Below are 144179 nucleotides of genomic sequence, written 5' to 3'. Positions count from 1 at the left end.
CTCTGGGTCTTTCTTGCTTTCTCCTCTCTCTCTCTCTCTCTGGGGCTGCTCTGCTCCTCTTCCTGACTCTGACAGACTGACTGCTCTGCAAAGACTGACTGACCCTGTTCTTTGATGGTGCCCACCTTATATACACCCTCTATGTGTGAGCTCAGGCGACCAGCACCCAATGAGCTCCTATCTTTACCCAGGCTGCTCCCCCTATCTGCCCCTACACTACTTGGGATGTACCACCCCCCTCCCACTCCAGCCAGGAACAGACTCGGTCGTACCTGCACATTTCTAAGTGGGAGTACCGTCGGTCTGCTCCTCGGAAATGGGATGTGTGTAGTGCATGCAGCCTACCGAGCTCAGGTCCACACTCCATCCTTACCCGGGAGTGGAATATCACACCTCTGGGTTGAGGTGCAATACCCCTGTAGCAGCCGAATCCTCAGGGTGCTACAAATGAAGCACATGATTGACCGCACTCCATTCATTCCCTATTGGACTCTGACGATTGTTAGGAACCCAGTGATTAGTTCTGTGTATCGGGGATAATATTTCCCTCTTTAAACAGGTACAAAAAGTTTTTAGCATTTGCAAATTTGTCCAATATGTGTTGTAGTAGAATTTTCAGTGTTATTTCTAGAACTTGGTTTATTCGATGTGGCAAAAAAAGTTGTTTGGCCCCATTGCTTTGCATACGCATACAATATTTATCTGCAGATCATTGGCAGATCTAGCTCACTTTAGTAAAATCTGCTGTTTATTTGGTCGTCCATAGAGTAGAGTGAATTTCTAAGAATTAGTTTTGGGCAAATTCACTCAAAACATCTGAGAAGATTCAATTCTGTCTGAATCAGAAGTACCTCCAGATCCAGACAAAAGTCATGACGTGTTACACCCAACCTGACCACTGGGTGCAACATGAGGTTCCATATCTGCTGGAAGACTGAAGTCCAGTCCAAAAGTAGTGGACGACAGAGAATGGGCGGGTCCAGGTTATGTTAGGTGCATATAATAATTTATTATTTTTTTCAAGAACCTTTCTGAAAGAATCCAGCTAAATGGTTACTGGTTGGCAAATCCAAATTTTGGAGGGAAAATTCGTAATGAATTCTTTAGTTGCCCATTACTTTAATACATGTTCTATTTGGGTCTAGGATGGTGGTAAGATAAAATATTGCCACTCATTAACCATATCTGTGTTACTCCTCCGTACTCTGCACTGTGTCCCCCGCCGGACTCCTGTCTTTTTCTCCTGGCAAGGGGATAAAGATGTCACATGACCACTGCAGCCAATTAGCTGCTACGGTCCATCCAAACTAGAAAAGTCTTTTTTTTTTCTTCCAGCAAGGATGTGAAGGCTGCAGCGCTTAATGGCTGCAGTGGTCATATGACCCACCGCCACCACCCACCGGTCACGAGAAGTAGAAGCCCGGAGACCATCAGGGGAAGGCAGCAACAGAATGGAGGAACTGCATCTGTCCAGTAGGTGAGCATAAATTTCTTTTTATTTTTCCACCACCCTTTACCCATTTAGAATGTGTTTTAAAGTAATGGATGACCCCTTTAATTTTATGTGTATATCACAGACAGCAGATTCTCAGCAGATCTCACCAAATGTACCTGGATCTCTCAATGGTCTGCAGATAAACATTATGGTCATTATGGTCACCAGGGACCTTGAGAGACCTTCAGGAACAAGGACATTATGTATATTTGCACCATCTACATCTATGGCAGCCTATGTGGCAGTTCTTTCTGTATATATAAAAGTAACACTCCTCCACATACTAATTTTGCAGCACTTATAAATACTTGTAAAAAACTTTATGCATTTGAAACAGCTTTCAAGAAAACTTAGGTGACATTTTTTACATTTGCAACATTGTTTTCATTTTTTTAAAAAATTACAAGATTTTTCTTTTCAATTTTTAGATTTGCAAAATTGTTTTATTTTTATTTTTTTTCTTATTTGCAACACTGTTTTGATTTTTCATCTGGCCGCGGCATTTTTTTGAAAAGAAAGAGTGATGAATGCAGTGAAAAATGCTGCAGAACATCGGAGAATGAGTTTTCAGTCTCAAAGAAAAAGCACGAAGGTTTGATTCGCTGAGAACAAGCTCAGATCTTAAACATGGCGATGACTTGTCAGAGACTTGCAGTTAGGAATGGAATGCGGAATGTTCCATTGTTCTTTGTGATGACGTCATCGTCAGGAGAATCATGAGCTCACTGTCACATTACATTCTAGGAAGATACAAAGTAATCACAGGCGGAAATATCTTCTGTAAGACAAGAAAAAAAAATAAAAGATACCAATTGGTGAACTAAATACTTCTCACAAAAGAGAAAGAACCAAGAGTCAACGAGAGAAGGAAAGCTGAGATCACTATTCTTATGGATATGAAGGTCCTGCTGCTCATCCTCATCTTCATTCAGGCTTTCCTCATCACACAGTCCCCCTCAGCAAGAAAGCAAAAGCGGCAGGAGGTGGAAATCACCGAGAAGGAAGGTAATCAGATCTATAGTGTAGTCATTGTGCATGGAAATACCCCACCATTAGATGTCAGGAGAGGTGCCCCCTGGTGGACAGGTCAGGTACGACCCTTCTAGTAGCAGCCACTGATTGAAAAGATTATATTAAATAAGGATCCGGCTTAAGAAAAGCAAAGCATTGGTGCTGATCTCCTTATAACAGCATATTAGAAAGTAACCATTGTGAAACTTATCTTAAAGTAGACAACCCCTTTAGATACTAACTCTTGATTCCATATACAATGTACTTTACAAAATAAGAGGAAATGCCTCTAAAAGTGATTGTTAGTGATGGGCGAGCACTAAAATGCACGGGTCGAGCACATTGGAATACTCACGTGCTCGACCCGAGCGACGAGCCCAATGTAAGTCTATGGGAAACTCGAGCATTTTTCCGGCGGCCCCCCCCCGGCGCTCTGCAGAGGGCCTAAAAATTGCCCAAATCGATGGGAATAGCGCTCAAATGACATGGGGACAGCATGGGGAAGATCGCTGGAAGCATTTCTGACCCCCAGGTCACTGCTGTCAACAACGTTGTCAGAGGTATTACCCCACTTTTACGGACTCACAATAAAACATACCAAAATAAAGCCAAAATGGATTTTCCTGGGAAATATGTTAAGGAACATCCTTTCCAGGGTAATGACTTGTATATAAGACAAAATAAATAACCAAAACCAAAAATACTTCTCCACACCTTGGGCTATGTTCACACATAGCGTTTTTGATGCGTTTTTGCACTTTTGCATTGCTTTCAACCGTGACAAATGCATTCACCGGGAAATGTCATTTTAACATTTTACAACCTTATCTGGCCATGTGGTGTGTGACACATCATTAGACACATCCTGCTTCATTTATGAAGGAGGGACTCTGAAAGTCACAAGGCCTATTTTTTTATAGGGCCATCAGGCCTGCAGTCGGCCCTCACTATTCTTACAGAGCCATCAGCCGGCTATGCTTTGTTGTTCCCATTACTAAAGAGTGGGTCTCCTATACTGTTATTGCGTATGCAGTGACTGCAAAGGCTGCCCAAAATTTGGACGTTTCTTTGTAGCGCTTGATGGTTTTTGCAACTGCACTTGGGGACACTTTCAAAGTTTGCCCAATTTTTCGGACTGACTGGCCTTCATTTCTTAAAGTAATGATGGCCACTCGTTTTTCTTCACTTAGCTGCTTTTTTCTTGCCATAATACAAATTTTAACAGTCTATTCAGTAGGACTATCAGCTGTGTATCCACCAGACTTCTGCACAACACAACTGATGGTCCCAACCCCATTTATAAGGCAAGAAATCCCACTTATTAAACCTGACAGGGCACACCTGTGAAGTGAAAACCATTTCCGGTGACTACCTCTTGAAGCTCATCAAGAGAATGCCAAGAGCGTGCAAAGCAGTCATCAAAGCAAAAGGTGGCTACTTTGAAGAACCTAGAATATAAGACATATTTTCAGTTGTTTCACACTTTTTTGTTAAGTATATAATTCCACATGTGTTAATTCATAGTTTTGATGCCTTCAGTGTGAATGTACAATTTTCATAGTCATGAAAATACATAAAAAAATTTAAATGAGAAGGTGTGTCCAAACATTTGGTCTGTACTGTATATTAAGAATATGTAATCAGCTCTCAATTTTGGTCCTTGTACAAATTCTACTTTTATTTTTCCAATATTGACTGTTCCTCAGATTCTGTGTGAGGAAAATGGCATAATGATAATGGTTCTTAATGATGAATTTCCAGTGTAAAAAAAAAGATTTTTCATTATAGGAAGGTTTTGGGGTCCCATAATGTCTCACCAATTTTTTCTGTAGATGAGTCTTGTAGAAGCCAATTTGCTTGACTTTTTGCTTCTAGGATCTTGTCAATCTCTATTCTGTCTCCTTGCAGGCTTGGTGCGGATGATAGAAACGTTCTACGCAGGTTCTCCACGGGAGGACACTGAGCAGGTGGATATGATCATTACACCAGATGATGCAGGATATAAGATTTACAGCATAATGCCCTTCCTCACCTTCTATCTCACCTGGATGTCAATTTTTTTATGAGGGATTTCACCATGGATCTGATCGATCTTTTGATGGAGATGAACATAGATCCATGGCTTCTTTTTTTGATGTCATAATTAAATTGGATGGCTCATGTTCTGGTCTTTTCTGGACTTTCTGTTTAGATCAGGTTGTATAGTTTTTCACAGTAAAATTACAATTATATTTGGTTGTCCACCTTGGATAATTTTTGGTTTCAATAGGAAGTTTTGCCCAAAAATAATCACTAGGTGTGAGCCTGTAGTTGGGGACTTGGCATAGGTACAATTCTCCTGCGGCACCTACATAACATTACACAGCTCTTGTTGAAATTAATGGGCTGACAATCTAATGTATGATTATGTTGGGTCTTCCCGATCAAGATAAATCCTTCATAGCCACTCTCTGCCCTGTCTAACTGATGAAGGTCCCCTTATATTTACCAAGCATTGCTAAATAGGATATAGTTAGTTCAAATGGAAACCTGATGGAATAGAAGGTTGTACTTCTTATTATGCTTCTAACTACGTAGTTTAAAGACGACCAGTCACTTATTTTCAGACAATTGGGCATGGCATTCATGGTGACACCCACCATAAAGTAAAATTGAGGACCACATCCACTTGGCTAACAAGAATAGATTTACATGCAGGTAAGAGGACCATATCTCATGAATGGACAGCCACAGGATCAAAATAAAAAACAACACCAGATTCAAGAGAACAGCGAAGTTTATAAAATTAGTCACACAATTATGGCAAGTGAGAGCTCCTCGATAACCATTGCAGGAGAGCGGTTTGTAGTCACTTGGCCACCCAGAGCCAAAGAAATAATCATAAACACATTGGTGTTTTTACACTACTCATTTTTTCTCCTCTGCCAAATATTTCTTTCTTTCTTATATATATTTTTTTGTGAGAGGGACATCTAGGTAAAAACAGAAATGATTCAGAACAACAGTTTTATTGATGTGAAGTATCAAGGGCAAGGCTCAACAACAGAATAGTGCTTACCATGCTTGGAGATCTCGGTTATTCAGAATTTCTCCTAGGTTGGGTTACACCAAAATAATTGCCCAAGAATTCCACTGGTGGTCTCTGAAAAATCACAACCATGCCATATATATATATATATATATATATATATATATATATATATATATATATACACTGTGTTCCAAATTATTATGCAAATAATATTTTCTCAGATTTTCCCAAATTACCTATATGAATTGCAATCATTGTAATTCTCCAGTCAAATAACTATTAGAGTACAATTGAAAGGTTTTTGTACAAACTGCCTATGATAACAGTATATTTTTAAAAAAATAAAAAACTCAAACTGCACTCAAAATGCATGTTCCAAATTATTATGCACAGCAGAGTTTTCAACCTTTTCATTTTAATAAAGAACAAATAAATGGTCATTTTTGAAATTATAAGCATTAGCAGGTTATTACAAACTGAAATCAAACAGTTTTCAACTCAAAACTTTATTCTAGGCGATGTTACATTTGCACATAGGACCCCTTGTTCGAAAGGAGCTTCTGAACTCTCTCGTCCATTGAATTTGTCAGGTTTTGGATGGTTTCTGCTTTAATTGTTTTGCATGAGGACAGAATACCCTCCCAGAGCTGTTGCTTAGATGTGAACTGCCTCCCGCCATCATAGACACTCCTTTTGATGATGCTCCAGAGGTCCTCAATGGGGTTGAGGTCAGGGGAGCATGGGGGCCACACCATAAGTTTGTCCGCTTTTATGCCCATAGCAGCCAGAGATGCAGATGTGTTATGTGCAGCATGAGACGGGGCATTATCATGCATGAAATGATCTCGATGGTCCAGATGGATGGAGTGGAGGATGGCTGGTTGATGGACACCCCATGCAAACACGGCTAAGGCGCTAACAAGGAGGAGGTGGAGTAATGTTTTGGGCTGGAATCATGGGGAGAGAGATTGTCGGCCCTTTTAGGATCCCTGAAGGGGTAAAGATGAACTCCATAATGTATGTTGAGTTTCTCAAACAGCACTTCCTTCCATGGTTCAAGAAGAACTGTGTATTCCGCAGCAAGATCATTTTCATGCATGATAATGCCCCGTCTCATGCTGCACATAACACATCTGCATCTCTGGCTGCTATGGGCATCAAAGGGGACAAACTTATGGTGTGGCCCCCATGCTCCCCTGACCTCAACCCTATTGAGAACCTCTGGAGCATCATCAAAAGGAGTGTCTATGATGGCTGGAGGCAGTTCACATCTAAGCAACAGCTCTGGGAGGGTATTCTGTCCTCATGCAAAACAATTGAAGCAGAAACCATCCAAAACCTGACAAATTCAATGGACGAGAGAGTTCAGAAGCTCCTTTCGAACAAGCAGTCCTATGTGCAAATGTAACATCACCTAGAATAAAGTTTTGAGTTGAAAACTGTTTGATTTCAGTTTGTAATAACCTGCTAATGCTTATAATTTCAAAAATGACCATTTTTTTGTTCTTTATTAAAATGAAAAGGTTGAAAACTCTGCTCTGCATAATAATTTGGAACATGCATTTTGAGTGCAGTTTGAGTTTTTTATTTTTTTAAAAATATACTGTTATCATAGGCAGTTTGTACAAAAACCTTTCAATTGTACTCTAATAGTTATTTGACTGGAAAATTACAATGACTGCAATTCATATAGGTAATTTGGGAAAATCTGAGAAAATATTATTTGCATAATAATTTGGAACACAGTGTATATATATATATATATATATATATATATATATATATATATATATATGCCACACATATTGGAAAACTTATTTGCTCTTCCTTAAGACTGAACACCTGTCCCTATGAGATAGTAGAAGATATGATGGGCAGCTGTGAAAGCCAACTTTGGTGCCCAGTGGTAGAGTAGTGCACACACGTCTGTTCTCCTGCCTCTGCCGTGAACAAGGTCTCAGGACCAAAACATTGGCCTGATTCATACTCATACTTTTTTTGGAGTGCTAATAAAATACGTTATCACTTGTAATACATGTGTGCCATGGTATTCCATACTATACAATGTCCCTTTTTGATGTTGCTTGGGAAGACCATCGGGCCACCAAGACTGGTTAGAAGATGGTATTGTTCTTTATTACCCTGCTTGTGTCTCATCTATAACTGCTTTCAGTAAATGCTCGGTGACATTGGCTCAGGTCATCGTCTTCTTCCTGCCAGAACATTCTGCCCGATGATTATACTTTCTTACGACAGTCCTAAGTCCCTCCGCTTAATATTAGAGTCTCAGTGTAAATATCACTGATCTGGAAATACATCAAGTTTCCATGTGTTCATGGCTAAGAAGGAAATCTTAATTTAGAATTAATGATTAAAGATGTTATGTAACAAGTTGTCCGGGATTCATGTCCAATAAAGGGTATTTTATAAAGGTCAATATACTTATTTTTATTCAGTGGTATCATGAATGATCTTTGACCCAACCCCCATGATGTATTTTCTTTTCTTGCCTCATCACGTATATCAATCCATCTTGTTTGTTACGTTAATATGGCCTGAAGAAGGCACTGGTGCCGAAACGCGTAGCCTGTTTTATCCTGAATAAACTTGATATAACTATTCTGCCTGTCTTTTTAGAGAGGATCTGTCACCAGATCTAAAGTGGGCAATTTTTGCTTTGATTTTGTTCCTGCAGCTCCAGTTTTTGTTTAGTTTAAATCCATCGTACGGTTCCGGAGATACAGGCTTTTTTATTGAGTGCTATTTTTTATGGTGTCCACAAAGGGAGCATGGCTCAAAGGATGATCTGGGGGCATGTCTTTAGGCTGCTTTTCATAATTAACTGGTGACCCACGCCAATTTGATAAAGACCTCCAAAATTAATGCTAAATAAAGAGCCCCATATCTATGGAACCATATGGTGGATTTAAAAAAAACAAAAAAAAAACAGAATAATCAGGGGAGTAACGGGAATAAAATAAGATCAAAAACAGAATAGGTGATCGGTCCTCTTTAAGTCATAAGCACCATTCCTTCCCCTTTTTTTGTTTTTACATTTTTGTAACTCTATAACAAGTAGATCACACGAACAAGGTCAGTGTTAGGATCACCTGACACCTGATGAGATGGATTGACAATGCTGCAGGTCAGGATAGACACATGGACCCAGGACACTCTAGCTGGAGGGCACGTGGAACCGTGAGAACATGGACGCACTGGGCAGGGCTGGACACAGACAGGAGAGGCAGCTGTGCAATAACAGTACATAGGCCATTTACTACCCAATAGCGCCTTATAATGGGCAATTTCACCTGCTTTTGGAGGTAGTAATGGGCCCCCTTACCTATTGAGCACCTGTACGGCTGCACAGACTGCACCAATGATATGTCCACCCCTGTCACTTATGAGCCTTATATTCAATCCAACAATTAGGCAGTGCTTATAAAAAATGATTAAATTTGCTGATGACACAAAGCTAGGAGGGATAGCTAATACTAGAGAAGAGAGAGAGAGAGTATTCAAAAAGACCTAAATAAATTGGAGCAGTGGGCTGTAACCAACAGAATGGTTTTTAACAGGAAAAATGCAAAGTACTACATCTGGGCAATAAAAATGAAAAAAGCATATACAGAATGGGAGGAATAGAGCTAAGCAACAGTACATGTGAAAAAGGCTTAGGTATACTAATAGATCATAGACTGAACATGAGTCAACAGTGTGATGCAGCAGCAAAAAAGGCAAATACAATTCTGGGATGTATTAACAGAAGCATACAGTCTAGATCACGTGAAGTCATTATCGGTCTTTACTCCTCTTTGGTCAGACCTCATCTGGAATACTGTGTACAGTTTTGGGCACCACATTTTAAAAAAGACATAGACAAACTGGAGCAAGTTTAGAGAAGAGCGACCAGAATGGTGACTGGTCTGCAAACCATGTCCTATGAGGAACGGTTGCAGGATTTGGGAATGTTTAGCTTGCAAAAAAGAAGACTGAGAGGAGACTTAATAGCTGTCTACAAATATGTCAAGGGCTGTCACATTGTAGAAGGATCATCTTTATTCTCATTTGCACAAGGAAAGACTAGAAGCAATGGGATGAAACTAAATGGGAGGAGACACAGATTAGATATTAGAAAAAACTTTTTGACAGTTAGGGTGATTAATGAGTGGAACAGACTGCCACGAGAGGTGGTGAGTTCCCCTTCAATGGACGTCTTCAAACAGAGGCTGGACAGACATCTGTCTGAGATGATCTAGTGAATCCTGCTTTGAGCAGGGGGTTGGACCAGATGACCCAGGAGGTCCCTTCCAACTCTACCATTCTATGATTCTATGAAAAATATACAAAAGCTGTTATAAAGGGGACAAGACAATACAGTATATACAATCACATAATGTTACTCTCACGCCCAGACTGTTTGGCGTGAGCGTGGTTAGTGGTCCCACTGGTCCACGAACTGAGGAGTGCCTGGAGGGGCATGACTAGGGGCCTCACCAGATCCCACCACGGACGCACGGCGCCTTAATCGACTCTGTGGTCCGAGGAGGGACGAGGGAGGTGGCACAGGTGCTACTCCAGGTTAGACCCTGGTCATACAGCTGTTGACCCACTCTGGAGAATGCAGGAATGGGCAGGTTTGGCTGGTATGCAGACTGGCGGGTACTGGCAGGCACGGCTGGTATACAGACAGGCGGAGCAGAGCCGCAGGTGCAAATGGGAAGCGGAGCGGGGCAGTGCAGAGCCGCGCCACAGGTACGGATGGGAAGCAGAGCAGGGCAGAGCAGAGCCGCAGGTGCAGACGGGAAGTGGAGTGGGGCAGAGCAGAGCCGCAGGTGAGGACGGGAAGCGGAGCGGGGAAGAGCAGAGCCACAGGCGCGGATGGGAAGTGGAGCAGGGCAGAGCAGAGTCGCAGGTGCGGATGTGAAGCGGAGCGGAGCACAGCAGAGCCACAGGTGCGGACGGTAAGCGGAATTGGGCAGAGCAGAGCCACAGGTGCGGACGGGAGGCGGAGCAGGGCAGAGCAGAGCCGCAGGTGCAGACGGGAAGCGGACCAGACCAGAGCAGAGCCACAGGTGCGGACGGGAAGCAGACCAGGGCAGAGCAGAGCCACAGGTGCGGACGGGAAGTGGACCAGGGCAGAGCAGAGCCACACGTGCGGACGGGAAGTGGAGCAGAGCCGCAGGTGCATACGGGAAGCGGAGCAGGGCAGAGCAGAGCCGCAGGTGCAGACAGGAAGCGGAGCAGGGCAGATCAGAGCAGAGCCGCAGGTGCGGACGGGAAGCAGAGCAGGACAGAGAAGGGAAGAGCGGAGCCGCAGGTGCGGACGGGAATCGGAGCAGAGCAGTGCCGCAGGAGCTGACAGACAGGACAGGGCTCTGTTCACATGGAACAGACAGGGACAGGAAAACACAGGAAGATAGCTAGAACACAGGAGGTAGATACAGAGGCAGGGAAACGCGACAAGCAGAACCAGATACACACAAGTACTTGCTATGAAGTAGCGAGTGGACACAGAACTCACAAACAGAAGTACAGAGACAACAAGTAGGAGTTAGGTACTGGTTCAGACACTGCAGGAAAAGGGAAGGATCGGACATAGAGACAAACAGGTAACGGGCTAGGACACAGTTCAGACAGGAACTGACACAGGAACGAGCCTGGGCATTCAACCCCCAGGGTGGCGGAAATAGACTAGAAGTCACAGATACAGGTATCGGGCCTGGGTACTCAGCCCCCAGGGTGGCAGAAACAAGGCAAGATTCAGGACAGGACAGCACACTGTAAGAAAGTGTTGCTCAGGCACCTCCCACTGGGTGAAGGAGGTTTAAGTATCCAGTGACTCACAGCAATAGGCTGGGGACGCATTAGGACTGCGCACACTGTAACTTTAAGAATCAGGACGTTCCAGCTCCGCCGCCCTAAGCCAGCAGACAAGAGACACAGCAAGTAGAGGAGCATAGTGTGCAGCCTGGACTGGTAGGTAAGTTGGCGGTCTTGCATGATGGGAGATGGTAAGCCATGCCAACATGCCGCCAGGGATGTTACAGTACCCCCCCTTCACGCCCCCTCTTCTTCAAGCCCGCAAGGATTTTCTGCAGAGAAGTTGGAGGCTGATCCTTCTCAATGGACTCACAAGACTTCTCTTCAAGAAGACTACCTCTTCTGTCCATTAGAGGGAACGAGACAGGTCTCACCATCTTGATGACTAGGATGCTTCCTTCCGTTGAGCCATCCTCAGCATCAGATGAAGTGGATGAAGTACCAGGAACAGGACTTAGGAAAGTCTCTCTCCATTTGTTATTATCGGGTAGAACCCCAGAGGATTCAAGAGACAACTGGGGGTCCTCCGCCTGGTAGGAGGGGTGCAGAGACTTGGGGGTAGCCACCGCCTTGATGGACTTATTGCCAGACTTATTAGAGATAGAAGATCCTTGCTTCGGGACCATCTTCAGTCTGGTCTCTGAGATGACAAGTCTACGAGGCGAAGCGGTACCTAAAGCCAGATCATTGGTACAATCGTCGAGACTGTGTGGGGACATCGCCTCCGCTTCCCTTCCTTCGGAGACTTCAGCGCACATTGAGTCAGCGACTAGAAGATCTGGTGAAGAAGAAGAAGAAGACATTGCTGACTGTCCTGAAGGTATGGGGACTGGACACCCCTTGTACCTCAGCAGTCCCCCAGGAAACACCATGCAGGATCTCCAGACCTGAGCAGGCAGTATAGCTCTCGGCTCTGGATGACCTGTGGGTAAACCAGACAGCACCTGAAATGTGATTTTCTTCATGTGTAATGCTCCAATCTGGAGCTTAATTTGTACAGACATATTTTGACTGTTTCTGAGTAGGGCTCATCCTACCCCAGACAATGCCCAAACCAGATTCTGGAGTTGTTGGACGGGTATCTTCCTATTAATCCGAAGCCTTCACTTGCCACGGAGACAGTCACAGTCATCTGTGGAGAGGAAACACTAACGCCAAGGGCAGCCTCTCTTACTGGCCCGAGGCTTTGAGACTCCCCAAACTTCGCAGAACAAAGACCTTTAGGGTGTTCCATACAACCGCAGCAATACCGCAATCTGATTTCATGACTGTGTTCCGGCTTCTGCTTTGCCATGAACATGGTCAACCTACATGGATTCTGCGCGGAAAGCTGCCTCTACAGGCTGGGAAACAGGGGGTCTTTGGGAGGACAGTACCTGACGTGATGGCTTTCCTCTATGTCTTGCTCGTCTGGACTACCTCTTAGAATTGGGAAGGGAAGAATTCTGCTTTGTCTGCTGAACACTGTTATCCTCCATGGATTTTGCGTGGATAGCTGCCTTTTCAGGCTGGGGAACAGGTGGGCTTACTTCACGCGTCACCCATCTAGACTGCTCCAGAATATTGGAAAAGGAAGTATTCGCAGAAGGGTCAGGGTCATCGAAGACCATAAGAAAGGCCACCAGGAAGGCCTGTAGGTCAGAGATGATAGGATCCCTTGCTTCCCATAGGGGGGTGGTCCAATTCAAGGCATCACCCGCTAGGTAGGACAACAGAAATGCTACTTTAACCCGATCGGTGGGAAAATAGGGAGCATAGAATTTGAAATGCAGCATGCATTGCTCCACAAACGCATGGCTTTGTTTTGGATCCCCATAGTACTGTGGTGGATCCGCAGGAACAAGTGCTGATAGCTCCATTTGGGCTGGTGCGTAAATCGCCTGGACTTCAGCTTGGGGAAAAAAAATTCTTGGTGTATGTATTCGCCAGACAAGGATTCAAATGTCTCGAGAGCGAAGGACCGTGGGACTCAACGGGGACCATGGCCTGAGCAAACTGTTATGCTCACGCCCGGACTGTTTGGCGTGAGCGTGGTTAGTGGTCCCACTGGTCCACGAACTGAGGAGTGCCTGGAGGGGCATGACTAGGGGCCTCACCAGATCCGACCATGGACGCACGGCGGCTTAATCGACTCCATGGTCCGAGGAGGGACGAGGGAGGTGGCACAGGTGCTACTCCAGGTCAGACCCCGGTCACACAGCTGTTGACCCACACCGGGGAATGCAGGAACGGGCAGGTTTGGCTGGTATACAGACTGGCGCGTACTGGCAGGCATGGCTGGTATACAGACAGGCGGGTACTGGCAGGCACGGCAGGTATACAGACAGGCAGGTACTGGCAGGTAGGTAAACAGGCTGGATAGGGACCAGTACAGACTGAGATACAGGAACAGAACCGCAGGTGCGGACAGGAAGCAGAGCAGGGCAGAGCCGCAGGTGTGGATGGGAAGTGGAGCAGGGCAGAGCAGAGCCGCAGGTGCGGACGGGAAGCGGAGCAGGGCAGAGCAGAGCTGCAGGTGCGGACGGGAAGTGGAGCAGGGCAGAGCTGAGCCGCAGGTGCGGACGGGAAGCAGAGCAGGGCAGAGCAGAGCCGCTGGTGTGGACGGGAAGCGGAGCAAGGTAGAGCAGAGCCGCAGGTGTGGACGGGAAGCGGAGCAGGGCAGTGCCGCAGGAGTGGACAGACAGGACAGGGCTCTGTTCACATGGAACAGACAGGGACAGGGAAAGACAAGAAGATAGCTAGAACACAGGAGGTAGATACGGAGGCAGGGAAACGGGACAAGCAGAACCAGATATACACTTGCTATGAAGTAGAGAGTTGACACAGAACTCACAAACAGAAGTACAGAGACAACAAGTAGGAGTTAGGTACTGGTTCAGACACAGCAGGAAAAGGGAAGGATTGGACATAGAGACAAACAGGTAACGGGCTAGGACACAGTTCAGACAGGAACTGACACAGGAATGAGATACAGGAACGAGCCTGGGCATTCAGCCCCCAGGGTGGCGGAAATAGACTAGAAGTCACAGATACAGGTAACAGGCCTGGGTACTCAGCCCCCAGGGTGGCAGAAACAGAGTAGAAGTCAGAAAATAAAAAGGTTAAACAAAAGAAAGTTACTAGACCTGTTTTCATAGGAATGGCGCAGATCTTAGCAGAGGGCAGCACTCTGTTTCCAAAATGGCACAGTCCTTACAGAGAGCTGTATCTCCCAGCACCGAACAATGGTTCTAGGTCAGAACCTGCTTCTACCAGGTACCAGTCATTCGCACCTACCTCACAAGTGACCTCAGATGAGGCAGTAAATGAGATGTGGGCTTGGGTACCAAAAATTATGAGATATTAAGGATATCTGCCTCCCTGGAGGTCCCAGGAGGAATATATTAGCACATTTCCTATCAAAATGTTAGATTTCTACACATAATAGACATGGCTTATATAACTTTATCCACCTGGCCTATATTAATTCTGGGCTAATATGCTTCCTGTACAGCAAGGCAAGTGAATGCATTGTGTTCGACACTGCGCCACAATGCCGAAAATATGTCTCCCATATCTATAGGAACCACACCTGTCACAAAAACACAATATTCATATCAGGTACAAGGATCTGAAAAGTCTAGGACTTTTCCCTGTGTTGCTGTTAAGTCAGGAAAGGCCTAATTACCCAAGGACAGAAAAGTATTACCACTCCAGCTTGGTGTTTCATATTCATACTGACCACTTTAAGAATTTGGCTGCGTCTCAGACCCTCTACTCAGTGGGGGTAGTTGAGCAAATGGGAGGAGGAGATTGTAAGCTCTACTTTCCCATGACCCTGATTCACAATTCATGGTATGCTCAATATGAGGGTGGTACCAAGAAATGGTCCGGAGCCAAGGCAAAAGAAAGAAAAATGGAAACAAGCACAGCACTGAAAGCACCGGCACAATGACAAAATGTACGTGGAGCAGCTGGGTTGCACCAATGGTAGGTCTGCCCTGTACATTTTCATTGTTCATCTACAACCATCTAGATGCCATTTTTTAGTTTTTCACGTGAGGGTAGTCTTTCATTTTGTTCTCGATATAATGACAATTGAGCACTATAATTTTACTTAAAGGGTTTGCCTCCTGATTGTTCTTCAGGACCGCATTGCTCCCCTGTGTGATCAGCTTCTTGCTTACAGGGGGACTGTGCAGCTGTAGACCGTGTCCCGGAATACAGCGGGCCGAGGACAAAGAACACAACCAGACAATTTGTCAAGGAACTAATTTTTACTAACAATGGAACCTGAGTTGCCACGACAACGCAAGAAAGAAAAACAGTTACATTTCATACACACCTAGCCCGGGTCGGCTAGGACCCTTGCGCTGCACAACCGATAGGCCCTGGGCGTTCTATCAGATACACTATAATTTGCCTGACCTGTGTTTCCGCCTAATGCGGTAACCGGGAGTTACCCAAGGACAAGGGTGTAATTTAGATAGGTGCAAGAGGCAGTCCCTGCAGTGGTGCAGCGCAGACATTCACAAACTTAACAATTCTCTAAGTTTACAATTCTGTTAGACTATCTGTACACAAGTTCCCCCTAATGAAGTGAGTATTTATCTTTGGTTCACACAGCCCTATTAGCAAACCATGTATCTAACTGAGAATCTATGTTTGGCACCAAACTCTCTCTAAAGTCTGCGTGCACGCTCACACCAGGATCTCTGTGGTGAGGCCTGAGCTCAGGACTTACCAAACTAAACCTGATTGTAGAAGAGGGCAGCAGATAATCCGTTTGCCCATAGCTGGAAGGCCGTGGAGTGGATCCTGGACTTGTCACCTGCAGCGTACTTTCAGCCTGATGTGGTAGAGGGGGGCCCTCCACGTCACATCAGATGCCTTGGGGGAAATCCAACTCTGCATCCAATCATAATAATCCCCACAAAGTAGTTATTCCTCTCTAACAGGAGTCATAGGAACAGGGACACTTTTCTCCAGTTTCAAGCAAACTCTGAGCTTCCTGGATGGCAGTTGATCATCCTCCTCCAGTCTGCTCTCACTTCCCTCTGAAAAACACCATGAGGTCTGTCACAGAGTCTATTCAAGAGGCAATAGTGACCTCTGGCGACAGGAGTCCGATACTGCAACAATGTCTATTTATTACCATCTCACATATTCCTGAAAATTGACAGTTTGGTCTGGTGGCATGGTCAGTCCAAGCTGTGCTCTCTGCGATGCTGTAAGCAGAGGTAGCTTTGCTTTTATGGCATCAAAGGAATGCAAGTGACGCGCCCCCTGGGCCATGGGGTAATCGGTAGCCGGGTCGGTCGGTGCTGGGGGTGTCACGGTAGCAGTGACCCAGTCCGTGGCCCAGGGCAGTCAATTAAAGGGAAATTAAAGAAGGGGAATAAAGTTTTTATATATAATGTTCGTGACGCCACCTGTGGTATGCGGCTATATGGAGCCGCCGCTGCGGTGCAGATCCTCTGGAGATGTTGGTGACGCAGCAGAGTTGGTTCAGCTCTCCAAAGGCAGAGCTAAGCTCCAGGGCAGTGTAGTGATGATTTGATGGGGTAGATGTTGCTGTGCAGTGTAGTGCAGGTGATGGCGCAGATAATGACCAGTCCACAACTTAATGGCGGTTTCCTCTTATCTTTACTTGCGGTTGTTAGGCAGACCGGGGCACGGGTACTAGCTGGTAGTGGAGGTCCGGACGGCCTGGAAGCAAGTTGGGAATCCACCTCGCCAGGTGAAGTTGTAGGCCTTCCCTCTGTGCTAATCTCTTTGGCCCTGCTGCTTGTAGCTGTGCTGTGGCCCTTGTCCCTGAGTAAAACGTTTTTGTGCTCACCCGTATGGCAGGCAGCTCGGGCCTTCCTGGAGTGTCGCTCCCACGTGGCGGTGCTGGGTCCTATGAGCTGCTGAGGGTCTGGACGTCTGATGGGACCAGGAGACCTGCAGTCTTCTGCCCTCCGGTTTCTGCTGCTGGGCCTTCAGTGCCCCACAAACTCAGACTCCGGTGTCCAGTTCTTCTGCGCTCCTCTCTGGGGTGAGCTGACTTACAGCTCCACTCCCCAGGTCCTTCCTCGTCTCTGTCCTGTCTTCAACTCCTCTCAACTCACTCTCATTAACCCCGCCTCCAGATTCCAGTTGTCAAGGGGAGGAGCTCCCTTTGCTGGTCTGGAGCCAGTAAAGTGTTGTATGCTGGTATACCTGATTAGGGGACCCCTGCTTGCTTCCAGGCATGGCATCACCCCTTGTGAGGGAGGCAATGCCACTGTGGCAACCGGACCCCTGGGGTGCAACACAAGCATACAGAATCTAGCCAGATCCAGCAATCCGGCCAGCTTCAGAACAGCGCTTACCAACTCCATAGCAAACAGCTTCTAAGTGCTACGCTCCTTGCCCTGGAGACTGTCAACCTGCAGTGTAACATGTCAATGAGTAGTAGACTATGCAATTAAAAATACCTCCATTCTTGCGAACAGAAAGGATTTTTAATAAGTGCTACCATTTAACAATTTTAAATAAAAGATTGATTTTTACAAGGGGCTATAGCGACTGAAGTCAAGTTACTTGGCGTGCATCTACGCAACTTTTCCTATCTCTTCAGTCCATGTAGTCCTATTTAAAAAACAGTTTTTAAATATATATATTTTTTATAATTCTGATGTCTTCCCACATCTATGGCACCAGAAGCGGGATGTGATTGCTACTCTAGCAAACTCCATAAGTTTATCACTTACTCCCAGCTAAGATTGAGTCACTCTCTTTATTTCGCGAACCACCTGCTATTGTGAGTAATGGGAATTATGGATATACAGTAGTCCTTTACATACAATGGACTAGTTGGTAAGGGGTTCTTTATTTACGTTTTCCAAAACCATATGCCTACCCTTACCTAAGGGTCATGCTATCTTCTTCTCCAATGGAACAAACCAGATAAACAACCCTTATGCTCTAATGTCCAGGAATCCATGTGCTTGGTGGCTGGAGCCAACGTTTCTGCTTTATGCTGTCTTTTTGAAGGCCCCCTCTTCACTCCCTGTTCCTGTTCTGCATGACATGGTGCAGTAATCCCCCTGTCCTCCTCTGGAGATGGCTCACATGGAGACAAGATGTCCTTGGGAGAATTTAGCTTTTGGCTCCGGAGTTGTTCTACTGTTGACATTTGCTTTGTCTTTGCGGCATGATACTTCTGCTATGTTCTTACACGTCACGGTTGTGCTGTTTTCATAGTTAATTTTTGGATTATTTTTACGCTTTGTCAACACTGCATAATACTGATCAGTTCAATAGCAATGGTTGTATAACGTTCAGATCATCTCAGGAAGAACAGATTAGAGGGCGCTGGAGCGATCGACTGCCTTACAATAATCATTTCTGTAAACAGCAAAGAATGATCTGTGAGGATGATGATGTCAGATGTCCTTCATTTCAGCAACGTAAGATTCCCATGGGGGTTATTATCAAGGATAGGCAAATCAGTCAGTCACTAATTTCTTTATCTACTCCTACAAAATAACCTTATAATTATTCAGTTTCAGTAACACAAAAATAACAGGCTGGAAGGTGAACCACTAGGCACCAGAGATAATACACCACCAGGCAATAGAGACACTGAATGACTAGAGATACTATACACTAGAAAATAGAGATAGTACAGTTACTAGATCACTAGGCACTAGAGATACTTTAACCATTATACACTAAAGATACTACACTACTAGGCACTAGAGATACAGTACTTTCACCACTAAGCAATAGAGACCCTAGATATACAGTACTTCACCTTTAAGCACTAAAGATACTACACTACTAGGCACTAGAGATAGTTCACCATTATAGATACTTCATTACTTTACCACCAGTGGCGTAACCAGAGTCCGATGGGCCTCAATGCAAAATTTGGACCTTCCCTGCCACATGTTGGTCAGATGTATGGGCTCTTGAAGCATTCTAAATCCTATACGGACATTCAAGTTGCCCCCCACCTCAAGGAATTATGTAGTAATGCTCCTCATCCTGGACCCCTTCCAGATATATATGTCCCCCATCTTTGTATATACTGTATGTCCCTTATCCTGGCCGCATCCTGGTATATATGTCCCCCATCCTGGTATATACAGAATGTCCAGCATCCTGGGCCCCTTCCTGGTATATATGCCCCCCATCCTGGGCCTATCCCAGTATATATATCCCCCATCCTGGGCCCCTTCCTGGTATATATGTAACCCATCCTTGGTCCTTTCCTGGTATATATGTCTCCTATCCTGGGCCCCTTCCTGGTATATATGTCTCCTATCCTGGGCCCATTGCTTTTATATATGACCCTCATCCTGAGCCCCTTCCTGGTATATATGTCCCCCCATCCTGGGCTCCTTCCTGGTATATAGGTCCCCCATCCTGGGCTCCTTCCTGGTATATATGCCCCCTATCCTGGGCCCTTTCCTGGTATATATGTCTCCTATCCTGGGCATCCTCCTCGTATATATGTCCCCTATCCTGGGCCCGTTGCTGGTATATATGTCCTTCATCCTGAGCCCCTTCCTGGTATATATGTCCCCCATCCTGGGCTCCTTCCTGGTATATACGCCCCCCATCCTGGGCCCTTTCCTGATATATATGTCTCCTATCCTGGTCCCTTTCCTGGTATATATGTCTCTTATCCTGAGCCCCTTCCTGGTATATATGTCCCTCATCCTGGGCCCCTTCCTGGTATATTTGTCCCCCATCCTGGGCTCCTTCCTGGTATATATGTCCCCCATCCTGGGCCCTTTCCTAGTATAAATGTCTCCTATCCTGGGCCCCTTCCTGGTATATATGCTCCCCATCCTGGTATATATATTCCCATACTGGTATATATGTCACCCACTTTGCTGCTGTTCTTTAACTCATCAAAAAAAAATTAAACGATTCTACTCACCTTCTGTCTGCTCTTCTGTAGCCAGCAGCTGACTTCAGCATGCAAGCGATGGGAGCGCATGATGTCACAGCTATGCGTCCCTAGTCATTGGCACGCCAACGTCAGCTGTCAGCCTTTGATTGGCCACATCCTGTTTTGTGGTGGAGGGACCTGGTGGGTCCCTGCGCAGCAGTACACTTCAGCGGAATGTGCATCCTCTGATGTACATCCAGCTTAAGTATGATCTGGCATTGGTGGGCTACCATGGGTGTGATGAGGAAGATTGGATGAACAATGTATTCGTGTCAGGGAATTTTCAAAAAATATTAAGATTTGAGAGTCCTCAGTGGTTGATACCTTTTAATGGCTAACTGAAAAGTTGGTAACAAATTGCCAACTTTCGAGACTACTCTTCATCAGGCAAGGAATAACACAAAATCTGAAGAATCACATATTTATACACAAAAGGGCACAAGAATAATGCAATAGATGAGACAAGTGACATGAAGCAGAACTATGAGTATGGGAGAGGGGAGAGTTGTGGCCGTAAATATTGGATTAGTTCATACTGCATACTGGAGATAAGGAGTGAGAAAGTTTTATTGTCCTGTGATTGAGGTCTGGTCCAGGGTTCTGATAGGGACTTTTTAAGACACTAAACCATTGCGCACAAGAGGCTGTATGGGGCAACAGGCAACCAGTCAGCACAGACTTCTTATTTGGTTCACAAAAAGTCTCAAGAAGAACCCGGCCATTAAGAAATAAGACTATCCGGTGTTCTATATGATGCGCCCCTGGGCCTGCTGTGTCGTGCGGCATCGCGCGCACGGGGGCTTACCCGGAGCCGGATCAGATGGGGGTAGTAGTCTCGTGGCGGTGACCCGGTCCGTGCCCAGGGAGTCAAACTGTGCGGTAGCGTTTTGCAGTAGATGTTAAAATGTTCGACTACGCCACCCGTTGATTGCGGCTATGAGGCCGCCGCTGCAGGGCAGACCACTGAGGCCGGTGATAGGATTGTGCAGCGTAGATGGTATAACCCCCAACGGGAGGGGTATAGCCTCAGGGCAGCAGATGTAGATGACAGTGGTGGTGATGGTGAAGCAAGGAAGCTCAGAGACGTGCGGTGTAGTTTCAAGGCTTTTACTCACAGGTGTTGCTCCGGTCACTTCGGCCAAGAGTGACCACCCAAGCCGTGCTGCGTCCACCAGGTGCGGGACTCGGCCAACTCCTGGGCAGTTCCAGAGCGTGGTCCTGAGCTCCCCTCTCTTCCTTCCTACTGGCCGTCCTCACCAGGGACCCACCTATGTCTGGCTCCCTCGGGCCTTTTGGTGGCGAAACCTGTCCTGGCTTCCCTGACCCTATTCGTGGTCTGCCTTCCTGGTGGATATGGCGAGGGGTCGCGCCAAAACTTGTCCACGACCTCCGGTTCCTGGCTAAGGATGATTAGCCTCTACCAGCTTGGGATCCGGTACCCTTTTCTGCCAACCCTTCACCCTTCTGGTTTACTTCTGGGATCTCAGGGTTCCCTCTTGTCTTGTGTCTCTGGGCCTCTCTTCCTCCTTTTCTCCACTACAGGCCTGGCCCTGGAGCTGGGCCCAGCCGGAGCCACAGCTCCCTGTCAGCCCTCCTGGCTGAACTCTCTCTCAGAACTCACCCTGTCTCTAGATGGTGCCCACCATATATACTCCCTCTATGTGTGAGCCCAGGTGACTAGCACCCAATGGGCTCCTACCTCTATGCCCAGAGCCCCTCCCCTATCTGCCCCTACACTACTGGGATGTTCCTCCCCCCTCCCCACTCCAGCCAGGGACAGACGCTGTCGTACCTGCACAACTATTTGGTGGGAGTACCGTTGTTCTGTCCCCCGGAAATGGGGTGAGTGTAGTGCATGCAGCTATCTGAGCTCAGTCCCACACTCCATCCTTACCCGGGAGTGGAATACCACACCTCTGGTTTGAGGTGCAATACCCCTGTAGCAGCCGAATCCTCGGGGTGCTACATTCCCCCCTGGTAAACCACAGCACGTCCTCGGGCTGGAAAAGAGTAAAACATACCAAAACTTACAAACTTTTTTTTTTTTTTTTAAACATACACTAACAGGTAAAACATTATAAAACATTATCAGCAAATATAACATGACAGGTAACTTCTTATATATTATTCTAGCAGTATAAACTTTTGATATAAAACTTTTCCATAATAAACGTTCTTGATCCCTGGCCACCGTGCAACTTGTGACCAGGTAAAGTGCCACAATCACTGATAGAAAAACAGTTCTCCTATAAAACCGGTAGGGGGCGCCTTAAGAAGCGCAACTAACCACAGGGTATGGCCGCTCTCAGTCCTCGGCCAGTGGGGATTAGGAATGGCTGCTCACAGTCCTCAGCCTGTGGGGATAAGGAATGGCTGCTCACAGTCCTCAGCCTGTGGGGATAGGGGCACACGGGGAACAATTCACACTAGTCCCGACGGGGAACACACTTTAATTAGCAGTATGACAAATACCCCTACGGGTAACTATATACAGCTTCAGTTTATGCTACTTCCCTTCAGCAGCGGTGTCCTCTCCTTGTCTCCTCCTGAGGGTAGTCTTCAGACCCGTCCGGGTCCTCTTGATCTTCCTCATACCGCAGCTCTTCCTCCGTTAACCGGTGCACGTGAAGGGCGTACGGTCCTTTAGCGCACTGATGCCGGGTGAAGGTGACCTCATCACCCAGGTAAAGGTCACGTCCGCGGTGTCCCTCTGGCAGGTGGGACTCAACATCCCTACGGGTGACGAAGACGTCGCCGGGGGTCCTGTGATCCCTGATAAAGCCCCAACCGTGCTCCAGTTGGAACTTGATTACGGTCCCGGTGGCGCGGGGACCGTGGGCTGCACGGGGGTTTCGCCGGGTCCGGCGTTTCTGCTCCGCGCTCTGTACCTGCAGCCGCTCCTCGCGGACCCGCCTCTCTTGCCGTTCTTTGTTGAAGACCTCTAGTTGTTGTCGGCAGCACTCCACACGCTGGGCTGCGGCCGCCCGGGTCTCTTGGGTGAACCCCATGAGGTTTTCACCGGTGGGGTCCCATGCGAACTGAGCCTCCTCCAACGGGAGTGGGGTGATCTTGGCGGGCCCCGGAGCCGAGATCAGGGGCTCACACAGGGGCCATTCCTTCCGGAGTCGGGGATTGACGTACTCTGGTGGCCACACAAAGGACTGCCCATCCGGGCAAGTATGTTGTGCGAATAGGTCTTCACCCAAGGGTAGCACTATGGAGGTTGAGGGCGCGGTGGTGGTAGCGGCGCCCGGATTCACCAGGCCTTGCGACCAGGCCGGTGGCGCTCTGAAGGTGAAGGGCACTGTGGAAACGGCGGCGCCCGGGGGTACTCGGTCTTGCGACCAGGCCGGTGGCGTTTCCTGCTTGGCCGCGCTCAGGGTTGAGGCGCGTGACGTCACAGGGGGCGTGGCCGCGGCTCCTGCCGCTTGAGGCCTAGTTTGGAGCGGTGGTGGTGCAGCATCGGGCACGGTAAGGGGGATTTTGGGCTCTGCGACAGGGAGCTGGGGCAGGCTCACGGCTACTAGGCCTGGGGTGGTGACGTCCCCTTTACCTGCTTCCATCTCTTCAGCTCCTTCCACGGCGTCGTCTCCGGCCTTTGTCCCTCCTGCACCATCCTCAGAGGCAGACAGACTCCTCGTCCCGGGTGGCGTCCTTTGCTGGCGGGTTCCAGCCTGCAGGGCCATTTCTCTGCTCCACTCGGCCAGCACTTCTTGCTGCACTCGGGCCATCTTCCGAGCCAAGCCCTCCAGCGCGGTCTGTGCATGCTCCCGATCTTTGGGGAGCTGTGCCAGGATCTCCACCAGGCCTTCTGGGGTGGCGGCCTGCAACAGGCTCCTGACCAGAGGGTCGGTGCTGCCTGACTCTCCCTTCATCTCCGGGTGCGATCTGTCCAGACTCCTCCAGGCTGCACCCATCCTCTCTCTTTTGTTCTTGATCCGCCCATACTGAGAGTGGTCCCGGGGCCACTTGGTGATTGTCAGTTCCAGGGGCAGACCCCTCGCTCTGATGGACATTTCTATCATTGCAGTCTCTGCTGGTGGGGGCGGTCTTTGTTTTTGGCGCTCTTCTGGGACCAGGCCCACGATGGGAGGTCGTCTCTTGCCACCCTCTGGCACGCCCATAATGGCGTCCGCTCTGCCAGGGCGGGAAATCGTTTCAGATGGCGGGAATCGTCTCCTAATGGCGGGAAACTCTGTGGATGGCGGGAAAAGGCTGCAGATGGCGGGCAAACGGCGGGAAACGACCCGAGATGGCGTCCGATGGCGGGGACCCTCTGGAATTGGCGGGAGACTTCTTCTTACGGTACATATAAACTTTTCTTCAGGCACGCAGTACCCGGTAGTTGCGGGCACGAAATCCTGCCGACTACGCCAAAGTTGACGCGCCCCTGGGCCTGCTGTGTCGTGCGGCATCGCGCGCACGGGGGCTTACCCGGAGCCGGATCAGATGGGGGTAGTAGTCTCATGGCGGTGACCCGGTCCATGCCCAGGGAGTCAAACTGTGCGGTAGCGTTTTGCAGTAGATGTTAAAATGTTCGACTACGCCACCCGTTGATTGCGGATATGAGGCCGCCGCTGCAGGGCAGACCGCTGAGGCCGGTGATAGGATTGTGCAGCGTAGATGGTATAACCCCCAACGGGAGGGGTATGGCCTCAGGGCAGCAGATGTAGATGACAGTGGTGGTGATGGTGAAGCAAGGAAGCTCAGAGACGTGCGGTGTAGTTTCAAGGCTTTTACTCACAGGTGTTGCTCCGGTCACTTCGGCCAAGAGTGACCACCCAAGCCGTGCTGTGTCCACCAGATGCGGGACTCGGCCAACTCCCGGGCAGTTCCAGAGCGTGGTCCTGAGCTCCCCTCTCTTCCTTCCTACTGGCCGTCCTCACCAGGGACCCACCTATGTCCGGCTCCCTCGGGCCTTTTGGTGGCGAAACCTGTCCCGGCTTCCCTGACCCTATTCGTGGTCTGCCTTCCTGGTGGATATGGCGAGGGGTCACGCCAAAACTTGTCCACGACCTCTGGTTCCTGGCTAAGGATGATTAGCCTCTACCAGCTTGGGATCCGGTACCCTTTTCTGCCAACCCTTCACCCTTCTGGTTTACTTCTGGGATCTCAGGGTTCCCTCTTGTCTTGTGTCTCTGGGCCTCTCTTCCTCCTTTTCTCCACTACAGGCCTGGCCCTGGAGCTGGGCCCAGCCGGAGCCACAGCTCCCTGTCAGCCCTCCTGGCTGAACTCTCTCTCAGAACTCACCCTGTCTCTAGATGGTGCCCACCATATATACTCCCTCTATGTGTGAGCCCAGGTGACTAGCACCCAATGGGCTCCTACCTCTATGCCCAGAGCCCCTCCCCTATCTGCCCCTACACTACTGGGATGTTCCTCCCCCCTCCCCACTCCAGCCAGGGACAGACGCTGTCGTACCTGCACAACTATTTGGTGGGAGTACCGTTGTTCTGTCCCCCGGAAATGGGGTGAGTGTAGTGCATGCAGCTATCTGAGCTCAGTCCCACACTCCATCCTTACCCGGGAGTGGAATACCACACCTCTGGTTTGAGGTGCAATAGCCCTGTAGCAGCCGAATCCTCGGGGTGCTACATATATTTCTCAAGACATTTCTATTAATCGAGAAAGCCCCCTGTAATTTTGAGCTTTTTGTAAATATATACATTTATTACTTTTGTCGTTTGTTCTAGAGAAGATTATATTCATATTATAAGAAGAAATCGATTTCCTCATCTATGGAAATGTAAACTCCATAAATGAGGATTCGTTGTTGTAATCTGAACATCATTACTCGTGAAAATTCAATCACTTATTATATAAAGTCGTGTTCTATATTTGATAAAATAACAAAGAGCAGTGTCTCCTAAAATGTTGCATTATAAAACTATTGCCATTGAAGTGGTATACCTAGAATTCTTATATGTCCTTCTCCTCCAACATAAGAATTCTCTCCATGCAGCATTGGACTGGCCCACCAGAGGAGTGGAGGATCCTCCGGTGGGCCCTGGCTGCAACTGCATTGAAACAGTTCTCGTACTGTTTACAAAAAATGATATGCTGCCTAGAATGATGATTTTAAAGCAAGTTTAAAAATCACTGAACCAAACAAATGAGTGTTTTGCTGATTTGTCAGGTGATTACTGGATTTTTTGGAAGGGTCAATAGTTGGAAACAATCATTCCTATTAATACTCATTCCCTGATTTTTGGCTTGTCAAGATTCGAGATAAAGATAAGGGCAGACTCTGCTGTTAGTGCCACTTATGTATGGTGGGTCCCAAGAATGATTTTCGTAGGTGGGCCCAAACTACTCCAGTCTGGCGCTGTCTCCATGTTTTGTTAGTTTTTTTATATTACCAAAATGTCATGGGTGTGTCAGAAGTGACAGACAGTCGCCCTGCAGTTGGTTGCAGGAGATCTCTACGTTTGGCATTACAGACGCCTTCTTAGAGGCTGTTTCTAGGACCCAGCGTCTTCCTTCCTCTGGCTAATTAACACCCTGCCTGAGTGTATAAATACCTGCTGTGTGTCAGAGCGAGGTGCCGGCGATATTCATTACTCCTTGTGAAGGCTTGATGTGACATGCAGAAGAAGTGCTGTTGCAGAGTGTGACATGCAGAAGTAGTGCTGTTGCTTTAAGAGCATTCAGCAACTATTAGAAGTAACACAAGCATAGGATACAGGAAGTGTTGTGCTCCAGAAGCATCCAGCAACTAGAGGGGTTAACACAGTCACAGGAGAAGGGGAGTGTTTTAGCAGAGCCCCAGGGGGATTGTGGGGAAGTTGTTTACTGTCTGTCTGGAGTCGAAGAGAAAGGTGGTGTGTGTGTTCTGTATCTCACAGAAGGCTCCTGCAAATGAAAAGGATTCAAGTCAGGAGTGAAGCTAAGCACAGGTCAGGTAAAGTTCCTGAACTAATAGTGCAGAGTATTGTCAGGCAGAAAGATAAGGACTGGAAGAAATGGTGTCACAGGGATCATCTCCCTCAGCAAACCCTCCCCACCCCTCCATTTCACTGTGCTGTAAAGAATGCTGTGTTCATTAATGTGCTTTTGCATAAGAACTGTGCTGTCTTGTACTACTGGGAAGACTGTGAACTGCTGTTTTGCTAAAGAAACTGTGCTGTTTGTCACTGGAGCCTATTGCTCATAAGAATTAACTTGTACTGGCTGTGCGGCTTCTTATTAAATGCTACTGTTCTAATGTTTATGAGGACTCTTGTCAAATGTGTCTGGTCAGCAAGTGAAACAACCTACATGTCTGTGCTTGAGGGTCAATACCCCTTTGTGCCTGAGAGAAGCTGCAGCATATGGTCTATGGTTGCCCTGAGTAATGGTTCCCCCAGGGTTCCAAAGAATTCATGTAACCTGTCTCCCCCCTATCTGAACCTAGCGGAGTGCGTGTAACATTGAGCAAGAGCAGTACTTCTTCCTCTCTGGTGCTAGAGGATGTGTGCGCATTTGTCTGGAGTCATCTAAAGCTAAGCAATTTTCCCTTGTTTGTCTTCCCTTGTTGTCTTTAGTGTTCAGTGGGGATAGACTAGCGCTCATCCCCTTCCTTCCCTAGCCATGGCCAAATGCCAGAGAAAGTCAGGGTGAGGCACGGGTATGGCGATTGGTGAAGAACCAATATAGGGACATTAGGGGAGACAGGGTGATATTCTATCAGCCAGGAAGGGTCCACTCCCCCCTTTCCCTAGAGTCTGAGCTTCCCTCCCTCTTCCCTTTGGGTTGCACTAAGTCTTTCCCACACTTTTTGTGGCACGAAATGATATATATTTTTTCATTTTGGAGGAATTTCTCTTTCATATTTCTTAGGAACCATGACCTAAAGGAGGTTTTTCACTAGCTGTAAAATAACAAACACTGATAGTACTTACCCTCCCTGAGCTGGGCCGTTTTTTAGGGGCCAGAAGTTTGTTTGACCAAAGACCCTGCACTGTGTAATGAGGAAACATTTCACTTCTGATATGCCAGGTGCTAGTTTCCAAACTTTACTATACAGTCACAAAGTTGCAAAAAGTTAGAAAAACAAACAAACAATAGAACCACGACCAAACATTAATGGGGTTATCGTCTTTTTCGCAAACTCCTTATATGGTAAAACATGTGTTAGTAATCTGAGAAGACAATCTGATTCTGATGTAATTCTTGGCAATTCTTGGTAATACAATATTCCGACACCTTGAGTCTTGATAAGATAACAGTGAGATTCAATGACAAACACAGGAAAGAGGAATGAAACATATATCTCTGGATGAATCCTTTAAAACGTCACAGACCTTTATTAAAGAATTGACCCCTGGAGGTATCGTCACGATGCCCTGCGTCAAACCATCCAGATCGTCTCACCATGGAGAGTAGGAAAGGTTATATATGGAGGAACGCTTGTCTTCTCCTGGCCGGGGTTCTTCACGTTCTAGGCTCGCGAGGACCTCTTGATTTGGAAATTGCAAGAAAGTTAACACATCCGGAACGAGAAGACATTGTACTTTTGGAATGGGGATACGACAGAGAAGTCCAAGAGATTGCTATAGAGATACAGACACCACTGGCCTCCTCGTTAGCTTTGGGTTTGGGCTCTGACTTATCCATCAATAAGACGGACTTTGTGGTGGCAGGATGGAACGAACACAATGAAACATATTTTTATGTAAGTCCAACATCAAGATAATATATTAGTAATAAACATTAACTGACGATGGGATAATTTAAAAAACTGATATTATCTACAGCTACACAGGATATTATAGTAAAAAAGTATCTGATCAAATCAGTATTATAGTAGTTATATTCTTGTACATATGTGCAGTATTATAGTAGTTATATTCTTGTACATAGGAGCAGTATTATAGTAGCTATATTCTTGTACATAGAGGCAGTATTATAGTAGTTATATTCTTGTACATAGGAGCAGTATTATAATAGTTATATTCTTGTACATAGGGGGCAGTACTATAGTAGTTATATTCTTGTATATAGGAGCAGTATTATAGAAGATATATTCTTGTATATAGGGGGCAGTATTATAGTAGTTATATTCTTGTACATAGGAGCAGTATTATAGTAGTTATAATTTTGTACATAGGAGCAGTATTATAGTAGTTATATTCTTGTACATAGGGGCAGTATTATAGTAGTTATATTCTTGTACATAGGGGGCAGTATTATAGTAGTTATATTCTTGTACATAGTAGCAGTATTATAGTAGTTATATTCTTGTACATAGGAACAGTATTATAGTAGTTATATTCTTGTACATAGGAGCAGTATTATCATAGTTATATTCTTGTACATGGGGGCAGTATTATAGTAGTTATATTCTTGTACATGGGGGCAGTATTATAGCTGTTATATTCTTGTACATAGGGGCAGTATTATAGTAGTTACATTCTTAAACATAGGGGGCAGTATTATGGTAGTTATATTCTAGAACATAGGAGCAGTATTATATTAGTTATATTCTTGTACATAGGGGCAGTAATATAGTAGTTATATTCTTGTACATAGGAGCAGTATTATAGTAGTTATATTCTTGTACATAGGAGCAGTATTATCGTAGTTATATTCTTGTACATGGGGGCAGTATTATAGTAGTTATATTCTTGTACCTAGGAGCAGTATTATAGCTGTTATATTCTTGTACATAGGGGCAGTTTTATAGTAGTTACATTCTTGAACATAGGGGGCAGTATTATGGTAGTTATATTCTAGAACATAGGAGCAGTATTATATTAGTTATATTCTTGTACATAGGGGCAGTAATATAGTAGTTATATTCTTGTACATAGGGGCAGTATTATAGTAGTTATATTCTTGTACATAGGGGGGAGTATTATAGTAGTTATATTCTTGTACATAGGGGGCAGTATTATAGTAGTTATATTCTTGTACATAGGGGCAGTATTATAGTAGTTATATTCTTGAACATAGGGGGCATTATTATAGTAGTTATATTCTTGAACATAGGGGGCAGTATTATAGTAGTTATATTCTTGTACATGGGGGCAGTTTTATAGCTGTTATATTCTTGTACATAGGGGCAGTATTATAGTAGCTACATTCCTGTATATAGGGGCAGTATTATAGTAGTTATATTCCTATATATATGAGCAGTATTATATTAGTTATATTCTTGTACATAGGGGCAGTAATATAGTAGTTATATTCTTGTACATAGGGGCAGTATTATAGTAGTTATATTCTTGTACATAGGGGGGAGTATTATAGTAGTTATATTCTTGTACATAGGGGGCAGTATTATAGTAGTTATATTCTTGTACATAGGGGCAGTATTATAGTAGTTATATTCTTGAACATAGGGGGCATTATTATAGTAGTTATATTCTTGAACATAGGGGGCAGTATTATAGTAGTTATATTCTTGTACATGGGGGCAGTTTTATAGCTGTTATATTCTTGTACATAGGGGCAGTATTATAGTAGCTACATTCCTGTATATAGGGGCAGTATTATAGTAGTTATATTCCTATATATATGAGCAGTATTATATTAGTTATATTCTTGTACATAGGGGCAGCATTATAGTAGTTATATTCTTGTACATAGGGGCAGTATTATAGTAGTTATATTCTTGTACATAGTAGCAGTATTATAGTAGTTATATTCTTGTACATAGGGGCAGTATTATAGTAGTTATATTCTTGTACATAGGGAGCAGTATTATAGTAGTTATATTCTTGTACATAGGAGCAGAATTATAGTAGTTATATTCTTGTACATAGGAGCAGTATTATACATTCCTCAAAAAAATAAAGGGAACACTGAAATACCATATCCTAGATCTGAATGAATGAAATATTCTCATTGAATACTTTGTTCTGTACAAAGTTGAATGTGCTGACAACAAAATTACACAAAAATCATCAATAGAAATCAAATTTATTAACCAATGGAGGCCTGCATTTGGAGTCACCCCCAAAATTAAAGTGCAAAAACCCACTACAGGCTGATCCAACTTTGATGTAATGTCCTTAAAACAAGTCAAAATGAGGCTCAGTATTGTGTGCGGCCTCCACGTGCCTGTATGACCTCCCTACAACGCCTGGGCATGCTCCTGATGAGGCTGAGTATTGTGTGTGGCCTCCACGTGCCTGTATGATCTCCCTACAACGCCTGGGCATGCTCCTGATGAGGTTGCGGATGGTCTCCTGTGGGATCTCCTCCCAGACCTGGACTAAAGCATCCGCCAACTCCTGGACAGTCTGTGGTGCAACGTGACGTTGGTGGATGGAGCGAGACATGATGTCCCAGATGTGCTCAGTCGGATTCAGGTCTGGGGAATGGGCGGGCCAGTCCATAGCTTCAATGCCTTCATCTTGCAGGAACTGCTGACACACTCCAGCCACATGAGGTCTGGCATTGTCCTGCATTAGGAGGAACCCAGGGCCAACCGCACCAGCATATGGTCTCACAAGGGGTCTGAGGATCTCATCTCGGTACCTAATGGCAGTCAGGCTACCTCTGGCGAGCACATGGAGGGCTGTGCGGCCCTCCAAAGAAATGCCACCCCACACCATTACTGACCCACTGCCAAACCGGTCATGCTGAAGGATGTTGCAGGCAGCAGATCGCTCTCCACGGCGTCTCCAGACTCTATCACATCTGTCACATTGCTCAGTGTGAACCTGCTTTCATCTGTGAAGAGCACAGGGCGCCAGTGGCGACTTTGCCAATCCTGGTGTTCTGTGGCAAATGCCAAGCGTCCTGCACGGTGTTGGGCTGTGAGCACAACCCCCATCTGTGGACGTCGGGCCATCATACCACCCTCATGGAATCGGTTTCTAACCGTTTGTGCAGACACATGTACATTTGTGGCCTGCTGGAGGTCATTTTGCAGGGCTCTGGCAGTGCTCCTCCTGTTCCTCTTTGCACAAAGGTGGAGGTAGCGGTCCTGCTGCTGGGTTGTTGTCCTCCTATGGCTCCCTCCACATCTCCAGGTATCTGCTCCATGTTCTGGACACTGTGCTGACACACACAGCTACCCTTTTTGCCACAGCTCGCACTGATGTGCCATCCTGGATGAACTGCACTACCTGAGCAACTTCTGTGGGTTCTACTGTAGACACCGCCTCATGCTTCTGTACCTCTAGGGGTGAGAGCAATGGCAAAATGAAAAAGTGACCAAATCGACAGCCAAAAAGGATGAGAACAGAGAAATTGTCTGTGGTCACCACCAGCAGAACGATTCCTTTATAGGGGGTATCTTGCTAAATGCCATTCCTTTCTTCCAGTTGTCTGTTCCATTTGCACAACAGCAGGAGAAATTGATTCACAATCAGTGTTGCTTCCTAAGTGGACAGGTAGATTTTACAGAAGCGTTATTGATTTGGAGTTACATCGTGTTGTTTAAGTGTTCCCTTTATTTTTTTGAGCAGTGTAGTAGTTATAGTCTTGTACATAGGGGCAGTATTATAGTAGTTATATTCTTGTACATAGGAGCAGTATTATAGTAGTTATATTCTTGTACATAGGGGGCAGTATTATAGTAGTTATATTTCTGCATATAGGGGCAGTATTATAGTAGTTATATTCTTCTATATAGGAGCAGTATTATAGTAGCTATATTCTTGTAAATAGAGGGTAGTATTATATTAGTTATATTTTTGTACATAGGGGCAGTATTATAGTAGTTATATTCTTATACATGGGAGCAGTATTATAGTAGTTATATTTTTGTACATAGGGGACAGTATTATAGTAGTTATTTTCCTGTACATAGGGGGCAGTATTATAGTAGTTATATTCTTATACATGGGAGCAGTATTATAGTAGTTATATTCTTGTAAATAGAGGGTAGTATTATATTAGTTATATTTTTGTACATAGGGGCAGTATTATAGTAGTTATATTCTTATACATGGGAGCAGTATTATAGTAGTTATATTTTTGTACATAGGGGACAGTATTATAGTAGTTATTTTCCTGTACATAGGGGGCAGTATTATAGTAGTTATATTCTTATACATGGGAGCAGTATTATAGTAGTTATATTTCTGCATATAGGGGCTGTATTATAGTAGTTATATTCTTCTATATAGGAGCAGTATTATAGTAGTTATATTCTTGTAAATAGAGGGTAGTATTATATTAGGTATATTTTTGTACATAGGGGCAGTATTATAGTAGTTATATTTTTGTACATAGGGGACAGTATTATAGTAGTTATATTCCTGTACATAGGAGCAGTATTATAGTAGTTATATTCTTATACATGGGAGAAGTATTATAGTAGTTATATTCTTGTACATAGGGGGCAGTATTATAGTAGTTATATTCTTGTACATAGGGGGCAGTATTATAGTAGTTATATTTTTGTACATAGGGGACAGTATTATAGTAGTTATATTCCTGTACATAGGGGGCAGTATTATAGTAGTTATATTCTTGTACATAGGAGCAGTATTATAGTAGTTATATTCTTGTACATAGGGGGCAGTATTATAGTAGTTATATTCCTGTACATAGGGGGCAGTATTTTAGTAGTTATATTCTTGTACATAGGAGCAGTATTATAGTAGTTACAGTTATATGAAAAAGTTTGGGCACCCCTATTAATCTTAAGCTTAATGTTTTATAAAAATTGGTGTTTTTGCAACAGCTATTGCAGTTTGATATATGTAATAACTAGTGTTGAGCGATACCTTCCGATATCAGGAAATATCGTATCGGATTGGATAGGACCGATACTCAAAAAGTATCGGATATCGCCGATTCCGATACCGGAAACCAGTGCAAGTCAATGGGACACTAATATCGGAATGAAAATAAACCCTTTCTTTCCTTGTAGGTTAATTCTACATGAAGTAAAACAACTAAGAATAATGTAGAATGTATTATGCGAAAAGCCGGCAATTCATCAGCGCATACACCGGTACCCGACAATTTACAACAGAAAGAATAGAGCTTCACACATAGATTAGATAGATAGAAACATGTCAGTCACATATATATGAAGTACAGTGACAGTGTTGCTTACTGTACTTGTTATTTAGTGTAAAGGATTTATTAAAAAAAATAATAGTATTTTCGTGCACCGTCTCTTTAAAAAAGCCGGCCGGCAATTCAGCAGCGGTACCCGACAATTTATAACAGACAGAATAGAGCTTCACACATAGATTAGATAGATAGAAACATGTCAGTCACATATATATGAAGTACAGTGACAGTGTTGGTTACTGTACTTGTCATTTAGTGTAAAGGATTTATTTAAAAAAATAATAGTGTTTTCATGCACCGTCTCTTTAAGAAAGCCGGCCGGCAATTCAGCATCTGTACCCGACAATTTAGAATAGAAGGAATAGAGAATCATACATAGATTAGATAGATAGAAACATGTCAGTCACATATATATGAAGTACAGTGACAGTGTTGATTACTGTACTTGTCATTTAATGTTAAAATAAAGGATTTATTTAAAAAAAAATTGGCGTGGGGTTCCCCTTAATTTTAGTCTCTAGCGGAGGTTAAGCAGACGGCTGGGGCAGATGTTTGAAGCCTGGGAAGGGGGTAATACCCACGGAGCTTCCCAGGCTACTAATATCAGCCCCCAGCTGAATACATAGCCTTTACTAGCTATTAAAATGGGGGACCCCCCAAAAAAAATGACGTGGGGTCCCCTCTAATTTAATAGCTAGCAAAGGCTAGGCAGACAGCTGGGGGCTGATATTAATAGCCCAGGAAGGGAGCCATGAATATTGGCCCCCTCCCAGGCTAGAAACACCAGCCGTCAGCCGCCCCAGAAATGGCGCATCCATAGGATGCGCCAATTCTGGCACTTAGCCTCGCTCTTCCACGCTGCCCTGTAGCGGTGGCAGTGGGGTAATAGGGCTGGGGTTGATGTCAGCTTATAATGCCAGCTGACATCAAGCCCAGGTTAGTAATGGAGAGGCATCTATAAGACACCCCCATTACTAACCCCATAGTCAAAGTTAAAAAAAAACACAACACCCAGAATAAAGTCCTTTAATTGAAATAAACACACAATTCTTTATTGTTCTAAATTAAACCATACTTACCATCACGCCCATTCCAGCTGAAGCCAACGATCTCCTGCAATAAAAGAAAAATAATAAAGCAACCTCATCCTTACCTTTCCATGGTTCCCACGATGGCTCCAGCTCTGCTACATCGAGATGACAGGCTGGACCGCAGCAGAACGCTGCCATCCAGCCTGTCATCCCGCGGACAGTGAGAAGCGCAGGCATGCTTGCGCTCCTCAGTGTCAGGCTGTGACGGCATCCAGATGAGCCGAAATTGAACTCGGCTCACCTCATGCACTTCACTGACAACGTGGGAGAATTCTCCTGCACTCAGCGCTTCAGCGTGAGAATTTTCCCACGCTTTCAGTGACGTGCATGAGGTGAGCCGAGTTCATTGGACATGACCTCAGCTGGAATGGGCGTGATGGTAAGTATAGTTTAATTTAGAACAATAAAGAATTGTGTCTTTATTTCAATTAAAGGACTTTATTCTGCGTGTTGTGTTTTTTTTAAATACTTTACTAGAAATTCATGGTGGTCATGTCTAATATTGGCGTGACCCCATGAATTTCGGGCTTAGGGCCAGCTGATAATGCCAAGCTGGCCTTAACCCCTTTATTACCCAGTGAGCCACCGCACCAGGGCCCTGGATGAGTTGGGTACAGCGCCAGAAGATGGCGCTTCTATGAACGCGCCATTTTCCGGGGCGGCTGAGGACTGCAATTTGCAGCGGGTGGGGCCCAGAAAGCTTGGGCCTCCCTGCGCTGCGGATTCCAGCCCCCAGCTGCCTAGTTGTACCTGGCTGGACACAAAAATAGGGCGAAGCTTCACGTATTTTTTTTTTTAATTATTTCATGAAATTCATGAAATAATTTTTTAAAAAAAGGGCTTCCCTATATTGTTGTGTCCGGCCAGGTACAAATAGGCAGCTGGTAGTTGGGGGCAGCCCTATATGTGGGGGCAAATATAGGGCGAAGCCCCACATCAATTTTTTTTTAATTATTTCATGAATTTCCTGAAATAATTAAAAAAAAATTGACGTGGGGCTTCGCACTATATTTGTGTCCAGCCAGGTACAGCAGGCAGGAACGGGCTGCCCCCAACCACCAGCTGCCTATTTGTACCTGGCCGGACACAACAATATAGGGAAGCCCTTTTTTTCTTAATTATTTCATGAATTTCATGAAATAATTTAAAAAAAAAATACGTGGGGCTTCTCCCTATTTTTGTGTCCAGCCAGGTACAACTAGGCAGCTGGGGGATGGAATCTGCAGCGCAGGGAGGCCCAAGCTTTCTGGGCCACCCCCGCTGCAAATTGCAGTCCGCAGCCACCCCGGAAAATGGCGCGTTCATAGAAGCTGGATGCTGTACCTGGCTGGCATACAAAAATATAGCAAAGCCCACGTCAACATTTTTGGGAAAAATTAATTAAAAAATAAATAATAATTTAGGGACTGCATCTTTATTAACTCCTCAAATGTCATTTAGTGTTAAAATAAAGGATTTATTTAAAAAAAAATTGGCGTGGGATCCCCCATAATTTTAGTCTCTAGCGGAGGTTAAGCAGACGACTGGGGCAGATGTTTGAAGCCTGGGAAGGGGGTAATACCCACGGAGCTTCCCAGACTACTAATATCAGCCCCCAGCTGAATACCTAGCCTTTACTAGGTATTAAAATGGGGGACCCCCCCTATTTTAATAGCTAGCAAAGGCTAGGCAGACAGCTGGGGGCTGATATTAATAGCCCAGGAAGGGTGCCATGAATATTGGCCCCCTCCCAGGCTAGAAACACCAGCCGTCAGCCTCCCCAGAAATGGCACCAACTCTGGCACTTAGCCTCGCTCTTCCACGCTGCCCTGGTGCGGTGGCAGGGGGTAATAGGGCTGGGGTTGATGTCAGCGCCAGCTGCCATGAAGCCCAGGTTAGTAATGATGGGCGTCTATAAGACACCCCCATTACTAACCTACAAAGTGTTAAAAAGAAAAAACACACTACACCCAGAAAAAAATAATTTATTTGAAATAAAACACACCATTTTATTTAATTCTTAGTTTACTAAAAAAAAAAAAATAGTTACCTGTCCACGTTCCTGCACTGATCTCCCATGCACAGCTGTCACATCTGGAGATAGTGACAGCTGTGCATGGCTGCTGTAAGCTCACACTGCCGGGAACACGTCCGCTCCCGGCAGAGGGAGCCACTGACTGAGGTCACCGGAGTGCATTCAGGCAGCGCAGCTCCGGAGACCTCCTTTACGGCAGTGCTGTACTGTGGGAATTTCTCACGATACAGCAGGGCCGTAAAGGAGCTGACCGGAGCAGCGCTGCCTGAACTCCGGCGAACCCGCTTATACAATGACGGGGCTGCTTTACGGCCCCGTCATTCTAGCGGCGGCAGCGGTTTAGAGCGGTCACATTCTATGTGGCTGCTCTGAACTGGAGATCATCGTGGGACACTCGTGGACTACTACGGAGGGGTAAGGATAAGGTTGTGGTTTATTATTTTATATTTTATTACAGGAGATCGATGGCTTCGGGGAATTAGGTGTCTAGGTGAGTATAGGTGTAGTTTTTTATTTTTTACTTTATTTTAGGTGGCGATCGGCGGGGACAGGTAATGTATGAACTAATTTATTGTAGGTAACCACTGGCCACCAATGACATGTATTTAAAATTTATTGGGGACACAGTAGGGCAATTTAAATAGCAGGATCAGGCTGATGGGAACTACTGCTCCCATCGAGCTGATCCTGCTGGCAGGAGTGGACGGGGGACAGACATAGGCCGATGGGAGTAGTAGTGTCACATCGGCCTATGTCTGCCTGCACGCACACACCGGCAGACATCCCACAGACAAAGCGCACACCCGCACACATCGCACAGACACCGCACACACGCGCAGACACCCGCAGACATCGCACAGACACCGCGCACACCCGCACACATCGCACAGACACCGCGCACACCCGCACACATCGCACAGACACCGCGCACACCCGCACACATCGCACAGACACCGCGCACACCCGCACACATCGCACAGACACCACACACACCCCCAGACATCGCACAGACACCGCGCACACCCCCGCAGACATCGCACAGACACCCCACAGACATCGCACAGACACCCACACACACCAATCATGACGGGCTGATGGTCTGGGAGGTGAGGATGACCTATGCGGCCGTGGGAAAGTCCATGTGAGTTCATGCAGTCAAGCATGAACTCACATGAACCCTCCGAGGGCACCGCGGCGATTTCAAATGAACAGCTGATCGGCATCACCTGATACCGCAGCTGTTCATTTGAAATAACCGGCGGGAAAGCGCCACACAGAACGGGAAAGCCGGCGGTGAAGTCTTTTCACTGCCGGCTTCCCCGCCCGGGTCCTTCGCTCCCCGTTCCTTGGTGCTGCGCTCCTCGCCCGGTCCTAACTTACGATCAGGATGGGAGGTGGCGAGGGGAGCGGAGGATCGGGGTGGGAGGCTGCCGGGAAGCAGTATGGGGCTGTGTGATTGTTTAAATGCCGGCGGCTTTTTACCGCGCGCCGGCTTTTAAACAATCAGGAGAATTCTCCCACGCTGGGATGGCATTCTGATGATAGGCTGGATCGCAGCTGAGCGCTGCCATCCAGCTTGTCATCCTTCAGAGACACTGCAGAGCGCAGGCATTATGGGAACTTCCGATTCCGGTATTCGATATTGTAAAAGTATCGGAATTAAGTATCGGAATCCCGATACCGCGAATATCGGCCGATACCCGATATTTCAGTATCGGAATGCTCAACACTAGTAATAACTGTTGGACACAGTAATGTTTCTGCCTTGAAATGAGGTTTATTGTACTAACAGAAAATGTGCAATCTGCATTCAAACAAAATTTGACAGGTGCATAAGTATGGGCACCTCACCAGAAAAGTGACATTAATATTTAGTAGATCCTCCTTTTGCAAAAATAACAGCCTCTAGTCGCTTCCTGTAGCTTTTAATGATTTCCTGGATCCTGGATGAAGGTATTTTTGACCATTCCTCTTTACAAAACAATTCCAGTTCAGTTGAGTTTGATGATCGCCGAGCATGGACAGCCCTCTTCAAATGATCCCACAGATGTTCAATGATATTCAGGTCTGGGGACTGGGATAGCCATTCCAGAACATTGTAATTGTTCCTCTGCATGAATGCCTGAGTAGATTTGGAGCGGTGTTTTGGATCATTGTCTTGCTAAAAGATCCATCCCCTGCGTAACTTCAACTTTGTCACTGATTCTTGAACATTATTGTCAAGAATCTGCTGATACTGAGTGGAATCCATGTGTCCCTCAACTTTAACAAGATTCCCGGTGCCGGCATTGGCCACACAGCCCCAAAGCATGATGGAACCGCCACCAAATTTTACTGTGGGTAGCAAGTGTTTTTCTTGGAATGCTGTGTTTTTTTGCCGCCATGCATAACGCCTTTTTGTATGACCAAACAACTCAATCTTGGTTTCATCAGTCCACAGGACCTTCTTCCAACAAGAAATTGGCTTCTCCAAATGTGCTTTTGCATACCTCAGCCGACTCTGTTTGTGGCGTGCTTGCAGAAATGGCTTTTTTCGCATCACTCTCCCATACAGCTTCTCCTTGTGCAAAGTGCGTTGTATAGTTGACCGATGCACAGTGACACCATCTGCAGCAAGTTGATGCTGCAGCTCTCTGGAGGCGGTCTGAGAATTGTCCTTGACTGATATCACCATTCTTCTTCTCTGCCTTTCTGATGTTTTTCTTGGCCTGCCACTTCTGGCCGTAACAAGAAATGTCCCTGTGCTCTTCCATTTCCTTACTATGTTCCTCACAGTGGAAACTGACAGGTTAAATCTCTGAGACAGCTTTTTGTATGCTTTCCCTGAACAACTATGTTGAATAATCTTTGTTTTCAGATCATTTGACAGTTGTTTTGAGGAGCTCATGATGCCACTCTTCAGAGGAGATTCAAACAGGAGAACAACTTGCAAGTGGCCACTTTAAGTAGCTTTTCTCATGATTGCATACACCTGGCTATGAAGTTCAAAGCTCAATGAGGTTACAAAACCAAAAAAGTGCTTTAGTAAGTCAGTAAAAAGTAGGTAGGAGTATTTAAAACAATAAAATGATAAGGGTGCCCATACTTATGCACCTGTCAAATTTTGTTTGAATGCAGATTGCACATTTACTGTTAGTATAATAAACCTCATTTCAAGGCAGAAACATTACTGTGTCCAACAGTTATTATATATATCAAACTGAAATAGCTGTTGCAAAATCACCAATTTTTATAAAACATTAAGCTTAAGATTAATAGGGGTGCCCAAACTTTTTCATATAACTGTATATTCTTGTATATAGGGGCAGTATTATAGTAGTTATATTCTTGTACATAGGAGGCAGTATTATAATAGTTATATTCTTGTACATAGGAGAAGTATTATAGTAGTTATATTCTTGCACATAGGGGGTAGTATTATAGTAGTTATATTCCTGCACATAGGGGCAGTATTATAGTAGTTCTTTCTTGTACATAGGGGCAGTATTATAGTAGTTATATTCTTGTATATAGGAGCAGTATTAAAGTAGTTATATTCTTGTATATAGGAGCATTATTATAGTATTTATATTCTTGTACATAGGAGCAGTATTATAGTACCCCTTTGTGCCTGAGAGAAGCTGCAGCATATGGTCTATGGTTGCCCTGAGTAATGGTTCCCCCAGGGTTCCAAAGAATTCATGTAACCTGTCTCCCCCCTATCTGAACCTAGCGGAGTGCGTGTAAAATTGAGCAAGAGCAGTACTTCTTCCTCTCTGGTGCTAAAGGATGTGTGCGCATTTGTCTGGAGTCATCTAAAGCTAAGCAATTTTCCCTTGTTTGTCTTCCCTTGTTGTCTTTAGTGTTCAGTGGGGATAGACTAGCGCTCATCCCCTTCCTTCCCTAGCCATGGCCAAATGCCAGAGAAAGTCAGGGTGAGGCACGGGTATGGCGATTGGTGAAGAACCAATATAGGGACATTAGGGGAGACAGGGTGATATTCTATCAGCCAGGAGGGGTCCACTCCCCCCTTTCCCTAGAGTCTGAGCTTCCCTCCCTCTTCCCTTTGGGTTGCACTAAGTCTTTCCCACACTTTTTGTGGCACGAAATAATATTTTTTTTTTCATTTTGGAGGAATTTCTCTTTCATATTTCTTAGGAACCATGACCTAAAGGAGGTTTTTCACTAGCTGTAAATTAACAAACACTGATAGTACTTACCCTCCCTGAGCTGGGCCGGTTTTTAGGGGCCAGAAGTTTGTTTGAGCAAAGACCCCGCACTGTGTAATGAGGAAACATTTCACTTCTGATATGCCAGGTGCTAGTTTCCAAACTTTACTATACAGTCACAAAGTTGCAAAAAGTTAGAAAAAAAACAAACAATAGAACCACGACCAAACATTAATGGGGTTATCGTCTTTTTCGCAAACTACTTATATGGTAAAACATGTGTTAGTAATCTGAGAAGACAATCTGATTCTGATGTAATTCTTGGCAATTCTTGGTAATACAATATTCCGACACCTTGAGTCTTGATAAGATAACAGTGAGATTCAATGACAAACACAGGAAAGAGGAATGAAACATATATCTCTGGATGAATCCTTTATAACGTCACAGACCTTTATTAAAGAATTGACCCCTGGAGGTATCGTCACGATGCCCTGCGTCAAACCATCCAGATCGTCTCACCATGGAGAGTAGGAAAGGTTATATATGGAGGAACGCTTGTCTTCTCCTGGCCGGGGTTCTTCACGTTCTAGGCTCGCGAGGACCTCTTGATTTGGAAATTGCAAGAAAGTTAACACATCCGGAACGAGAAGACATTGTACTTTTGGAATGGGGATACGACAGAGAAGTCCAAGAGATTGCTATAGAGATACAGACACCACTGGCCTCCTCGTTAGCTTTGGGTTTGGGCTCTGACTTATCCATCAATAAGACGGACTTTGTGGTGGCAGGATGGAACGAACACAATGAAACATATTTTTATGTAAGTCCAACATCAAGATAATATATTAGTAATAGTGTTGAGCCACCCCCGTAGTGTTCGAGTTCGGTTCGGTTCGTCGAACACCCGTGTGTTCGCCGAACTGTTCGTCGAACTGTTCGTCGAACACCTTCGAACACCGTTAAAACCAATGGCAGGCAAACAAAAACACATAGAAACACATAGAAAACACCTTCAAAGGTGTCCAAAAGCTGACAAACTGCTCAGAAGACACAACTAACACATGGAAAAGTGACAAGTACATATAGTCATGCGAAAAGAAAAGAGGTGGAGGAGTAAAAGGAGGGGGAGATACAGATATAGGCATGTCATGCCCTTCTAAAATCCAAAAAGTGAGAAGCCGAGACGGCCAGTCCGCTCCTGCCCGTGCCACCTCCGTGTCGCCGGGTTTGTGCCAGAGCCGCGGTGAACCCTGACGGCCAGCCCCCCTCTCCCAATACTGGTGCCTGTCCGCTGGTGGGTCGAGAGAGCCCCCCTGTGGTGGAGGCAGCTCTAAGCTTTTTAATTTAAATTGTCCCTCTAATTTGAATGAATACACTTTAAATCCATTTACAAGGATCTATTGGAGGGCAAGTCTCATGCCAGCAGCCGCGTAATTCCAGCTCCAGTAGCGTCCACTAAAGCTGCTGCAGTTAAAAAGCTTTTATAAGGATCGAGCTCGGCTGTCCACCGCAAGGCATCCTAGTGCCAGTCCCAGCCCCTATGCCTTGGGGTGCCTCCTGATGCTCTTCACGTGGTCCCGAAGCATTTCCTTTGAAAAAATTAAGTGTCCAAACTACAGGTGGTGTAGCTTGCTTAACAGCCGGGATAATCCGCTGACTAGCAGACACTGCTACTAGGCACAAAGTATTTCCTGGGCTAGATGCAGTTAAAAATTTGTAAGTAGATACTCTCGTTGGATGCTGAGAAAGCATTCCATAGAGTCTCCTGGCACGCCATATATGATTCTCTTAAAAAGCTTGGGGTAGGGGTCTAGGGGACCCTTTTATAGCCAAAATCACGGCCCTGTATCACAATACGTCACCTAGGCTGAAGATAAATGGAACTGTAGCACCGAGGGCTCGGTTGCTACAGACGTATTGCACCTCACCCAGAGGTGTGATATCTCACTCTCAGATAAGGATGGAGTGTGGATCAGGACCCGACACCTGCATGCATTACACCACATTGCCGTGGGGCAGGGCGACCAATATGCCCCTGAGATGGGCACGACAGTCCCTGTCCCTGGCTGGAGTGGGGGGAGGGAACACTGAGGAAGGGGAACCCTGCAGTGCAGGAGCAGGGAGGAAGCAGTTCCTGGGTGCATTGAGAAGGGAGTATAAAAGGTGGGCACCATCTTAGTTCAGTGCAGAGAAGTCTGAGCAGAAGTGGCAGGGAGCAGGGGCTCTGCATGAGCTCTGCTCCGGAGGCGGGCCTAGTAACAGAGGCGCAGGCCTGCAAGAGGGAGAAGGAAGGAAGAGGAGCGGAGAAGGCTCCAGGAACGAGGAATGAAGGGATCCCAGGGGTGCGGACGGGCGAGTCGCCACCGCACGCCCGAATCCACCTGCGTGGAGGGGTCAGGCCAAAGGGGGAGACCGGTCCCCGAACTAGTGGAGGCAGGAAACGACCCTCAGCTAGAAACCGGAGGCTCTGACATTTTATGTGGCGCAGCCCCTTGCTCCACCCGCTAGGAAGGCACCACATAGGGTCAGGGAAACTGGCGCCAAGTTTACCAAGAGGAGGCCCGAGGCAGCCGGACAGAAGTGTTGGTAAGAAAGGCCAGACAAAGGACACACAAAGGGGGTCCTGTGAAGCGCTCCAAAGTTATCTGGGAGTTGTCTGAGCCCCTCACCTGGTGAGCACAGTACGACGTGGGCAGCCGTTACCTGCAGACGTGGTCTGGATAATAAGAACTGTGAGTAAAGGCCCTGAACTGCATCACTGACTCCGTGTCGTTACTGCTGCTGCCCTGCACCATCACCCCCATCCTCCGCATACACTGCCCTGAGGCTATACTCCTCCCGTGGGGAGTTATGCTACGCTCTGCTGCACCCACAACACCAGCCTCAGCGGTCTGCCCTGTAGCGGCGGTTCACTCTGACCGCAATCCACGGGTGGCGTAGTCGGACATTTAAACATCAAAACCACATAAATAGTTCCGCCACTGGTTTGACCGCCCTGAGCCACGGAACCGGATCGCCGCCACGAAGACTACAACCACCAGCATCCACCAAAAAGGGTCCGGCTCCGGGTGTCCCAAGGCCCAGGGGGTGCGTCAGAACATTTTCATCACCTTTCACAATCACCAATGGGACAAGGCAGGGATGTCCTCTGTCCCCTCTCTTATACATCCTAGTGACGGAGCACCTGCTCTCATCAATTCGCCATAACCCCAATATTAGGTGGATTGAGGTGGGAGGCACCGAGTACAAGTGCTCTCTATTTGCTGATGATGTCCTAGTATATATCACTCAATCACATATATCCATCCCTGCTGTTATGTCTGAAATAGATCACTTTGTTACATGGTAAAATTTTAAAATCAATGCAGCGAAGTCTGAGGCCCTCGATGTCTCCCTCCCTAAATCCATATAGGATTCCATCCAGTCCAACTTTCCCTTTGCCTGGCCCTCACAGGGTATCAAATACTTAGGAATTCCTATTCATAGAGACCTCTCCCATCTATGTTATCTTAATTTTGGGCCCTTTATTGAACAATTCCATACAGACCACGGTTGGCAAGTTAGAACTGTAAGATTCACTACGTGAACCACTGGTGTTTTGTGGAAAAGCACATGTACACCGCGTTCCAAATTATTATGCAAAAAGTGTTTAGGAGTGATAAGGGAAGAATTTGTTTGTTTGTCAGTTGAACTCATTGATGGTGATGTGTGTCAGGGCTCTTTATATCACTGTAAGCAATTGCAGACACCTGTGCTAATTAGTTTGGCAGGTGTGTCCAATGAAAGGCAAGACTACTTAAGAAGGCTCTCTCACATTATTAAGCAGCCTACATTTTCTGCCAAAATGGGAAAGAAAAAGGATGTGTCGGCTGCTGAGAAGCAACAAATTGTGGAGTGTTTAGGTCAAGGCATGACTACAATCAACATTGTGCGATGATCAGGATGAAGTGTCTTGGCAATCAAGAAGTATGTAGCTGATTCACAGTACACACGTGTGCGTGCTGATAAGGGCAAATTGAGGACTCTTTCCTACAGGCAATTACGTCAGGTTGAAAGAGCAGCGGCAAAAAAGCCTTGTCATAGCAGCAGACAAGTTTTTGAAGCTGCTTGTGCCTCCAACGTCCCCCGAACAACAAGATGCAGGGTCCTTCAGAGGTTTGCAGCTGTGCATACGCCATCCTGTCGACCTCCTCTATCCACTTCACACAAGCAGAAACGGCTCCAGTGGGCCAAACATTACATGAAGACTGATTTCAAAACTGTTTTGTTCACGGATGAGTGCCGTGCAGCGCTCGATGGTCCAGATGAATGGAGTGGAGGATGGCTGGTTAATGGACACCCCACGCAAACACGGCTACAGCGCCAACAAGGAGGAGGTGGAGTAATGTTTTGGGCTGGAATCATGGGGAGAGAGATTGTCGGCCCCTTTAGGATCCCTGAAGGCGCTAAAGATGAACTCCATAATGTATGTGGATTTTCTCAAACAGCACTTCCTGTCATGGTTCAAGAAGAAGAACCGTGTATTTCACAGCAAGATCATTTTTCTGCATGATAATGCACCATCTCATGCTGCACATAAAACATCTGCATCTCTGGCTGATATGGGCATAAAAGGGGACAAACTTATGGTGTGACCCCCATGCTCTCCTGACCTCTACCCCATTCAGAACCTTTGGAGCATCATTAAAAGGAGTGTCTATGATGGCGGGAGGCAGTTCACATCTAAGCAACAGCTCTGGGAGGGTATTCTGTCCTCATGCAAAACAATTGAAGCAGAAACCATCCAAAACCTGACAAGTTCAATGGACGAGAGAGTTCAGAAGCTCCTTTCGAACAAGGGGTCCTATGTGAAAATGTAACATCACCTAGAATAAAGTTTTGAGTTGAAAACTGTTTGATTTCAGTTTCTAACAACCTGCTAATGCTTATAATTTCAAAAATGACCATTTTTTTGGTCTTTATTAAAATGAAAAGGTTGATCGAAAAGTTTGGGGGATCTAAGAGTGTGGCAACCCAGTAGTCATGATTACTTCGAATTCTGACAATATGAGGGTCATGCTGCAGGTAGTGCAGCAAGAAGGCACTTATGTGTCTTGCGCATCTCGGAGCCCCAAAATTATTTTCCGGGCTAGATGCAGCTAAAAATTATTTTTAATTTTAAATCTGGTGAAGCTTATTATAGATGGCCTAATAGGATCAGTGCTGCACACTGCTACAAAGCCCAAATTATTTTCCAGTCAAGATACAGATAAACATGATTAGTAATTTGAAAGCTTAAAACGGTTGGTAGGGTGATTTTAACCAATCATCAAGCTTTTACTCTCCCCAGGATGACACAGGGGTAGAAAAGTCGTTTCGGATCCATGATTTGTTCATCTTTATGAACGTGAGTCTGTCTACATTATCAGTGGAGAGCCGCGTGCGCTTATCTGTCAGCACACCACCAGCAGCGCTGAACACACGTTCAGACAGAACGCTGGCTGCGGGGCATGACAAGATCTCCAAGGCGTAAGTGGCTAGCTCCGGCCATTTATCCAGATTGGAAGCCCAAAAAGAGCAAGGGTCCAGTGACACAGTCGTGGCTTCAATGTTTACTTGGAGATACTCCTGTACCATCATCTCTAGGCGTTGACTATGTGTCAGACTTCTTGTCTCCTGTGGCCTTGCAAAGGATGGGCTAAAAAAGTGGTGAAATGATTCCGCAAAATTGATGTTACCAGCAGATACTGTGGTTCTGTTACGGTTTGAGTGCTGAACACTTGACGGTCCCACGGTTGGCAAGTTGGAACTGTGAGATTCACTACGTGCACCACTGGTATTTTGTGGAAAAGCACATGTAAGATTCTGCAACAGTCTCTGCTGATACTCCTGCATGCGTGCATCCCTTTCTATGGCAGGAATAATTTCTGCAAATTTACTTTTGTACCGGGGATCTAACAGTGTGGCAACCCAGTAGTCAGGATTATTTCTAATTCTCACAATTCGAGGGTCATGTTGCAGGTAGTGCAGCAAGAAGGCACTCATGTGTGTTGCGCATCCAGGAGCACTAAGTCCCTGTTGTGTTGGTGGCGAGGTAACAATCATGCTTCCTTCCTCTGTCCTCTCCCCCCAACCTCGCACAACAGAAATGTGATCAAGGTCTCCCTCATCTGATGAGTCTTCCATCAGTTCGTCCTCCACTTCTTCCTGGGCTCCTGCACCTTCCTCACTAGTTTGGCTGCTACCATGCGCCCTGGTAAAACCATCTCCCCCACCCTCACATGCCTGCCGCCTTGGTGCTGCCGACCGTCTGGACCTTGCAGATGTTAGCCCTTCCGCATACAACTCCTCCTCCTCTACTTCCTCCACCTCCTCTTGTGCCACCACCTGACTCCGAATTCTGTTTAACATGTGCTCCAGCATGTAAATCACCGGAATAGTCATGCTGATAATGGCATCGTCAGCACTAAACATCTTCGTCGCCATTTCAAAACTGTGCAGAAGGGTGCATAGGTCCCTGATCTGAGACCACTCCTCCAGCGTGATTTGCCCCACCTCTGAATCTCGTTGGCCCAGGCTATACGTCAGAACGTATTGCACCAGGGCTTGTCGGTGCTGCCACAGTCGCTGCAACATGTGCAGAGTTGAATTCCACCGGGTAGGCACATCGCATTTTAGCCGGTGAAGTGGCAGGCCCAACGACTTCTGTAGAGATGTAAGTCGCTGAGCTGCGGGATGCGAACGGCGGAAGTGAGCACACAGCGACCGTGCCCTCTGCAGAAGGCCATCTAGTCTGGGATAGTGGGCTAAAAATTGCTGGACAACCAGGTTCAACACGTGAGCCATACAAGGCACGTGTGTGACATTGCCCCGGCGAAGGGCCGCACCCAGGTTTGCAGCATTGTCGCACACGGCCTTCCCTGGTTTCAGGTCCAGTGGAGACAACCATTCATGAAATTGGTTCTCCAGAGCTGACCACAACTCCTCAGCTGTGTGACTCACATTTCCCAGACATTTCAATGTAAAAACCGCCTGATGACGTTGAGCCCTACTGCCAGCATAGTAAGGAGGTGTGCAGGATCCCTTCTGCGCAGTTAGAAAGCTTGTGGCATGACCAGACAGGCTTTGGGTGCAGGTGGAAGACCGAGAGGAGGTTGAGGAGGCAGAAGCAGTGGAGGAACTTTGACATAAAGAGGATTGACGCACAACTCGGGACGGCAAGACTTGGACAGCAGCCCCTTGTCCTGCTGTCACCATAGTTACCCAGTGCCCAGTCAGCGACATGTAACGCCCCTGTCCATGCCTACTCGTCCAAGTGTCTGTGGTGAAATGCACCCTGTCACACACAGAGTTTCTCAAAGAAGCGGTGATGTTGTGTGCGACATGCTGGTGGAGCGCAGGCACACCTTTCTTTGAGAAGTAGTGCCGACTGGGCATCTGGTACTGGGGCACTGCGACGGACATAAGGTCTCGAAAATCCTCTGTGTCCACCAGGCGGAAAGGCAGCATTTCTGTAGCCAAGAGCTTGCAGATGGTGAAATTCAACCTCTTAGCTTTCTCATGGCTAGGAGGAAATGGTCTTTTACTTGTCCACATCTGAGGGACCGAGGGCTGGCTATTGTACTTAGACGGGGTTGATAAGGGTGTCCCCGGCAAACTGCCGGTCTGTGAGGAAGATGCAGGCGGACATGTTAGGTTGCCTTGATCCAAAGGTGGTGCTATCGATGTCGGACAGCGCTCAAGACCAGCTGGTGTTACCACCTCCAAAGAAAATGATGACCTGCCAATCACGCTGGCTGTTGCGGGTAAAGAGGTGGCAGGTCTGCGCCCCAAAACAGGTGTGACTGCTGTCCCCCCAGTCACAGAGGATGAAGAGGCCGCGGATGCACAAGATATGGCAGACGGTGGTTGGCCCGGCCGGCTAGGCCGCATTGTAGCACACTGAGCTTCCCACTGCAACTTATGCTTCATGTCCATGTGCCGGTTCATGCATGAAGTACTCAAACTATGTATTTTTTGGCCTCTACTTAGCTTTTGCTGACAAATGTTACAGATAACACGAGTTGGGTCATCTTTATCGATCTGAAAAAATGCCCAGGCTATGCAAGGCTTAGCACCCATGCGACCTGAAGAGCCACCACGACTTGTGGTGAGAGGCAGAGTTGTGTTTGAGGATGCAGTTGTTGACGTGCTTCCAGTACTACGTCTCTGTCCAGGAAGGCGCAACCTGACCTCGTCGTCACTAGCATCTTCCTCCACCTCCTCTGCTGACCTCATCTCTTGGCTGACTGTGGGTTGACAGTAAGTGGGATCTCCGACCTCATCATCATCACCCTGTGCGTTATCACACCCGTCGTCCTCAGAGCCAACCTGTTCCTGCCCTGACAAAAAACGAAAGTTGTCGCTCCAATCAGGTATTTGAGTCTTATCATCGTCTTCCTCATTGTCTCCACCAACAGGAGTTACAGTTTGGGAATGAGGGTCTACATTATGGTCAGAACCTTCTGCGTCTGGTCCTGGATCCGACTCATAAAGATTCTGGGCATCAGTGCAGATCATTTCCTCGTCTGGATTCACAGAAGCGCTGGAGTCGACCTCTGATTCCCAGGCTATAGTATGAGTAAACAGCTCTGCAGACTCAACCATCTGTTCTACCTCATACTCAGACGGGCAGCTGGAGATTTGGGAGCTGTGAGGAAGCAAGTGCGATTTGGGTGACACCTTTGAGGACTGGAGTATTTGTGATGTTGAAGTTGATGTGGAGGAGAGCCCACTTAAAGGAGCACTTGATATCCGTTGAAGCACCTGCTGTTTTTGTGCCTCATCTGGAATTTGTAGCGATTGGCGTGGCCGTAAGAAAGGGATCTTATCACATTGTCCGCTAAAAGAAGTAGACATTTTAGTTTGGCTGGAAGATGGTCTTTCTTCTGCACCTACCCCACGGACACAACCTTTTTTCCCCTTCCCAACATGCCTATTCCCCTTTCCACCAGCAGCAGGCCTTTTTCCACTCATTTTGGTGGTTAACTAATTCACAACTCTGGAGTTGTTTGCACAAAAAAACAATGGATGGTAACCGAGCAGAGCTGAGTGGCCAAACTGTGGTATTAGGCCAAAACTATTGGCTGGGTTAGATGCAGAAAAAAATTATTTTTAATTTGCAACCTGATGGAGGTCAGTATAGATGGACTAATAGACCAAGTCCCACACACCGCTAGAAGCCCAAATATTTTTTCAGAGCTAGATGCAGAAAAAAATTATTTTTAATTTGCAACCTGATGGAGGTCAGTATAGATGGACTAATAGAACAAGTCCCACACACTGCTAGAAGGCCAAATATTTTTTCAGAGCTAGATGCAGAAAAAAATTATTTTTAATTTGCAACCTGATGGAGGTCAGTATAGATGGACGAATAGACCAAGTCCCACACACCGCTAGAAGCCCAAATATTTTTTCAGAGCTAGATGCAGAAAAAAATTATATTCAATTTGCAACCTGCTGGAGGTCAGTATAGAAGGACTAATAGAACAAGTCCCACACACTGCTAGAAGCCCAAATATTTTTTCAGAGCTAAATGAAGAAAAAAATTATTTTTAATTTGCAACCTGATGGAGGTCAGTATAGATGGACTAATAGACCAAGTCCCACACACTGCTAGAAGCCCAAATATTTTTTCAGAGCTAGATGCAGAAAAAAATTATTTTTAATTTGCAACCTGATGGAGGTCAGTATAGATGGACTAATAGACCAAGTCCCACACACCGCTAGAAGCCCAAATATTTTTTCAGAGCTAGATGCAGAAATTTTTTTTATTCAATTTGCAACCTGATGGAGGTCAGTATAGATGGACTAATAGACCAAGTCCCACACACTGCTAGAAGCCCAAATATTTTTTCAGAGCTAGATGCAGAAAAAAAATATTTTTAATTTGCAACCTGATGGAGGTCAGTATAGATGGACTAATAGAACAAGTCCCACACACTGCTAGAAGGCCAAATATTTTTTCAGAGCTAGATGCAGAAAAAAATTATTTTTAATTTGCAACCTGATGGAGGTCAGTATAGATGGACTAATAGACCAAGTCCCACACACCGCTAGAAGCCCAAATATTTTTTCAGAGCTAGATGCAGAAAAAAATTATATTCAATTTGCAACCTGCTGGAGGTCAGTATAGAAGGACTAATAGAACAAGTCCCACACACTGCTAGAAGCCCAAATATTTTTTCAGAGCTAAATGAAGAAAAAAATTATTTTTAATTTGCAACCTGATGGAGGTCAGTATAGATGGACTAATAGACCAAGTCCCACACACTGCTAGAAGCCCAAATATTTTTTCAGAGCTAGATGCAGAAAAAAATTATTTTTAATTTGCAACCTGATGGAGGTCAGTATAGATGGACTAATAGACCAAGTCCCACACACTGCTAGAAGCCCAAATATTTTTTCAGAGCTAGATGCAGAAAAAAATTATTTTTAATTTGCAACCTGATGGAGGTCAGTATAGATGGACTAATAGAACAAGTCCCACACGCTGCTAGAAGCCCAAATATTTTTTCAGAGATAAATGAAGAAAAAAATTATTTTTAATTTGCTACCTGATGGAGGTCAGTATAGATGGACTAATAGACCAAGTCCCACACACTGCTAGAAGCCCAAATATTTTTTCAGAGGTACTGTAGATGCAGATAAAAATTATATTCAATTTGCAACCTGCTGGAGGTCAGTATAGAAGGACTAATAGAACAAGTCCCACACACTGCTAGAAGCCCAAATATTTTTTCAGAGCTAAATGAAGAAAAAAATTATTTTTAATTTGCAACCTGATGGAGGTCAGTATAGATGGACTAATAGACCAAGTCCCACACACTGCTAGAAGCCCAAATATTTTTTCAGAGCTAGATGCAGAAAAAAATTATTTTTAATTTGCAACCTGATGGAGGTCAGTATAGATGGACTAATAGAACAAGTCCCACACGCTGCTAGAAGCCCAAATATTTTTTCAGAGATAAATGAAGAAAAAAATTATTTTTAATTTGCTACCTGATGGAGGTCAGTATAGATGGACTAATAGACCAAGTCCCACACACTGCTAGAAGCCCAAATATTTTTTCAGAGCTAGATGCAGAAAAAAATTATTTTTAATTTGCAACCTGATGGAGGTCAGTATAGATGGACTAATAGAATGATGCTATGCCCAAAAGATTTTACTTCACTAGGTGCAGTAAAAAAATTGGTATTCTATACACAGGTGGTATATCTTGCAACACAGATAGGCTACTCCACTGACTAACACACTCTGCAATAGGCCAAAAAGGATTAGCTTTGCTAGATTCAGCCAAATGCTGTGAAAAAAACTTGCACAGCACTGGCACAGACCTGCCTGGCAAAAACTGATAGGAACTGATGTAACCTAGTCCTGAAAAGGACTCCAATTACAATTAGTCTTTACTCCCACAATCTATCTATTTAAGAGCACAGACCTGCCTGATAAAAGTCGTAGGAAATGCTGTAACCTAGTCCTTAAAAGGACTGCAATCACAACTATTCCCTACTCCCAAGCTATCTGTAGATTTGTGCGAAAATTGGCTTGAAATTAACAAGGTATAGCGCACACAGCAACAGCGGTGCCGTCTAACACGCAGCTGCAGCAGTGAGAAAATGGTGGCGACGGGGAAAATGGCTTGGTCTTATAGGGCAAGGACATGTGACATACACTGCCAATCACACATGCCCTTGCTTGTGTGAAAAAAAGCACTTCGCTCCGTGTGTGCGCTGCTGATAGGCTGACAGATTGCACCTCCCCACTGCAAATGCGGGAAAGAGAAAAAAAAATGGAGATCTTCATTGTTCCTGCAGAGATCCATCCCCTGCCCCTCCCCCCGCCCCGCTGTACACTCAAACTGCGTATTAACATTAATTTTCATCATTACTGAGAAAAAATCCAGTTATGATTTTGGTGCACGAACAGTTATCGAACATAACCTCGAACAGCCTAATTTTTCTCAAATTGTTCGTGTTCGCCGACCGGCTCGAACACCGCCCAAAACAGCTCGAATTTGAGATTGGCGAACAGTTCGAGTAGAACAACGCTCATCTCTAATTAGTAATAAACATTAACTGACGATGGGATAACTTAAAAAACTGATATTTATCTACAGCTACACAGGATATTATAGTAAAAAAGTATCTGATCAAATCAGTATTATAGTAGTTATATTCTTGTACATAGGAGCAGTATTATAGTAGTTATATTCTTGTACATAGAGGCAGTATTATAGTAGTTATATTCTTGTACATAGGAGCAGTATTATAGTAGTTATATTCTTCTACATAGGGGGCAGTACTATAGTAGTTATATTTTTGTATATAGGAGCAGTATTATAGAAGATATATTCTTGTATATAGGGGGCAGTATTATAGTAGTTATATTCTTGTACATAGGAGCAGTATTATAGTAGTTATAATTTTGTACATAGGAGCAGTATTATAGTAGTTCTATTTTTGTACATAGGAGCAGTATTATAGTAGTTATATTCTTGTACATAGGGGCAGTATTATAGTAGTTATATTCTTGTACATAGGAGCAGTATTATAGTAGTTATATTCTTGTACATAGGGGCAGTATTATAGTAGTTATATTCTTGTACATAGGGGGCAGTATTATAGTAGTTATATTCTTGTACATAGTAGAAGTATTATAGTAGTTATATTCTTGTACATAGGAGCAGTATTATAGTAGTTATATTCTTGTACATAGGGGCAGTATTATAGTAGTTATATTCTTGTACATAGGAGCAGTATTATAGTAGTTATATTCTTGTAGATAGGGGCAGTATTATAGTAGTTATAATTTTGTACATAGGAGCAGTATTATAGTAGTTATATTCTTGTACATAGGGGGCAGTATTATAGTAGTTATATTCTTGTTCATAGGGGGCAGTATTATAGTAGTTATATTCTTGTACATAGGAGCAGTATTATAGTAGTTATATTCTTGTACATAGGGGCAGTATTATAGTAGTTATATTCTTGTACATAGGGGGCAGTATTATAGTAGTTATATTCTTGTACATAGTAGCAGTATTATAGTAGTTATATTCTTGTACATAGGAGCAGTATTATAGTAGTTATATTCTTGTTCATAGGGGCAGTATTATAGTAGTTATATTCTTGTACATAGGAGCAGTATTATAGTAGTTATATTCTTGTACATAGGGGCAGTATTATAGTAGTTATATTCTTGTACATAGGGGGCAGTATTATAGTAGTTATATTCTTGTACATAGTAGCAGTATTATAGTAGTTATATTCTTGTACATAGGAACAGTATTATAGTAGTTATATTCTTGTACATAGGAGCAAAAACCCACTACAGGCTGATCCAACTTTGATGTAATGTCCTTAAAACAAGTCAAAATGAGGCTCAGTATTGTGTGCGGCCTCCACGTGCCTGTATGACCTCCTTACAACGCCTGGGCATGCTCCTGATGAGGCTGAGTATTGTGTGTGGCCTCCACGTGCCTGTATGACCTCCCTACAACGCCTGGGCATGCTCCTGATGAGGTTGCGGATGGTCTCCTGTGGGATCTCCTCCCAGACCTGAACTAAAACATCCGCCAACTACTGGGCAGTCTGTGGTGCAACGTGACGTTGGTGGATGGAGCGAGACATGATGTCCCAGATGTGCTCAGTCGGATTCAGGTCTGGGGAACGGCCGGGCCAGTCCATAGCTTCAATGCCTTCATCTTGCAGGAACTGCTGACACACTCCAGCCACATGAGGTCTGGCATTGTCCTGCATTAGGAGGAACCCAGGGCCAACCGCACCAGCATATGGTCTCACAAGGGGTCTGAGGATCTCATCTCGGTACCTAATGGCAGTCAGGCTACCTCTGGCGAGCACATGGAGGGCTGTGCGGCCCTCCAAAGAAATGCCACCCCACACCATTACTCACCCACTGCCAAACCGGTCATGCTGAAGGATGTTGCAGGCAGCAGATCGCTCTCCACGGCGTCTCCAGACTCTATCACATCTGTCACATGTGCTCAGTGTGAACCTGCTTTCATCTGTGAAGAGCACAGGGCGCCAGTGGCGACTTTGCCAATCCTGGTGTTCTGTGGCAAATGCCAAGGGTCCTGCACGGTGTTGGGCTGTGAGCACAACCCCCATCTGTGGACGTCGGGCCCTCATACCACCCTCACGGTGTCGGTTTCTAACCGTTTGTGCAGACACATGCACATTTGTGGCCTGCTGGAGGTCATTTTGCAGGGCTCTGGCAGTGCTCCTCCTGTTCCTCTTTGCACAAAGGTGGAGATAGCGGTCCTGCTGCTGGGTTGTTGTCCTCCTATGGCTCCCTCCACATCTCCAGGTATCTGCTCCATGTTCTGGACACTGTGCTGACACACACAGCTACCCTTTTTGCCACAGCTCGCACTGATGTGCCATCCTGGATGAACTGCACTACCTGAGCAACTTCTGTGGGTTCTACTGTAGACACCGCCTCATGCTTCTGTACCTCTAGGGGTGAGAGCAATGGCAAAATGAAAAAGTGACCAAAACGACAGCCAAAAAGGATGAGAACAGAGAAATTGTCTGTGGTCACCACCAGCAGAACGATTCCTTTATAGGGGGTATCTTGCTAAATGCCATTCCTTTCTTCCAGTTGTCTGTTCTATTTGCACAACAGCAGGAGAAATTGATTCACAATCAGTGTTGCTTCCTAAGTGGACAGGTAGATTTTACAGAAGCGTTATTGATTTGGAGTTACATCGTGTTGTTTAAGTGTTCCCTTTATTTTTTTGAGCAGTGTAGTAGTTATAGTCTTGTACATAGGGGCAGTATTATAGTAGTTATATTCTTGTACATAGGAACAGTATTATAGTAGTTATATTCTTGTACATAGGGGGCAGTATTATAGTAGTTATATTCTTGTACATAGGAGCAGTATTATAGTAGTTATATTCTTGTACATAGGGGCAGTATTATAGTAGTTATATTCTTGTACATAGGAGCAGTATTATAGTAGTTATATTCTTGTACATAGGGGGCAGTATTATAGTAGTTATATTTCTGCATATAGGGGCAGTATTATAGTAGTTATATTCTTCTATATAGGAGCAGTATTATAGTAGTTATATTCTTGTAAATAGAGGGTAGTATTATATTAGTTATATTTTTGTACATAGGGGCAGTATTATAGTAGTTATATTCTTATACATGGGAGCAGTATTATAGTAGTTATATTTTTGTACATAGGGGACAGTATTATAGTAGTTATATTCCTGTACATAGGGGGCAGTATTATAGTAGTTATATTCTTGTACATAGGAGCAGTATTATAGTAGTTATATTCTTGTATATAGGGGCAGTATTATAGTAGTTATATTCTTGTACATAGGGGGCAGTATTATAGTAGTTATATTCCTGTACATAGGGGGCAGTATTATAGTAGTTATATTCTTGTACATAGGAGCAGTATTATAGTAGTTACAGTTATATGAAAAAGTTTGGGCACCCCTATTAATCTTCAGCTTAATGTTTTATAAAAATTGGTGTTTTTGCAACAGCTATTGCAGTTTGATATATGTAATAACTAGTGTTGAGCGATACCTTCCGATATCAGGAAATATCGTATCGGATTGGATCGGACCGATACTCAAAAAGTATCGGATATCCATAGGATGCGCCAATTCTGGCACTTAACCTCGCTCTTCCCACTGCCCTGTAGCGGTGGCAGTGGGGTAATAGGGCTGAGGTTGATGTCAGCTTATAATGCCAGCTGACATCAAGCCCAGGTTAGTAATGGAGAGGCATCTATAAAACACCCCCATTACTAACCCCATAGTCAAAGTTAAAAAAAAACACAAACACCCAGAATAAAGTCCTTTAATTGAAATAAACACACAATTCTTTATTGTTCTAAATTAAACCATACTTACCATCACGCCCATTCCAGCTGAAGCCAACGATCTCCTGCAATAAAAGAAAAATAATAAAGCAACCTCATCCTTACCTTTCCATGGTTCCCACGATGGCTCCAGCTCTGCTACATCGAGATGACAGGCTGGACCGCAGCAGAACGCTGCCATCCAGCTTGTCATCCCGCGGACACTGAGAAGCGCAGGCATGCTTGCGCTCCTCAGTGTCAGGCTGTGACGGCATCCAGATGAGCCGAAATTGAACTCAGCTCACCTCATGCACGTCACTGACAGCGTGGGAAAATTCTCCTGCACTCAGCGCTTCAGCGTGAGAATTTTCCCATGCTGTCAGTGACGTGCATGAGGTGAGGTCATGTCCAATGAACTCAGCTCACCTCATGCACGTCACTGACAGCGTGGGAGAATTCTTACGCTGAAGCGCTGAGTGCAGGAGAATTTTCCCACGCTGTCAGTGACGTGCATGAGGTGAGCCGAGTTCATTGGACATGACCTCGGCTCATCTGGATGCCGTCACAGATAGACACTGAGGAGCGCAAGCAAGCCTGCGCTTCTCAGTGTCTGCGGGATGACAGGCTGGATGGAAGCATTCTGCTGCGGTCCAGCCTGTCATCTCGATGTAGCAGAGCTGAAGCTGTCCTGGGAACCATGGAAAGGTAAGGATGATGTTGCTTTATTATTTTTCTTTTATTGCAGGAGATCGTTGGCTTCAGCTGGAATGGGCGTGATGGTAAGTATGGTTTAATTTAGAACAATAAAGAATTGTGTGTTTATTTCAGTTAAAGGACTTTATTCTGGGTGTTGTGTTTTTTTTAAATACTTTACTAGAAATTCATGGTGGTCATGTCTAATATTGGCGTGACCCCATGAATTTCGGGCTTAGGGCCAGCTGATAATGCCAAGCTGGCCTTAACCCCTTTATTACCCAGTGAGCCACCGCACCAGGGCCCTGGATGAGTTGGGTACAGCGCCAGAAGATGGCGCTTCTATGAACGCGCCATTTTCCGGGGCGGCTGCGGACTGCAATTTGCAGCGGGTGGGGCCCAGAAAGCTTGGGCCTCCCTGCGCTGCGGATTCCAGCCCCCAGCTGCCTAGTTGTACCTGGCTGGACACAAAAATAGGGCGAAGCTTCACGTATTTTTTTTTTAAATTATTTCATGAAATTCATGAAATAATTAAGAAAAAAAGGGCTTCCCTATATTGTTGTGTCCGGCCAGGTACAAATAGGCAGCTGGTGGTTGGGGGCAGCCCGTTCCTGTCTGCTGTACCTGGCTGGACCCAAATATAGTGCGAAGCCCCACGTCAATTTTTTTTTAATTATTTCATGAAATAATTTTTTAAAAAAAGGGCTTCCCTATATTGTTGTGTCCGGCCAGGTACAAATAGGCAGCTGGTAGTTGGGGGCAGCCCTATATTTGGGGGCAAATATAGGGCGAAGCCCCACATCAATTTTTTTTTAATTATTTCATGAATTTCCTGAAATAATTAAAAAAAAATTGACGTGGGGCTTCGCACTATATTTGTGTCCAGCCAGGTACAGCAGGCAGGAACGGGCTGCCCCCAACCACCAGCTGCCTATTTGTACCTGGTCGGACACAACAATATAGGGAAGCCCTTTTTTTCTTAATTATTTCATGAATTTCATGAAATAATTAAAAAAAAAAATACGTGGGGCTTCTCCCTATTTTTGTGTCCAGCCAGGTACAACTAGGCAGCTGGGGGATGGAATCTGCAGCGCAGGAAGACCCAAGCTTTCTGGGCCCCCCCCGCTGCAAATTGCAGTCCGCAGCCACCCCGGAAAATGGCGCGTTCATAGAAGCTGGATGCTGTACCTGGCTGGCATACAAAAATATAGCAAAGCCCACGTCAACATTTTTGGTAAAAATTAATTAAAAAATAAATAATAATTTAGGGACTGCATCTTTATTAACTCCTCAAATGTCATTTAGTGTTAAAATAAAGGATTTATTTAAAAAAAAAATTGGCGTGGGATCCCCCATAATTTTAGTCTCTAGCGGAGGTTAAGCAGACGGCTGGGGCAGATGTTTGAAGCCTGGGAAGGGGGTAATACCCACGGAGCTTCCCAGACTACTAATATCAGCCCCCAGCTGAATACCTAGCCTTTACTAGCTATTAAAATGGGGGACCCCCAAAAAAAATGACGTGGGGTCCCCCCTATTTTAATAGCTAGCAAAGGCTAGGCAGACAGCTGGGGGCTGATATTAATAGCCCAGGAAGGGTGCCATGAATATTGGCCCCCTCCCAGGCTAGAAACACCAGCCGTCAGCCGCCCCAGAAATGGCGCCTCTATAGGATGCCCCAACTCTGGCACTTAGCCTCGCTCTTCCACGCTGCCCTGGTGCGGTGGCAGTTGGGTAATAGGGCTGGGGTTCATGTCAGCGCCAGCTGCCATGAAGCCCAGGTTAGTAATGATGGGCATCTATAAGACACCCCCATTACTAACCTACAAAGTGTTAAAAAGAAAAAACACACTACACCCAGAAAAAAATAATTTATTTGAAATAAAACACACCATTTTATTTAATTCTTAGTTTACTAAAAAAAAAAAAATAGTTACCTGTCCACGTACCTGCGCTGATCTCCCATGCACAGCTGTCACATCTGGAGATGGTGACAGCTGTGCATGGCTGCTGTAAGCTCACGCTGCCGGGAACACGTCCGCTCCTGGCAGCGGGAGCCCCTGACTGAGGTCACCGGAGTGCATTCAGGCAGCGCAGCTCCGGAGACCTCCTTTACGGCAGTGCTGTACCGTGGGAATTTCTCACGATACAGCAGGGCCGTAAAGGAGCTGACCGGAGCAGCGCTGCCTGAACTCCGGCGAACCCGCTTATACAATGACGGGGCTGCTTTACGGCCCCGTCATTCTAGCGGCGGCAGCGGTTTAGAGCGGTCACATTCTATGTGGCTGCTCTGAACTGGAGATCATCGTGGGACACTCGTGGACTACTACGGAGGGGTAAGGATAAGGTTGTGGTTTATTATTTTATATTATATTACAGGAGATCGATGGCTTCGGGGAATTAGGTGTCTAGGTGAGTATAGGTGTAGTTTTTTATTTTTTACTTTATTTTAGGTGGCGATCGGCGGGGACAGGTAATGTATGAACTAATTTATTGTAGGTAACCACTGGCCACCAATGACATGTATTTAAAATTTATTGGGGACACAGTAGGGAAATTTAAATAGCAGGATCAGGCTGATGGGAACTACTGCTCCCATCGAGCTGATCCTGCTGGCACGAGTGGACGGGGGACAGACATAGGCCGATGGGAGTAGTAGTGTCACATCGGCCTATGTCTGCCTGCACGCACACACCGGCAGACATCCCACAGACACAGCGCACACCCGCACACATCGCACAGACACCGCACACACCCGCAGACATCGCACAGACACCGCGCACACATCGCACAGACACCGCGCACACCCGCACACATCGCACAGACACCGCGCACACCCGCACACATCGCACAGACACCGCGCACACCCGCACACATCGCACAGACACCGCACACACCCCCAGACATCGCACAGACACCGCGCACACCCCCGCAGTCAACGCACAGACACCCCGCAGACATCGCACAGACACCCACACACACCAATCATGACGGGCTGATGGTCTGGGAGGTGAGGATGACCTGTGCGGCCGTGGGAAAGTCCATGTGATATCATGCAGTCAAGCATGAACTCACATGAACCCTCCGAGGGCACCGCGGCGACTTCAAATGAACAGCTGATCGGCATCACCTGATACCTCAGCTGTTCATTTGAAATAACCGGCGGGAAAGCACAGCACAGAACGGGAAAGCCGGCGGTGAAGTCTTTTCACTGCCGGCTTCCCCGCCCGGGTCCTTCGCTCCCCGCTCCTTGGTGCTGCGCTCCCCGCCCGGTCCTAACTTACGATCAGGATGGGAGGTGGCGAGGGGAGTGGAGGATCGGGGTGGGAGGCTGCCGGGAAGCAGTATGGGGCTGTGTGATTGTTTAAAAGCCGGCGGCTTTTTACCGCGCGCCGGCTTTTAAACAATCAGGAGAATTCTCCCACGCTGGGATGGCATTCTGATGACAGGCTGGATCGCAGCTGAGCGCTGCCATCCAGCTTGTCATCCTTCAGAGACACTGCAAAGCGCAGGCATTATGGGAACTTCCTATTCCGGTATTCGATATTGTAAAAGTATCGGAATTAAGTATCGGAATCCCGATACCGCGAATATCGGCCGATATCCGATATTTCAGTATCGGAATTCTCAACACTAGTAATAACTGTTGGACACAGTAATGTTTCTGCCTTGAAATGAGGTTTATTGTACTAACAGAAAATGTGCAATCTGCATTCAAACAAAATTTGACAGGTGCATAAGTATGGGCACCTCACCAGAAAAGTGACATTAATATTTAGTAGATCCTCCTTTTGCAAAAATAACAGCCTCTAGTCGCTTCCTGTAGCTTTTAATGATTTCCTGGATCCTGTATGAAGGTATTTTTGACCATTCCTCTTTACAAAACAATTCCAGTTCAGTTAAGTTTGATGATCGCCGAGCATGGACAGCCCTCTTCAAATGATCCCACAGATGTTCAATGATATTCAGGTCTGGGGACTGGGATAGCCATTCCAGAACATTGTAATTGTTCCTCTGCATGAATGCCTGAGTAGATTTGGAGCGGTGTTTTGGATCATTGTCTTGCTAAAAGATCCATCCCCAGCGTAACTTCAACTTTGTCACTGATTCTTGAACATTATTGTCAAGAATCTGCTGATACTGAGTGGAATCCATGCGTCCCTCAACTTTAACAAGATTCCCGGTGCCGGCATTGGCCACACAGCCCCAAAGCATGATGGAACCGCCACCAAATTTTACTGTGGGTAGCAAGTGTTTTTCTTGGAATGCTGTGTTTTTTTGCCACCATGCATAACGCCTTTTTGTATGACCAAACAACTCAATCTTGGTTTCATCAGTCCACAGGACCTTCTTCCAACAAGAAATTGGCTTCTCCAAATGTGCTTTTGCATACCTCAGCCGACTCTGTTTGTGGCGTGCTTGCAGAAATGGCTTCTTTTGCATCACTCTCCCATACAGCTTCTCCTTGTGCAAAGTGCGTTGTATAGTTGACCGATGCACAGTGACACCATCTGCAGCAAGTTGATGCTGCAGCTCTCTGGAGGCGGTCTGAGAATTGTCCTTGACTGATATCACCATTCTTCTTCTCTGCCTTTCTGATGTTTTTCTTGGCCTGCCACTTCTGGCCGTAACAAGAAATGTCCCTGTGTTCTTCCATTTCCTTACTATGTTCCTCACAGTGGAAACTGACAGGTTAAATCACTGAGACAGCTTTTTGTATGCTTTCCGTGAACAACTATGTTGAATAATCTTTGTTTTCAGATCATTTGACAGTTGTTTTGAGGAGCCCATGATGCCACTCTTCAGAGGAGATTCAAACAGGAGAACAACTTGCAAGTGGCCACTTTAAGTAGCTTTTCTCATGATTGCATACACCTGGCTATGAAGTTCAAAGCTCAATGAGGTTACAAAACCAAAAAAGTGCTTTAGTAAGTCAGTAAAAAGTAGGTAGGAGTATTTAAAACAATAAAATGATAAGGGTGCCCATACTTATGCACCTGACAAATTTTGTTTGAATGCAGATTGCACATTTACTGTTAGTACAATAAACCTCATTTCAAGGCAGAAACATTACTGTGTCCAACAGTTATTACATATATCAAACTGAAATAGCTGTTGCAAAAACATCAATTTTTATAAAACATTAAGCTTAAGATTCATAGGGGTGCCCAAACTTTTTCATATAACTGTATATTCTTGTATATAGGGGCAGTATTATAGTAGTTATATTCTTGTACATAGGAGGCAGTATTATAATAGTTATATTCTTGTACATAGGAGCAGTATTATAGTAGTTATATTCTTGCACATAGGGGGTAGTATTATAGTAGTTATATTCCTGCAAATGGGGGCAGTATTATAGTAGTTCTTTCTTGTACATAGGGGCAGTATTATAGTAGTTATATTCTTGTATATAGGAGCAGTATTATAGTAGTTATATTCTTGTATATAGGAGTATTATTATAGTATTTATATTCTTGTACATAGGATCAGTATTATAGTAGTTATGTTCTTGTACATAGGGGGCAGTATTATAGTAGTTATATTCCTGTATATACGGGCAGTATTATAGTAGTTATATTCTTATACATGGGAGCAGTAAAAACCTGAAGGTCTGAACTATATTCTTGTATATAGGAGCAGTATTATAGAAGTTATTTTCTTGTACATAGAAGGAGAATTATAGTAGTTATATTGTTTTAAATAGAGGGCAGTATTATGGTAGTTATATTTTTGCACATAGGGGGCAGTATTATAGTAGTTATATTCCTGCAAATAGGGGCAGCATTATAGTAGTTCTATTCTTGTACATAGAGGGCAGTTTTATAGTAGTTATGTTCTTGTACATAGGGGGCAGTATTATAGTAGCTATATTCCTGTATATACGGGCAGTATTATAGTAGTTATATTCTTGTACATAGGGGCAGTATTATAGTAGTTATATTTTTGTGCATAGGAGGCAGTATTATAGTAGTTACATTCTTGTACATAGGGGCGGTATTATAGTAGTTATATTCTTGTACATAGAGCAGTATTATATTAGTTATATTCTTGTACATAGGGGCAGTATTATAGTAGTTATATTCTTGTATATAGGAGCAGTATTATAGTAGTTATATTCTTGTACATAGGAGCAGTATTATAGTAGTTATATTCTTGTACATAGGGGGCAGTATTATAGTAGTTATATTCTTGTACATAGGAGCAGTATTATAGTAGATATATTCTTGTACATAGTGGCAGTATTGTAGTTATATTCTTGTACATAGGAGCAGTATTATAGTAGTTATATTCTTGTACATAGGAGCAGTATTATAGAAGTTATATTCTTGTACATAGGAGCAGTATTATAGTATTTATATTCTTGTACATAGGAGCAGTATTATAGTAGTTATGTTCTTGTACATATGGGGCAGTATTATAGTAGTTATATTCCTGTATATACGGGCAGTATTATAGTAGTTTTATTCTTATACATGGGAGCAGTAAAAACCTGAAGGTCTGAACTATATTCTTGTATATAGGAGCAGTATTATAGAAGTTATATTCTTGTACATAGAAGCAGTATTATAGTAGTTATATTGTTTTAAATAGAGGGCAGTATTATGGTAGTTATATTCTTGCACATAGGGGGCAGTATTATAGTAGTTATATTCCTGCAAATAAGGGCAATATTATAGTAGTTCTATTCTTGTACATAGAGGGCAGTATTATAGTAGTTATGTTCTTGTACATAGGGGGCAGTATTATAGTAGTTATATTCCTGTATATACGGGCAGTATTATAGTAGTTATATTCTTGTACATAGGGGAAGTATTATAGTAGTTATATTTTTGTGCATAGGAGGCAGTATTATAGTATTTACATTCTTGTACGTAGGGGCGGTATTATAGTAGTTATATTCTTGTACATAAGGGCAGTATTATAGTTATATTCTTGTACATAGTGGCAGTATTATAGTAGTTATATTCTTGTACATAGGGGCAGTATTATAGTAGTTATATTCTTGTACATAGGGGCAGTATTATAGTAGTTATATTCTTGTACATAGGGGCAGTATTATAGTAGTTATATTCTTGTATATAGGAGCAGTATTATAGTAGATATATTCTTGTACATAGTGGCAGTATTGTAGTTATATTCTTGTACATAGGAGCAGTATTATAGTAGTTATATTCTTGCACATAGGAGCAGTATTATAGTGGTTATATTCTTGTACATAGGGGCAGTATTGTAGTTATATTCTTGTATATGAGGGCAGTATTATAGTAGTTATATTCTTCTACATGGGGGCAGTATTATAGTAGTTATATTCTTGTACATAGGGAGCAGTATTATAGTAGTTATATTCTTGTATACAAAGAGATGTATTATAGTAGTTATAGTATTGTACATAGGAGCAGTATTATAGTAGTTATATTCTTGTGCATAGGAGGCAGTATTATAGTAGTTATATTTTTGCACATAGGTAGCAGTAATATAGTAGTTATATTCTTGTACAGTGGTGGCCAAAAGTATTGGCACCCCTGCAATTCTGTCAGATAATACTCAGTTTCTTCCTGAAAATGATTGCGATCACAAATTCTTTGGTATTATTATCTTCATTTAATTTGCTTGCAAGGAAAAAACACAAAAGAGAATGAAACAAAAAATCAAATCATTGATCATTTCACACAAAACTCCAAAAATGGGCCAGACAAAAGTATTAGCACCCTCAGCCTAATACTTGTTTGCACAACCTTTAGCCAAAATAACTGCGAACAACCGCTTCCGGTAACCATCAATGAGTTTCTTACAATGCTCTCCTGGAATTGTAGACCATTCTTCTTTGACAAACTGCTCCAGGTCCCTGATATTTGAAGGGTGCCTTCTCCAAACTGCCATTTTGAGATCTCTCCACAGGTGTTCTATGGGATTCAGGTCTGGACTCATTGCTGGCCACCTTAGAAGTCTCCAGTGCTTTCTCTCAAACCATTTTATAGTGCCTTTGGAAGTGTGTTTTGGGTCATTGTCCTGTTATATTCTTGTACATAGGGGGCACTATTATATTAGTTATATTCTTATACATGGGGGCAGTATTATAGTAGTTATATTCTTGTACATAGGAGGCAGTATTATAGTAGTTATATTCTTGTACATAGGAGGCAGTATTATAGTAGTTATATTCTTGTACATAGGAGCAGTATTATAGTAGTTATATTCTTGTGCATAGGAGCAGTATTATAGTAGTTAAATTCTTGTACATAGGAGGCAGTATTATAGTAGTTATATTTTTGTACATAGGAGGCAGTATTATAGTAGTTATATTCTTGTACATAGGAGCAGTATTATAGTAGTTATATTCTTGTACATAGGAGCAGTATTATAGTAGTTATATTCTTGTACATAGGAGCAGTATTATAGTAGTTATATTCTTGTATATAGGAGCAGTAATATAGTAGTTATATTCTTGTACATAGGGGGCAGTATTATAGTAGTTATATTCTTGTAAATAGAGGGCAGTATTATAGTAGTTATATTTGTGTACATAGGGAGCAGTATTATTGTGGTTATATTCTTGTACAAATGGAGCAGTATAATAGTAGTTATATTCTTGTACATAGGAGCAGTATTATAGTAGTTATATTCTTGTACATAGGAGCAGTATTATAGTAGTTATATTCTTGTATATAGGAGCAGTATTATAGTAGTTATATTCTTGTATATAGGAGCAGTAATATAGTAGTTATATTCTTGTACATAGGGGGAAGTATTATAGTAGTTATATTCTTGTAAATAGAGGGCAGTATTATAGTAGTTATATTTTTGTACATAGGGAGCAATATTATAGTGGTTATATTATTGTACAAATGGAGCAGTATTATAGTAGTTATATTCTTGTACATAGGAACAGTATTATAGTAGTTGTATTCTTGTACACAGGATCAGTATTATAGTAGTTATATTCTTGTACATAGAGGGCACTATTATAGTAGTTATATTTTTGTACATAGGGGACAGTATTATAGTAGTTATATTCTTGTATATAGGGGCAGTATTATAGTAGTTATATTCTTGTACATAGGGGCAGTATTGTAGTTATATTCTTGTACATAGGAGCAGTATTATAGTAGTTATATTCTTGTACATAGGGAGCAGTATTATAGTAGTTATATTCTTGTATACAAAGAGATGTATTATAGTAGTTATAGTATTGTACATAGGAGCAGTATTATAGTTGTTATATTCTTCTGCATAGGAAGCAGTATTATAGTAGTTATATTTTTGTACAGTGGTGGCCAAAAGTATTGGCAACCCTGCAATTCTGTCAGATAATACTCAGTTTCTTCCTGAAAATGATTGCGATCACAAATTCTTTGGTCTTATTATCTTCATTTAATTTGCTTGCAAGGAAAAAACACAAAAGAGAATAAAACAAAAAATCAAATCATTGATCATTTCACACAAAACTCCAAAAATGGGCCAGACAAAAGTATTAGCACCCTCAGCCTAATACTTGGTTGCACAACCTTTAGCCAAAATAACTGCGAACAACCGCTTCCGGTAACCATCAATGAGTTTCTTACAATGCTCTGCTGGAATTGTAGACCATTCTTCTTTGGCAAACTGCTCCAGGTCCCTGATATTTGAAGGGTGCCTTCTCCAAACTGCCATTTTGAGATCTCTCCACAGGTGTTCTATGGGATTCAGGTCTGGACTCATTGCTGGCCACCTTAGAAGTCTCCAGTGCTTTCTCTCAAGCTATTTTATAGTGCTTTTGGAAGTGTGTTTTGGGTCATTGTCCTGCTGGAAGACCCATGACCTCTGAGGGAGACCCAGCTTTCTCACACTGGGCCCTACATTATGCTGCAAAATTTGTTGGTAGTCTTCAGACTTCATAATGCCATGCACACGGTCAAGCAGTCCAGTGCCAGAGGCAGCAAAGCAACCCCAAAACATCAGGGAACCTCCCCCATGTTTGACTCTAGGGACCGTGTTCTTTTCTTTGAATGCCTCTTTTTTTTTCCTGTACACTCTATGTTGATGCTTTTTCCAAAAAAGCTCTACTTTTGTCTCATCTGACCAGAGAACATTCTTCCAAAACGTTTTAGGCTTTCTCAGGTAAGTTTTGGCAAACTCCAACCTGGCTTTTTTATGTCTCGGGGTAAGAAGTGGGGTCTTCCTGGGTATCCTACCATACAGTCCCCTTTCATTCAGACGCCGACGGATAGTACGGGTTGACACTGTTGTACCCTCGGACTGCAGGGCAGCTTGAACTTGTTTGGATGTTAGTCGAGGTTCTTTATCCACCATCCGCACAATCTTGCGCTGAAATCTCTCGTCAATTTTTCTTTTCCGTCCACATCTAGGGAGGTTAGCCACAGTGCCATGGACTTTACACTTCTTGATGACACTGCGCACGGAAGACACAGGAACATTCAGGTCTTTGGAGATGGACTTGTAGCTTTGAGATTGCTCATGCTTCCTCACAATTTGGTTTCTCAAGTCCTCAGACAGTTCTTTGGTCTTCTTTCTTTTCTCCATGCTCAATGTGGTACACACAAGGACACAGGACAGAGGTTGAGTCAACTTTAATCCATGTTAACTGGCTGCAAGTGTGATTTAGTTATTGCCAACACCTGTTAGGTGCCACAGGTAAGTTACAGGTGCTGTTAATTACACGAATTAGAGAAGCATCACATGATTTTTCAAACAGTGCCAATACTATTGTCCACCCCCTTTTTTAGGTTTGGTGTGGAATTATATTCAATTTGGCTTTAGGACTATTCTTTTTGTGTTTTTTCATTGAAGACAAATTAAATGAAGATAATAAGACCAAAGAATTTGTGATTGCAATCATTTTCAGGAAGAAACTGAGTATTATCTGAGAGAATTGCAGGGGTGTCAATACTTTTGGCCACCACTGTACATAGAGGGCAGCATTATACTTGTTATATTCTTGTATATTGGGGCAGTATTATAGTAGTTATATTCTTGTACATAGGGGGCACTATTATATTAGTTATATTCTTATTCATGGGGGCAGTATTATAGTAGTTATATTCTTGTACATAGGAGCAGTATTATAGTAGTTATATTCTTGTACATAGGGGGCAGTATTATAGCAGTTATATTCTTGTACATAGGGGCAGTATTATAGTAGTTATATTCTTGTACATAGGAGCAGTATTATAGTAGTTATATTCTTGTACATAGGGAGCAGTATTATAGTAGTTATGTTCTTGTACATAGGGGACAGTATTATAGTAGTTATATTCTTGTATATAGGGGCAGTATTATAGTAGTTATATTCTTGTACATAGGGGCAGTATTGTAGTTATATTCTTGTACATAGGAGCAGTATTATAATAGTTATATTCTTGTACATAGGGGGCAGTATTATAGTAGTTATATTCTTGTACATAGGGGGCAGTATTATAGTAGTTATATTCTTGTACATAGGAGCAGTATTATAGTAGTTATATTCTTGTACATAGGAGCAGTATTATAGTAGTTATATTGTTGTAAATACAGTATTATAGTAGTTATATTCTTGTACATAGGGGCAGTATTGTAGTTATATTCTTGTACATAGGAGCAGTATTATAGTAGTTATATTCTTGTACATAGGGGGCAGTATTATAGTAGTTATATTCTTGTACATAGGGGGCAGTATTATAGTAGTTATATTCTTGTACATAGGAGCAGTATTATAGTAGTTATATTCTTGTACATAGGAGCAGTATTATAGTAGTTATATTGTTGTAAATACAGTATTATAGTAGTTATATTCTTGTACATAGGGGCAGTATTGTAGTTATATTCTTGTACATAGGAGCAGTATTATAGTAGTTATATTCTTGTACATAGGGGGCAGTATTATAGTAGTTATATTCTTGTACATAGGGGGCAGTATTATAGTAGTTATATTCTTGTACATAGGGGGCAGTATTATAGTAGTTATATTCTTGTACATAGGAGCAGTATTATAGTAGTTATATTCTTGTACATAGGGGGCAGTATTATAGTAGTTATATTCTTGTACATAGGAGCAGTATTATAGTAGTTATATTCTTGTACATAGGAGCAGTATTATAGTAGTTATATTGTTGTAAATACAGTATTGGACTGTGTCATTCAAAAGTACAATTAGTCTCATAGAAAAAAACAAGTCCTCATACGGCTATATTTACAGAAATATAAAAAAGTTATGGACCTTGGAAGAAGAGGAGCAAAAAAAAAAAAGAGTACAAATTGAAAATGTCAGGAAGGGGTTAGAGGTGATGTGGTCTGTTTCCTGCAACATAAACTTATTTCTTAGGGTGACTACTTACCCCCATCCTTCAGTTTATGACCTTAAAACACTATTATTGCTACCTTATTCAACCCTATGCAGGATGCTCATATAGAAGGTGACTGGCCACCGGTGAAGGACAAGTTACAGGACTATGTACTGCTCAACCTGAGCCGCAATGACACTCACACCATCATGAGAGTTTGGCGGAAATGGTTCACGTGTGATCGTCATGATAATGAAATTGAGGTGAGTGTAAATTTAGCATTTATGGAATGAAACAGAATAATTATTATTTAACCCCAAATTGCAGTTTTTTATTCATATACAACAATCAACATATAAAGTTATTGTATGTATATGTAATATACCGCAGAGCTGCACTCACTATTCTGCTGGTGCAGTCACTGTGTACATACATTACATTACTGATCCTGAGTTATATCATGTATTATACTCCAGAGCTGCACTCACTATTCTGCTGGTTCAGTCACTGTGTACATACATTACATTACTGATCCTGAGTTACATCCTGTATTGTACTCCAGAGCTGCACTCACTATTCTGCTGGTGACGTCACTGTGTACATGACGCGCCCCTGGGCCTGCTGTGTCGTGCGGCATCGCGCGCACGGGGGCTTACCCGGAGCCGGATCAGATGGGGGTAGTAGTCTCGTGGCGGTGACCCGGTCCGTGCCCAGGGAGTCAAACTGAGCGGCAGTCTTAGCAGTAGATGTTAGAATGTTCGACTACGCCACCCGTTGAATGCGGCTATGAAGCCGCCGCTGCAGGGCAGACCGCTGAGGCCGGTGGTACGGATGTGCAGCGTGGATGGTATAACCCCCAACGGGAGGGGTATGGCCTCAGGGCAGCAGATGTGGATGATAGTGGTAGTGATGGTGCAGCAAGGAAGCTCAGAGACGTGTGGTGCAGTTTCAAGGCTTTTACTCACAGGTGTTGCTCCGGTCACTTCGGCCAGCAGTGACCACCCGAGCCATGCTGCGTCCACCAGGTGCGGGACTCGGCCAACTCCCAGGCAGTTCCAGAGCGTGGTCCCAAGCTCCCCTCTATTCCTTCCTACGGGCCGTCCTCACCAGGGACCCCCCTTTGTCCGGCTCCCTCGGGTCTTTTGGTGGCGAAACCTTTCCCGGCTTCCCTGACCCTATGCGTGGTTTGCCTTCCTGGTGGATATGGTGAGGGGTCGCGCCAAAACTTGTCCACGAAATCCGGTTCCTGGCTAAGGATGTTTAGCCTCTACCAGTTTGGGATCCGGCACCCTCTGCTGCCAACCCTTCACCCGTCTTAGTTCACTTGTGGGATCTCAGGGTTCCCTCTGCTTGTGTCTCTGGGCCTTTCACTGGGTTTTTCCTCTCCTTCCTCTTTCTCTGCGCTTCAGGCCTGGCCCTGGAGCTGGGCCCAGCCGGAGCCACAGCTCCCTGTCAGCCCTCTCTGGCTGAGCTCCTCTCTGCACAGGCTCTCCTCTGAACAGGACCTTGTCTAAAGATGGTGCCCACCTTTTATACTCCCTCTGACACCCGAGCCCAGGTGACTAGCACCCAATGGGCTCCTTCCTATGCCCAGAGTCCCTCCCCTGACTGCTCCTACACTACTGTGATGTTCCTCCCCCCCTCCCACTCCAGCCAGGGACAGACGCTGTCGTACCTGCACATCTACCTAGTGGGAGTATCGTTGTTCTGTCCCCCGGAAATGGGATGAGTGTAGTGCATGCAGCTAACTGAGCTTGGTCCCACACTCCATCCTTACCCGGGAGTGGAATACCACACCTCTGGTTTGAGGTGCAATACCCCTGTAGCAGCCGAGTCCTCGGGGTGCTACATACATGCATTACATTACTGATCCTGAGTTACATCTATTATACTCCAGAGCTGCACTCATTTTCGGCTGGTGAAGTCACTGTGTACATACATTACATTACTGATCCTGAGTTACATCCTGTATTATACCCCAGAGCTGCACTCACTATTCTGCTGGTGCAGTCACTGTGTACATACATTACATTACTAATCCTGAGTTACATCCTGTATTATACTCCAGAGCTGCACTCACTTTTCTGCTGGTGCAGTCACTGTGTACATACATTACATTACTGATCCTGAGTTACATCCTGTATTATACTCCAGAGCTGCACTCACTATTCTGCTGGTGCAGTCACTGTGTACATACATTACATTACTGATCCTGTACTGATCCTGAGTTACATCCTGTATTATACTCCAGAGCTGCACTCACTATTCTGCTAGTGCAGTCACTGTGTACATACATTACATTACTGATCCTGAGTTACATCCTGTATTATACCCCAGAGCTGCACTCACTATTCTGCTGGTGCAGTCACTGTGTACATACATTACATTACTGATCCTGTACTGATCCTGAGTTACATCCTGTATTATACGCCAGAGCTGCACTCACTATTCTGCTGGTGCAGTCACTGTGTACATACATTACATTACTGGTCCTGTACTGATCCTGAGTTACATCCTGTATTATACTCCAGAGCTGCACTCACTATTCTGCTGGTGCAGTCACTGTGTACATACATTACATTACTGATCCTGAGTTACATCCTGTATTATACGCCAGAGCTGCACTCACTATTCTGCTGGTGCAGTCACTGTGTACATGCATTACATTACTGATCCTGTACTGATCCTGAGTTACATCCTGTATTATACGCCAGAGCTGCACTCACTATTCTGCTGGTGCAGTCACTGTGTACATACATTACATTACTGGTCCTGTACTGATCCTGAGTTACATCCTGTATTATACTCCAGAGCTGCACTCACTATTCTGCTAGTGCAGTCACTGTGTACATACATTACATTACTGATCCTGAGTTACATCCTCTATTATACTCCAGAGCTGCACTCACTTTTCTGCTGGTGCAGTCACTGTGTACATACATTACATTACTGATCCTGTACTGATCCTGAGTTACATCCTGTATTATACTCCAGAGCTGCACTCACTATTCTGCTAGTGCAGTCACTGTGTGCATACATTACATTACTGATCCTGAGTTACATCCTGTATTATACTCCAGAGCTGCACTCACTATTCTGCTGGTGCAGTCACTGTGTACATACATTACATTACTGATCCTGTACTGATCCTGAGTTACATCCTGTATTATACTCCAGAGCTGCACTCACTATTCTGCTGGTGCAGTCACTGTGTACATACATTACATTACTGATCCTGTACTGATCCTGAGTTACATCCTGTATTATACTCCAGAGCCGCACTCACTATTCTGCTGGTGCAGTCACTGTGTACATACATTACATTACTGATCCTGTACTGATCCTGAGTTACATCCTGTATTATACTTCAGAGCTGCACTCACTATTCTGCTGGTGCAGTCACTGTGTACATACATTACATTACTGATCCTGTACTGATCCTGAGTTACATCCTGTATTATACTCCAGAGCTGCACTCACTATTCTGCTGGTGCAGTCACTGTGTACATACATTACATTACTGATCCTGTACTGATCCTGAGTTACATTCTGTATTATACTCCAGAGCTGCACTCACTTTTCTGCTGGTGCAGTCACTGTGTACATACATTACATTACTGATCCTGTACAGATCCTGAGTTACATCCTCTATTATACTCCAGAGCTGCACTCACTATTCTGCTGGTGCAGTCACTGTGTACATACATTACATTACTGATCCTGTACTGATCCTGAGTAGAGATGAGCGTTGTTCTACTCGAACTGTTCGCCAATCTCAAATTCGAGCTGTTTTGGGCGGTGTTCGAGCCGGTCGGCGAACACGAACAATTTGAGAAAAATTCGGCTGTTCGAGGTTATGTTCGATAACTGTTCGTGCACCAAAATCATAACTGGATTTTTTCTCAGTAATGATGAAAATTAATTTTAATACGCAGTTTGAGTGTACAGCGGGGCGGGGGGAGGGGCAGGGGATGGATCTCTGCAGGAACAATGAAGATCTCCATTTTTTTTTCTCTTTCCCGCATTTACAGTGGGGAGGTGCAATCTGTCAGCCTATCAGCAGCGCACACACGGAGCGAAGTGCTTTTTTTCACACAAGCAAGGGCATGTGTCATTGGCAGTGTATGTCACATGTCCTTGCCCTATAAGACCAAGCCATTTTCCCCGTCGCCACCATTTTCTCACTGCTGCAGCTGCGTGTTAGACGGCACCGCTGTTGCTGTGTGCGCTATACCTTGTTAATTTCAAGCCAATTTTCGCACAAATATACAGATAGCTTGGGAGTAGGGAATAGTTGTGATTGCAGTCCTTTTAAGGACTAGGTTACAGCATTTCCTACGACTTTTATCAGGCAGGTCTGTGCTCTTAAATAGATAGGTTGTGGGAGTAAAGACTAATTGTAATTGGAGTCCTTTTCAGGACTAGGTTACATCAGTTCCTATCAGTTTTTGCCAGGCAGGTCTGTGCCAGTGCTGTGCAAGTTTTTTTCACAGCATTTGGCTGAATCTAGCAAAGCTAATCCTTTTTGGCCTATTGCAGAGTGTGTTAGTCAGTGGAGTAGCCTATCTGTGTTGCAAGATATACCACCTGTGTATAGAATACCAATTTTTTTACTGCACCTAGTGAAGTAAAATCTTTTGGGCATAGCATCATTCTATTAGTCCATCTATACTGACCTCCATCAGGTTGCAAACTGAATATAATTTTTTTCTGCATCTAGCTCTGAAAAAATATTGGGCTTCAAGCAGTGTGTGGGTCTTGTTCTATTAATCCATCTATACTGACCTCCATCAGGTTGCAAACTGAATATAATTTTTTTCTGCATCTAGCTCTGAAAAAATATTTGGCCTTCTAGTAGTGTGTCGGACTTTCTCTATTAGTCCATCTATACTGACCTCCATCAGGTTGCAAACTGAATATAATTTTTTTCTGCATCTAGCTCTGAAAAAATATTTGGCCTTCTAGTAGTGTGTCGGACTTTCTCTATTAGTCCATCTATACTGACCTCCATCAGGTTGCAAATTAAAACTAATTTTTATCTGCATCTACAGTACCTCTGAAAAAATATTTGGGCTTCTAGCTGTGTGTGGGACTTGTTGTATTAGTCCATCTATACTGACCTCCATCAGGTTGCAAACTGAATATATTTTTTTCTGCATCTACCTCTGAAAAAATATTGGGCTTCTAGCTGTGTGTGGGACTTGTTGTATTAGTCCATCTATACTGACCTCCATCAGGTTGCAAACTGAATATATTTTTTTCTGCATCTACCTCTGAAAAAATATTGGGCTTCTAGCTGTGTGTGGGTCTTGTTCTATTAATCCATCTATACTGACCTCCATCAGGTTGCAAACTGAATATAATTTTTTTCTGCATCTAGCTCTGAAAAAATATTTGGCCTTCTAGTAGTGTGTCGGACTTTCTCTATTAGTCCATCTATACTGACCTCCATCAGGTTGCAAACTGAATATATTTTTTTCTGCATCTACCTCTGAAAAAATATTTGGCCTTCTAGTAGTGTGTGGGTCTTGTTCTATTAATCCATCTATACTGACCTCCATCAGGTTGCAAACTGAATATAATTTTTTTCTGCATCTAGCTCTGAAAAAATATTTGGCCTTCTAGCAGTGTGTCGGACTTTCTCTTAGTCCATCTATACTGACCTCCATCAGGTTGCAAATTAAAACTAATTTTTATCTGCATCTACAGTACCTCTGAAAAAATATTTGGGCTTCTAGCTGTGTGTGGGACTTGTTGTATTAGTCCATCTATACTGACCTCCATCAGGTTGCAAACTGAATATATTTTTTTCCTGCATCTACCTCTGAAAAAATATTGGGCTTCTAGCTGTGTGTTGGTCTTGTTCTATTAATCCATCTATACTGACCTCCATCAGGTTGCAAATTCAAAATAATTTTTTTCTGCATCTAACCCAGCCAATAGTTTTGGCCTAATACCACAGTTTGGCCACTCAGCTCTGCTCGGTTACCATCCATTGTTTTTTTGCGCAAACAACTCCAGAGTTGTGAATTAGTTAACCACCAAAATGAGTGGAAAAAGGCCTGCTGCTGGTGAAAAGGGGAATAGGCGTGTTGGGAAGGGGAAAAAAGTTTATGTCCGTGGGGTAGGTGTTAAAGCAACAGTAACATCTGCAGAAGAAAGACCATCTTCCAGCCAAACTAAAATGTCTACTTCTTTTAGCGGACAATGTGATAAGATCCCTTTCTTACGGCCACGCCAATCGCTACAAATTCCAGATGAGGCACAAAAACAGCAGGTGCTTCAACGGATATCAAGTGCTCCTTTAAGTGGGCTCTCCTCCACATCAACTTCAACATCACAAATACTCCAGTCCTCAAAGGTGTCACCCCAATCGCACTTGCTTCCTCACAGCTCCCAAATCTCCAGCTGCCCGTCTGAGTATGAGGTAGAACAGATGGTTGAGTCTGCAGAGCTGTTTACTCATACTATAGCCTGGGAATCAGAGGTCGACTCCAGCGCTTCTGTGAATCCAGACGAGGAAATGATCTGCACTGATGCCCAGAATCTTTATGAGTCGGATCCAGGACCAGACGCAGAAGGTTCTGACCATAATGTAGACCCTCATTCCCAAACTGTAACTCCTGTTTGTGGAGACAATGAGGAAGACGATGATAAGACTCAAATACCTGATTGGAGCGACAACTTTAGTTTTTTGTCAGGGCAGGAACAGGTTGGCTCTGAGGACGACGGGTGTGATAACGCACAGGGTGATGATGATGAGGTCGGAGATCCCACTTACTGTCAACCCACAGTCAGCCAAGAGATGAGGTCAGCAGAGGAGGTGGAGGAAGATGCTAGTGACGACGAGGTCAGGTTGCGCCTTCCTGGACAGAGACGTAGTACTGGAAGCACGTCAACAACTGCATCCTCAAACACAACTCTGCCTCTCACCACAAGTCGTGGTGGCTCTTCAGGTCGCATGGGTGCTAAGCCTTGCATAGCCTGGGCATTTTTTCAGATCGATAAAGATGACCCAACTCGTGTTATCTGTAACATTTGTCAGCAAAAGCTAAGTAGAGGCCAAAAAATACATAGTTTGAGTACTTCATGCATGAACCGGCACATGGACATGAAGCATAAGTTGCAGTGGGAAGCTCAGTGTGCTACAATGCGGCCTAGCCGGCCGGGCCAACCACCGTCTGCCATATCTTGTGCATCCGCGGCCTCTTCATCTTCTGTGACTGGGGGGACAGCAGTCACACCTGTTTTGGGGCGCAGACCTGCCACCTCTTTACCCGCAACAACCAGTGTGATTGGCAGGTCATCATTTTCTTTGGAGGTGGTAACACCAGCTGGTGTTGAGCGCTGTCCGACATCGATAGCACCACCTTTGGATCAAGGCAACCTAACATGTCCGCCTGCATCTTCCTCACAGACCGGCAGTTTGCCGGGGACACCCTTATCAACCCCGTCTAAGCACAATAGCCAGCCCTCGGTCCCTCAGATGTGGACAAGTAAAAGACCATTTCCTCCTAGCCATGAGAAAGATAAGAGGTTGAATTTCACCATCTGCAAGCTCTTGGCTACAGAAATGCTGCCTTTCCGCCTGGTGGACACAGAGGATTTTCGAGACCTTATGTCCGTCGCAGTGCCCCAGTACCAGATGCCCAGTCGGCACTACTTCTCAAAGAAAGGTGTGCCTGCGCTCCACCAGCATGTCGCACATAACATCACCGCTTCTTTGAGAAACTCTGTGTGTGACAGGGTGCATTTCACCACAGACACTTGGACGAGTAGGCATGGACAGGGGCGTTACATGTCGCTGACTGGGCACTGGGTAACTATGGTGACAGCAGGACAAGGGGCTGCTGTCCAAGTCTTGCCGTCCCCACGAGTTGTGCGTCAATCCTCTTTATGTCAAAGTTCCTCCACTGCTTCTGCCTCCTCAACCTCCTCTCGGTCTTCCACCTGCACCCAAAGCCTGTCTGGTCATGCCACAAGCTTTCTAACTGCGCAGAAGGGATCCTGCACACCTCCTTACTATGCTGGCAGTAGGGCTCAACGTCATCAGGCGGTTTTTACATTGAAATGTCTGGGAAATGTGAGTCACACAGCTGAGGAGTTGTGGTCAGCTCTGGAGAACCAATTTCATGAATGGTTGTCTCCACTGGACCTGAAACCAGGGAAGGCCGTGTGCGACAATGCTGCAAACCTGGGTGCGGCCCTTCGCCGGGGCAATGTCACACACGTGCCTTGTATGGCTCACGTGTTGAACCTGGTTGTCCAGCAATTTTTAGCCCACTATCCCAGACTAGATGGCCTTCTGCAGAGGGCACGGTCGCTGTGTGCTCACTTCCGCCGTTCGCATCCCGCAGCTCAGCGACTTACATCTCTACAGAAGTCGTTGGGCCTGCCACTTCACCGGCTAAAATGCGATGTGCCTACCCGGTGGAATTCAACTCTGCACATGTTGCAGCGACTGTGGCAGCACCGACAAGCCCTGGTGCAATACGTTCTGACGTATAGCCTGGGCCAACGAGATTCAGAGGTGGGGCAAATCACGCTGGAGGAGTGGTCTCAGATCAGGGACCTATGCACCCTTCTGCACAGTTTTGAAATGGCGATGAAGATGTTTAGTGCTGACGATGCCATTATCAGCATGACTATTCCGGTGATTTACATGCTGGAGCACATGTTAAACAGAATTCGGAGTCAGGTGGTGGCACAAGAGGAGGTGGAGGAAGTAGAGGAGGCGGAGTTGTATGCGGAAGGGCTAACATCTGCAAGGTCCAGACGGTCGGCAGCACCAAGGCGGCAGGCATGTGAGGGTGGGGGAGATGGTTTTACCAGGGCGCATGGTAGCAGCCAAACTAGTGAGGAAGGTGCAGGAGCCCAGGAAGAAGTGGAGGACGAACTGATGGAAGACTCATCAGATGAGGGAGACCTTGATCACATTTCTGTTGTGCGAGGTTGGGGGGAGAGGACAGAGGAAGGAAGCATGATTGTTACCTCGCCACCAACACAACAGGGACTTGGTGCTCCTGGATGCGCAACACACATGAGTGCCTTCTTGCTGCACTACCTGCAACATGACCCTCGAATTGTGAGAATTAGAAATAATCCTGACTACTGGGTTGCCACACTGTTAGATCCCCGGTACAAAAGTAAATTTGCAGAAATTATTCCTGCCATAGAAAGGGATGCACACATGCAGGAGTATCAGCAGAGACTGTTGCAGAATCTTACATGTGCTTTTCCACAAAATACCAGTGGTGCACGTAGTGAATCTCACAGTTCCAACTTGCCAACCGTGGGACCGTCAAGTGTTCAGCACTCAAACCGTAACAGAACCACAGTATCTGCTGGTAACATCAATTTTGCGGAATCATTTCACCACTTTTTTAGCCCATCCTTTGCAAGGCCACAGGAGACAAGAAGTCTGACACATAGTCAACGCCTAGAGACGATGGTACAGGAGTATCTCCATGTAAACATTGAAGCCATGACTGTGTCACTGGACCCTTGCTCTTTTTGGGCTTCCAATCTGGATAAATGGCCGGAGCTAGCCACTTACGCCTTGGAGATCTTGTCATGCCCCGCAGCCAGCGTTCTGTCTGAACGTGTGTTCAGCGCAGCTGGTGGTGTGCTGACAGATAAGCGCACGCGGCTCTCCACTGATAATGTAGACAGACTCACGTTCATAAAGATGAACAAATCATGGATCCGAAACGACTTTTCTACCCCTGTGTCATCCTGGGGAGAGTAAAAGCTTGATGATTGGTTAAAATCACCCTACCAACCGTTTTAAGCTTTCAAATTACTAATCATGTTTATCTGTATCTTGACTGGAAAATAATTTGGGCTTTGTAGCAGTGTGCAGCACTGATCCTATTAGGCCATCTATACTAAAGCTTCACCAAATAATTTTTAGCTGCATCTAGCCCGGAAAATAATTTTGGGGCTCTGAGATGCGCAAGGCACATAAGTGCCTTCTTGCTGCACTACCTGCAGCATGACCCTCATATTGTCAGAATTCGAAGTAATCATGACTACTGGGTTGCCACACTCTTAGATCCCCCAAACTTTTCGATCAACCTTTTCATTTTAATAAAGACCAAAAAAATGGTCATTTTTGAAATTATAAGCATTAGCAGGTTGTTAGAAACTGAAATCAAACAGTTTTCAACTCAAAACTTTATTCTAGGTGATGTTACATTTTCACATAGGACCCCTTGTTCGAAAGGAGCTTCTGAACTCTCTCGTCCATTGAATTTGTCAGGTTTTGGATGGTTTCTGCTTCAATTGTTTTGCATGAGGACAGAATACCCTCCCAGAGCTGTTGCTTAGATGTGAACTGCCTCCCGCCATCATAGACACTCCTTTTAATGATGCTCCAAAGGTTCTGAATGGGGTAGAGGTCAGGGGAGCATGGGGGTCACACCATAAGTTTGTCCCCTTTTATGCCCATATCAGCCAGAGATGCAGATGTTTTATGTGCAGCATGAGATGGTGCATTATCATGCAGAAAAATGATCTTGCTGTGAAATACACGGTTCTTCTTCTTGAACCATGGCAGGAAGTGCTGTTTGAGAAAATCCACATACATTATGGAGTTCATCTTTAGCGCCTTCAGGGATCCTAAAGGGGCCGACAATCTCTCTCCCCATGATTCCAGCCCAAAACATTACTCCACCTCCTCCTTGTTGGCGCTGTAGCCGTGTTTGCGTGGGGTGTCCATCAACCAGCCATCCTCCACTCCATCCATCTGGACCATCGAGCGCTGCACGGCACTCATCCGTGAACAAAACAGTTTTGAAATCAGTCTTCATGTAATGTTTGGCCCACTGGAGCCGTTTCTGCTTGTGTGAAGTGGATAGAGGAGGTCGACAGGATGGCGCATGCACAGCTGCAAACCTCTGAAGGACCCTGCATCTTGTTGTTCGGGGGACGTTGGAGGCACAAGCAGCTTCAAAAACTTGTCTGCTGCTATGACAAGGCTTTTTTGCCGCTGCTCTTTCAACCTGACGTAATTGCCTGTAGGAAAGAGTCCTCAATTTGCCCTTATCAGCACGCACACGTGTGTACTGTGAATCAGCTACATACTTCTTGATTGCCAAGACACTTCATCCTGATCATCGCACAATGTTGATTGTAGTCATGCCTTGACCTAAAGACACCACAATTTGTTGCTTCTCAGCAGCCGACACATCCTTTTTCTTTCCCATTTTGGCAGAAAATGTAGGCTGCTGAATAATGTGAGAGAGCCTTCTTAAGTAGTCTTGCCTTTCATTGGACACACCTGCCAAACTAATTAGCACAGGTGTCTGCAATTGCTTACAGTGATATAAAGAGCCCTGACACACATCACCATCAATGAGTTTAACTGACAAACAAACAAATTCTTCCCTTATCACTCCTAAACACTTTTTGCATAATAATTTGGAACGCAGTGTACATGTGCTTTTCCACAAAACACCAGTGGTTCACGTAGTGAATCTTACAGTTCTAACTTGCCAACCGTGGTCTGTATGGAGTTGTTCAATAAAGGGCCCAAAATTAAGATAACATAGATGGGAGAGGTCTCTATGAATAGGAATTCCTAAGTATTTGATACCCTGTGAGGGCCAGGCAAAGGGAAAGTTGGACTGGATGGAATCCTATATGGATTTGGGGAGGGAGACATCGAGGGCCTCAGACTTCGCTGCATTGATTTTAAAATTTGACCATGTAACAAAGTGATCTATTTCAGCCATAACAGCATGGATGGATATATGTGATTGAGTGATATATACTAGGACATCATCAGCAAATAGAGAGCACTTGTACTCGGTGCCTTCCACCTCAATCCACCTAATATTGGGGTTATGGCGAATTGATGAGAGCAGGTGCTCCGTCACTAGGATGTATAAGAGAGGGGACAGAGGACATCCCTGCCTTGTCCCATTGGTGATTGTGAAAGGTGATGAAAATGTTCTGACGCACCCCCTGGGCCTTGGGACACCCGGAGCCGGACCCTTTTTGGTGGATGCTGGTGGTTGTAGTCTTCGTGGCGGCGACCCGGTTCCGTGGCTCAGGGCGGTCAAACCAGTGGCGGAACTATTTATGTGGTTTTGATGTTTAAATGTCCGACTACGCCACCCGTGGATTGCGGTCAGAGTGAACCGCCGCTACAGGGCAGACCGCTGAGGCTGGTGTTGTGTGTGCAGCAGAGCGTAGCATAACTCCCCACGGGAGGAGTATAGCCTCAGGGCAGTGTATGCGGAGGATGGGGGTGATGGTGCAGGGCAGCAGCAGTAACGACACGGAGTCAGTGATGCAGTTCAGGGCCTTTACTCACAGTTCTTATTATCCAGACCACGTCTGCAGGTAACGGCTGCCCACGTCGTACTGTGCTGACCAGGTGAGGGGCTCAGACAACTCCCAGATAACTTTGGAGCACTTCACAGGACCCCCTTTGTGTGTCCTTTGTCTGGCCTTTCTTACCAACACTTCTGTCCGGCTGCCTCGGGCCTCCTCTTGGTAAACTTGGCGCCAGTTTCCCTGACCCTATGTGGTGCCTTCCTAGCGGGTGTAGCGAGGGGCTGCGCCACATAAAATGTCAGAGCCTCCGGTTTCTAGCTGAGGGTCATTTCCTGCCTCCACTAGTTCGGGGACCGGTCTCCCCCTTTGGCCTGACCCCTCCACGCAGGTGGATTCGGGCGTGCGGTGGCGACTCGCCCGTCCGCACCCCTGGGATCCCTTCATTCCTCGTTCCTGGAGCCTTCTCCGCTCCTCTTCCTTCCTTCTCCCTCTTCCAGGCCTGGGCCTCTGTTACTAGGCCCGCCTCCGGAGCAGAGCTCATGCAGAGCCCCTGCTCCCTGCCACTTCTGCTCAGACTTCTCTGCACTGAACTAAGATGGTGCCCACCTTTTATACTCAAAGCACCCAGGAACTGCTTCCTCCCTGCTCCTGCACTACAGGGTTCCCCTTCCTCAGTGTTCCCTCCCCCCACTCCAGCCAGGGACAGGGACTGTCGTGCCCATCTCAGGGGCATATTGGTCGCCCTGCCCCACGGCAATGTGGTGTAATGCATGCAGGTGTCGGGTCCTGATCCACACTCCATCCTTACCTGAGAGTGAGATATCACACCTCTGGGTGAGGTGCAATACGTCTGTAGCAACCGAGCCCTCAGGGTGCTACAGTTCCATTTATCTTCAGCCTAGGTGACGTATTGCGATACAGGGCCGTGATTTTGGCTATAAAAGGGTCCCCTAGACCCCTACCCCAAGCTTTTTAAGAGAATCATATATGGCGTGCCAGGAGACTCTATGGAATGCTTTCTCAGCATCCAACGAGAGTATCTAATAACAAATTTTTAACTGCATCTAGCCCAGGAAATACTTTGTGCCTAGTAGCAGTGTCTGCTAGTCAGCGGATTATCCCGGCTGTTAAGCAAGCTGCACCACCTGTAGTTTAGACACTTAATTTTTTCAAAGGAAATGCTTCGGGACCACGGGATACTCAGTGAAGAGCATCAGGAGGCACCCCAAGGCATAGGGGCTGGGACTGGCAGTAGGATGCCTTGCGGTGGACAGCCGAGCTCGATCCTTATAAAAGCTTTTTAACTGCAGCAGCTTTAGTGGACGCTACTGGAGCTGGAATTACCGCGGCTGCTGGCATGAGACTTGCCCTCCAATAGATCCTTGTAAATGGATTTAAAGTGTATTCATTCAAATTAGAGAGACAATTTAAATTAAAAAGCTTAGAGCTGCCTCCACCACAGGGGGGCTCGCTCGACCCACCAGCGGACAGGCACCAGTATTGGGAGAGGGGGGCTGGCCGTCAGGGTTCACCGCGGCTCTGGCACAAACCCGGTGACACGGAGGTGGCACGGGCAGGAGCGGACTGGCCGTGTCGGCTTCTCACTTTTTGGATTTTAGAAGGGCATGACATGCCTATATCTGTGTCTCCCCCTCCTTTTACTCCTCCACCTCTTTTCTTTTCACATGACTATATGTACTTGTCACTTTTCCATGTGTTAGTTATGTCTTCTGAGCAGTTTGTCAGCTTTTGGACACCTTTGAAGGTGTTTTCTATGTGTTTTCTATGTGTTTTTGTTTGCCTGCCATTGGTTTTAACGGTGTTCGAAGGTGTTCGACGAACAGTTCGACGAACAGTTCGGCGAACACACGGGTGTTCGACGAACCGAACCGAACTCGAACACTACGGGGGTGGCTCAACACTAATCCTGAGTTACATCCTGTATTATACTCCAGAGCTGCACTCACTATTCTGCTGGTGCAGTCACTGTGTACATACATTACATTTCTGATCCTGTACTGATCCTGAGTTACATCCTGTATTATACTTCAGAGCTGCACTCACTATTCTGCTGGTGCAGTCACTGTGTACATACATTGCATTATTGATCCTGTACTGATCCTGAGTTACATCCTATATTATACTCCAGAGCTGCACTCACTATTCTGCTGGTGCAGTCACTGTGTACATACATTACATTACTGATCCTGAGTTACATCCTGTATTATATTCCAGAGCTACACTCACTATTCTGCTGGTGCAGTCACTGTGTACATACATTACATTACTGATCCTGAGTTACATCCTGTATCATACTCCAGAGCTGCTCTCACTATTCTGCTGGTGCAGTCACTGTGTACATACATTACATTACTGATCCTGAGTTACATCCTGTATTATACTCCAGAGCTGCACTCACTATTCTGCTGGTGCATTCACTGTGTACATACATTACATTACTGATCCTGAGTTACATCCTGTATTATACTCCAGAGTTGCACTTACTATTCTGCTGGTGCAGTCACTGTGTACATACATTACATTACTGATCCTGAGTTACATCCTGTATTATACTCCAGAGCTGGACTCTCTATTCTGCTGGTACAGTCACTGTGTACATACATTACATTACTGATCCTGAGTTGCATCCTGTATTATACTCCAGAGCTGCACTCACTATTCTGCTGGTGGAGTCACTGTGTACATACATTACATTACTGATCCTATACTGATCCTGAGTTACATCCTGTATTATACTCCAGAGCTGCACTCACTATTTTGCTGCTGCAGTCACTGTGTACATACATTACATTACTGATCCTGAGTTACCTCCTGTATTATACTCCAGAGCTGCACTCACTATTTTGCTGCTGCAGTCACTGTGTACATACATTACATTACTGATCCTGAGTTACATCCTGTATTATACTCCAGAGCTGCACTCACTATTCTGCTGGTGCAGTCACTGTGTACATACATTACATTACTGATCCTGAGTTACATCCTGTATTATACTCCAGAGCTGCACTCACTATTCTGCTGGTGCAGTCACTGTGTACATACATTACATTACTGATCCTGAGTTACATCCGGTATTATACTCCAGAGCTGCACTCACTATTCTGCTGGTGCAGTCACTGTGTACATACATTACATTACTGATCCTGAGTTACATCCTGTATTATACTCCAGAGTTGCACTCACTATTCTGCTGGTGCAGTCACTGTGTACATACATTACATTACTGATCCTGAGTTACATCCTGTATTATACTCCAGAGCTGGACTCTCTATTCTGCTGGTACAGTCACTGTGTACATACATTACATTACTGATCCTGAGTTGCATCCTGTATTATACTCCAGAGCTGCACTCACTATTCTGCTGGTGGAGTCACTGTGTACATACATTACATTACTGATCCTATACTGATCCTGAGTTACATCCTGTATTATACTCCAGAGCTGCACTCACTATTTTGCTGCTGCAGTCACTGTGTACATACATTACATTACTGATCCTGAGTTACCTCCTGTATTATACTCCAGAGCTGCACTCACTATTTTGCTGCTGCAGTCACTGTGTACATACATTACATTACTGATCCTGAGTTACATCCTGTATTATACTCCAGAGCTGCACTCACTATTCTGCTGGTGCAGTCACTGTGTACATACATTACATTACTGATCCTGAGTTACATCCTGTATTATACTCCAGAGCTGCACTCACTATTCTGCTGGTGCAGTCACTGTGTACATACATTACATTACTGATCCTGAGTTACATCCTGTATTATACTCCAGAGCTGCACTCACTATTCTGCTGGTGCAGTCACTGTGTACATACATTACATTACTGATCCTGTACTGATCCTGAGTTACATCCTGTATTATACTCCAGAGCTGCGCTCACTATTCTGCTGGTGCAGTCACTGTGTACATACATTACATTACTGATCCTGTACTGATCCTGAGTTACCCCCAGTATTATACTCCAGAGTTGCACTCACTATTCTGCTGGTGGAGTCACTGTGTACATACATTACATTACTGATCCTGAGTTACATCCTGTATTATACCCCAGAGCTGCACTCACTATTCTGCTGGTGCAGTCACCGTGCACATACATTACATTTCTGATCCTGAGTTACATCCTGTATTATACTCCAGAGCTGTACTCACTATTCTGCTGGTGCAGTCACTGTGCACATACATTACATTACTGACCCTGAGTTACATCCTGTATTATACTCCAGAGCTGCACTCACTATTCTGCTGGTGCAGTCACTGTGCACATACATTACATTACTGATCCTGAGTTACATCCTGTATTATACTCCAGAGCTGCACTCACTATTCTGCTGGTGCAGTCACTGTGTACATACATTACATTACTGATCCTGTACTGATCCTGAGTTACATCCTGTATTATACTCCAGAGCTGCGCTCACTATTCTGCTGGTGCAGTCACTGTGTACATACATTACATTACTGATCCTGTACTGATCCTGAGTTACCCCCAGTATTATACTCCAGAGTTGCACTCACTATTCTGCTGGTGCAGTCACTGTGTACATACATTACATTACTGATCCTGAGTTATATCCTGTATTATCCTCCAGAGCTGCACTCACTATTCTGCTGGTGCAGTCACTGTGTACATACATTACATTACTGATCCTGTACTGATCCTGAGTTACATCCTGTATTATTCTCCAGAGCTGCACTCACTATTTTGCTGCTGCAGTCACTGTGCACAGTATCTTATACTGATCCTGAGTTACATTCTATATTGTACTCTATTACTGTATTTTATTTTAAAGTATTTTTGCTCCTGTATAAATTCAAGAGAAAGTAAAATAAAACTTAAAAAGGGTGTTCCCATCTCCAAGATCCTATGCTAATATATAGTAGGTTTAATATTAATAATATTAGCAAATACCGACAATTAGAAATGTAGTATAGTTCTTCAGATTTATGTCTCTTACCTTATATCTGAATAAAATAGAATAAAATAAAATAAAATAATATTGGTCATTGCAGTAGATTAGGTATTCATGGTTGCGACCACTAAGAGCTGTGTGACTGTCACTATATGAGTGGCCGTAACCATGGGTACCTAAGCTACTGAAATGCGCTGCACATGAGTTAAGAGACATATCTAATCAGAAGAACTATACTACATTTCTTATTGGAGGTATTTGCTAATATCATTATTATTACACCTACTACATATTGAGATATGATATTGGAGATTGGAATACCCCATTAAATATTGCTAAAATTGAGGCTATGTATTTCAGTTTCCAAAGTGTCCTAGAAGATTCTGATTTATTTGTACAGCCTTAAAGGGCTTTCTCTAAGAATGTGATAAAATGGCACTAGTTATATAATTCAAAATGCAGCCTGTCTTAGTCATGTATCAGCACAGACTGCCGACTAAAGGCATACAACTCCTGACACCTCTGTCTCAACTGACAGAAGAGCCTGATCACATAGACCTCAGTCGGCCGTGAGCATGTCTGGTTATGTGAAGAAATATATCTTCTCCTCACCAAGCACAATGGAGTTATCTCCAGTTTCAGCCTCCGCAATGTATTCCCATTCCATGCACTGCTATAAAGCTGTCAGACTGACGGAGGAGAATGAAGCTGGAGATAATTCCTGTGGTCTCAGTGAGGAGAAGATATATTTCTTCACATATCACAGCCCTGCTACCGTCCGACTGAGGTCTGTGTGGTCCGGCTCTTCTGTCAGTTGAGACACAAGTCTCTGGAGCTGTTTGTCTGGTTCTTCAGCCTGTCCTGACACATGACTAAGACAGGCTGCAGTTTTTGTTATATCTTGGGCTCCAAGTTATCACATTCTCAGAAGAACCCATTTATTGTTTTCTATTTAATTGACAATCTGGTTGTATCCTATCTAGAATGACACCGTGAGAGTGATGGTTGTCATTGGCGACGGAGAACAATTGGAGCTAACGGAACACAACACATTCCGAAAATCGATGTTTTTCTTGGAGCCTCTGTACCATCCGACGTATCCTGAAGTAATGATACCCTACGATTTCAGACTGAAAGATGTAAGGACCAGATATATAAATTGTCAATTATTCAACAGTTCTCTTTACAAAGAACCCAGGAGCTCATTTCTGCAAGGCAACATGGCCACCACTGGGCTAAAAAATGTATTGAAAATTAAGTATAGGTGAAGAGGTAGACGTGATGTGTTGAGGAGTACCCGATACTAACAGTTGACACCACCACCAAACCGTCACATCTCTTCTTAAAGGGAATGTGCCATCAGAAAATGATCTATTGTTTAACCCGATGATGACCATATATCAGAAATTTATGGCATGTGATCGCAGAGGGTGTATGAAGCGGGCTCAGAAAAAAATCCATAATGTAATAAAAAGAAATAAACATGTTAGGTTATCAGCTTGACCTTAAAAGTCAGATCTATCAAGATATAAAATGATTTTAACCATATGTAAAAAGCCAAAAAGAAAAAAAAGTCATTACTGTACTACCTACAAAAAATGCCACAAAAATAGGTTAAAGACTAAAATAGCATCAATAAAAATGAACAGTGACGGAAAAGTTAAAAAAGTTCCAGGTCTCAGGAGATGGCGACACAAACAATTCTTTTTTCTACAAAATAATTAATTTTTTTAAGCATTAAAATCTAACTCTTATAAGTTTGGTATCACCGTACTCAAACTGCCTTAAAGAATGACATTACCAGATCGCTTTTACAAAATAATGAAAGCCGTAAAAGCAAAAGGCCAAAAAAGCTGTGGGGTATTTCATTTTTTCACCAATTTACCACACTTTTTTTTCCCCATTTTTCAGTACATTATATGGTAAAGTGTATAGTGTCCTAAAAAATTACAACTTATGAAGCAAAAAGCAAGCCCTTTCCTTCACATGTTGAAGAATAAATTAATAAAAAAGTTATGACCCATGGAAAAAGGGGAGGAAAAAAATAAAAAAGTTAAAATACATAAAATTTCCGGTTTTGTGTTTTTCGATCTTTTTTTATTTTAATTTTTGCAATATCTTTTTTTCATATAACGATCTATATTAAAAAATGAAAAGAAAAAAAGGGGGTTTGGTACCATGTTAGCCAGTTGAAAAAAGATTGCTCTCAGTGGGAAAAACAAGATAATCTTGTAGTTATGATACCTTTTAATGGCTAACAAAAATAAGATAAATGATGTTACAAGGTCAGCTTTCGGGACAACTTAGGTCCCTTCCTCAGGCATGGTATAACAAGATATATAAAGAAACACAAATATATGCACACAAAGAAAAGAAAAAAAAAGGGAAAGAAAAGCAGATGCATGGCATAATAAACTGACATTTAAATGAACAAACAAACTGAGCTTGGAGAGTGAGTCCTTAATTGGATTAGATTAGTGTTGTGAAAGTTTTATAGTCCCAATATCCATGTAAGATCAGAGGCCTGGTTCCATCACTGTCTCTGGAGCAGATTCCTCAGATTTTGTAGTGAGACATAAATCCTCCTGACCGATTTATTCCTGTGTGGAGGGTGTCAAAGACCCTTATCAGTTTATATTCCCAGACCTTTCGATGTTTTTGTGATTTAAAGTTACCTTTTAATGACAACTTTCATATTGTTGATGTTGTGTCCTGGACCACAGAAATATTTGGCCACCGGTACCTTGTTTTGTTTTTTTATCTATAATTGTGTGGCAATGAGACCTCATCCTTGCTCTCAGTTTCTGTCCTGTTTCTCCCACATAGAGACCCCCAATAGGACATATAGTTCACAGGATTAAGTATACCATATTGGAAGAGAAACATGTGAATGTCCCTGGAATCTTATATGTCTGCTGTGTGTTGAGAATCTGTATCCTGTCTTTGGACTCTACATGGGTGCAGGTTTTTCAGCTCTTCACATTGCAAGGAAAAGTTCCTCTTGGTGTATCTGAGGACATTGAACTTTGGATAATGATGTTTCTTAAATTTGGAGGTTGCCTGTAGCACAGCAAGGGAGGGTCTTTGAATATTGTTTTTATCTGGTCATCCTTGTGTAGGATGTGGTGACGTTTTATAGCAGTTTTTCTCAGTACCTCAAGCTGTGGATTGTAGGTCACTACCAGAGGGCCATGATTATTTTCCTCTTTTTGTCCGCACTACAGTAATTGACTTCTAGGGATCCTTGTGGCTCTAATGATCTGGTCATCAATGGAGGTGGGGTGGTAGCCTTGGTTTAAAAATGTCTTTTTAAGATGGGTTAAGTTTTCATCCCTGTCCGTTGGACTGGAACAGATACGATTATATTGAAAGGCCTGGCTGTAAACAATTTACTTTTTTAATGTGTTTGTCCCATCTGAGGTATGTAGGATGGTCAATTGATTTCCGATACACATATAGCAAGGATGAGGTCTCATCGCCACACAATTACAGATAAGGAAACGCAGGTACCGGTGGCCAAACATTTCTGTGGTCCAGGCAACTTTAAATCACAAAAACATCGAAGGGTCTGGGAATATAAATTGATAAGGGTCTTTGACATCCTCTTTACAGGAATAAATCTGTCAGGAGGATTTATGTCTCACTACAAAATCTGAGGAATCTGGTCCAGAGACAGTGAGGGCACCAGGCCTCTGATCTTACATGGATATTGGGAACATAAAACTTTCACACCACTAATCTAATCCAATTAAGGACTCACTCTCCAAGCTCAGTTTGTTAGTTTATTTAAATGTCAATTTATTATGCCATGCATCTGCTTTTCTTTCCCTTTTTTTTATTGTCTTTGTGTGCATATATTTATGTTTCTTCATATATCTTGTTATACCATGCCTGAGGAAGAGACCTAAGTTGTCCCGAAAGCTGACAAGGCTTACAAGTAGCAGCATTTATCTTATTTTTGTTAGCCATTAAAAGGTATCATAACTACAAGATTATCTTGTTTTTCCCACTGAGATCAATATTAAAAAATAAAATTGTAGTCTTGCAGTTTTCTCACTGGCCACTAGATGTTTTATATACTCATGCTTCCTGAATAGTTTTCAGCAGTCTCAGTATGAGCATCAGTTATCTGATCCTCATCGCATCTTCATTTCCCTTCTGTGAGTGCATACGCCGGCTAGGTCACGACACACTTTGTGACATCATGACGTCGAGACCTAATGTGCGCTTGTGTAGAATTGTCCCCGCACCTCATCAGAGCTGGAAATCAGTGTTCACGGCGGTGATAAGATGATGCGATGAGAACCAGATGGGGATGATGAAGAGCAGAGGGGAGCGGTAGGTGAATATAAATATTTTTACCATTTTTGACATAATACGTTTATTTTGCTCTGAAATCTGGAAAGACCCCAGAACATAATAAAGGACATTAACTTCATGGATAATAAATTCTCTGCCAAATCGAATTTCCCGTGCAACCAGGTGAATTTGAATCTTACTTGATGCGCTCATCTCTAGTCACTGATAATATCTCTATAGACAGCTGATCCACCAATCACAATAGGTGACGTCACAGCTCACCCTGCTCCTCCTCCCTTCACAGTGACCTTTGCACACGCTCATTAGATGCTTTAATGCAAAAAAAAGGTCAGGGTCTGTTCATCCACCTAATGTGCATGTGCACTTTCTGAAAGAGCAGGAAATTGGAGTCTAGAATAGCCCCAGTGGTGGGTTTGATAATTGCAAGATTTCTAACCCCAGTGGTGGGTTTGAGAATTGCAAGATTTCTAATATTTATTTTTTAGTACAGATTTTTGATATCTAAAAAAAAAATTGCCCAAAAGTTAAAAAATTATGCATTTAAGGCAAAAAAAATGTATTTAAGCAGTTGTTTCATCTATTGATGACAATTTCCATTTGGTCTTTTCGAATAAAAGATTTGATGTAAAAGAGTTGAGCTACGGCACCCAATAATGACCACTACTAAGTCTAGAACACTTTTCTCTTTTACACTAATAGATTAATTATGACTTGATTATTGTAAAAATATAAGTACATTTTCCTGGAGACCATTGCATGATGCTTGATATGAACCCATAGTTTGGCGTTAAACTCTGGATATGTTTTCCTCTTATTTTTCCCTACCAGTTTCTTATTCCGGATGTAGATACAACTTATGCCTGTACGTTCCTTCCAATGCCCAGGTTGTCCAAAAAACATCATATTGTGAGGGTAAGCCCATGTTATGTTGTCTGCAACAAGATATATTATATACAGACAAGGCAGAAAAAAGTTACATATGGGTCATATGATGGTAATGGCCAATGGCAGAAGTAAAGGGTGAGCAGAAATCACAATCATACTTGGGGTCGGAAGTCTGACGAGTCCATCTGCACCACTTTTTATTTTCTTTTGGGATGAGTTAAAGTTTTTATTGGTAAGATTTTGGGGTGTATATAAACGGTTCATCAGATGCAAGATTTTACGTGGCTTCATCATGAAGCCAATGTTTGATTGCGGTTTTAAAGCTGTACTATTTCTATAACCTGTAACACCAGACACAACCTCCAGGGTCATCTGGTCCAACGCTGCAGGGGGTTGGACCAGATGACCCTGGAGGTCCCTTCCAAATCTACCTTTCTATGATTAACCCTCGGACAGGAATGGCGCTGCTTCTTAAATAAAGCAGACATATTTTTGGAATCCTGTATGATCCCTTATAATTACTCTTTCGCATTTGTTTTCTATCACTTTTCTTTATATATCCTCCATTTTTGCTACCTGAACAGTACGAGATAATCGAAGATCCGGACAGTATCGGCATAGTCCATCACATCCTGATATACTTTTGTGCCAATAACACCATCATCACATCAGAAATCGGAGATTGCTATGGAGATGATAGCCGGTTTTCTCAGTGCATGTCGGCGACGCTTGGCTGGGCTGTTGGTGGAGAGGTAAGTAGATGCCGGAGTTTGGGCAGTTGTACCTTTACTTTCTGACCAGAATTGTATGTCTTCTATATACACATTAAAAAATGAATGTTTGTCCAACTTGCTGATATCCGTGGGACCAGCCAAACAAGTAATGTTCCTAACGACAGACATATATGAAAATTTGGACAGTGTGTTTGATTACAAGTTTGATCTTTTAGTTCCAAAACTATAAAAAATATATATCTCAGCAGTTTCTCGAATAATCCTCTCTTTTTTATCATGTTTTGTCTTACATTACAGGTAAAACAGAGAAAAAATATTCACGTGTTCAGTCATAACTCTTCTCTCTTCCTCTTCACTTTCTTGTGATATTCAAGTGTTCAGTCATAACTCTTCTCTCTTCCTCTTCACTTTCTTGTGATATTCAAGTGTTCAGTCATAACTCTTCTCTCTTCCTCTTCACTTTCTTGTGATATTCAAGTGTTCAGTCATAACTCTTCTCTCTTCCTCTTCACTTTCTTGTGATATTCAAGTGTTCAGTCATAACTCTTCCTCTTCACTTTCTTGTGTTTAGGTATATGGGTATAAGACAGTGGGCTGCAGCAGGAGCCTCCCCCCTCTGACCTGTCTGCAGTAGGAGAAAAAAAATTACTAAACCACACGACATTTGCTAGAGAAATATGATAACAAAAATTCTCTCTTAAGAACTCAGCCATATTCCCTCTCTTCTTCCTTACTTTTCTGTGCTTCGAAGTAACACAGTTGGCTTCAGCAGGAGACTCTCCCTTCTGTCCTGTTTGCAGTAGGATAAAAAAATTACAAAGCTACATGCCCTTTGTTAAGCTGGTGAGGTTCCCCATCCAATTAAGGATTAACCTATTGGCTTTAGTAATGATGACCTCAAAATATCTAACAATGGTAAACGGATGGGAGCTGTTCTTAACTTTCACACATTATCTGTACGGTTTCTTCAGTATTTATGGCTTTTTCTCCCATTGTTGAGCTGTGAGCTGTGCCGTTCTCTCACTATCCAGATTCACCCCACAATAGACTCTGGAATCCCTGCTTTGGCTTTTATAGTTACTCAAATAGTTCCTCCTAATTTTCTGCGCTATAACATGTGATGTAATAGATGCAAGACATCATTTGAACCTTTTCTGGCTGATGTAATTTTCTGCAATGTGTAAAAGTGTAGTTGACATTTTTGGCAAATTGTTTTGAATCTGCCGGTTTCATTAAATTTCTCAAAAATTTGGCACAAATTCAATTTTGATTTGCCGGCTTAAAGTATCTTAGAAATGTTCAGATTTTTGAAGTTTAGAATATTATAATCAAGTGCGACATTGTAATTTTTTCTCATTCTCTCTCTTTGCAGCCATTTGATTATCCGGAAGACAGCGGCATTTCCATTGGCACAGAGATGGACCCTCAGTACGTCAGAATAGAAATCCATTACAGTAACTTCGAAAACAAACAAGGTAATAAGATCAGGTCTAATATTTCCTGATGTCACATCAGCGGGATGTCCAGTCATCTACAACCGGCCATAGATATCATACAATGCCAATGCCAACCGGTGGGTCACAATGACCCAGGGCAAGGCTACTATTGCGCTCCCTAGTCCAATAATAATGCCCCCTGAATACCCTTTAAAACAAATTATGACCCCTTTAGAAAGTATTAATGCCCTTTTTAAAAGTATAAATCCTTTCCTCATAAAAATAAAGTTTATATTACCTAAATCTGAGCAATCAGGTCTTCTTCTTCCTCTCCTCGGCATAATACAGTGATGTCATGGTGCCGCCTGTGCCAGGATGTGGACATCTTGTAAGCTGTAGCCACTAATGAGAGAGTCCCAGCGTTTTGCTCCACCCCTTCAGACAACACAGTCATAAAATAAGGGGCTTTCATCAGTACCACCTATACTCATGTTGGTGCATGGCTTTACTAGGTAAAATGAATAATCATGCTTAAAGGGGTATTCCAATCTCTAAGATCCTATCCCAATACGTAGTAGTGTAATAATAATAATATTAGCAAATATGTCCAATTAGAAATGTAGTATAGTTCTTCTGATTCACTATGTTTCTTTCCTTATGTGCAGGCATTCCAGGACCTTAGGTATCCATAGTTACATCCACTGATAAAGTGACAGTTAGCTAGTTGCTAGTGGTCGTAACCATGGATTCCTACGGTCCTGCAATGCCTGCACATGAGGAAAGAGACATAGCGAATCAGAAGAACTATACTACATTTCTAATTGGAAGTATTTGCTATAATTATTATTACTACAGCTACTACATATTGGGTAGGATATAGGATATGGGAATACCCCTTTAATGCACGTTAAGCCTAAGGTTGGAGTAGATATGTGAGTCACTGTGACTTCTTTTTTTTTGGATCTTTGAATTTCAGGATTGAAAGATAGTTCTGGAATAAGAATTCATTACACCCCCGAGTTGCGTGCTCATGACTGTGGCACCTTGATGACTGGAGTATTTACTTTTCCCATGCAATTTATTCCTCCTGGATGTGAAGAATTCAGAAATTATGGAATTTGCGACACTCGTTTGATGGAAGAAGTAAGTGACCCCGGCCTTCAAGAGTAGAAATACTAACAAAATACCGTATTTTTCAGACTATAAGACGCACCGGAGCATAAGACGCACCTAGGTTTTAGAGGAGGAAAATAGAAAAAAAATTGAAGCAAAAAATGTGGTTACGACGCACTGTTGAGGGGGAGCGGGTCTGCTGCTGACACTGGTATAGGGGTAATGTCCCCCAATTCTGATAATATCCCCCATCCTGGTAGATATGCTCCCCCCTTCCTATTATACGTGGCCCCCATCCCCATCCTGGTATGCATGGCACCCCTCCATCCTGATATGCATGGCACCCCTCCATCCTGATATGCATGGCACCCCTCCATCCTGATATGCATGGCACCCCTCCATGCTGATATGCATGGCACCCCTCCATCCTGGTATGCATGGCACCCCTCATCCCTATCCTAGTATCCATGGCACCCCTCATCCCTATCCTGGTATGCATGGCACAGCAATCCCAATCCTGGTATGCACGGCACCCCTCATCCCTATCCTGGTATGCATGGCACCCCTCATCCCCATCCTGGTATGCATGGCCCCCTCATCCCCAATCCTGGTATGCATGGCACCCCTCATCCCTATCCTGGTATGCATGGCACCCCTCATCCCTGTCCTGGTATGCATGGCACCCCTCATCCCCATCCTGGTATGCATGGCCCTCTCATCCTAATCCTGGTATGCATGGCACCCCTCATCCCTGTCCTGGTATGCATGACACCCCTCATCCCCAATCCTGGTATGCATGGCACCCCTCATCCCCATCCTGGTATGCATGGTCCTCTCATCCCCAATCCTGGTATGCATGGCACCCCTCATCCCTGTCCTGGTATGCATGGCACCCCTCATCCCCAATCCTGGTATGCATGGCACCCCTCATCCCCATCCTGGTATGCATGACACCCATCATCGCTATCCTGGTATGCATGGCACCCCACATCCCTGATATGCATGGCACCTCTCCATTCTGATATGCATGGCACCCCTCCATCCTGATATGCATGGCACCCCTCCATCCTGATATGCATGGCACCCCTCCATCCTGATATGCATGGCACCCCTCCATCCTGATATGCATGGCACCCCGCCATCCTGTATGCATGGCACCCCTCATCCCTATCCTAGTATGCATGGCACCCCTCATCCCTATCCTGGTATGCATGGCACAGCAATCCCCATCCTGGTATGCACGGCACCCCTCATCCCTATCCTGGTATGCATGATCCCCTCATCCCCAATCCTGGTATGCATGGCACCCCTCATCCCTATCCTGGTATGCATGGCACCCCTCATCCCTATCCTGGTATGCATGGCACCCCTCATCCCTGTCCTGGTATGCATGGCACCCCTCATCCCCATCCTGGTATGCATGGCCCCCTCATCCCCAATCCTGGTATGCATGGCACCCCTCATCCCTGTCCTGGTATGCATGGCACCCCTCATCCCCAATCCTGGTATGCATGGCACCCCTCATCCCCATCCTGGTATGCATGACACCCATCATCGCTATCCTGGTATGCATGGCACCCCACATCCCTGATATGCATGGCACTTCTCCATTCTGATATGCATGGCACCCCTCCATCCTGATATGCATGGCACCCCTCCATCCTGATATGCATGGCACCCCTCCATCCTGGTATGCATGGCACTCCTCATCCCTATCCTAGTATGCATGGCACCCCTCATCCCTCTCCTAGGTATACATGGCACAGCAATCCCCATCCTGGTATGCATGGCACCCCTCATCCCTATCCTGGTATGCATGACCCCCTCATCTCCAATCCTGGTATGCATGGCACCCCTCATCCCTATCCTGGTATGCATGGCACCCCTCATCCCCATCCTGGTATGCATGGCACCCATCATCGCTATCCTGGTATGCATGGCACCCCACATATCTGGTATGCATGGTACCTCTCCATTCTGATATGCATGGCACCCCTCCATCCTGATATGCAAGGCACCCCTCCATCCTGATATGCATGGCACCCCTCCATCCTGGTATGCATGGCACCCCTCATCCCTATCCTAGTATGCATGGCACCCCTTGTCCCTATCCTGGTATGCATGGCACAGCAATCCCCATCCTGGTATGCATGGCACCCCTCATCCCTATCCTGGTATGCATGGCACCCCTCACCTCTATCCTGGTATGCATGGCACCCCTCATCTCTATCCTGGTATGCATGGCACCCCTCATCCCTATCCTGGTATGCATGGCACCCCTCATCCTTAAACTGGTATGCATGGCCCCCTTATCTTAATACTGGTATGTGTGATCCCTCTCATCCTTATACTGGTATGTATGATCCCCCTCGTCCTTATCCTGGTATGTATGATCCCCCTCATCCTTATCCTGGTATGTATGGCCCCCTCATCCTTATCCTCATATGTATGGCCCCCTCATCCTAATCCTGATATGTATAGCCCCCTCATCCTTATCCTGGTATGCATGGCACCCCTCATCCCTATCCTAGTATGCATGACACCCCTCATCCCTTTCCTGGCATGCATGGCACCCCTCATCCCTATCCTAGTATGCATGGCACCCCTCATCCCTATCCTGGTATGCATGGCACCCCTCATCCTTATCTTGGTATGCATGGCCCCCTCATCCTTATCCTGATATGCATAGCCCCCTTATCTTTATACTGGTATGTGTGATCCCCCTCATCCTTATACTGGTATGCATGATCCCCCTCATCCTTATCCTGGTATTTATGATCCCCCTCATTCCTATCCTGGTATGTATAGCCCCCTCATCCTTATCCTGGTATGTATGGCCCCCTCATCCTTACCACGGTATGTATAGCCCCCTCATCCTTACCCTGGTATGTATGGCCCCCTCATCCTTATCCTGGTATGCATGGCACCCCTCATCCCTATCCTAGTATGCATGACACCCCTCATCCCTATCCAGGCATGCATGGCACCCCTCATCCCTATCCTAGTATGCATGGCACCCCTCATCCCTATCCTGGTATGCATGGCACCCCTCATCCTTATCTTGGTATGCATGGCCCCCTCATCCTTATCCTGATATGCATAGCCCCCTTATCTTTATACTGGTATGTGTGATCCCCCTCATCCTTATACTGGTATGCATGATCCCCCTCATCCTTATCCTGGTATTTATGATCCCCCTCATTCCTATCCTGGTATGTATAGCCCCCTCATCCTTATCCTGGTATGTATGGCCCCCTCATCCTTACCACGGTATGTATAGCCCCCTCATCCTTACCCTGGTATGTATGGCCCCCTCATCCTTATCCTGGTATGCATGGCACCCCTCATCCCTATCCTAGTATGCATGACACCCCTCATCCCTATCCAGGCATGCATGGCACCCCTCATCCCTATCCTGGCATGCATGACCCCCTCATCCCCAATCCTGGTATGCATGGCACCCCTCATCCCTATCCTGGTATGCATGGCACCCCTCATCCCCATCCTAGTATGCATGGCACCCATCATCGCTATCCTGGTATGCATGGCACCCCACATCCCTGGTATGCATGGCACCTCTCCATTCTGATATGCATGGCACCCCTCCATCCTGATATGCAAGGCACCCCTCCATCCTGATATGCATGGCACCCCTCCATCCTGGTATGCATGGCACCCCTCATCCCTATCCTAGTATGCATGGCACCCCTTGTCCCTATCCTGGTATGCATGGCACAGCAATCACCATCCTGGTATGCATGGCACCCCTCATCCCTATCCTGGTATGCATGGCTCCCCTCATCTCTATCCTGGTATGCATGGCACCCCTCATCTCTATCCTGGTATGCATGGCACCCCTCATCCCTATCCTGGTATGCATGGCACCCCTCATCCTTATCCTGGTATGCATGGCCCCCTTATCTTAATACTGGTATGTGTGATCCCTCTCATCCTTATACTGGTATGTATGATCCCCCTCGTCCTTATCCTGGTATGTATGATCCCCCTCATCCTTATCCTGGTATGTATGGCACCCTCATCCTTATCCTCATATGTATGGCCCCCTCATCCTAATCCTGATATGTATAGCCCCCTCATCCTCATCCTGGTATGCATGGCACCCCTCATCCCTATCCTAGTATGCATGACACCCCTCATCCCTATCCTGGCATGCATGGCACCCCTCATCCCTATCCTAGTATGCATGGCACCCCTCATCCCTATCCTGGTATGCATGGCACCCTCATCCTTATCTTGGTATGCATGGCCCCCTCATCCTTATCCTGATATGCATAGCCCCCTTATCTTTATACTGGTATGTGTGATCCCCCTCATCCTTATACTGGTGTGCATGATCCCCCTCATCCTTATCCTGGTATGTATGATCCCCCTCATCCTTATCCTGGTATCTATGGCCCCCTCATTCTTATCCTGGTATGTATAGCCCCCTCATCCTTATCCTGGTATGTATGGTCCCCTCATCCTTACTATGGTATGTATAGCCCCCTCATCCTTACCCTGGTATGTATGGCCCCCTCATCCTTATCCTGGTATGCATGGCACCCCTCATCCCTATCCTAGTATGCATGACACCCCTCATCCCTATCCTGGCATGCATGGCACCCTTCATCCCTATCCTAGTATGCATGGCACCCCTCATCCCTATCCTGGTATGCATGGCACCCCTCATCCTTATCTTGGTATGCATGGCCCCCTCATCCTTATCCTGATATGCATAGCCCCCTTATCTTTATACTGGTATGTGTGATCCCCCTCATCCTTATACTGGTATGTATGATCCCCCTCATCCTTATCCTGGTATGTATGATCCCCCTCATCCTTATCCTGGTATGTATGGCCCCCTCATTCTTATCCTGGTATGTATAGCCCCCTCATCCTTATCCTGGAATATATGGCCCCCTCATCCTTACCACGGTATGTGTAGCCCCCTCATCCTTACCCTGGTATGTATGGCCCCCTCATCCTTATCCTGGTATGCGTGGTCCCCCTAATCCCCATCACTCTGCACATTAAAAAAATAAACACTCCTACTCACCTCTCTTCTCTCTCCTCCAGCGTTGCGTCCTGTCTGCCCACACTGATCTCATGTGAGCCACGCATGGCGTGGAGATGGGTGAATATTCATGCCCTTTAAATAGCGGGCACAGGTGGTCGCCCAGCAGTAGCAGGAGCCGCGTTGCGGATACACTGTGTGCCGCTATTAAGGAGCGAGAATATTCAGTGCTCCCCATGCCTATGGGCGTGGGGAGCAGTGAATATTCATTTTCTTTAGCAGCGGGGACAGTGTAGGCTGCAGCAGGCGGCTGCTGCCTCCTGTGTCCCGCTCATCCACCACAACCACTCCCCCCACACCCCACACAGTATATGTATATATACCCCCCAAATATTCAGACTATAAGACGCACCCTCCATTTTCCTTCAAAATTTTGGAGGAAAAATGTGCGTCTTATAGTCCAATAAATACGGTAATAAAAATTAAAATGTAGATTTTTAGGAGCAAAACAGTAACAAATTAACATATGCTAAATAGTTGCAAGTCAAATTTATGTATGAGATAGCGAAGATGATGTCTATAAAATGATGGTTGTCTCACATTTGAAGCAGTAGTTGATAGTGAGATATGAAGACTAAAAGTTAAAAGTTAAAAACATAGTTACCCTTTTGCTCATCAATGTAAAGGATCTGCTGCTGTCGTCTTGGTGCAGATATTACAGGACTCCTTCAGTGGTCTTGTGGAGGCCAAGCCTAAGTATATGCAGACTTGCACAACATATGGCCAGTGGTCACATGTGGCCCGCCGTTAACTTTTTTGCAGCTCGTGGAGAAGGAGACGTCAGTTCCCTTCTTCTTGAATTCAATTGTATTTGCCTGTCAGACACAAATACATTTGAACACTTGAGCACCGGTAAGGAGGCAGAAGAGTGCTCATCTGCTACCTGCCACATGCGGCATCTTGATGAGGTCATCATGCTGCTGACCTCATCATGCTGCTGCTTTCACCATCAAGCCACAGAGTCAGAAAAGAGATGGCTGGGAGCGGTAAGCACTCTGTAGAGGAGCCAAAGATTCAACGTATGGACTATTGCTTCAAATATGGTGTTACTATGAGGGCACATTATGGGGCAGTGGGAAAAATTGTGAAATGGTGAGCAATATAGAGAGTAAACAGCAAGTGGAGGAGGCACATTATGGAAAGGGGCAGCATGGGGGGAAATTATAAAGAGAGCAAGTGTGTGGGTATATTATAGAGAAGTTCATTGTTGGGCGACAATATAGTGTAGAGTAGCTTTGGTGCTGTGTTTCTGTACTGATGATGGTTCTGTTTCTGTATTCCTGTACTGATGATGGTTCTACTGCTGCATTCATGTACTGACTATGGTTCTTGTGCTGCATTCATGTACTGACTTTGGTTTTCGTGATGGATTCACATACGGAACATGGTTCAGGTGCTGTATTCATGTACTGACGGTGTTTCTGATCTGTATACATGTAGCAATCCATAACTGGTCAGATGATGCGCTACATGGCTATGTTAAATCTCCTCAAAACTTGGAGTTTTGATATTATGAGGAGTATTTGGAGGGCTTTTGTGGCAGAAACTGTCCAAATAGGCCACACAAATTGATATACTGACAGTGGTTCTAGTGATGTATTCATGCAAGTACCCTTTTAAAAAAAATTTGGTTCAATATGACATTTTGGCCCTTGGACAAAAAATGTTGTGCACCCCTTGGTTACTGAGCAAAGGACCTGCTTATTAGGCTGGTGCTTTCAATGGTATGGCTGATCAGCCTATATGTTTGATATTGGATACTGGGCATCAAGAGAACCATCAGCCCTTGACTAGGGTAGTTAGACATAGAACCCGGGCTGCAAAATGAGTCTTCTTCCCATTTAAGAAAAGCCTAAAGTTCATAGAGGTCTTCTCGCTCTCGGAAGTGTCTCTTCTGAAGATATTGCCTGGTCTTTTTAAGGTACTGAATGAGACAATTCCTGACCTGACTGTTACAACATATCTCTTGCATGGACATCTTACTGCCCGGAGTCTGCGGGTAATGCACTACAGGTAAGAACAAAACAGATGCTTCCAGATGTCTTCATGATAACGCGCCCCCTGGGTCGTGGGGCACTCGGTAGCCGGGCCGGTCATTGCTAGGGGAGATGTCACAGTGGCGGTGACCCGGTCCGTGACCCAGGGCGGTCAACAAAAAGGGGATTATAGTTTTTAAAGTTTAATGTTCGTGACGCCACCTGTGGTATGCGGCTAAAAGGAGCCCCCGCTGTGGAGCAGGTCCTCTGGAGCTTTTGTTAATGCAGCAGAGTTGGTTCAGCTCTCCACAGGTAGAGTAGTGGGGATTTAATAGATGTTGCTGTAGCAGTGGGGTGCAGTCTTCAGGGTTTTACTCACAGTTTGCCAAGACTCCAGGTTACAGTTATCGGTGTATAACCTCCCACATCGTCCTGTGTCTACTCAGGGAGGGGTTCAGCAACTCTCACGTCTCTCAGGAGTATTTAGCGGAACCCCTTTCTGTGTGACATTCCTGGTCGTCTTCCTGCACTGGCTCTCACACTCCTGCCCTGCTCCTCGCCAACAGTGTCCCAAGCCGGTAACCTCGGGTTTTGGAGGCAACCTGCAGTCCCCTGAACCCTATGTGGCTACCTTTTTGGCGAATGAGGCAGCTGGGGCAACTACACCCTGAAAACGTAGAACCCTCCGGGTTCTAGCTGAATTATCACAATTCTCACTAGTTAAGGGCCGGTCCCCTCTGCGGCCTGATCCTTCCACTCCTGGTAGATTTGGGTGCACAGGTGGCATCCACACTGCCCGTGCCCCTGGGATCCTTTCTGTTCTGGAGCCTTCCTTCCTGCTCCTCTCCTCTCTTCAGTCTGTCCTGGGCCTCTCTCACTAGGCCCTCCTCCTCTGCTCTCCTGAGCGGAGCTCCTTCTGAGTTCCCACTCTCCACTGTCTGACTCACTGACTGACTGACTGACTGACCTGACTAACTAAGATGGCTTCCCTTTTTAAATCCTCCTTCTCAAGTGCTCCCCTGAACTTCTTCCTCCACCCACACCCACTACATGGGCTCAGCAGCACAGCAATGCATCTTGCCCCTCCTGGTCTGGAGTAGTGTAGTGTTGGATGCAGGTGTTAGGGTCCCGGGCAGTACTCCATCCTTACCTGAGAGTGAGATACCACACCTCTGGGTGAGATGCAGTACCTCTGTGGTGACTGAACCTGCAGGGGCGCCACAATGACTTACTGTTAAAATCCAATGGAAATCATTAGAAAATATAAATCCTTTCTACTTGCCCATTGATTAGGGATGGCTGTCAGACAACAAATATGGCTGCCATTACATCTCCCATCTGTTCCTAATGATTTTTTTTTAGTGGGTTCAATTGACCGTTTTTCAGATGGTGTCAGGGGGCAAGGTTATTCATCTATATGTTAAAATGTCATGTTACTGGAATGATTTCTTCTCTCCATAGAAATGGAACATTAATAGGAAGCCTTGGGGAAGATAAGAAATATGATTTCAGTTTTCAGCAAGTCAGAGGTTTGCCAAATAAAATTATAGTAAAAATGGTAAGGGTTTATATAAATATTATAATGGACAGATGATGGATGGATAGATGTTAGATATTTATCAATAATGTATATTTTTTACTCAGGGGGACATAATAGTGGTTGAATGTACATCCAACACCATGGACAGGGAAGGCGTCACCTTTGTAAGTTTTACCTAGTAGTATATATCACATTTACCAATATATTTTGAATTGTTTTTATTTTATTTTTTTTTTTTTTAGAACAGAACATCAAATCAATGATCATGGGCCATTGCTTGCGATTACAAAAAGGGAACCCCTTAATTTAGAGTGAATCTAGCTAGGGACATGACAAATTACACCATGTCATTATTTATTATACCAAAAACTAGGCCAATATGTAGAAAGTAAAAATCCTTATTGCTCCCATACGAAGTAAGAGGATAAGTTGCAGCCTGGTGTCTCTTATTAAACTTCCTCGATTAATTGCACTTCATGAAGTTTGAACAACTCTATAAGCAGAAGTTTGGGCTTTTTGCTGGTCTCAGTATAGAAATGCAATTCCAAGGAGGAAAGACATCAGCAATGACCTAAGGTTTGAGAAGGAAAGTAGCAGCCAGGTGCCGCTAAGCAAATGCCGTTGATCATCATCAGGAAGTGTGAGCAACTCTATAGAAGCAGAAGTTTGGACAATATGTTGGTCTGAGTATATGAACACAATTTCAAGGAAAAAAGACATCATCAATGGTCTTAGAAATTAAGAAGGTAAATAGCAGCCAGGTGCTACTAATGCAATGTCCTTGAGTAATTGTTCACCAGGAAGTGTAAGCCCCTCTATAAAAGCAGAAGTTTGGTGAATTTCCTGCTCTAAGTCGTTCAGGTGTGTATTAACACAATGCCTTTGAGAAAAGACATTAGCAATGATCTTAGGAATTAAGATGGTAAGCATCAGCCAGGTGCCGCTAAGCAAATGCCCTTAATTGTTCTGGAGAAAGTGTGAGCACCCCAATAAAAGCAGACGTTTTGTGATTATGCTGGTCCAAGTCATTCAGGTGTGCCTGAACACAATGCCAAGAAAGAAAGACATCAACAATGATCTTAGAGACGCAATTGTTTGCTTATCAATCTGGGAAGACTTTCACAAGGTTATTTCCAAACAACTTGGAGCCTAAGAAGCTCGTCCTGCTCCACACTGACACTAACACTCAGCTCAGTAACTGTATGTGCAGATTACTACACCTGTGACAATGGGACGGAGTTAAAGAAAAAATATATATATATATATATTTATCTATTATCTATCTATTATCATCTATTATATATCTATCTATTATATATATATATCTATTATCTATCTATTATCTATTAGATATGTGTCACCCCAGGCCTGGATGCCACAAACTTGTAAGGCTGTGTCTGAGAGCAGGAGGGAGGTTCTCTGGTCATGGACCATTTGCATGCAGCACCTCCTGTCCCAGGCCAGTAGGGGGAGCAGGCTGCCCCTATAAAAACTGGTACTGAGGGCAGGGTTAGGGAGACCAGGACCCGCTTCTGAAGCATCCAGAAGGGTTCCCAGGAGAGAGGGACAGGTCAGCCGCAGCTGAGGAGTCCAGGAGGCAAAGGAGGAACAGAAAGCCAGGGACATAGGCGACGAGAGCCGGTCCTGGTTGAAAGAGAACTACATACCGGACACTGGGGTCCGAGGCTGTCAGGGTTGCAAGCCCTGCAGCAGATAACCAACCCGCAAGGGATTTCAGGTCCCTTGGCCTAAGAAGCCTGGAGGCTCCACCACACAGAGGGACCAGTACAGCACAGAGAGGCAAAAGGTACCTAAGGCCCGAGTCGCAAGCCATACAGGCGTAGTACACGGCCAGCTCAGGGACGTGGGCTATCATACCACTAAAGGGGGAGATAGTCAGCAAGGGCAGAGAGAGAACGGTAGGCCTACCCACTCACCCTGACCAGCGGAGCTCGCCTGAATGCCCTCAGACACCCAGGTCCATTCCTACCCTGTACTCCTGGTGGGTCTGTGATAAGATCAGTAAAAGACCCTGGACTGCATTATTAGACTCTGTGTGGTTACTGCTGCGCCTGCACCATCACCCCCAGCATCCTATTACACTGCTCTGAGGCTACACTCCTCCCGTGGGGAGTTGTACTATTCCCTGCTGCACCCCCAACACCGGCCTCAGCGGTCTGCCTTGCAGCGGCGGTCCTCCCTGACCGCAATCCACGGGTGGCGTAGTCGGACATTACCTAAAACATATAAAAGGCTGCCACTGGTCTGACCACCCTGAGCCACGGGACCGGGTCGCCACTACTACTCCCAGCATTGCCCTGAAGCCCGGTCCCGAGTGCCCCACGGCCCAGGGGGTGAGTCATATCTATCTATCTATCTATCTATCTATCTATCTATCTATCATCTATCTATCTATCTATTATCTATCTATTATCTATTATCTATATATTATCGATCTATTATCTATCTATTATCTATATATTATCTATTATCTATATATTATCGATCTATTATCTATCTATTATATATCTATTATCTATCTATTATCTATATATTATCTATTATCTATATATTATCGATCTATTATCTATCTATTATATATCTATTATCTATCTATTATCTATCTATCTACAGTATATATAAAAGCAAGGTATGACATGTATATGTCATATAAAGGCATCTCAAGCTTTTTTTCCCATTTTTTATGGAAAGATTATATGTTATCGTTACAGTGTACAGTTATTTATCTATTGCCAAACAAATATTGTTAACATCATGATAAACTGACCACTAGGTGGCATTGTTCTTAATGATAACATCTCTCCACAGGGAGGTCCTAGTTCTCTAAATGAAATGTGTATTGGGTTCCTGTTCTACTATCCTGTGCTCCCGATCGCCGCCTGCTGGAGTTACATTGATATACATTACATCGCCCAAGCTATTGGATTGGAAAGGGCAGACAGGTGAGTTCCATCAGATATACAGTCAGCGACATCTTAATGGGGAAAAAATATAATAAGTTGGATCATTGTAGTTACAGAATCTATTGAGAAACCATACTGAGATTAGGGTTAGTCATAAGTAGCTGGGTGAACCGCAGACTTGAAGCTAGTCTATCACCTGATATCACAATAAAAGCTTCATTCATTAGTAAATAAAACCTCTCTTAAACCTGATGATGCAGGTTTGCTTACAGCGAGAATCTATGTCAGAATGGCTGTATAATCCTGGTATTAAAATAAATATGTAGCCAGTAGTGTTGAGCGATACCTTCCGATATCGAAAAATATCGGATCGGATTGTATCGGACCGATACCCAAAAAATATTGGATATCGCCGATTCCGATACCGGAAACCAATGCAAGTCAATGGGACAGAAATATCGGAATGAAAATAAACCCTTTCTTTCCTTGTAGGTTAATTCTACATGAAGGAAAACAACTAAGAATAATGTAGAATGTATTGGGGGAGGTGGGGGAGACAATAAAGGCATAGAGGTTTAGCCCAATCAAATGGAATAGCAGGAATTAATATTTTTTTTAAGACGCTCTGAGTTACGGAAATATTGACTATGTTAAGTTTTTTTTATATTTTGTCAGATATTTATGTTTCACTACTTCCATGCTCTTCACCTTCTTTTTTACTTCTCCCACACTTTCTCCTTCATCATCCTCAGCATCAGCATCTTTTTCATCCACTTCTTCTTCACCTTCTTCATCTTCTTCTTCTTCACCTTCTTCGTATTATTCTTTTTTTTTCATTCTTCATATTCTACTTCTTCATATTCTTCTTCTTCATCATATTCTTATTTGTGGCAGGCATTCCTGTAGTTGTTATCTATAAAAGGTTGGACATTACACCTTTCGTTCTGCCCGTCACAAAAGATTTACAACAGGATTTGTCCGCGTTCAGTTTGGCCTGCAGCAGCAGGTCTTTTCCAGGGGCACCACGAGGAGGAACGGACTCACCCCCATACACTGCTTAGTCTTCTTCTGCTTATAATTTAGATAATATCTTTTGCTCTGATTTTTAGTATTATGCTTAATGTTCTTCCACTTTTTGTTCTGCAGCTTCTTGTACTTCTGCTTCTTGGTTTTCTGTCTCTTGTTCTTCTGTATCTTGGTGGTTGTCTTCTTGCTCTTTGTCCTTTTGGTCATCTTCTTCAGGGTCATCTTCTTGGTCTTCTTCGGGGTGGTCTTCAGGGTCCTCGTCTTCAGGGTCCTCATCTTCTTTGGGGTGGTCTTCAGGGTCCTCGTCTTCAGGGTCGTCGTCTTCGGGGTCCTCGTCTTCTTCGGGTTGGTCTTCAGGGTCGTTGTCTTCGGGGTCCTTGTCTTCTTCGGGGTGGTCTTCAGGGTCCTCGTCTTCAGGGTCGTCGTCTTCGGGGTCCTCGTCTTCTTCGGGGTGGTCTTCAGGGTCCTCGTCTACAGGGTCGTTGTCTTCGGGGTCCTCGTCTTCTTCGGGGTGGTCTTCAGAGTCTTCGTCTTCGGGGTCCTCGTCTTCGGGGTCCTCGTCTTCTTCGGGGTGGTCTTCAGGGTCCTCGTCAGGGAGATCCAGAGTGATTACCAAGAACCATTTCAAAAAGCTTGAACTTGGAAATGTAGCAGAAGGTACAAGAAGGCTGAGGAACTACCGAGAACCAGCTGACGGTACTGGAACCCGGATGGGTAGCAGAAGGTACAAGAGCCAATGGAACTACCGAGGACCAGCTGAAGGTACTGGAACTCGGTTACTAAGCAGGAGGTACCTGTGCCAGAAAGCACTACCAAGGACCAGCAGACATTGGTTGAACTTGGATACCGAGAAGGAGGCACCTAAGCCAAAGGCACTGCCGAGAACCAGCTGACGGTACTGGAACCCGGATGGGTAGCAGAAGGTACAAGAGACAATGGAACTACCGAGAACTAGCTGACAGTACTGGAACTCGGTTGCTAAGCAGGAGGTACCTGTGCCAGAAAGCACTACCAAGGACCAGCAGATGTTGTTGGAACTTGGATACCGAGAAGGAGGCACCTAAGCCAAAAGCACTGCCGAGAACCAGCTGATGGTACTGGAACTCGGATGGGTAACAGAAGGTACCCATGAAAAAAAAAGTTGCAAGGCCGCGAGCCGGCCGCAGTTACCGAAACCCACAGTCCTACAGGGGGTGCTTGTCCTATTGGCACTATGGAACCACTATTCATTGCCAGATCCCGCAGCCCACATAGGAGTCACCTAAACTGCAGGCACCATAGAGTCGGCTAACCCGACCGCAACACGACAGGTCAACGCATTGGAGGCAAAGTGTCGTTGACACTACCAGGAAACAGCTGGCGTGCTGGAACCAGGCTGGGCAGGAGGGAGTACCCATGCCAAAGACACTGCCGAGAACCAGCTGACGGTACTGGAACTCGGATGGGTAGCAGAAGGTACAAGAGCCAATGGAACTACCGAGGACCAGCTGACGGTACTTGAACTCGGTTACTAAGCAGGAGATAACTGTGCCAGAAAGCACTAACAAGGACCAGCAGACGTTGGTGGAACTTGGATACCGAGAAGGAGGCACCTAAGCCAAAGGCACTGCCGAGAACCAGCTGACGGTACTGGAACTCGGATGGGTTTCAGAAGGTACCCATGAAAAAAAAAGTTGCAAGGCTGCGGGCCGGCCGCAGTTACTGAAACCCACAGTCCTACAGGGGGTGCTTGTCCTATTGGCACTATGGAATCACCCTTCATTGCCAGATCCCGCAGCCCACATAGGAGTCACCTAAACTGCAGGCACCATAGAGTCGGCTAACCCGACTGCAACACGACAGGACAACGCATTGGAGGCAAAGTGTCGTTGACACTACCCGAAAACAGCTGGCGTGCTGGAACCAGGCTGGGCAGGAGGGAGTACCCGTGCCAAAGACACTGCTGGGAAACAGCTGGCGGTGCTGGAACCCAGGGTAAATACTAAAAATAGAGTGGAGCTAGAGTCCTAATTGGAGCAACTTTAAAATCAGTAGTAGACTAGTAGTGTTAATGTGGACAGAGCAGGAGAAATTGCCGTACGCACAGCAGGGGAACAGCTGAAGTTACTGAACTCCAATAACATGGCAGCAAGTGTTGATTGTGCAGACGGCACTTCTGAGCGCCAACTGGCGGTGTTGGAGCTCAGGGATAATACTGAAAATAGAGGAGCCAGAGGTGTAATTGGAGCAACTTTAAAATCTGTAGTAGTGTGAATGTGGACAGAGCAGGAGAAATTGCCGTACGCACAGCAGGGGCACAGCTGACGTTACTGAACCCCAATAACCCGGCAGCAAGTGTTGACTGTGTCAGACGGCACTTCTGAGCGCCAACTGGCGGTGTTGGAGCTCAGGGATAGTACTGAAAACAGAGGAGCCAGAGGTGTAATTGGAGCAACTTTAAAATCTGTAGTAGTGTGAATGTGGACAGAGCAGGAGAAATTGCCGTACGCACAGCAGGGGAACAGCTGACGTTACTGAACCCCAATAACACGGCAACAAGTGTTGACTGTGCAGACGGCACTTCTGAGCACCAACTGGCGGTGTTGGAGCTCAGGGATAATACTGAAAACAGAGGAGCCAGAGGTGTAATTGGAGCAAGTTTAAAATCTGTAGTAGTGTGAATGTGGACAGAGCAGGAGAAATTGCCGTACGCACAGCAGGGGAACAGCTGATGTTACTGAACCCCAATAACATGGCAGCAAGTGTTGACTGTGCAGACGGCACTTCTGAGCGCCGACTGGCGGTGTTGGAGCTCAGGGATAATACTGAAAACAGAGGAGCCAGAGGTGTAATTGGAGCAACTTTAAAATCTGTAGTAGTGTGAATGTGGACAGAGCAGGAGAAATTGCCGTACGCACAGCTGGGGAACAGCTGACGTTACTGAACCCCAATAACATGGCAGCAAGTGTTGACTGTGCAGACGGCACTTCTGAGCGCCAACTGGCGGTGTTGGAGCTTAGGGATAATGTTGAAAACAGAGGAGCCAGAGGTGTAATTGAAGCAACTTTAAAATCTGTAGTAGTGTGAATGTGGACAGAGCAGGAGAAATTGCCGTACGCACAGCAGGGGAACAGCTGACGTTACTGAACCCCAATAACACGGAAGCAAGTGTTGACTGTGCAGACGGCACTTCTGAGCGCCAACTAGCGGTATTAGAGCCCAGGGTAAATACTAAAAACAGAGGAGCCAGAGGTGTAATTGGAACAAGTTTTAAATTAGTAGTACAGTGGATGTGGACAGAGCAGGAGAATTTGCCGGACACACAGCAGGGGAACAGCTGACGTTACTGAACTCCAATAACATGGCAGCAAGTGTTGATTGTGCAGACGGCACTTCTGAGCGCCAACTGGCGGTGTTGGAGCTCAGGGATAATACTGAAAATAGAGGAGCCAGAGGTGTAATTGGAGCAACTTTAAAATCTGTAGTAGTGTGAATGTGGACAGAGCAGGAGAAATTGCCGTACGCACAGCTGGGGAACAGCTGACGTTACTGAACCCCAATAACCCGGCAGCAAGTGTTGACTGTGTCAGACGGCACTTCTGAGCGCCAACTGGCGGTGTTGGAGCTCAGGGATAATACTGAAAACAGAGGAGCCAGAGGTGTAATTGGAGCAACTTTAAAATCTGTAGTAGTGTGAATGTGGACCGAGCAGGAGAAATTGCCGTACGCACAGCTGGGGAACAGCTGACGTTACTGAACCCCAATAACCCGGCAGCAAGTGTTGACTGTGTCAGACGGCACTTCTGAGCGCCAACTGGCGGTGGTGGAGCTCAGGGATAATACTGAAAACAGAGGAGCCAGAGGTGTAATTGGAGCAACTTTAAAATCTGTAGTAGTGTGAATGTGGACAGAGCAGGAGAAATTGCCGTACGCACAGCAGGGGAACAGCTGACGTTACTGAACCCCAATAACACGGCAACAAGTGTTGACTGTACAGACGGCACTTCTGAGCACCAACTGGCGGTGTTGGAGCTCAGGGATAATACTGAAAACAGAGGAGCCAGAGGTGTAATTGGAGCAAGTTTAAAATCTGTAGTAGTGTGAATGTGGACAGAGCAGGAGAAATTGCCGTACGCACAGCAGGGGAACAGCTGATGTTACTGAACCCCAATAACACGGCAGCAAGTGTTGACTGTGCAGACGGCACTTCTGAGCGCCAACTGGCGGTGTTGGAGCTCAGGGATAATACTGAAAACAGAGGAGCCAGAGGTGTAATTGGAGCAACTTTAAAATCTGTAGTAGTGTGAATGTGGACAGAGCAGGAGAAATTGGCGTACGCACAGCAGGGGAACAGCTGACGTTACTGAACCCCAATAACACGGCAGCAAGTGTTGACTGTGCAGACGGCACTTCTGAGCGCCAAATGGCGGTGTTGGAGCTCAGGGATAATACTGAAAACAGAGGAACCAGAGGTGTAATTGGAGCAACTTTAAAATCTGTAGTAGTGTGAATGTGGACAGAGCAGGAGAAATTGCCGTACGCACAGCAGGGGAACAGCTGACGTTACTGAACCCCAATAACACGGAAGCAAGTGTTGACTGTTCAGACGGCACTTCTGAGCGCCAACTAGCGCTATTAGAGCCCAGGGTAAATACTAAAAACAGAGGAGCCAGAGGTGTAATTGGAACAAGTTTTAAATTAGTAGTACAGTGGATGTGGACAGAGCAGGAGAATTTGCCGGACACACAGCTGGGGATCAGCTGACGTATAAGAAACACTAATTTTATTAAGTGTGGATTAGACTTTAATATGAGCTAATGTGGCCTACACAACTGTAAAGTGGAGTGTTTGGTGAACTTTATTTAGGTTTTTTTTTGTCACAAAAAGACACTGGATGTGCCCAAAGATGTAATACCGATAGTATCACAAACTTTTTGTAGTAGGAAGGTAACCTACAATGCAATAGATGAGGCTACAAAAAATAGGCTAATACTAATCTGGCTGGGGCTGCAGGGCCCAATGCTGCAGAAAGGCTCCTCTATCTACTCCTATATAGTGTGTTTGGAACCAATGTAGCTGGATACGGATGGAACCACCACACTAATAGGAGAAATCAGGAAAAATGATCAATTAGCAAAAAAGGACAATGTATGAGGCAGTGACGCACACTGAGGGCACTACAACCAGACGTGGCTGAAGCACACACTACAGGGTGAGCTGCACTCACACACCAGACCTTGCAGACAGCGGTGAACAGCACAGAGAACTGTGCACTAGAGCTGCAAGGCACAGCGATTTATAAAGTAGCTTGGGTAAAGCAGAATAGAGCAAATAGGTAGCTAAAACTGTCCCTCAGAACAACAGCGTCCTATCCCTAACTGAATTCACAGCAGAGTGAGCTCAAAATGGCGGCGGCGGCTTTTATAGTGCATGATGACATCATTTCAGCAGCCAATCACAGCCATGCCATTAGTTAACATGCCTACATTCCTAACAGGATGTGCCCACACTTCTTAGGATCCTCATTGGCTGAATAAAATGAAACTGACTCATTGCATTATGGGAACTTCCGATTCCGGTATACGATATTCTAAAAGTATCGGAATTAAGTATCGGAATTCCGATACCGCGAATATCGGCCGATACCCGATATTTCAGTATCGGAATGCTCAACACTAGTAGCCAGGTTTCCTCCCCCCATCTCAGAGCAGCATGATGTAAGGACAGAGATTCTGATTCCAGCGATGTGTCACTTATTGAGCTACTTGCTGTAGTTTTAATAAAATTCCATGTTGTATCTGCTGCAGATCTAGCTGTTCTCAAAATGCTGAGCTCTGTAAAGCCTCGCCCACACCACTTTGGGCTGCTTTCTCTGTACACTGTGCATAGGCAGAAAGCTGCCAATCAGTGGTGGGGGCTGGGTTGGACTACCTGAAAGAAGATTTACTAGTCCTCTAGTGATAATCTCCTGATGATAAAACACATATTTTATGAGAACTACAGCAAACAGCCCAGTAAGGGACACATTGCTGCAATCAGGGTCTCTGTCTCTAGATTATGCTGCTGTCAGATTACATAGCAAAAAACTGGTGGCAGATTCTCTTTAAAATGTGCATTTTATGAAGTCCAGATTGAGTCTCATGTATTGAATATCGGCCCACCCTGCCTGTCTGAAAGCTATTCGGTCTCTGCTGACCCAGCCTGACTGTGAAATCTCAGCAGCACCAAGGAGGAGAGGCAGCGGAGAGCTATCAAACAGGCTACGTAAGTAGTTAAACTTTCAAAAAGGATTATACAACCACTCTGGCATGGACTTTCAACAAGTCTAAGAGATCTATTTGATAATGGGTGCAGTTTGTATTATGCAATCTAGTGACACATCCACTTTAATAAGATACACAAAGTTGGAAGCAATACCCAGGTTAGTGGTTCTGGAGGTGTATCTTAAGGTTCTTGGTCCACGCACCCTTGTCACATGTCTGTACTACCAGAAAAGGAGGTATAGGATTGATCTTTATACATTGTATTCTGGCCAGACAAATATGTAACTGCTGCAGGCAATCACTGGCCATAGTGGTGATGTATTGGTTACTGCTGTTTTAAGTAATTAGCTGCAGCGCTACTCCAATGCCCCTTGCAAGAGACGTAGATATGTTGATATGGTACATATGGTGGTGATATGGTGGTAGAGGATGAGGATGCGGAGAAGGAGGAGGACAAGTGCAAATAGACAAAATCAGGAAGCGTATACCCATGTGTGGGTGTGAAGATAAAGGTGCATGGGAATAGAGTTAGACCGCTCAAAAAAAAGACACTGAATTGGAGTTTATGTTACGCTGCTATCATTCGGTGGTGTTGAGAAGTCTGGCCCAATCTAGCCCTTGTTCATTTTTATAAGAGTCAGTCTGTCAGCATTTTCAGTTGACAGGCGGCTGCTCTTATCGGTCATAATTCCACCAGTGGCACTAAAAACCCGCTCTGCTAAAACGTTAGCGGCAGGGCAGGCCAGGACCTCCAAGGCGTACAGAGCGAGCTCATTCCAAGTGTCCAGCTTGGATACCCAATAATTATAAGGCACAGCGGAATCACTGAGGACCTTGGTACAGTCGGCAAGGTACTCCCTCAGCATCTTCCGAAACTTTGCACTCCTTGTGAGAGTACCCCGCGCCTCAGGGCCTGTGCGATGGGAGGGTCTGATAAAACTGTCCCAGAACTTTGACAGTGTTCCCCTGCCTCAGATGGATTGGAGTTGTGTCTCTCTCGCCTGTACTCCTTGGTTGTCCACCGAACTGTGACCTCTGCCGCCAGCGTTTTCGGATGAGAATTTTTTAAATAATTCCGCAACAAGGGCCTTCTGGTACAGCCCCATTTTATTAGGCCTGTCCTGCTAGGGAATAAGAGACAGAAAGTTCTCCTTGTAGCGTGGGTCTAGAAGTGTCACCAACCAAAATTTTGACTACACGAGGGTCACAGGAAAGGCAGCGTCACATAAACTCAGCCATGTGTGCCAGACTGCAAAGAGGCAAGACTTCCATGTCCTCACCAAGAGGACTAACTATGCTCTCCTCCTCATCCTCTTCCTCCTCCTCCCTGTCCTCAGGCCATCCACGCTGAATAGACGGTATGACAGTTGTGCCGGTAGTACCGTCTATAGCGCAGCGTCTTCCTCCTCCTCCTCCTCTTCCTCATTGTCACCCAATCCACGTTGGGATGAGATGAGGCTTGGCTGTGTGTAATCACCCTGTATGGTTCCTTGCTCCATCTCATCGTGCTCCACCTGCAATGCATCCTCTTTGTGAGCACAGAGCATTTCCGAAGACAGAGAAGCGGGATGGTGACGCTAATTATGGCGTCATCACCGCTCACCATCTTGGTGGAGTCCTCAAAGTTTTGGAGGATGGTACAGATGTCTGACATCCATGTCCACTCCTAAGGTTTTAGGTGTTAGTCTGAACTGAATACCAACGGCCATGTTGATGCTGGTAGTCAACAACTGCCCTCTTCTGCTTACAAATCCTTCCCAACATCTGCAGTGCAGAGTTCCAACGCATGGGGGCATTACACACCAGTCGGTGAGCCGAAAGCTGCAAACGCTGCTGAAGCACGGCAAGGGCGGCGAAAGCTGTAGGTGACTTTCTAAAATGGGCACACAGGCGGCGTACTTTGACAAGCAGATCCGACAGATCAAGGTAGGTTTCGAGAAACCCGCTGAACCACGAGGTTAAGCACATGGGCCAGGCATGGTGCGTGTGTGAGCTCAACTCGCCTCAAAGCCACCACCAGGTTCCGGCCATTTTCACACACCACCATGCCTGGCTGTAGGGTCAGCAGTGTCAGCCACAGATCTGCCTTCTCTTTCAGAGGTGTCCACAACTCTTCTGCGTTGTGCGGTTTGTCACCTAAGCATATTAGCTTTAGCACAGCCTGTTGCCGCTTGGCCGAGGCAGTGCTGCAATGCTTCCAGCTTATGACTGATGTGGTCATTTCGGATATGAAGGCTGAAGAGGAGGAGGTGCAGAAGCTGTAGAATGTGGGGGCAACCTTGATTGACCCAGGGCCCGCAATCCTCGGTATCGGGAGGACGTGTTCCGTCCCAAGGTCCGACTGGGTCCCGGCTTCCACTATATTAACCCAGTGTGCTGTCAGCGAGATGTACCGTCCTTGCCCACAAGAACTTGTCCACGTGTCCGAGGTTAGGTGGACTTCCCCGGTAACTGCATTGCTGAGAGCGCGTCTAATGTTGTGGGACACGTGCTCGTGTAATGCGGGTTGGCACACTGGGAGAAATAGTGGCAGCAGGGGACCGAGTACCGAGGGAAAGCCGCCGCCATCAGGTTGCGGAAAGCTTCCGTCTCCATGAGCCTAAAAGACAACATTTCAAGCTCAAGCATTTGTGAAATGTGTGAATTTATTAGTGTGGCCTGTGGGGCATTGGCTGTGTATTTGTGCTTGCATTCCAAGAACTGGGGTAGGGACAACTGAACGCTGCACTGGGACAAGGACATGGACGTGCTTGCTGATGGTGCTAGTTGAGAGTGTTCAACGAGAGGTGCAGGGCGGGAGGCATCTTGGCATGCGCCATGGACAGGGTATTGGTGTGCACGCACAACAACGGGACAAGCAGTGGTGTCACCCACAGACACTGTTGGTGTACCCTGGAGTTTGGCCCACTTAGTCGGGTGCTCTGCTGCCATGTGCCTGATCATGCTGGTGGTGGTCAGGCTGGTAGTTTTGCTACCCCTGCTGATGCTGGCATGGCAGGTGGTGCAAATGGCCTTTTTGAGGTTATTGGCACAGTCTTTAAAAAATAACTAGACTCGGGAAGACCTAACAGTTGTACTGGAAACTTCTGTCGTGTTGGCATTACGAGGAATGCTTTCCCGTCTTCTGTCTGCGGCCATCACACTTCTTCTTCCTGCCTGTTGTGGTGCTACGCCTCCCTCCCCCTGTGTGCTGATGTCCTCGCTCTGTATATCCCCCTGCCAGGTTGGGTCAGTTTCTATATCATCCACCACCTCGTTTTCCACTTCCGCACCCTGGTCCTCTTCCTGACTTTTTGGCAATTGTGTCTCATCATCATCATCATCCACCTCTTGCGACAGTAATTGCACTTTCCCACTGTTGCCTTCATGTGACTGTGGCTGCTCCAATATTTGGGCATCGCTACACGTGTTCTCCTCTTGACTTGCTTGAAGCTGGCCGTGCGAGAGGCCCGAATCTACAAATGGAAAAGTGAACAGCTCTTTGGAGTGTCTAAGTGTGGGATCAGTTGTCTCTGGGCACTCATCATGGTGGGAGGAAGGAGGATCAGGGTGAGGAATATGCAGTCCAGACTCACGGCTTCTGAGACTTGACCATGTGGAGACAGGGTGGTGATGGTGGTGGCTAAGTGACTGGAAACATTATCTGCTATCCAATCAATAACCTTTTCACACTGCTCTGTGTTCAATAGTGGTGTTCTGCGGTCCTCTAGTAAATGGGACAGGAAGGTTGAGCGACAAGATATGGGTGTTTGTTGTGGCACAATTTTAGCTTGCCCTCGGCCTCTGCATGCACCATCACCATCAAGTCCACTTCTCCGTCTGTTGCCACGCACGAGGCCATTTTTAATGGAGGACAATATTTTCCACGTTCACGAGAAATGGCTGATTTTGGAACGCAGTTATATGTCGTATGTCTGACAGAGAACCACAATTTTAAATAGCAGGCCTGTAATTTGCTAATATTATTCTTCACAGACACCTAGTGTGAATAGCTTGACCGACACACCGCAACGGAATGAAAATGGAAGAAATGTCTGATTTTGGAACACTCGTTATGTCTGTGTATAACAATGTATTTCTATGGTCCCTGTATACTGAAGTGAAGAAACATTTTTTTTGTTCCTATAAAAGTTGGAAAAATAATAAAAATAATAAGCCATTATAAAAATTTATTTTTTGTTCTGTGATCCTCCCCAGGTCTCGAACCAATAACCTTAACATTACAGGCAAACACTTAAGTTACTGAGCCACAAGCTCTGATATTGTAATGGGGAGAATTTTGTGTACTTGCTCTAACTCTACAGACAGATTATACTGATAGAAATACACTGCTATGTGCAATGTGCGTATTTGTATTCTAGAGGGAGAATACGAGATTTTTTCATCCTATAAAATTACTAAAAAACGAAAAATATTTGATAATGAAATTTTTTTTAATTTTTAATAAGTTTTTTTAAGAAAAGAACAAACATCAAAAATCAGCAAATAACACTGACATGTAATAATGTAATTAAACTGTAATGCTGAGTCCATGTTCACATGTAGCATAAATGCTGCGATCTTTCTGGTGCTTTTTTTCTGCAGGTGTCCGCACCACACGATGCAATAACAATCTTCACTGATTATTGCGTGTTATTATTGATGCATTTTTTCATGTGTTTTACTTTTATTGAATGCGATTTTGGGGCGGATATGAAGCAAAGTTTTTAACGCTTTTTTAATAGTACAGAAAAGATTTGATTCTGCGCTTAAAATGCGTTTTTTTTTTTTTTCAGAAGAAGCATATAGAGAAAAAATGCCCTAGAACTGCAGAGTTCGGCAGGGCGGAGATTTCATGGAATCACATTCACTGTGCTTCGAAATTTAGACCTTGTTCACATGTAGCATAAATGCTGCGTATTTTCTGCTGCTTTTTTTGCAAAAAAAATCTGCTGTGTTTCACTATCCAAGCAAAGTGGATGTGATTTCATGAAAACTGCGCCCGCTGTGGTCTAAAGATGCTGCTGAACTGTGCGGTTTTGGTGCTTTTTTTCTCTCTCTTGTCTTCTATGTGGAGCCTAAAAAAAAGGCATGTAAAAAACTGTAGTTGCTTTATTAAGTGCAGAACCAAAGCTTTTCTGTACTATAAAAACCACATTAAAAACGCGGCTTCACATCTGCACCAAAAACGCATCAAATAAGGAGGAAAAGATTATTGTGGAGTTTGTTGCAGGTTTGTTGCAGACATTTGTAGAAAACAAAAAACACAGTATTTCTGCGACGTGTGAACACGGCCTTATACAGACAAAAAAAAAAGCCGGATGTCATATAGTGAAGCTATATAAAGATGAGAAAGTTCTGACGGCTCCAATTGTGAAAGCATGAGCAAAAATTAAATCCACAGGTCCCAACTAAAGATGAGCAGGACGCACAGATGACGTCGTGCTGCCCTGGGTGATCAAAAGTCGCCGGGGATGCCGAAAAGTTAGAGATTCGCACTGACCTGGACCATGTGATCAATTGGTAGGAGGATAGGAGTAGTAGTCTCCGCTGCTGTGCTAGATTCAAGAAATCCAGAGGATGTAGTGGGGATTTATTCTCAACAGATGTCGAAGTTGAAGCAACTTCTTCATCAGGAGAACCACAATTGTACAACTCCCACCTAGACCAATTCCTCCAACAGATAAGACCCTATTGCACTTGGTGTTTCCACCCCTTTTTCCTCCTTTAATCATGTGATGTCATATACCTAACTGGAAAAGAGAAGAATTAGCCGGGTAGAAAGTCAAAATGAGCAATTGTAAGTACACAGTGTTAAAATTATATGATGACTGCAATATATTAAGAGGATAAAAACTTTGATGGGAGGAGATACTTTAACTCAGGAGATTGGCGTAACAGCAGCATCGATCATTCCAGAAGAAGTCACTGGTCTGTGTCCTTGTGAAGAGTCTTGAAAAGTCTTAAAAACAGTCCTGAAGCGTCCTGGTGTTATGATTGTTGAACAATGACCTCTCCCACCCACAAGTTGCCATTGTATCTTTCAGCATAATGGACGCAATCTTAAACGTTAATGCTTTTGAATGGGATGATGAAAGCAAGGCGAATGCCCAGAAAGCAGTCATGGAAGTGACTCATCTGGCAATGGCTGAAAGACGGGAGGTTGGTAAAGTATTCCCTTGTTTTATATGGTTAGCAATGCAATCTCCTGACTTCTCATAGTCTTCACCATTCTTCCAGGTTGGATAAGACTCATCTTTAAGTCCTCCAACCGGGACAACCATGTGTAAGATGTAGGAAAACAAATCTCTAATCAATCATTGTTCAATCTATCACTTATTATTAAACTACCTCAATGATTCAATGGGTTACTCCCCTCGCTACCCAAAAAGAAATATTGGGTGTACAGATATATTCAGCCCTTATTTCCTTCCTTCAATCACTTTTCTTCCTTGGCAAAGTCTAGTACATTCTCTTATTTGGTGCCTGCACCCGTAATAAGAAAAGAAAAAGGTTTTGGTACCGTACAGGAACTGCTATGGGCAGCAATATAGCACCCAAGTATGGCAACCTTTTCATGGCTAAACTGGAAAATGACAAACTCTTGGCCTACTTCTGTTGCATTGATGACTAGTGTTGAGCGATACCTTCCGATATCAGGAAATATCGTATCGGATTGGATCGGGCCGATACCCAAAAAGTATCGGATATCGCCGATTCCGATACCGGAAACCAATGCAAGTCAATGGGACACAAATATCGGAATGAAAATAAACCCTTTCTTTCCTTGTAGGTTAATTCTACATGAAGTAAAACAACTAAGAATAATGTAGAATGACATGAAAAGCCGGCAATTCATCAGCGGCATTCACCGGTACCCGACAATTTACAACAGAAAGAATAGAGCTTCACACATAGATTAGATAGATAGAAACATGTCAGTCACATATATATGAAGTACAGTGACAGTGTTGCTTACTGTACTTGTCATTTAGTGTAAAGGATTTATTAAAAAAAATATTAGTGTTTTCGTGCACCGTCTCTTTAAAAAAGCCGGCCGGCAATTCAGCATCTGTACCCGACAATTTATAACAGACAGAATAGAGCTTCACACATAGATTAGATAGATAGAAACATGTCAGTCACATATATAAGAAGTACAGTGACAGTGTTGCTTACAGAACTTGTCATTTAGTGTAAAGGATTTATTTAAAAAAATAATAGTGTTTTCATGCACCGTCTCTTTAAGAAAGCCGGCCGGCAATTCAGCATCTGTACCCGACAATTTAGAATAGAAGGAATAGAGAATCACACATAGATTAGATAGATAGAAACATGTCAGTCACATATATATGAAGTACAGTGACAGTGTTGATTACTGTACTTGTCATTTAGTGTTAAAATAAAGGATTTATTTAAAAAAAAATTGGCGTGGGGTTCCCCTTAATTTTAGGCTCTAGCGGAGGTTAAGCAGACAGCTGGGGCAAATGTTTGAAGCCTGGGAAGGAGGTAATACCCACGGAGCTTCCCAGGCTACTAATATCAGCCCCCAGCTGAATACCTAGCCTTTACTAGCTATTAAAATGGGGGACCCCCCCAAAAAAATGACGTGGGGTCCCCCCTAATTTAATAGCTAGCACAGGCTAGGCAGACAGCTGGGGGCTGATATTAATAGCCCAGGAAGGGAGCCATGAATATTGGCCCCCTCCCAGGCTAGAAACACCAGCCGTCAGCCGCCCCAGAAATGGCGCATCCATAGGATGCGCCAATTCTGGCACTTAGCCTCGCTCTTCCACGCTGCCCTGGTGCGGTGGCAGGGGGTAATAGGGTTGGGGTTGATGTCAGCTTATAATGCCAGCTGACATCAAGCCCAGGTTAGTAATGGAGAGGCGTCTATAAGACACCCCTATTACTAACCCCATAGTCAAAGTTAAAAGAAAACACAAACACCCAGAATAAAGTCCTTTAATTGAAATAAAGACACAATTCTTTATTGTTCTAAATTAAACCATACTTACCATCACGCCCATTCCAGCTGAAGCCAACGATCTCCTGCAATAAAAGAAAAATAATAAAGCAACCTCATCCTTACCTTTCGATGGTTCCCAGGACAGCTCCAGCTCTGCTACATCGAGATGACAGGCTGGACCGCAGCAGAAAGCTGCCATCCAGCCTGTCATCCCGCAGACACTGAGAAGCGCAGGCATGCTTGCGCTCCTCAGTGTCTCTCTGTGACGTCATCCAGATGAGCCGAGTTCATGTCCAATGAACTCAGCTCACCTCATGCACGTCACTGACAGCGTGGGAAAATTCTCCTGCACTCAGCGCTTCAGCGTGAGAATTCTCCCACGCTGTCAGTGACATACATGAGGTGAGGTCATGTCCAATGAACTCAGCTCACCTCATGCACGTCACTGACAGCGTGGGAAAATTCTCACGCTGAAGTGCTGAGTGCAGGAGAATTTTCCCACGCTGTCAGTGACGTACATGAAGTGAGCGGAGTTCATTGGACATGACCTCGGCTCATCTGGATGCCGTCACAGCCAGACACTGAGGAGTGGAAGTATGCCTGCGCTTCTCAGTGTCTGCGGGATGACAGGATGGATGGCAGCGTTCTGCTGCGGTCCAGCCTGTCATCTCGATGTAGCAGAGCTGAAGCTGTCGTGGGAGCCATGGAAAGGTAAGGATGAGGTTGCTTTATTATTTTACTTTTATTGCAGGAGATCGTTGGCTTCAGCTGGAATGGGCGTGGTGGTAAGTATGGTTTAATTTAGAACAATAAAGAATTGTGTGTTTATTTCAATTAAAGGACTTTTTTCTGGGTGTTGTGTTTTTTTAAATACTTTACTAGAAATTCATGGTGGTCATGTCTAATATTGGCGTGACCCCATGAATTTTGGGCTTAGGGCCAGCTGATAATGCCAAGCTGGCCTTAACCCCTTTATTACCCAGTGAGCCACCGCACCAGGGCCCTGGATGAGTTGGGTACAGCGCCAGAAGATGGCGCTTCTATGAACGCGCCATTTTCTGGGGCGGCTGCGGACTGCAATTTGCAGCGGGGGTGGCCCAGAAAGCTTGGGTCTCCCTGCGCTGCGGATTCCAGCCCCCAGCTGCCTAGTTGTATCTGGCTGGGCACAAAAATAGGGCGAAGCCCCACGCATTTTTTTTTAAAATTATTTCATGAAATTCATGGAATAATTAAGAAAAAAAGGGCTTCCCTATATTGTTGTGTCCAACCAGGTACAAATAGGCAGCTGGTGGTTGGGGGCAGCCCATTCCTGCCTGCTGTACCTGGCTGGACACAAATATAGTGCGAAGCCCCACGTCAATTTTTTTTTAATTATTTCATGAAATAATTTTTTTAAAAAAGGGCTTCCCTATATTGTTGTGTCCGGCCAGGTACAAATAGGCAGCTGGTGGTTGGGGGCAGCCTGTTCCTGCCTGCTGTACCTGGCTGGACACAAATATAGGGCGAAGCCCCACGTCAATTTTTTTTAAAATAAGTCCTTTATTTTAACACTAAATGACATTTGAGGAGTTAATAAAGATGCAGTCCCTAAATTATTATTTATTTTTTAATTAATTTTTCCCAAAACTTTTGACGTGGGCTTCGCCATATTTTTGTATGCCAGCCAGGTACAGCATCCAGCTTCTATGAACGCGCCATTTTCCGGGGTGGCTGCGCACTGCAATTTTCAGCGGGGGGAGGGGGGGGGCAGAAAGCTTGGGCCTCCCTGCGCTGCAGATTCCATCCCCCAGCTGCCTAGTTGTACCTGGCTGGACACAAAAATAGGGAGAAGCTTCACGTATTTTTTTTTTTTAATTATTTCATGAAATTCATGAAATAATTAAGAAAAAAAGGGCTTCCCTATATTGTTGTGTCCAACCAGGTACAAATAGGCAGCTGGTGGTTGGGGGCAGCCCGTTCCTGCCTGCTGTACCTGGCTGGACACAAATATAGTGCGAAGCCCCACGTCAATTTTTTTTAAATCATTTCAGGAAATTCATGAAATAATTTAAAAAAATTGATGTGGGGCTTCGCCCTATATTTGTGTCCAGTCAGGTACAGCAGGCAGGAACGGGCTGCCCCCAACCACCAGCAGCCTATTTGTACCTAGCCGGACACAACAATATAGGGAAGCCCTTTTTTTCTGAATTATTCCATGAATTTCATGAATTTAAAAAAAAAAAAACGTGGAGCTTCGCCCTATTTTTGTGTCCAGCCAGGTACAACTAGGCAGCTGGGGGCTGGAATCTGCAGCGCAGGGAGGCCCAAGCTTTCTGGGCCCCACCCGCTGCAAATTGCAGTCCGCAGCCGCCCCGGAAAATGGCGCGTTCATAGAAGCGCCATCTTCTGGCGCTGTACCCAACTCATCCAGGGCCCTGGTGCGGTGGCTCACTGGGTAATAAAGGGGTTAAGGCCAGCTTGGCATTATCAGCTGGCCCTAAGCCCGAAATTCATGGGGTCACGCCAATATTAGACATGACCACCATGAATTTCTAGTAAAGTATTTAAAAAAAACACAAACACCCAGAAAAAAGTCCTTTAATTGAAATAAACACACAATTCTTTATTGTTCTAAATTAAACCATACTTACCATCACGCCCATTCCAGCTGAAGCCAACGATCTCCTGCAATAAAAGAAAAATAATAAAGCAACCTCATCCTTACCTTTCCATGGCTCCCACGACGGCTCCAGCTCTGCTACATCGAGATGACAGGCTGGACCGCAGCAGAACGCTGCCATCCAGCCTGTCATCCCGCAGACACTGAGAAGCGCAGGCATACTTCCACTCCTCAGTGTCTGGCTGTGACGGCATCCAGATGAGCCGACAATGAACTCGGCTCACCTCATGTACGTCACTGACAGCGTGGGAGAATTCTCCTGCACTCAGCGCTTCAGCGTGAGAATTTTCCCACGCTGTCAGTGACGTGCATGAGGTGAGGTCATGTCCCATGAACTCGGCGCACCTCATGCACGTCACTGACAGCGTGGGAGAATTCTCACGCTGAAGCGCTGAGTGCAGGAGAATTTTCCCACGCTGTCAGTGACGTGCATGAGGTGAGCTGAGTTCATTGGACATGACCTCGGCTCATCTGGATGACGTCACAGAAAGACACTGAGGAGCGCAAGCATGCCTGCGCTTCTCAGTGTCCGCGGGATGACAGGCTGGATGGCAGCGTTCTGCTGCGGTCCAGCCTGTCATCTCGATGTAGCAGAGCTGAAGCTGTCCTGGGAACCATGGAAAGGTAAGGATGAGGTTGCTTTATTATTTTACTTTTATTGCAGGAGATCGTTGGCTTCAGCTGGAATGGGTGTGGCGGTAAGTATGGTTTAATTTAGAACAATAAAGAATTGTGTCTTTATTTCAATTAAAGGACTTTTTTCTGGGTGTTTGTGTTTTTTTTAAATACTTTACTAGAAATTCATGGCGGTCATGTCTAATATTGGCGTGACCCCATGAATTTCGGGCTTAGGGCCAGCGGATAATGCCAAGCTGGCCTTAACCCCTTTATTACCCAGTGAGCCACCGCACCAGGGCCCTGGATGAGTTGGGTACAGCGCCAGAAGATGGCGCTTCTATGAACGCGCCATTTTCCGGGGCGGCTGCGGACTGCAATTTGCAGCGGGTGGGACCCAGAAAGCTTGGGTCTCCCTGCGCTGCAGATTCCAGCCCCCAGCTGCCTAGTTGTACCTGGCTGGACACAAAAATAGGGCGAAGCGCCACACATTTTTTTTTTTAATTATTTCATGAAATTCATGGAATAATTAAGAAAAAAAGGGCTTCCCTATATTGTTGTGTCCGGCTAGGTACAAATAGGCAGCTGGTGGTTGGGGGCAGCCCGTTCCTGCCTGCTGTACCTGGCTGGACACAATTATAGGGCGAAGCCCCACATAATTTTTTTTTAATTATTTCATGAATTTCCTGAAATAATTAAAAAAAAATTGACGTGGGGCTTCACACTATATTTGTGTCCAGCCAGGTACAGCAGGCAGGAACGGGCTGCCCCCAACCACCAGCTGCCTATTTGTACCTAGCCGGACACAACAATATAGGGAAGCCCTTTTTTTCTTAATTATTCCATGAATTTCATGAAATAATTAAAAAAAAAAAAACGTGGAGCTTCTCCCTATTTTTGTGTCCAGCCAGGTACAACTAGGCAGCTGGGGGATGGAATCTGCAGCGCAGGGAGGCCCAAGCTTTTTGCCCTCCCCCCCCCGCTGAAAATTGCAGTCCGCGGCCGCCCCGGAAAATGGCGCGTTCATAGAAGCTGGATGCTGTACCTGGCTGGCATACAAAAATATGGCGAAGCCCACGTCAAAAGTTTTGGGAAAAATTTATTAAAAAATAAATAATAATTTAGGGACTGCATCTTTATTAAGTCCTCAAATGTCATTTAGTGTTAAAATAAAGGATTTATTTAAAAAAAAAATGGCGTGGGATCCCCCATAATTTTAGTCTCTAGCGGAGGTTAAGCAGACGGCTGGGGCAGATGTTTGAAGCCTGGGAAGGGGGTAAAACCCACGGAGCTTCCCAGGCTACTAATATCAGCCCCCAGCTGAATACCTAGCCTTTACTAGCTATTAAAATGGGGGACCCCCCAAAAAAAAATGACGTGGGGTCCCCTCTATTTTAATAGCTAGCAAAGGCTAGGCAGACAGCTGGGGGCTGATATTAATAGCTCAGGAAGGGTGCCATGAATATTGGCCCCCTCCCAGGCTAGAAACACCAGCCGTCAGCCGCCCCAGAAATGGCGCATCCATAGGATGCGCCAATTCTGGCACTTAGCCTCGCTCTTCCACGCTGCCCTGGTGCGGTGGCAGGGGGTAATAGTGGTGGGGTTCATGTCAGCGCCAGCTGCCATGAAGCCCAGGTTAGTAATGATGGCCGTCTATATGACACCCCCATTACTAACCTACAAAGTGTTAAAAAGAAAAAACACACTACACCCAGAAAAAAATAATTTATTTGAAATAAAACACCATTTTATTTAATTCTTAGTTTACTAAAAAAAAAATAGTTACCTGTCCACGTTCCTGCGCTGATCTCCCATGCACAGCTGTCACATCTGGAGATGGTGACAGCTGTGCATGGCTGCTGTAAGCTCACGCTGCCGGGAACACGTCCGCTCCCGGCAGCGGGAGCCACTGACTGAGGTCACCGGAGTGCATTCAGGCAGCGCAGCTCCGGAGACCTCCTTTACGGCAGTGCTGTACCGTGGGAATTTCTCACGATACAGCAGTGCCGTAAAGGAGCTAACCGGAGCAGCGCTGCCTGAACTCCGGTGAACCCTTACGGCCCCGTCATTCTAGCGGCGGCAGCGGTTCAGAGCGGTCACATTCTATGTGGCTGCTCTGAACTGGAGATCTTCGTGGGACACTCGTGGACTACTACGGAGGGGTAAGGATAAGGTTGTGGTTTATTATTTTATATTTTATTACAGGAGATCGATGGCTTCGGGGAATTAGGTGTCTAGGTGAGTATAGGTGTAGTTTTTTATTTTTTACTTTATTTTAGGTGGCGATCGGCGGGGACAGGTAATGTATGAACTAATTTCTTTTAGGTAACCACTGGCCACCAATGACATGTATTTAAAATTTATTGGGGACACAGTAGGGCAATTTAAATAGCAGGATCAGGCTGATGGGAACTACTGCTCCCATCGAGCTGATCCTGCTGGCAGGAGTGGACGGGGGACAGACATAGGCCGATGGGAGTAGTAGTGTCACATCGGCCTATGTCTGCCCGCACACACACCCGCACACACACCCGCACACACACACCCGCACACACACACCCGCACACACACACCCGCACACACACACCCCGCACACACACACCCCGCACACACACCCGCACACACACCCCGCACACACACACACCCCGCACACACTAATCATGACGGGTCTGGGAGGTGAGGCTGACCTGTGCGGCCGTGGGAAAGTTCATGTGAGTTCATGCAGTCAAGCATGAACTCACATGAACCCTCTGAGGGCACCGCGGCTACTTCAAATGAACAGCTGATCGGCATCACCTGATACCTCAGCTGTTCATTTGAAATAACCGGCGGGAAAGCGCAGCACAGAACGGGAAAGCCGGCGGTGAAGTCTTTTCACTGCCGGCTTCCCCGCCCGGGTCCTTCGCTCCTTGGTGCTGCGCTCCCCGCCCGGTCCTAATTTACGATTGGGATTGGAGGTGGCGAGGGGAGCGGAGGATCGGGGTGGGAGGCTGCGGGGAAGCAGTATGGGGCTGCGTGATTGTTTAAAAGCCGGCGGCTTTTTACCGCGCGCCGGCTTTTAAACAATCAGGAGAATTCTCCCACGCTGGGATGGCATTCTGATGACAAGCTGGATCGCAGCTGAGCGCTGCCATCCAGCTTGTCATCCTTCAGAGACACTGCAGAGCGCAGGCATTATGGGAACTTCCGATTCCGGTATTCGATATTATAAAAGTATCGGAATTAAGTATCGGAATTCCGATACAGTGAATATCGGCCGATACCCGATATTTCAGTATCGGAATGCTCAACACTATTGATGACTTCTTAAAAATCTGGACTGTCTAAACAAGAACTTATAAAAAAGGTGCCTGTAATAAAACATCAAACCAGTCTCTTTTTCATCTGCTTGCCCACTCCATTCTGGAGAAGCTCGATGACATCTTCTCAGTCTCTCCTACAGAAGGGGCAGCGTAAGACGGTGCAGGTTTAACAGTCGTGACACTCTACACCAGGTTATATGCCTGTGATGAGGATGTGGTCTATAACTTGGAGAATAACAGAAGAAATGAGAGAGGAGGTTTCCAAGGAGAGGGGAAGCACTGGAGAAGTATTGATTGATGGTTGAGGAAGGAGAAGATTGTCATGGGCAGAGCCAATGATTCTTTAGGGATTATATCAGAAAAAAAAATAATTTTATAAAAATGGAGCATAGAGATGAGCGAATCATCTGAATTTGAATTTGCTTTGAATTTCACAAAAAAATTAAGATTAACCGACACAATTTTTTTTGCGATTCCATTTGCTTGATTCCTTTCAGAGCTGTAAAGGAAATTATTTATTTTTTAAAAAGTTATTCTCACCTTGTCCCTCACCTTCTGGTTACACAGCTTCCCCCCCTATCTTATACTAGCTCGCTTCCTCCCTACGACTCCAGTTTTCTCTTCTGTCTTAAGGCTTCAATCCTTGGCACCTCCAGTGCTGACTGGTCTTCTAGTAATGTCGTGTCAACGCATGTCATGATTTCATGCAAGGCCTACTAAGCATTGGAGGTCCCAAAGAGTGAAGACAGAAGATAAGACTGAAATCAAAGGAAGGAAGCCACTGGCGGACTGGGCAGGGAGCTTCAACACCAAGACAAGTGAAGGGCGAGATGAGTATAATGTTTAGGTTTTTGGTGGGGGTGGATGGCTTTCGAAAAATCATCTAAGAATAATAAATGGCTTTTGCCAGCAATTGAATTTGCATAAATTCACTGCAAATTGAATTTCTCTATCAAACTCAAGTGAATTTGGCAAATGGAATTTCAGCAAATTCGCTCATCCCTATTGGAGCAGAATTTTCTAGGCTTTGTAGAAAAAAGTGAAGAATTTGAATTGGAGGGAATCACGTGGAGGGAATCACAATGAGAGTTGGAGAATGAGCGATCATTCAGCGGTCACCTCTCTCCAAAATGCCCAATTTTTTTTTCTGTAACACATGCTTTGGTGGAAGACTTACGCAAGATATTTGCTTTACAAAGTCTGGCTTAGATTACTTTTTTCCTAAGTGCATAGCTAGCTTACTCTAGTCATTATAAGCATCAAGCTAAAATGTTATTGGTACTTTACTGTATGAGTAAAGAACAGAGATATAATTGGTGACCTTACCCAAAAATGTGATATACAGATTTGTGTGCTCTAGATTGGGTTGTCCACTAATGGACCTAAGGGGTAACTGGTATGATACCTCATAATAATGTCAGAATTTAGGTATAACAAACATCTTGTCCCCTGGTTGACCATGCATCTTCTCAACTGGTTGACCATGCATCTTGTCCACTTTTTGACCATGCCTCTTCTCCTCTGGTTGACCATGCATCATGTCCACTGGTTGAAGATGAGTCTTGTCCATTGGTTGGTGAGGCACCTTGACCCATGGATGACCATGCATCTTGTCCACTATTGATCATGCATCTTGTCCATTTTTGACCATGCTTCTTGTCCCCTGGTTGACTACACATAATTTCCACTAGTAAAAATACATCTTTGCCACTTGTTGACCATTTATCTTGTCCATTGGTTGACCATGCATTAATTTTCTTATGTTGTCTTTGTGAAATTATTTTTGCTGAACTTTTACATAATTGTGCCACTTTGGGGACCAGAGATCTTGCGTTGAATACTATTAGTAAGAATCTGTGAGTATATACTTATACTTTCTGTGTATTTTGTTGTTTGACAGGGGAATAGAGTAAATGAGACACTTTTATTACCGACCATCTCTCTACCTCCTCCTTACCACTGTGAAGAGGATTCCTCAGAGTCCTAGAAAATGAGATGGACAACCTAGTAGAAGTCCAACTACCTACAAACTACAAAGAATTCTTTAAAGAAGTTACGTAATTTTCCTTTTTTTTAAAATCTGGAATCTAAAGTCACCTGTATGGAGAAGAAAGGATACAGCTTGGACTATGCAACTTTTGATGGACTTCTAGATGCTTTTTTATTGCAGTGTCTCTAACCTTTGGCTCATCAACCTTTAGGGCATAATTGCTGGAGACATGAGCCACTGCTGGGAGACGACTGTTTTATGATATAGAGGAAAGACGACAATGCCCTGTTGTTGGACAGAAGTATAATATTGGTCCATGTATCATGTAAGGAAGGCACTACTATATCTTTGTGATTGGTGGAAATCCTACCCCATAAAATATAATTCAAAGTTTTGAGCAAAACGTACGTGTTGTCTGACTGGAATTTCCCATTATCTGAATGGGTACCTGATACTATTCTATAATGCTATACAAGAAGGTGCATTAAATTTCCATACAGATGTACTGCTTTGATTGACTTTATTACAAGTCTTTGTATCTTCAAATGAATTTACCCTAAAATGGCAACACTCCATCCTCCAACTCAAGATTGGAAAGTGCAAAGATAGAGTAACAAAAAGCTTCCCCCTATGTTAAGGAAAAGGGCTGTGTCAGGTATAACTTCCCCTTCTTTAGTTACCTTCCTGCTTGCTACCTCTGCTGTCTTCCTTATACACACCCCCTAGTAAGCGGCTCTCCTCCTTCTGCTCTCCACAACAATCAACTAACTTCCATCCTGGAAATAACTTCCTTTTACTTCCTAAAAACTTCTCCAAACTACAAGACGTGGCTTACAATGAACTCTCTCTGTGCCCTGCATCTACACCTTACATCTGTTACCTTCACTTTCTCCAACAAAAGTGCTTTAGGATACATTAATATATTTCTGCAGAACTTAATAATACTGTCAACCATTGCATGAAACATAATATATAGGAAGAGCATCACTATAACAGATTAGTCACAACTAGGGCTGCCAACAGGAATTTCAGGGTCCCATACTGACAAAATTTTCGGGCCCCCTTGAGACTCCAACCAGGCTCCACCCCAGCTCCACCTCCACCTTTCGAACCTTCCAAAGTCCCACCACCCACTCTTGGAAAAACTCCACTTCTGCACCCTGTCCTCACATTACCAGTTCCCAGTGAACACCATATCACATACATAGCTGCAGCTTTTGTTTTGGCTAAAAGATTTTTTAAGCTTGCCACCACGACAAGTTAGACATTTTTGGCTGGGCCCCACTCTACTCTAAAAACCTCTTAAAATATCCAACTCTCTTTTTAGGTATATTTTTCGTTAAACCCTTTACCCCTGGAGTTAGTTTGCATGGTAATGACCAGGCCATTTGTTACATTTCTGATTAGTCTCAATTTATGAGGTAATAACTCTGGAACGCTTCAACGGATCCCCCTGATTCTGTGGTAAAATTTATTTGATATGACTGGCATTTATTTGTGAAAAAATCGTAAATTTGGTGAAAATTTTGCAATTTACAAACCTTGAATTTTCATGCCCTTAAATCAGAGAGATATGTCACACAAAATACTTAATAAATAACATTTCCCACATGTCTACTTTACATCAACACAATTTTGGAACCCACATTTTTTTTGTTAGGAAGTTATAAGGGTTAAAAGTTGACCAGCGATTTCTCATTTTTCCAACAAAATTTACAAAAAAAATGTTTTAAGGACCACATCACATTTGAAGTGACTTCGAGGGGCCTTTATGACAGAAAATACCCAAAAGTGACACCATTTTAAAAACTGCACCCCTCAAGGTGCTAAAAACCACATTTAAAAAAGTTTATTAACCCTTCAGGTGTTTCACAGGAATTTTTGGAATGTGGAAGAAAACAATGAACATTTAACGTTTTTGCGCAAAAATGTTATTTTAGAATTTTTTCTTTATTTTTGTAAGATTAACATGAAAAAAATGGACCCCAAAATGTTGTGAAATTCCTCCTGAGCACCTTGATACCCCATGTGGGGGAAAACCACTGTTTGGGTGCATGGCAGGGCTCGGAAGGGAAGGAGCGCCATTTGACTTTTTGAATGTAAAATTTGCTTGAATAATTAGCGAACACCATGTCGTGTTTGGGGAGCCCCTGATGTGCCTAGACAGTGGAAACCCTACAAGTGACACCATTTTAGAAACTTGACCCCTTAAGGAACTTATTTAGATATGTGGTGAGCACTTTGAACCCCCAAGTGTTTCACAAAAGTTTATGACGTAAAGCTGAGAAAATAAATAAATCACTTTTTTAAAAAAAAAAATTATATTTTTAGCTACATTTTTTTTATTTTCACAAGGGTAACAGGAGAAATTGGACCCCAAAAGTTGTTGTGCAATTTCTCCTGAGCACGCAGATACCCCATATGTGGTCAAAATATAGTTCTGAAGCACAGTGCAAAGCTCAGAAGGGCTAGTTTGGCGGTGCCATGTCACATTGGCAGAGCCCCTAAGGTGCCAGAGCAGCAAAACCCCCTATAAGAGACCCCATTTTACAAACTACACACCACATGTACCTCACAGAATTTTACACTATTGGGAGTACCAGAGACACATACACACATAGACACATTCAAATGAAAGGGTCTGTGCACATATCAGTGTGTTTCCACGGACCATGTGTCCATGGGCAAAACATATTGACATGTTAATTTTTTTCGCCCTGCACAGGCCGCAAAACATCCCACACTGATGACACACGGATGTCTAAAGATGTCCCCTGTTGTAATCCACCTGAACACTCATGCAGAGGAGCGGTCAGATGGATTGTGTTGCAGGACACCGCTCGCCGAGCGCAGCTCCGGGACCCGCTCACTGGAGCGAGTTATTCTCACCTGCTCCCCTACGTGCGCGGTCAGGTGGATTACAGAGGAGGACATCTTAAGACTGGTGAGTGTAAGGATTTTTTTTATTTTATTCTTATTTTTACACCAGGACACAGCAGGAGCAAAATACTACTCTCAATATTATCCCTTGCTTGCGCTGATCACATCGCCGGCAGGGGACAATGATGAGGGCAACGATCAGCACCCGGCGCTTGGGAACAGCGCTACCTGCACCGCTGATTCCCAGGCACTGGTACGTGTGTTCCTGATGCGGCACACAGGCATCACACGATTTCCACATATATGCTACACATTGCACGCGGACAAGGATATCTTCGCTCCTGGTTTTTCCGGTACCGGAAATATCAGAACGTGTGAAACCGGCCTTACTCTAGACTCTGGCTGGCCTCTGTATAGATGTATCCTTTTTTTCAGAGGTTCACAAAACTGTGGCCAATGGCACTTTTATGCACGCCTAATATGAAGACGGACACCATGGGATCACAGGCCAGACGGCATCCACAGTGGCCTACATCTGCTTCATTACAGGGAATCTTCTGCTGGGGGTTCCATATAAATCATGTATTTCAGAGATTTACATGGAAACCCCGGTGTAAGCGCTCAGCGCAGAGCGCAAGATAAATGTGAGCCGAACCTTGCTGCGATCTTTGGGAGGCAGAATGAACAAATCAGCAGCAGGTGAAGAATTGGTTTTATTTATTTTTTAAGCTGTTCCTTGTACAGTATAATTGATTAGACGACTTTAACCCCTTAAGCCCCGCGGGTGGTTTGCACGTTAATGAACGGGCCAATTTTTACAATTCTGACCACTGTCACTTTATGAGGTAATTACTCTGGAACGCTTCAACGGATCCCCCTGATTCTGAGACTGTTTTTTCATGACATATTGTACTTCATGATTGTGGAAAAATTTCTTCGATATCACTTGCGTTTATTTGTGAAAAAAACGGAAATTTGGCGAAAATTTTGAAAATTTTGCGATTTTCAAAATTTGAATTTTTATGCCCTGAAATCAGAGCGATATGTCACACAAAAGAGTTAATAAATAACATTTCCCACATGTCTACTTTACATCAGCACAATTTTGGAACCAAAATTTTTTTTTGTTAGGGAGCTATAAGGGTTAAAAGTTGACCAGCGATTTCTCATTTTTCCAACAAAATTTATAAAACCATTTTTTTAGGGACCACATCACATTTGAAGTCACTTGGAGAGGTCTTTATGACAGAAAATACCCAAAAGTGACACCATTCTAAAAACTGCACCCTCAAGGTGCTCAAAACCACATTCAAGAACTTTATTAACCCTTCAGGTGCTTCACAGGAATTTTTTGAATGTGGAAGAAAAAAATGAACATTTAACTTTTTTCACAAAAATGTTACTTTAGACCCAATTTTTTTTATTTTCACAGGGGTAACAAGAAAAAATGAACACCAAAATTTGCTGTGCAATTTCCTCTGGGCACGCAGATACCCAATATTTGGGGAAGAAACACTGTTTGGGCGCATGGCAGGGCTCGGAAGGGAAGGAGCGTCATTTGACTTTTTGATTGTAAAATTTGCTTGAATAATTAGCGGACGCCATGTTCGGTTTGGAGAGCCCCTGTGTGCCCAAACTTTGGAGCTCCCCCACAAGTGACCCCATTTTGGAAACTAGACCCCCCAAGGCACCTTTCTAGATGCATAGTGAGCACTTGGAACCCCCAGGTGCTTCACAAATTGATTCGTAAAAATGAAAAAGTGAAAAAAAAAAAACACTTTTTCATTTTTACGAATCAATTTGTGAAGCACCTAGGGGTTCCAAGTGCTCACTATGCATCTAGATAGGTGCCTTGGGGGGTCTAGTTTCCAAAATGGGGTCACTTGTGGGGGAGCTCCAATGTTTGGGCACACAGGGACTCTCTAAATGCAACATGGCGTCCGCTAACAATTTGAGCCGATTTTCCATTCAATTTGTTAGCGGACACCATGTCGCGTTTGGAGAGCCTGTGATGTGCCTAAACAGTGGAGCTCCCCCACAAGTGTCCCCATTTTGGAAACTATACCCCTCAAGGATTTTATTAAGTGAACATTTTGAACCCAGAGGTACGGCACAGAATTTGTTTACATTAGGTCATCATATTGAATAAGTTGTCATTATTCTTGAGCGCAAGTGCTCGCTACTTGAGTTTGCATCGGGTACTCAGGTATGCACCATGTACAGCGTGTGCTTGAGTGACATGCTCGAGTCCCTGCTCCGCATGTTTCACGGTTATTAGACACCCAAAAAAAACATGCGGGGATCGCTCGTGCATGGCAGGCAATCCCCGTAAAGTTTTTTGGCCGCGAAGCATATGGGGCAGAGACTCGAGCATGTCACTCAAATACCCACGATACTCAATGCATACCAGAGCACCCGATGCAAACTCAAGTAGCGAGCACTTGCTCTCAACACTAGTCACCATATCGTCATCTTTTTTTCTTACTTTTGAAAAAAATCCCAACCCCAGCCCTAGCCCTAGCACAACCCTAGCCCCAGCACAACCCTAGCCCCAGCACAACCCTAGCCCCAGCACAACCTTAGCCCCAGCACAACCCTAGCCCCAGCACAACCCTAGCCCCAAACCCAGCCCTAACCCTAGCCCAATCCTAACCCAAGAGTTTATTTTTGACGCCGTTCCTTGTGCGGTATAAGTGATTAGACGACTTTATTCTTCGGGTCGGTGTGATTACAGCAATGCCAGAATCATATGGGGTTTTTATGACCGACAGCTGTCACACACTAAAAGACGCATTTTTTGTAAAATCTAGTTTTTGCATCGCCATATTTTGAGAGCTATAATTTTTCCAGATTTTGGCAGACAGTCATGTGACGGCTCGTTTTTTGCGGGATGACTTGACGTTGTTATTGGTGCCACTTTCAGGCACGTGACATTTTTTGATCGCTTTCTATTCCGATTTTTGGGAGGCAGAATAAACAAAAACCAACAATTCAGGAATTGTTTTTTTTTTTTTATTATTCTGTTCCGCGTGTGGTAAAATTGATGAGGCAGCTTTATTCTTTGGGTCAGTACGTTTACAGCGGTACCACATTTGTATCATTTTTCTATGTTTTGGCGCTTATACACAATAAAAGCTATTTTATAGAAAAAAATATTTTTTAGCATTGCTTTATTCTGAGAGCTATAACTTATTTATTTTTCGGCTGATGGAGCTGTGTTGTGGCTTGTTTTTTGCGGGACGAGATGACGTTTTCAGCGGTATCATTTTTATTTATATGCGTCTTTTTGTTCGTGTGTTATTCCACTTTTTGTTTGGCGGTATGGTGATAAAGCATTGTTTTTTGCTTGTTTTTTTTTTTTTTTTTTTTTTACCGTGTTCACTGAAGGGGTTAACTTGTGGGACAGTTTTATAGGTCAGGTTGTTCCGGACGCGGCGATACCAAATATGTGTACTTTTATTGTTTTTTTTTTTATTTTTTTTATAATAATATTTATTGATGGGTACATTATATTTTTATTTTTGGTGTATTATTTTTTTTATTTTTTTATAATATTTTTGCACATTTTTTTTTTTTTTTTCCACTTTCAGACAGTTTGTACACGTTATTACTTTGTCCCACTCTGGGACTTTCACTTTTTTTTTCTTATCGCCTGCATGGCACAGGAATGGAGCACCATCCCTATGCCATGAAGGCTGTCAGAAGTGCACAGTGTGAAGATTGCTTGGAGATGCACTGCGCATGTCCAAGCAATCTTCCTGCTCTCTGGTGACCCGGATGTTGTCATGACGACATCGGGTCGTCATGGCAACACCCGGGAAGCCGCTGCAGACTGCGCTGGAAGCCGGAAGAGGAGGTGAGTATCGCCGATCACCTCCCCTTGCCCCCGCAATGCCGCGATCGATTTCGATCGACTTCGATCACAGCATAGCGGGGGTTAATGTGCTGGGACCGCTCCCTGCACATAGTACCGGGTGTCAGCTGTGACAATCAGCTGACACCCGGCGGCGATCGCGCCCGCACAGCCTGTGTGCGCGCGCGCGATCGCGATGACGTACTAATACGGGTCTGGGTCTTAAGTCCCAGGGCACAGACACGTATTAGTACGTCAGATGTTATTAAGGGGTTAATCTTCAGGTCGGTGCCCTTACAGCGATACCAGATTTATAGCGGGTTTGTAGGTTTTGCAACTGTCACACACTAAAAAACTTTTTTTTGTGCAGACTAGTTTTTGCATCGCCATATTTTGAGAGCTATAAGTTTTCCATATTTCGGCCAACAAAGTCATGTAAGGGCTTGTTTTTTGTGGGACAAGTTAACGCTTTTATTGGTACCATTTTTGGGCACGTGACATTTTTTGATCGCTTTCTATTCCGATTTTTGAGAAGCAGAATAAACAAAAACCAACAATTCAGGAATTGTGTTTTTTTTATGCCGTTCCATGTGTGGTAAAATTGATAAGGCAGCTTTATTCTTCGAGTCAGTACGTTTACAGCGATACTACATTTGTATCTTTTTTTATGTTTAGGCACTGTGGTAAGACGAGTCACTAGGCTGCTTCCAGAAGTAGACAGAGGAACGCTTTCGTCTGCAGGTTTATTTAAAATGGCATATAGCACTGCAGGTACCCCAAAATAAGCACGGCCTTGCTGGCATAACAGTAAAACAAAAGATAAACTACAGCACAGTCCATATTCAAGAGGGATTTGCCTGCTTGAGTTGCAACACACTTCAGCTCCCCCTGAGCTGAAGTTCCACGCAGTCTGGAGACCTCCTTCTCCAACAGACAAAAACCTCAATGCTAGATTTTTAGCTCCTCCAGCCACACCCTTGAGATGGAGATATAGTGAATGACCTCCCACCCTTCACAAGGGTCATTCACAAAAAAACACTCCATTTTAAAATGGTGGTTTAACCTCCAACACATAACATGCTGGAGAAAACTTGCAGGTTCAGTTCACTGAAGCTAGTAGCTGCAGTGAAACATATCTCCACTCACATATATCACCAGTGACTCTGACAAATATTCCCCCCATCTGCCCAAAGCTGCGGATTTGAGCACCTTCAGACACCAGACAGAGAATTCTAGAGAGGGCATCTGCGTTACTGTGTAGCTTCCCAGGTCTATGCTCCACGTGAAAATTAAAGTCTTAGAGACCTAAGAACCACCCCGTCACCCAGGCATTCTTACTAGTGTTGAGCGAGTATGTTCTATTAACCCTTTCGCCGAGAATGCTTGGGCCGAGCACCGAGTATTTTAGCTGCTCGGTGATAGGCTTGAATCCCTACCGTGTGCATGATTTGCGACTGTTTGACAGTTTTATTACATGTGAGGATTGTCTATTTCTTACACATTCCTCACATGTAATAAAGCTGCCAAACAGTTGCAAATCATGCACACGGGAGCGATTCAACCATATCACCGAGCAGCTCTAAATACTCGGAGCTCGGCCCGAGCGTACTCGGGCAGAATATACTGGCTCAACACTAATTCCTACCCTTCTTTTCCCTCAAGTATCTCAAAGGGGCATGGTCTGACATGAGTTTAAACTTCCGGCCTAGCAGGTAATATCTTAGCCTATCTACGGCCCATTTTATGGCTAAGCATTCTTTCTCTACTATAGCATAGTTTTTAAGCAGAGAGCTTCCGGCTCATATACTGAATGGGATGTTCCTCCCCATTTATCTCTTGGGACAGCACGGCTCCTAGGCCAACTTCTGAAGCATCTGTCTGGACCACGAATTCTTTATTAAAGTCTGGTGCGACCAGTACCAGCTGCTTACACAGTGCCAGCTTTAGCTGTTGGAACGCCATCTCCATTTCAACCGTCCATTTCACCATCGTTGATTTAGTGCCTTTGGGAAGATCCGTAAGTGGTTTGGCCATCATGGCAAAATTTAGGATAAACCACCGGTAATATCCCACAATTCTAATTTCTTGGAGAGCGGTTGCGGCCAGTTCTGGATTACCTCGACCTTTTTCACTTGCGGCTTGATTTTGCCTCTCCCGACAACATAGCCTAAGTACTTGGCCTTTTCCTTCCCAATGGCACATTCTATTGGATTTATAATAAACTCCGCCTTCACTTAGACCATCCAGAATTGCCTGTACCTTTGGTAGATGACTAGCTCAGTCTGAGCTAAAGACCACAATGTCATGAAGGCAGGTTGTGGCATACTTCTTATGTGGGGCTAGGATCCGATCCATGGCCCGCTGGAAGGTGGCTGGGGTCCCCTGCAGCCTGAAAGGCATTCAAGTATATTTGAAACACCCATCGGGTGTCGATACAGTCGTATTCTCCTTGGCCCTCTGGGACATGGGGATCTGCCAGTGCCCTTCGTCAGGTCAAGGGTGGTAATGTACCTCGCAGATCCAAGCCTCTCAATGAGTTCATCGACACGGGGCATCGGGTATGCGTCACACTTGGATACTTCATTCAGCTTGCGGTAGTCGTTACAAAATCTCCACTCCCCGTCGGGCGTTGGCACGAGAATGATGGGACTCAACCATCCATTCCTCTATCACGCCAAGGTCTAGCATCCTCTTCACCTCAGTTTATATTACCTCACAGTGTGCTTCAGGAATCCTACAGAGTATAAGGTTTACCCTAACATGTGTTTCTTTCAGCACGTCATGCTCGACCACCAGCGTATGCCCCAGGTCACGGTTCCGTGCAGCAGCTCTCCACACTGCTGCTTCTGGGCTGGCGATAGAGTCTCTGCTAAATGACATCCTCCACTTTGGCTTTTGGACTGGCTCCCAAACAAGGAGCCCCCCAGTGTTTCCCGATCTCGCCACGGTTTGAGCAAGCTCACATGATATACTTGGTGCGGCTTTCTACGGCCAGGATGGTGGACTTTGTAATTCACTTCGCTGAGTTTCTCCACCACCTCATACGCACCTTGCCACTTGGCCAGGAACTTGCTCTCGATGGTGGGAATAAGCACCAGAACGTGATCCCCAGGCTGGAACTGCCTCAGCCTCGCTGATCGGCTATACACCCTTACCTGTGCTTTCTGCAACTGGGCGATGTGCTCGATAATGCTCTGGTGGAGCGTGACTTCTGCCTCCCAGGTTTCTTTGGCGATGTCTAGGAGTCCTAGTGGATATAGACCATACAGGAGCTCTAACGGAGACAAGCCAGTGAAGACTTAAGGACCTTCTCTGATGGAGATGAGCAGAAATGGAAGCAGGTAATCTCAGTCTCACCCATCCTTCTCAACGACCTTCCAGAGCATCACTTTTAAGGTCTTGTTAAAGTGCTCCACTAGGCCATCCGTCTGTGAATGGTAACCTGAGGGCCGCAGCTGAACAACCTGAAGGATCTTACACAGCTCCTTCATCACTTTGCTCATGAAGGGGGTTCCCTGGTCTGTCAAAATCTCCTTCGGCAAACCTGTCCTGGCAAAAATATGGACCAGTTCCCAGGCTATACTTTTACTTGATGAGTTTCTTAGTGGAACCGCTTAGGGGTACCGGGTCATATAGTCCATGACCATCAGGATGTATTGGTGGCCCCAGGCTGATTTAACTAAGGGACCCATGAGGTCCATCGCACAGCACGTGTTCGGGCGCGAACGCCAGTGCGTAATAATAAGTACCTGGTCCATGAGGCCCAGGGCACGGGGACGTATTATTACGTACCATGTCAGAAAGGGGTTAAGGGAATGTGTCACATACATTCTTTAAAATTACCAATAATACCACATACAAAGGACAAATACCGTCACACCATGGCCAGACCATATATTACCACCATGCACTGAACGAATAATACGACATACAAGGAACAAATACCACCGCACTATGAACAGACCACATATTACCACCACATAGTGAACGAATAATACCACATACAGGGAACAAATACCACCACACCATGACCAGATCACATATTACCACCACATAGTGACCGAATAATACCACATTCGATGAAACAAATAGTGCCACACCATGACAAGATCACACATAATCACCACATAGTAACCAATAATACCACATTTAAGGAATAAACACAGTCACACCATGACTGGATCACATATTACCACCACATAGTGACCAAATGCTACAATACTGATCATTAATAAAAAACACAATGCTAAGTGTCATTCTACACAGAAGCTCTGTACACAGTATACAGTGTATAATGTGCAGGTAATAAGGTGATCACCAGTGACATTATACAAGGGAGATCTGGGATATATGCCTCCCAACCTAGGCCCATCCTGATATACAGTACAGACCAAAAGTTTGGACACACCTTCTAATTTAAAGATTTTTCTGTATTTTCATGACTATGAAAATTGTACATTCACACTGAAGGCATCAAAACTATGAATTAACACATGTGGAATTATATACTTAACAAAAAAGTGTGAAACAACTGAAAATATGTCTTATATTCTAGGTTCTTCAAAGTAGCCACCTTTTGCTTTGATGACTGCTTTGTACACTCTTGGCATTCTCTTGATGAGCTTCAAGAGGTAGTCACCGGAAATGGTTTTCACTTCACAGGTGTGCCCTGTCAGGTTTAATAAGTGGGATTTCTTGCCTTATAAATGGGGTTGGGACCATCAGTTGTGTTGTGCAGAAGTAAGGTGGATACACAGCTGATAGTCCTACTGAATAGACTGTTAGAATTTGTATTATGGAAAGAAAAAAGCAGCTCAGTAAAGAAAAACAAGTGGCCATCATTACTTTAAGAAATTAAGGTCAGTCAGTGCGAAAAATTGGGAAAACTTTGAAAGTGTCCCCAAGTGCAGTTGCAAAAACCATCAAGCGCTTCAAAAGAAACTGGCTCACATGAGGACCGCCCCAGGAAAGGAAGATCAAGAGTCACCCTGCTTCTGAGGATGTTTATCCGAGTCATCAGTCTCAGGAATCGCAGGTTAACAGCAGCTCAGATTAGAGACCAGATCAATGCCACACAGAGTTTTAGCAGCAGACACATCTCTTCAACAACTGTTAAGAGGAGACTTTGCGCAGCAGGCCTTCATGGTAAAATAGCTGCTAGGAAACCACTGCTAAGGACAGGCAACAAGCAGAAGAGACTTGTTTGGGCTAAAGAACACAAGGAATGGACATTACACCAGTGGAAATCTGTGCTTTGGGCTGATGAGTCCAAATTTGAGATCTTTGGTTCCAACCACCATGTCTTTGTGCGACGCAGAAAAGGTGAACGGATGGACTCTACATGCCTGGTTCCCACCGTGAAGCATGGAGGAGGAAGTGTGATGGTGTGGGGGTGCTTTGCTGGTGACACTGTTGAGGATTTATTCAAAATTTAAGGCATACTGAACCAGCATGGCTACCACAGCATCTTGCAGCAGCATGCTATTCCATCCGGTTTGCGTTTAGTTCGACCATCATTTATTTTTCAACAGGACAATGACCCCAACACACACCTCCAGGCTGTGTAAGGGCTATTTGACCAAGAAGCAGAGTGATGGGGTGCTACGCCAGATGACCTGGCCTCCACAGTCACCAGACCTGAACCCAATTGAGATGGTTTGGGATGAGCTGGACCACACAGTGAAGGCAAAATGGCCAACAAGTGCTAAGCATCTCTGGGAACTCCTTCAAGATTGTTGGAAGTCCATTTCCAGTGACTACCTCTTGAAGCTCATCAAGAGAATGCCAAGAGTGTGCAAAGCAGTCATCAAAGCAAAAGTTTGCTACTTTGAAGAACCTGGAATATAAGACATATTTTCAGTTGTTTCACACTTTTTTGTTAAGTATATAATTCCACATTTGTTAATTCATAGTTTTGATGCCTTCAGTGTGAATGTACAATTTGCATAGTCAAGAAAATACAGAAAAATCTTTAAATGGTTTGGTGTGTCCAAACTTTTGGTCTGTACTGTATATGTCCCCCATCCTGGGCCCATCCTTGTGTCTATGTCCCCCATCCTGGTATGTATGTCTCCCATACTGGTATATATTTCTCCCATCCTGCTATATATGTCCCCCTTCCTGGAATATATGTCTCCCTTC

The 144179-nt window shown here is 44.7% G+C and overlaps 1 protein-coding gene across 2 annotated transcripts; it reads left to right on the top strand.

The window, feature by feature from the left end:
• Positions 1–41868: 41868 nt before the first annotated feature.
• LOC141273233 (putative DBH-like monooxygenase protein 2) lies at positions 41869–131924 on the top strand. Of its 2 annotated transcripts, XM_073684803.1 has the most exons (13): positions 41869–42300; positions 70412–70558; positions 88505–88660; positions 92670–92753; positions 93311–93478; positions 94833–94935; positions 95873–96039; positions 103005–103096; positions 104521–104617; positions 104704–104763; positions 107429–107562; positions 120818–120932; positions 131216–131924. In XM_073684803.1, the coding sequence occupies exons 1-13, from the start codon at positions 42001–42003 to the stop codon at positions 131300–131302; spliced, it is 1710 nt and encodes a 569-aa protein (XP_073540904.1). In that variant the 5' UTR covers positions 41869–42000; the 3' UTR covers positions 131303–131924. The 2 variants fall into 2 exon arrangements, with proteins under 2 accessions (XP_073540904.1, XP_073540906.1); XM_073684805.1 differs by lacking the exons at positions 120818–120932; positions 131216–131924 and adding an exon at positions 118767–118889.
• Positions 131925–144179: the final 12255 nt, after the last annotated feature.

Source organism: Phyllobates terribilis, unplaced genomic scaffold (genome assembly GCF_046119375.1).
Source record: "Phyllobates terribilis strain yellow unplaced genomic scaffold, ASM4611937v1 Scaffold_5__5_contigs__length_657084704, whole genome shotgun sequence".
Classification (NCBI taxonomy): Eukaryota; Metazoa; Chordata; class Amphibia; order Anura; family Dendrobatidae; genus Phyllobates; species Phyllobates terribilis.
Note: the sequence above shows the minus strand (reverse complement) of the source record. Positions and strands in the feature narration are given on the sequence as shown.

Coding starts and splice junctions, on each gene's coding strand:
- LOC141273233 (XM_073684803.1), top strand. CDS start 42,001: ATGGAGAGTAGGAAAGGTTATATATGGAGGAACGCTTGTCTTCTCCTG. Junction 96,040..103,004: donor ACACTCGTTTGATGGAAGAA/GTAAGTGACCCC, acceptor GGTCTTTTTAAG/GTACTGAATGAGACAATTCC. Junction 103,097..104,520: donor CTGCGGGTAATGCACTACAG/GTAAGAACAAAA, acceptor TTCTCTCCATAG/AAATGGAACATTAATAGGAA.